Below are 108,732 nucleotides of genomic sequence, written 5' to 3' on the forward strand. Positions count from 1 at the left end.
CACCCTCTATTAATCACCAGTATAAGTTGAATCGTGGACATTTGGCCAGTGCCAATCCTATGGCGCCTTCCACCATGCTGGTACCTTACGGGGCCGAATCCTCAGAGGAGTCTGAAGAGGAGAGTAAAGGTGTACGGAAACGATCCAGTGGTGGAGACATGATAAGCAGACCTGTGATGATGAATGGCCATTCTGCCATTGACTTCTATGGTAACCCTGTTATCAATGAGGAAACAACATCCAACGCCAATACAGTTGACCAGGAAACCTATGTGGCCACCAATGGTACAAGTTCTGTTAAACTGCATGGAACTAGTGAAGTAAGTGTTTGTTTTGATTGGGAAATATGTAATTTTTCTTGTTTTGGGTGACAAAATGGGTCCAAGTCATGGGTTGGATGCGGTTCCCTACACTGCTACTGGGGAAACTGCTCTGCAGCCCCTCATTCCCAAATCTGTGAGGGTCCAAGTGGTTCTGACCTAATCCCGCTATCAGTATCCCATTAAAGGGAACCTGTCAGCAGAAATTTCGCCCAAAACCTAAGATTCCCCCTCTGCAGCTCCTGGTAGCTCCACAGGTCCCCGCGCATGCCCAGTGCTCATCTCTCTGCCCTGAGGCAAGAAATGGATAGAAGGAGGTGACGTGGGGTCAGCAGCACCACGCTTGCGCAGAACGAAGGACGCCGAGGGGGAAAGCGCGGTCCCGCGATTATGGGCGGTTGCTTGGTAATAAACATCACAGCACCGCCCATAATCTAAAGCCTGCGCGCACGTCACCAGCGGTGGCACAGTGCTCATCCACGAGAGATGAGCACTGGGCATGCGCGGGGACCTGTGGAGCACTGGGCGGCGTCCACAGCTATGGAAATCGGCGATGGAGGACTGCCTAAAGCGGCAGGAGGCAGAATAATGGCCATCAGGCAGCCCGCCCCCGTGTCACATTTACAGAATCTGCATACAAAAAGGTACCACTTTATAAAGTCTTCATTTTGGTCTCACATGGGGCAAAATAATAACAGGGACCTTTCTAGAATGCAGCCCAGGAGCTGCAGAGGGGGAATCTTTTAGGTTTTGGGCGAAATTTCTGCTGACAGGTTCCCTTTAATTTGAGAGGACTACCACTTTTAGGCTATGTGCGCATGTTGCGTACAGTTCACTGCCGAAATTTCTGCAGTGATCTGAAGAGCACATGTGCGCTTTAAATCGCTGCAGAAATGTCCGTAGTGAAGCTGATTCCATGCGCTCTGCCTGCAGCTCCTCCCATAGACAAAGCAGGAGCTGCCGGCAAAGCGCACGGAAGAAGTGACATGTCACTTCTTTTTACGCAGCGCTTCGGCAGTAGCCGAAGCGCTGCGCTCTAAAACGCCACGTGCGCACGGCCCCTGCACAATCTCCATAGACTGTGCAGGGGACGCAGGACTCATGCAGTTACGCTGCGCTTCAAAGCGCAGCGTAACTGCATGTATTTACGCAACGTGCGCACATAGCCTTAAAGGGTTTTGAAAGGCAGCCAAGAGGGGTTTTGTCTGTGTTATGGCTTCCGTTCTCTCCGGGGTTGAGCTCTTTACCTAGCATATAACTTATTTCTTATAATATGGACTAACTATAGTGTTTTCTTCTTTAATCTTAGGTTGACCTCCAAACTGTGACCCATGAAGAAACGGCATCAGGTATATCTTACCATCCCGAGGGTGAAAGAACCGAAGAAATGTAAGTAGGATGCATCCAATTACACTTAGAGGGGATCCCTCACGGCGGATATGGCCGCATGGTGTATAGCAGGAGGAGCGGAGCAGGTTTATAGCGCTATAGGAAGAGATTCAGTAAACCTTTTATTTCTGTTAAACTTAGAAAGATCTAGGATTTCCGGAGTTCAGTGGGCTGTTTGGTGATTTGATCTCTATATGCTCATGTATACTTTTAGGAAACTTGTTAATGATTGCAGGTAGAGGTAGTGCGGCATAAAGCCATATCACATATTGTGAAAGATTACTATTATGGTGCCTTTTACTCTGAAATTTTGGCTTTCATTGTTATGCAAATTAGGTACACGTGTGCTGGAATCTATGGTCCTTCGCTTCGTCACGCTATCGCTGCCACCCACTTGACGAGCAGAGAAGACATTGTGCAGTGCATCTGCTGGTTCTGCTGCCGATCAAGTAGGGGTGGCACTGGTAGAGCAAAGCAAAGAGGAACCATAGACTTGGATATATCCAACAGTTCACTTGTGGGCCTAATTTGCAAGGTTGAGTCCAAATTCTGCCCAGTGGATGACAAACCCCTCCCCCCTTCCCCCCGCCACCCTTAATCCATGCCTTTTTGTACGGTTTTTACACAGCCCTATTCTGCACTACCTGTCTTTGTACAGGGGAAACATTACTGACAGGTTCCTACTTAAAGGCTGTCAACCACTGGCTAGGACTATCCCCTGGTCTCCTATGCTAGGAATGAGGCCCCCCCCCTTCCTGGACTCCTAGGCCAGGAATGAGGGCCCCCCCCCCACTTCCAGGACTCCTAGGCCAGGAATGAGGGCCCCCCCCCCCCCCCTTCCTGGACTCCTAGGCCAGGGATGAGGGGCCACCCACCCCGAACCCCCCCCCCCCCCCCCACACGACTCCTAGGCCAGGGATGAGGGGCCGCCCACCCACCCCCCCTGGACTCCTAGGCCAGGGATGGGCGGGGGACTTAAACTAATAAAATGTTTTACTGAATGTGTTCCAAGACAAAAAATTGAACTTGGCTTCCGTTGAGCAGATTTGTAATGTGACAAATTCGAAGCTTTATAAATTTTAAAACATTTTCAGACTAATTTTTAATTTTCCTGTTTTTGTTTTTTTTTGCCAGCTTGCAGAATCCGGGAGACATGGGGATGATTTCTGATGCCGCAGATCCTTCCGGATACAATGTAGCAAGCTCTGAGAAACATGAGAATGGATTGTCCCTTTCCTCTATGCCTGCAGAGCACCAAAGGGAAGTCTGCCCCGGAGCTCACGATCTGAAAGGTGGAATCTATTATACATCCTACAATGGGTACGGTGACCGGAAACCTGTCCGCAGTGAGAGATCCCGCTCAGCGCACGATCGAGACCCTTATTCCCGTAACAGAGACTGCTCCAAGTACGATCGCTATAAACACTATCACAACGACGACTACAGACACCGGAATCACTTCTTTCGTGGGAATGAAAATGGCTACAGGAACCACGGGAGACCTCGGTCAAGGAGTAGAGGGAAAATGGACGATCAGTATCGTTACCTGTCCAGACGAGAACGCTCTCACAGTCGCGAGAGGAGCCACTACAGCCGACATCAGCGATGGGATCACTTTCATTCCTCTTACCGAGATGATCGGGACAGAGTCTCGTATGACAACCGCAACTATCACTACAGGGATTCCAAACACCATAGAAATGACTGGTACGGTCATCCTAGAGACCGGCGTGGTCACGGCTACAGCGGCAAACACTCTCACTACCCTTCTTTCTCAAGGCATTCTGACTCCCATCATCACCACGGACGGTTTAATCACCACCAGAATTATGAAAGCAGCAACCGAAAACTGGAGTACTACAACGGCACAGGGGAAGATGACTATGAACCGGACTGCAAGAGAAGAGTGAACGAAGGGGAAGAAAGAAACATGTAAGTTATTAAAACCCCTCAGATAACTGGACTTCAAAGGTTTAAATGGGTTTTCTTTATCGCTCCTAATTGGGAGACCCAGACAATTGGGTGTATAGCTACTGCCTCCGGAGGCCACACAAAGCACTACACTTAAAAGTGTAAGGCCCCTCCCCTTCTGCCTATACACCCCCCGTGGGATCACGGGCTCCTCAGTTTTCATTCTTTGTGCGAAGGAGGTCAGACATCCACGCATAGCTCCACTGTTTAGTCAGCAGCAGCTGCTGACTATGTCGGATGGAAGAAAAGAGGGCCCATACTAGGGCCCCCAGCATGGCCCTGCTACGTCAAGTACTCTGTGTCCCCGTACAGACCGCGCGCAGACACACTGCAGCATTGCTGGGTGTGTTAGTGCGCCGGGGACAACAGCGCTGCGCGCTTGTGCCACTACTCACTACAGCTCTGCTGAGTGAGTTAATGTATTGGGAACTGCCGCGCCGGCCGCTGCTGTCAGTTTACGCTGCGGCGCGGCTGGGACTTGTGGTGCGCCGGGGACTTCCGCGCTGGCCGTGCATATATGACGGCCGCGCTTATTACTCGAGTCCCCGGCTTTTGCGGCCTAGTTTCGCTTCGTTCCCGCCCCCAGGCCTGCCAGTCAGGGGAAGGGCGGGACGCTGTACAGAACATCAGCGCAGGGGGCTGGAGTCTATTTTACATACTCCAGCCCTCACACTGGACACAGTGGGACGCCAGTTTCCCGCACTTTGTCTGAGGCACGCCCACGGTCCGCCCCTCTTCACAGAACGCCGGCAGCCATTCCTGTGTGCAGTCTGAGCTGGAGAGGGGAGACAAGTTCTGGGAGACCCAGACACGGGATTCTGGCGACCACACACCCGCGTTTGCGCGGGCGGTAAGCGGCACCTCTGGTGCTGACCCCACTAGTGCCGAAGTGTACATTTATATTTTTATGCTTGCATGCTATACATTGCACTGTACGGTCGCTGGTGATTCTTGGCTATATACCCTCCTAGATTACTCAGAGGAGACAACAGCATGTCATCCGCAAAAAGCAAGGGTGCCAAGGCACAGGCTTTCTATGCTGCTTGTACCGCATGTGAGGCTACTCTACCTGCAGGTTCCACTGACCCCCATTGTGTGCAGTGCTCAGCCCCTGTGGCACTTGCTCGGCCGGGGCCTCTGCTAGAGGTGACCCAGGGAGAACCACCTGTGAATACTGTCCAGGTGACTGGGACGGAGTTTGCAGTTTTTGCGGATAGATTGTCTGTGACTATGACTAAAATTCTAGAAACTTTGCAGTCTAGACCAGTAACTCAGACCATGGGCACTGTTGAATCATTGCTCCCTGGTCCCCCTCAGTTGGAACAGCTCCGGGCTCCGGGGGTGTCCCATGCATCCCAGGGTGAAGGCTCTGACACGGACGACAGTCCCAGACAGCCTAAGCGAGCTCGCTATGAGCGGCCCTCGACTTAATCACACTGGTCAGGGTCCCAGCAGGAGGACTCTCTGTATGATGAGGCGGAGGTAGCTGATCAGGATTCTGATCCTGAGACCGCTCTCAATCTGGATACTCCTGATGGTGACGCCATAGTGAATGATCTTATAGCGTCCATCAATAGAATGTTGGATATTTCTCCCCCAGCTCCTCCAGTGGAGGAGTCAGCTTCACAGCAGGAGAAATTCCATTTCAGGTATCCCAAGCGTAAATTAAGTACTTTTCTGGACCACTCTGACTTTAGAGAGTCAGTCCAGAAACACCACGCTTATCCAGATAAGCGTTTCTCCAAACGGCTTAAGGATACACGTTATCCCTTTCCCCCTGACGTGGTCAAGGGCTGGACCCAGTGTCCCAAGGTGGATCCTCCAATCTCCAGACTTGCGGCTAGATCCATAGTTGCAGTGGAAGATGGGGCTGCACTTAAAGATGCCACTGACAGACAGATGGAGCTCTGGTTGAAATCCATCTATGAAGCTATCGGCGCGTCGTTTGCTCCAGCATTCGCAGCCGTATGGGCACTCCAAGCTATTTCAGCTGGTCTTACACAGATTGACACGGTCACACGTACATCTGTTCCGCAGGTGGCATCCTTAACCTCTCAAATGTCTGCATTTGCGTCTTACGCGATTAATGCTGTCCTGGACTCTACGGGCCGTACGGCAGTGGCGTCCGCCAACTCCGTGGTTTTACGCAGAGCCTTGTGGTTAAGGGAATGGAAGGCAGATTCTGCTTCCAAAAAGTGCTTAACCAGTTTGCCATTTTCTGGTGACCGACTGTTTGGTGAGCGTTTGGTTGAAATCATTAAACAGTCCAAGGGTAAGGATTCATCCTTACCTCAGCCCAGACAAAACAAACCCCAACAGAGGAGGGGACAGTCGGGGTTTCGGTCCTTTCGAGGCTCGGGCAGGTCCCGATTCTCCTCGTCCAAAAGGACTCAAAAGGATCAGAGGAGCTCAGATTCTTGGCGGGCTCAGTCACGCCCAAAAAAGACAGCCGGAAGACCCGCTACCAAGGCGGCTTCCTCATGACTTTCGGCTTCCTCTCTCCGCATCCTCGGTCGGTGGCAGGCTCTCCCGCTTTGGCGACATTTGGCTGCCACAGGTCAAAGACCGTTGGGTGAGAGACATTCTGTCTCACGGGTACAGGATAGAGTTCAGTTCTCGTCCTCCAACTCGATTCTTCAGAACTTCTCCACCTCCCGACCGAGCCGATGCTCTTCTGCAAGCGGTGTGCACTCTAAAGGCAGAAGGAGTGGTGACCCCTGTTCCTCTTCAGGAGCAAGGTCACGGTTTTTACTCCAATTTGTTTGTGGTGCCAAAAAAGGACGGGTCTTTCCGTCCCGTTCTGGATCTAAAACTGCTCAACAAGCACGTGAAAACCAGGCGGTTCCGGATGGAATCCCTCCGCTCCGTCATCGCCTCAATGTCTCAAGGAGATTTCCTAGCATCAATAGACATCAAGGATGCTTATCTCCACGTGCCGATTGCTCCAGAGCATCAGCGTTTTTTACGCTTCGTTATAGGAGACGAACACCTTCAGTTCGTAGCTCTGCCTTTCGGGCTGGCTACAGCCCCACGGGTCTTCACCAAGGTCATGGCAGCAGTAGTAGCAGTCCTGCACTCTCAAGGTCACTCTGTGATCCCGTATTTGGACGATCTACTTGTCAAAGCACCCTCTCAAGAGGCATGCCAACACAGCCTGAACGTTGCGCTGGAGACTCTCCAGAGTTTCGGGTGGATCATCAACTTTTCAAAGTCAAATCTGACCCCGACCCAATCGCTAACATATCTTGGCATGGAGTTTCATACACTCTCAGCGATAGTGAAGCTTCCGCTGGACAAACAGCGTTCACTACAGACAGGGGTGCAATCTCTCCTTCAAGGCCAGTCACACCCCTTGAGACGCCTCATGCACTTCCTAGGGAAGATGGTAGCAACAATGGAGGCAGTCCCTTTCGCGCAGTTTCATCTGCGTCCACTACAATGGGACATTCTCCGCCAATGGGACGGGAAGTCGACGTCCCTCGACAGGAACGTCTCTCTTTCTCAGGCGGCCAAAGAATCTCTTCGGTGGTGGCTTCTTCCCACCTCATTGTCAAAAGGAAAGTCCTTTCTACCCCCATCCTGGGCGGTGGTTACGACAGACGCGAGTCTTTCAGGGTGGGGAGCAGTTTTTCTTTGTCGCTCCATTGGGAGACCCAGACAATTGGGTGTATAGCTACTGCCTCCGGAGGCCACACAAAGTATTACACTTAAAAGTGTAAGGCCCCTCCCCTTCTGGCTATACACCCTCCCGTGGGATCACGGGCTCCTCAGTTTTCATGCTTTGTGCGAAGGAGGCACACATACATGCATAGCTCCACTGTTTAGTCAGCAGCAGCTGCTGACTATGTCGGATAGAAGAAAAGAGGGCCCATACTAGGGCCCCCAGCATGCTCCCTTCTCACCCCACTATTTGTCGGCGGTGTTTGTTAAGGTTGAGGTACCCATTGCGGGTACAGAGGCTGGAGCCCACATGCTGCATCCTTCCCCATCCCCCTGCGGGCTCTGGGTGAAGTGGGATTTTACCGGTCTCCAGGCACTGAGACCGTGCTCCATCCACAGCCCCTGGGAATCTGCTGGACATGGAGCTGAGTATCGTCAGGGACAGGCCCTGCTACATCAAGGTACTCTGTGTCCCCGTGCATATCGCGCGCACACCGCAGCATTGCTGGGTGTGTTAGTGCGCCGGGGACAACAGCGCTGCGCGCTGGTGCCATTCCTATCTACAGCTCTGCTGAGAGGGGACATGTGTTTGAAACTGCTGCGTGGCCACGGTGGTCAGTTTTTAGCGCTGCGGCGCGGCTGGGATTTGTGGTGCGCCGGGGACTTCCGCGCTGGCCGTGCATATATGACGGCCGCGCTTATTACTCGAGTCCCCGGCTTTTGCGGCCTAGTTTCGCTTCGTTCCCGCCCCCAGGCCTGCCAGTCAGGGGAAGGGCGGGACGCTGTGCAGAATGTCAGCACAGAGGGCTGGAGTCTGCTTTACATACTCCAGCCCTCACAGTGGGACGCCAGTTTCCCGCACTTTTGTTTGAGGCACGCCCACGGTCCACCCCTCTTCACAGGACGCCGGCAGCCATTCCTGTGTGCAGTCCGAGCTGGAGAGAGGAGACTGGGAGACCCAGACACGGGATTCTGGTGCCCACACACCCGCTTTTCAGCGGGCGGTAAGCTGCCCTCAAGGGCTGACCCCCACTGGTGCCGAAGTGTATATTTGTATTTTGTGCTTGCAGCTATACATTGCACTGTACGATCACTAGTGATTCTCTGCTATATACCCTCCTAGATTCTCAGAGGACACAACAGCATGTCGACCGCAAAAAGCAAAGGTGCCAAGGCACAGGCTTTTTATGCTGCTTGTACCGCATGTGGGGCTGTTCTACCGGCAGGTTCCACTGACCCCCACTGTGTGCAGTGCTCGGCCCCTGTGGCACTTGCTCGGCCGGGGCCTCTGCTGGAGGTGACCCAGGCAGAACTTCCTGTGAATACTGTCCAGGTGACAGGGACGGAGTTTGCAGTCTTTGCCGACAGATTGTCTGTGACTATGACTAAAATTCTTGAAACATTGCAGTCCAGACCAGTAACTCAGACCATGGACACTGTTAACTCATTGCTCCCTGGTCCCCCTCAGTTGGAACAGCTCCGGGATCCGGGGGCGTCTCTTGCATCCCAGGGTGATGGCTCTGACACGGACGACAGTCCCAGACAGCCTAAGCGAGCTCGCTATGAGCGGCCCTCGACTTCATCACACTGGTCAGGGTCCCAGCAGGACGACTCTCTGTATGATGAGGCGGAGGTAGCTGATCAGGATTCTGATCCTGAGACCGCTCTCAATTTGGATACTCCTGATGGTGACGCCATAGTGAATGATCTTATAGCGTCCATCAATAGAATGTTGGATATTTCTCCACCTGCTCTTCCTGTGGAGGAGACAGCTTCACAGCAGGAGAAATTCCATTTCAGGTATCCCAAACGTAAATTAAGTGTTTTTCTGGACCACTCTGACTTTAGAGAGGCAATCCAGAAACACCACGCTTATCCGGATAAGCGTTTTTCCAAACGGCTTAAGGATACACGTTATCCTTTTCCCCCGGACGTGGTCAAGGGCTGGACCCAGTGTCCCAAGGTGGATCCTCCAATCTCCAGGCTTGCAGCTAGATCCTTAGTTGCAGTGGAAGATGGGGCGGCACTTAAAGATGCCACTGACAGGCAGATGGAGCTCTGGTTGAAATCCATCTATGAGGCTATTGGCGCGTCATTTGCTCCAGCATTCGCAGCCGTATGGGCATTCCAAGCTATTTCAGCTGGTCTTACACAGATTGACACGGTCACACGTACATCTGCTCCGCAGGTGGCACCATTGACATCTCAAATGTCTGCATTTGCGTCTTACGCGATTAATGCTGTCCTAGACTCTACGAGCCGTACGGCAGTGGCGTCCGCCAACTCCGTAGTTTTACGCAGAGCCTTGTGGTTAAGAGAATGGAAGGCAGATTCTGCTTCCAAGAAGTGTTTAACCAGTTTGCCATTTTCTCGTGACCGACTGTTTGGAGAGCGCTTAGATGAAATCATTAAGCACTCCAAGGGTAAAGATTCTTCCTTACCTCAGCCCAGACAAAACAAACCCCAACAGAGGAGAGGACAGTCGGGGTTTCGGTCCTTTCGAGGCTCAGGCAGGTCCCAATTCTCCTCGTCCAAAAGGACTCAAAAGGATCAGAGGAGCGCAGATTCTTGGCGGACTCAGTCACGCCCAAAAAAGACAGCCGGAAGACCCGCTACCAAGGCGGCTTCCTCATGACTTTCGGCCTCCTCTCTCCGCATCCTCGGTCGGTGGCAGGCTCTCCCGCTTTGGCGACATTTGGCTGCCACAGGTCACAGACCGTTGGGTGAGAGACATTCTGTCTCACGGGTACAGGATAGAGTTCAGCTCTCGTCCTCCAACTCGCTTCTTCAGAACTTCTCCATCTCCCGACCGAGCCGATGCTCTGCGGCTAGCGGTGTCCACTCTAAAAGCGGAAAGAGTGGTGACCGCCGTTCCTCTTCAGGAACAAGGTCACGGTTTTTACTCCAACTTGTTTGTGGTGCCAAAAAAGGACGGGTCATTCCGTCCCGTTCTGGATCTAAAACTGCTCAACAAGCACGTAAAAACCAGGCGGTTCCGAATGGAATCCCTTCGCTCCGTCATCGCCTCAATGTCTCAAGGAGATTTTCTAGCATCAATAGACATCAAGGATGCTTATCTCCACGTGCCGATTGCTCCAGAGCACCAGCGTTTCCTACGCTTTGTTATAGGAGACGAACACCTTCAGTTCGTAGCTCTGCCTTTCGGGCTGGCGTCAGCCCCACGTGTCTTCACCAAGGTCATGGCAGCAGTAGTAGCAGTCCTGCACTCTCAAGGTCACTCTGTGATCCCGTATTTGGACGATCTACTGGTCAAGGCACCCTCTCAAGAGGCATGCCAACACAGCCTGAACGTTGCGCTGGAGACTCTCCAGAGTTTCGGGTGGATCATCAACTTTTCAAAGTCAAATCTAACTCCGACTCAATCGCTAACATATCTTGGCATGGAGTTTCATACTCTCTCAGCGATAGTGAAGCTTCCGCTGGACAAACAGCGTTCACTACAGACAGGGGTGCAATCTCCTTCAGGGCCAGTCGCACCCCTTGAGACGCCTCATGCACTTCTTGGGGAAGATGGTAGCTGCAATGGAGGCAGTCCCTTTCGCGCAGTTTCATCTCCGTCCACTACAATGGGACATTCTCCGCCAATGGGACGGGAAGTCGACGTCCCTCGACAGGAACGTCTCCCTTTCTCAGGCGGCCAAGGATTCTCTTCGGTGGTGGCTTCTTCCCACCGCTTTGTCGAAAGGAAAGTCCTTTCTACCCCCATCCTGGGAGGTAGTCACGACAGACGCGAGTCTCTCAGGGTGGGGAGCAGTGTTTCGCCACCACAGGGCTCAAGGGACGTGGACTCAGGAAGAGTCCACCCTTCAGATCAATGTTCTAGAAATCAGAGCAGTGTATCTTGCCCTACAAGCCTTCCAGCAGTGGCTGGAAGGCAAGCAGATCCGAATTCAGTCGGACAACTCCACAGCGGTAGCATACATCAACCACCAAGGTGGAACACGCAGTCGGCAAGCCTTCCAGGAAGTCCGACGGATTCTGACGTGGGTGGAAGACACGGCTTCCACCATATCCGCAGTTCACATCCCAGGCGTGGAAAACTGGGAAGCAGACTTCCACAGTCGCCAGGGTATGGACGCAGGGGAATGGTCCCTTCACCCGGACGTGTTTCAGGAGATCTGTCGCCGCTGGGGGATGCCGGACGTCGACCTGATGGCGTCACGGCACAACAACAAGGTCCCGGCTTTCATGGCACGGTCCCACGATCACCGAGCTTTGGCGGCAGACGCCTTAGTTCAAGATTGGTCGCAATTCCGGCTACCTTACGTGTTCCCGCCTCTGGCATTGTTGCCCAGAGTGCTGCGCAAGATCAGGGCCGACTGCCGTCGCGCCATCCTCGTCGATCCAGACTGGCCGAGGAGATCGTGGTACCCAGATCTGTGGCACCTCACGGTAGGCCAACCATGGGCACTACCAGAACGACCAGACTTGCTATCTCAAGGGCCGTTTTTCCACCTGAATTCTGCGGCCCTGAACCTGACTGTGTGGCCATTGAGTCCTGGATCCTAGCATCTTCAGGATTATCTCGAGGGGTTATTACCACCATGAGACAGGCTAGAAAACCATCCTCCGCCAAGATCTACCACAGGACGTGGAAGATATTCTTATCTTGGTGCGCTGCTCAGGGAGTTTCTCCCTGGCCTTTTGCATTGCCTACTTTTCTTTCCTTTCTGCAATCCGGATTGGAAAAAGGTTTGTCGCTCAGCTCCCTTAAAGGACAAGTCTCAGCGCTATCTGTATTTTTTCAGAAACGCCTAGCACGACTTGCTCAGGTACGCACGTTCCTGCAAGGAGTTTGTCATATCGTCCCTCCTTACAAGCGGCCGTTAGAGCCCTGGGATCTGAACAAGGTTCTAATTGCTCTCCAGAAGCCGCCTTTCGAGCCTATGAAGGACGTTTCACTTTCCCGTCTTTCACAGAAAGTGGCCTTTCTAGTAGCGATCACGTCTCTTCGGAGAGTGTCCGAGCTAGCTGCGCTCTCATGTAAATCTCCCTTCCTGGTGTTTCACCAGGACAAGGTGGTTCTACGTCCGATTCCTGAGTTTCTCCCTAAGGTGGTATCCCCCTTTCATCTCAATCAGGATGTCACATTACCTTCCTTGTGTCCTCATCCAGTTCATCAATTTGAGAAAGGTTTGCATTTGTTGGATCTGGTCAGAGCACTCAGGATCTACATTTCCCGCACGGCGCCCTTTCGCCGCTCGGATGCACTCTTTGTCCTTGTCGCTGGTCAGCGTAAAGGGACGCAAGCTTCCAAATCCACTCTAGCTCGGTGGATCAAGGAACCAATTCTTGAAACCTACCGTTCTGCGGGGCTTCCGGTTCCTTCAGGGCTGAAGGCCCATTCTACCAGAGCCGTGGGTGCGTCCTGGGCATTACGGCACCAGGCTACGGCTCAGCAGGTGTGCCAGGCGGCTACCTGGTCGAGTCTGCACACCTTTACCAAGCATTATCAGGTGCATACCTACGCTTCGGCGGACGCCAGCCTAGGTAGACAAGTCCTTCAGGCGGCGGTTGCCCACCTGTAGGACAGGGCTGTTTGACGGCCCTATCACGAGGTATTCTTTTACCCACCCAGGGACTGCTTTTGGACGTCCCAATTGTCTGGGTCTCCCAATGGAGCGACAAAGAAGAAGGGAATTTTGTTTACTTACCGTAAATTCCTTTTCTTCTAGCTCCAATTGGGAGACCCAGCACCCGCCCTGTTTTCTTAGGGATTTTTGTTTTTTCGGGTACACATGTTGTTTCATGTTGAATGGTTTCAGTTCTCCGATGTTTCGTCGGATCGAATTTGTTTTTTAAACCAGTTATTGGCTTTCCTCCTTCTTGCTTTTGCACTAAAACTGAGGAGCCCGTGTTCCCACGGGGGGTGTATAGGCAGAAGGGGAGGGGCTTTACACTTTTAAGTGTAGTGCTTTGTGTGGCCTCCGGAGGCAGTAGCTATACACCCAATTGTCTGGGTCTCCCAATTGGAGCTAGAAGAAAAGGAATTTACGGTAAGTAAACAAAATTCCCTTCTTTCACATCTTTCTCAAAACGAACCAGAGGGAAGAGAGAATTCTAAAATTAAGTATTTACTAGTCTGAACTCCTGCTGCACCTCCAGGAATTTCTGGTGGGACCTAAAGAGGTTATGTCCTGTCTGTACAGTCGCCAGTCCAAGTCTCTCGCGCTCTTCCTCTCGCGCTCTTCCTCTCGCGCTCTTCCTCTCGCGCTCTTCCTCTCGCGCTCTTCCTCTCGCGCTCTTCCTCTCGCGCTCTTCCTCTCGCGCTCTTCCTCTCGCGCTCTTCCTCTCGCGCTCTTCCTCTCGCGCTCTTCCTCTCGCGCTCTTCCTCTCGCGCTCTTCCTCTCGCGCTCTTCCTCTCGCGCTCTTCCTCTCGCGCTCTTCCTCTCGCGCTCTTCCTCTCGCGCTCTTCCTCTCGCGCTCTTCCTCTCGCGCTCGTCGTCTCGCGCTCGTCGTCTCGCGCTCGTCGTCTCGCGCTCGTCGTCTCGCGCTCGTCGTCTCGCGCTCGTCGTCTCGCGCTCGTCGTCTCGCGCTCGTCGTCTCGCGCTCGTCGTCTCGCGCTCGTCGTCTCGCGCTCGTCGTCTCGCGCTCGTCGTCTCGCGCTCGTCGTCTCGCGCTCGTCCTCTCGCGCTCGTCGTCTCGCGCTCTTCCTCTCGCGCTCTTCCTCTCGCGCTCTTCCTCTCGCGCTCTTCCTCTCGCGCTCTTCCTCTCGCGCTCTTCCTCTCGCGCTCTTCCTCTCGCGCTCTTCCTCTCGCGCTCTTCCTCTCGCGCTCTTCCTTGTTTTAAAAGATTATCTAATGGTTATAACAGTTTTTTTAGATTTTCCGTAAATGCTATAGTTTGTTGTAAATGCCTGTTTGGTTTGTTTTTAATACAAATTTTTTACTTTTTTATTCCTTAGAACTCTAAAGACGTAGCATCTCCTACAGACAAGACACCTTGAAATGCTGCATTTAAACTACCACAGATATACTCCATTTCTTATATATATTTTTTTAAGTATTTTCTTTGGTTTTGTGTATAAAACAAATTTTTATTTTTTTATTAGTCTAACTTGTCTAAAACGGTTTTTTTTTGCTCAGTTACTGATTATTTCACCACTTAATTAGAAATGGTTACCAGAATGTGAAAAACTGATGGCCATAGTGTGTTTTATCACCTGTATACACTCAGTGCTTCACAGCCAGTGACATCTTCTGGTAGGACAGTGCGGTATAACACCTTAGGCCGAAGTCACACTTGCACAAGTTTCTCGCAAGTCTTGCATCACATCACCCGACATGGCCTGCAGCTCTCCGGACAGGAGCATCTCAGCTGCATAGAAATACATGCAGCTTACCCGCTCCTGTCAGGAGAGTGTGTGGCCGTGCCAGGTGATGCGATGTGAGACTTGAGCGAGTCTCTTGCAAGTGTGACTCTAGCTTAAAGGGTTTGGATAGTCATTCTGTGCAGAGTCCAAGCACAGGCGCTCATGCTTCATGGCAAGGCTAATGACTTGAATACATTTTCCCACCTGCTTGTTTTCCTTTTGTTTCCATGTTCTCACCTCTTTGGTGATTTGAGAGCTCTAGCATCATAGAGCCAGCGAAGGGAAGACGTGGATGGATCGTAAACGTGTGCAGGTGAATATTATCGGTATTAGTGGTGCACATGGAAGTAATAACCTCTATATTGAAGAAAATCCCAGCACGTTCTTGGCAATGAAACACCTTTTAATGAGCTTTTCAACGTTTTTGGCATATAAATTGAAAACAAGCAGGTGGGAAAGGTGCATTTAAAGGGGTAGTTCACTACTCTGCAGTAGTGACCACATCTCTGTAAAACTGATAGAGGAGGCTTTTTGTAAATACCTTGTGTTGCCAGTTCAGCCTGTGAGAGTCTCTATTGCAGTCCGCTCCTTCCAATCACGTGACTCCTCCGGGCTCTGTCACCTCTGAGATCCGTTGGTGTCACGTCAACTTCCAGTTGACCTGACCTCACCATGGCCGGCCCTAGTCTTTTGAGTGACTGGGCTCACTGTGACTAGCAGTGAAACACCACCCACAGTCCAGTCATTCAGGAAGACTGGGGCCGCCTCGGTGATGTTAGGTCTACTGGAAATTGACATGACAGTCCTGGATTCCAGAGGTCATGAAGCCCGGTGGGGGGGGGGGTCAGGAGTTAGGGGATGAGCGAACTGATAGTGCCGCTCAAAGGCATTATAAGCAACACACAGTATTTACAAAAAGCCTCCCCTATCAGTTTTAGAGATGTGGTCACTACTGCAGAGTAGTAAACTGCCACCCCTTTAAGTTTGGCCCCTACATGAGTGCCTGCGCTTGGTTTGAACAGTCATTCTATGATGATAGTTACTTTTTGACGTCCTTGTGTTGTAATACTTCCACAACAGAAGTGAGGTGTTCTTTTGGCATTACTGTTCCACACCCCTGCCAAGACATATATAGGTCCTGCTGATTAGAAAAGGACACTTGGACATGATGCGTCTATCACACATAAGTATAAGGGGCTATAATGTCATCAACACGGCCAGCTTTGAATGCAGAAGGGCACACCGCGCGAGATTAATCAATGGGAATATATAGATATTTTACGGCCACAGACTTTGCATTGGGGGACAAAAAACAAAAAAAAATTAGATTAGATAAGTAAATGCGTGATCCCAAGCCTGGCAAGTGCTCCCCTTAGGTTGGAGTCACACAGTCTCGCATCGCATCACCCGGCACGGCCCGCTGCTCTCCGGATAGGAGCATCTTAGCTGCATAGAAATACATGCAGCCGACCCGCTCCTGTCTTGTGTGTGGCCGTGCTGGGTGATGTGATGCGAGACTCACGTGTTACTCCGGTCTTAACCAATCTCCGTTAACTTCTTCTCCCCCTATAGTCTTGATTGATACCGGGACCACTTCATTGTTTATGCCAATAAACTTGCAAGGTGCCCAAAAGCTGCTAAGTACGCGTCCGTGACAAGTCTGACAAATGCTCTGGTCAACATAGCTTACACAAGTTAGTCCTTGGTTTGTCTGGTTATGAGTGTGAATGATTGTGGTGTGTTTTTATTTTTTTTTTTGTTTTTTATTTTATCTTGTGCCCTCCCTCCCCTCTCCCCCTTGTTATCAGTGCTAGTTTACATGCAGCGCTTTAATAGTCGTGTCCCCCTCAGAAGATCGGAGCTGTGTCTTCTGTCCATGCGCTACGTGACTCCTGACCTGGCGGATTGGATCAAGACCAATTGGTTTCTCCTAATTTGGAGGGGGGGAAAAAAGCCGAATAACCTGAAGGGAGTTGGTGCTGTTTGACATATACTGTATAGAACTTTTACCACACTAGTATTTTTCAAAAAAAAAAATTTTTTTTTTTTTAATCTTTTTGTTTTTTTTTTTTTTTTATACTTTTCATCCTACTGAACTTGTCGGATCATCACGTGGCCCCTGATCTCAATCAGAAGCGGGAAATGCCCTGGAACATGTGCTCTCAAATGCTGCTTTTTGTTTTTTAAAGACTCAGGATTATGTGTATTTCTCCACGTGTGACGCCGGGACAAACTCTCGAGGAGTTAATGGAGTCGTTAATGTAAATATACAATTAAAAAAAAAAAAAAACTTCATGAAGATCTTGCATTTTGTCTCACTTCAGAATTATGTACTTTTTAGATACTAAAATTGCATCCTCACCATATGTATGTTCTGCAATAGAAACCTTTTTATTTATTCCCACGGACAGTAAGGAACCCAGAAATGTGTCATTTCACATCGATCGTGACCGCATGAATTAGTGGACCCCCATAGGAAGGTAAAGGTGAGCAATGTAAGAGTGCAGACGTCTTCTGCCATCACTTGAGTAAATGAATGCCTTTCACTTCCATTGCCAGAGCAGCGTCCTGTATATTTATCAGCTTGCCCAGACATTATCAGATTGTTCTTTGTATCCTTGCTGTGAAATACTCTATTTAAATACATTATAATTTGTATACACTTGCATCATTTCTCCCATATAAACAATGTAATGGGTCACTCCCAGAATGTGATTCTACAATGTCTGTTTTGGATTCTTTGCTCCCCCCTTCTTAAATTAAACCCTTTCATCCCCCTCCGATCCTACAGGTAAGGCTGGTAGCGTCAAACTGGAGGTACTATGTAAAGAACGACTGTTGGCTACTTTTGTATGTTCCTAAAGTAACCTCCCCTCCACAAGTGCTGGAGTGTCTCCCCCTTGCCGTTGTTATCCTCACTTGGTAAAAGCCTGGGGGGGTCTCTTTACCTTTTATTGGTGCGGCTTCATCTTGTGACTGTGACTTCTGATTGTTCGTATATTAGAGGTAACAGTCAAATTTTTAATACAAGTCTATGAGAGCCAGAATGGGGCTCTCATAGACTTGTATTGAAAAGTGACCACCAGTGTGCTCTATGAAACAGTGGAGCTGCTGGTGGGTCATAAAGGGTTGGAGGCTGACTTGGGTGGCAGCAATAGAAGGTGAAGATGGCTGCTAAGTAAACTGGAGATGAAAATTAGAGAACACACAATTTCCTAAATGTTAGGGTGCCCTCACACGAGCGTATAAGTATCGGTATGCTTCATTCGATGCAGCTGCACACTCTCTGGACAGGAGCATGTCAGCCGCATAGAAATACATGCAGCTGACCCGATCCAGTCAGCCGCGCTGGGTGATGCGTTCTGATACTCATGCGAGTTATACGCGCCTTTGAGTCTTGTCATCCTATGTGATTTATATTTCATAAATTGAATTTATTCCAGAGCACATAATAAAAATGTAAATGAGAATTGTAAAAAAACACAGATGAAAAGTAGAGGACACTTTCAGATACCTGCAAGATATTGGTGTTAATCTGGCACCTGGTGCTAATTTACTTATCTATCAAACCCCATGTAACTGGCAGCCTAACTTTCCAGTTTACACTAATTTTGCAAGAATCCTGTTCTGTTCAAAAGTGACTGAAACCCTCTGGCAGCAGGTTGTCCTGATAGGGTCACCCCTTTTGGCCTTTATCAGCCATAGCAAGAGAAGTTGGTTGTTCCAAGTCTGTGATTTTGAGAATATTGTATCGTTCAACATCACAAACTATTTTTGTCGCTCCATTGGGAGACCCAGACAATTGGGTGTATAGCTTCTGCCTCCGGAGGCCACACAAAGTATTACACTCAAAAGTGTAACCCCTCCCCTCTGCCTATACACCCTCCCGTGCATCACGGGCTCCTCAGTTTTATGCTTTGTGTGGAAGGAGGCACACATCCACTCACACATCTCCATTCTAGTCAGCAGCAGCTGCTGATTGTATCGGTTGGAAGAAAAGAGGGCCCCTACGGGGCCCCCGGCATGCTCCCTTCTCACCCCACTAAGTCGGCGGTGCTGTCAAGGTTGAGGTACCCATTGCGGGTACGATGGCCGGAGCCTCATGCCGTGTTTCCTTCTCCATCCCTGAGGGCTCTGGTAGAAGTGGGATCCGAAGCGGTCGTCCAGGTTCTGGGACCGTGCTCCCTCCGCAGCCCCTGAGGGAATCTGCTGGACAGGAGCTTATCTATCGTCAGGGACAGGGCCCTGCATCCATGAGGTACTCTGTGTCCCCATGGGGACTGTGTATGGAGCGCCTGGTTTCCGGACGCTGCAACTGAATGCTGAATTGTGAAGACCGGGGACTACCGCGCCGACCGGGCCTGCTTGTCGGCCGCGGTATTAAATTTAGTCCCCGGCTTCAGTTGTGGCCTACTTGCAAAATCTCGCCCCCGGACCTGTCTGTCAGGGTAGGGGCGGGACAGCCGACCGGACGCTGCCTGGGACACACAGCGGCTGCTGATCCGTGAAAGCCGGGGGACTTCCGCGCCGACCGCGCCTGCTTGTCGGCCGCGGTCATAAATTTAGTCCCCGGCTTCAGTTGCGGCCTAGTGGCAAAATCCCGCCCCCGGACCTGTCTATCAGAGATAGGGGCGGGACAGCCGACCTGACGTTGGATGTGAGGGCTGGGCCATCCTGTATGCTCCCTCCCCCCTCACTGATCACTGTGGGGACCCCAGATTCCCGCACTTTTTCTAACGCCGCCCATGGCTTCACTCCTCCCCTGAGAGCTCCGGCAGCCATCTTTAGGACATTCTGCCGGTGGAGAATCACAGAGAACAGCTCTGCAGCTCTGGGAGACCAAGGCAGGGAATCTGGAGCTCACACACCCTGCTTTTTAGCGGTCGGTAAGCCGCACCGGTCACTCGGTGTTGGTCCCCTTGGGTGCCGGTATAGATACGTATATATATACTTATTTCTGTTCGGCCGGGCTGTATCCCCTTTTTTTCTATATACCCTCAGTGATCACGCTCCTAGGACACAACAGCATGTCGTCCACAAGGAGCAAGGGCACTAAAGCACAGGGTTTTTCTTCGGCGCTCCATTGGGAGACCCAGACGATTGGGTGTATAGCACTGCCTCCGGAGGCCACACAAAGCATTACACTAAAAAGTGTAAGGCCCCTCCCCTTCTGGCTATACACCCCCAGTGGGATCACTGGCTCACCAGTTTTCTGCTTTGTGCGAAGGAGGTCAGACATCCACGCATAGCTCCACTGTTTAGTCAGCAGCTGCTGCTGACTAATGTCGGATGGAAGAAAAGAGGGCCCATACTAGGGCCCCCAGCATGCTCCCTTCTCACCCCACTTTATGTCGGCGGTGTTTGTTAAGGTTGAGGTACCCATTGCGGGTACGGAGAGCCCACATGCTGTTTTCCTTCCCCATCCCCCTGAGGGGCTCTGAGGAAGTGGGATCTTACCGGCCCCCAAGCCCTGAGGCCGGGCTCCATCCACAGACCCATGGAACCTGCTGGATACGGAGCTGGGTACCGTTCAGGGACAAGGCCCTGCGACATTAAGGTACTCTGTGTCCCCGTATGTACAGGCCGCGCACACTCCAGACTTGCTGGGTGTGCTAGTGCGCCGGGGACAGTAGCGCTGCGCGCTGGGGTTACAGTCACTACAGTTTTTCTGAGTGACTTTGTGTTGGGGACTGCCGCGCCGGCCGCTCCCAGAGCGGCGGCGCAGTTGCGACTTGTAGTGCGCCGGGGACTTAGCGACGACCGTGCTTTTACGACGGCGTCGCTTATAACTTTAGTCCCCGGCTTCTGCGCCTAGCTCCGCTTCGTTCCCGCCCCCACCCTGTCAATCAGGGCAAGGGAGAGACGCTGTACGATTAAGCAGCGCCGAGGGCTGGAGCCTTATTTACATGCTCCAGCCCTCTCACTGAGCACAGTGGGACGCAGGTTTCCCGCTTTTTGTCTGCACACGCCCAGGGCCCGCCCCTCTCCACAGGACGCCGGCAGCCATTCCTACATGCAGTCTGGCTGGAGAACGGACACAGGCTCTGGGAGACCCAGACAAGGGATTTCTGGCGACCACACACCCGCGTTAAGCGGGCGGTAAGCAGCACTTAAGTGCTGGCCCCACTAGTGCCACAGTGTTATATTTGTGTACTTTTTTTCTCTGTACCATATATATATATATATATATATATATAGTTGCACTGTAAGGTCGCTTCTTGGCTGTATACCCCAATTGCTCTGAGGAGACGACAACATGTCATCTGCAAAACGCAAGGGTGCCAAGACACAGGCTGTGAGCGCTGCTTGTGCCGCTTGTGGGGCTGATCTACCGGCAGGTTACAATGACCCCCATTGTGTGCAATGTTCGGTCCCTGTGCCACTTCGTCAGCCGGAGTCTATGGTGGTAGTGGCCCAGGCAGAGTTGCCGGTGAACCCTGTCCCGGTGACGGGGACAGAGTTTGCAGTTTTTGCTGACAGGATGTCTGTCACTATGACAAAAATCCTAGAGACCTTGCAGGCCAGACCAGTTACTCAGTCCATGGACACTGCTGCGGCAATGTTCCCCGGTCCCCCTCAGTTGGAGTTAATCCGTGCTTCAAGGGGGTCCCAGGCATCTCAGCCTGACTGCTCTGATTCAGATGACAGTCCCAGGCAGCCTAAGCGTGCTCGCTGGGAGAGACCCTCCACGTCATCACGTGGATCAGGGTCTCAGCGAGAAGAGTCTCTACATGATGAGACAGAGGAGGGGGATCAGGAGTCTAATCCTGAAACCGCTCTCAATCTGGATACTCCTGATGGTGACGCCATGGTAAATGACCTTATAGGGGCCATCAATAGTCTATTGGAAATTTCTCCCCCTGCCCCTTCTGCAGAGGAGGCAGCTGCACAGCAGGAGAAGTTCCATTTCAGGTATCCCAAGCCTAAACTGAGTACTTTTCTGGATCACGCTGACTTCAGAGAATCAGTCCAGAAACACCATGCTTACCCAGATAAGCGTTTCTCCAAACGTCTTAAGGATACACGTTATCCCTTTCCCCCTGACGTGGTCAAACGCTGGACCCAGTGTCCAAAGGTGGATCCCCCAATCTCCAGGCTTGCGGCTAGATCCATAGTTGCAGTGGAGGATGGGGCTTCACTGAAAGATGCCAATGACAGACAGATGGACCTTTGGTTAAAGTCTGTCTATGAAGCTATCGGCGCGTCGTTTGCTCCAGCATTCGCGGCCGTGTGGGCACTCCAAGCTATTTCAGCTGGCCTGGCACAGGTGGACTCTATCATATGTCCAGCAGTGCCGCGAGTAGCGTCCCTAACCTCGCAAATGTCTGCGTTTGCGACTTACGCTATCAACGCTGTCCTGGACTCTACAAGCCGTACCTCAATTGCGTCTGCCAACTCTGTTGTCTTGCGCAGAGCCTTGTGGTTAAAGGAATGGAAAGCGGATTCTGCTTCCAAAAAATGTTTAACCAGCTTGCCGCTATCTGTAGATAGACTGTTTGGTGAACAATTGGCTGAAATCATTAAGCAATCCAAGGGTAAGGACTCCTCCTTACCCCAGCCCAGATCAAGCAAACCTCAACAGAGGAAGTGGCAGTCGAGGTTTCGGTCCTTTCGAGGCTCCGGCAAGACCCAATTCTCCTCGTCCAAAGGGACTCAAAAGGAGCTCAGATTCCTGGCGGGCTCATTCACGCCCCAAGAAAGCAACCGGAGGAACCGCTTCCAAGGCGGCTGCCTCATGACTTTCGGCCTCATCCCTCCGCATCCTCGGTCGGTGGCAGGCTCTCCCGCTTTTGCGACATTTGGCTGCCACAGGTCAAAGACCGGTGGGTAACAGACATTTTGTCTCACGGGTACAGGATAGAATTCAGTTCTCGTCCTCCGCCTCGGTTCTTCAGAACCTCCCCACATCCCGACCGAGCAGATGCCCTTCTGCAGGCGGTGCGCTCACTAAAAGCAGAAGGAGTGGTGTTCCCTGTTCCTCGGCAGGAACAAGGGCAAGGTTTTTACTCCAATCTCTTTGTGGTTCCAAAAAAGGACGGCTCGTTTCGTCCTGTTCTGGACCTAAAGCTGCTCAACAAGCATGTGAACGCCAGGCGGTTCCGGATGGAATCCCTCCGTTCCGTCATTGCCTCAATGTCTCAAGGAGATTTCCTTGCATCAATAGACATCAAGGATGCTTATCTCCACGTGCCGATTGCTACAGAGCACCAACGTTTTCTACGTTTCGTGATAGGAGACGACCATCTCCAGTTCGTAGCTCTGCCATTTGGTCTGGCGACAGCCCCACGGGTTTTCACCAAGGTCATGGCGGCAGTGGTAGCAGTCTTGCATTCTCAGGGACATTCGGTGATCCCTTACTTAGACGATCTACTTGTCAAAGCACCCTCTCAAGAGGCATGCCAACACAGCCTGAATGTTGCGCTGGAGACTCTCCAGACTTTCGGGTGGATCATCAACTTTTCAAAGTCCAACCTGGCACCGACTCAATCACTAACGTATCTTGGCATGGAGTTTCATACTCTCTCAGCGATAGTGAAGCTTCCGCTGGACAAGCAGCGGTCACTACAGACAGGGGTGCAGTCTCTCCTTCAGGGTCAGTCGCACCCCTTAAGGCGCCTCATGCACTTCCTAGGGAAGATGGTGGCAGCAATGGAGGCAGTCCCGTTCGCGCAGTTTCATCTACGCCCACTTCAATGGGACATTCTCCGCCAATGGGACGGGAAGACAACTTCCCTAGACAGGAAAGTCTCCCTTTCTCAGACGGCCAAGGACTCTCTGCAATGGTGGCTTCTTCCCACCTCATTATCACAGGGAAGATCATTCCTGCCCCCATCCTGGGCAGTGGTCACGACAGACGCGAGTCTGTCAGGGTGGGGAGCAGTTTTTCTCCACCACAGGGCTCAAGGGACGTGGACTCAGCAGGAGTCCACGCTTCAGATCAATGTTCTGGAAATCAGGGCAGTGTATCTTGCCCTATTAGCCTTCCAGCAGTGGCTGGAAGGCAAGCAGATCCGAATTCAGTCGGACAACTCCACAGCGGTGGCATACATCAACCACCAAGGAGGGACACGCAGTCCGCAAGCCTTCCAGGAAGTCAGGAGGATTCTGATGTGGGTGGAGGAAAGAGCATCCACCATATCAGCAGTTCACATCCCGGGCGTAGAAAACTGGGAAGCAGACTTCCTCAGTCGCCAGGGCATGGACGCAGGGGAATGGTCCCTTCACCCGGACGTGTTTCAGGAAATCTGCCGCCGCTGGGGGGTGCCGGACGTCGACCTAATGGCGTCTCGGCACAACAACAAGGTCCCGACCTTCATAGCGCGGTCTCGCGATCAAAGAGCTCTGGCGGCAGACGCCTTAGTGCAAGATTGGTCGCAGTTCCGGCTCCCTTATGTGTTTCCACCTCTGGCACTCTTGCCCAGAGTGTTACGCAAGATCAGATCCGATTGCGGCCGCGTCATACTCGTCGCACCAGACTGGCCGAGGAGGTCGTGGTACCCGGATCTGTGGCATCTCACGGTCGGCCAACCGTGGGCACTACCAGACCGTCCAGACTTACTGTCCCAAGGGCCGTTTTTCCATCGGAATTCTGCGGCCCTGAACCTGACTGTGTGGCCATTGAGTCCTGGATCCTAGCGTCTTCAGGATTATCCCAAGGAGTCGTGGCCACCATGAGACAGGCTAGGAAGTCCACTTCTGCTAAGATCTACCACAGAACGTGGAAGATTTTCTTATCCTGGTGCTCTGCACAAGGAGTATCCCCCTGGCCATTCGCGTTACCTGTCTTTCTTTCCTTCCTGCAATCTGGGTTGGAAAAGGGCTTGTCGCTCGGCTCCCTTAAAGGGCAAGTCTCGGCACTATCCGTGTTTTTTCAGAAGCGTCTAGCACGACTTTCTCAGGTGCGCACGTTCCTGCAAGGGGGTATGTCATATCGTACCTCCGTACAGGCGGCCGTTAGATCCGTGGGATCTAAACAAGGTCCTTGTTGCTCTCCAGAAGCCGCCTTTCGAGCCTCTGAGGGATGTGTCACTTTCTCGACTCTCACAGAAAGTGGCCTTTCTGGTAGCGGTCACGTCTCTTCGGAGAGTGTCTGAACTAGCAGCGCTATCATGCAAAGCTCCTTTCCTGGTGTTCCACCAGGACAAGGTAGTGCTGCGCCCCATTCAGGAGTTTCTCCCTAAGGTGGTATCCTCTTTTCATCTTAATCAGGATATCTCCTTGCCTTCCTCTTATCCGCATGCAGTTCATCGGTATGAAAAGGATCTGCATTTGTTGGATCTGGTGAGAGCACTCAGAATCTACATTTCCCGCACGGCGCCCCTGCGCCGCTCGGATGCACTCTTTGTCCTTGTCGCTGGTAAGCGCAAAGGGTCGCAGGCTTCCAAGGCCACCCTGGCTCGATGGATCAAAGAACCAATTCTTGAAGCCTACCGTTCTGCTGGGCTTCCGGTTCCATCAGGGCTGAAGGCCCATTCTACCAGAGCCGTGGGTGCGTCCTGGGCATTACGACACCAGGCTACGGCTCAACAGGTGTGCCAGGCAGCTACCTGGTCGAGTCTGCACACTTTCACCAAACATTATCAGGTGCATACCTATGCTTCGGCGGACGCCAGCCTAGGTAGAAGGGTCCTGCAGGCGGCAGTTGCCTCCCCGTAGGGGAGGGCTGTCTTTGCAGCTCTAACATGAGGTATTTCTTTACCCACCCAGGGACAGCTTTTGGACGTCCCAATCGTCTGGGTCTCCCAATGGAGCGCCGAAGAAGAAGGGAATTTTGTTACCGTAAATTCCTTTTCTTCTAGCTCCTATTGGGAGACCCAGCACCCGCCCTGTTGTCCTTCGGGATTTTTGGTTGTTTTTCGGGTACACATGTTGTTCATGTTGAACGGTTTTCAGTTCTCCGACGTTACTTCGGAGTGAATTTGTTTAAACCAGTTATTGGCTTTCCTCCTTCTTGCTTTTGCACTAAAACTGGTGAGCCAGTGATCCCACTGGGGGTGTATAGCCAGAAGGGGAGGGGCCTTACACTTTTTAGTGTAATGCTTTGTGTGGCCTCCGGAGGCAGTGCTATACACCCAATCGTCTGGGTCTCCCAATAGGAGCTAGAAGAAAAGGAATTTACGGTAAGTAACAAAATTCCCTTCTTTTGCGACATGTACCTCTTGTAGGGCCATGTTACCTGCGGGTTCCACCTACCCTCACTGTGAGCAATGCTCGACCCCTGTTACGCTTGCTCAGCCGGAGCCTCGGTCAGTGGGCCCCTCGGCTCAGGCAGACCCCCCTGCTTCCACTGTTCAGGTGGCAGCGTCAGAGTTTGCAGTTTTTGCTGAAAAGCTCTCAGAGTCACTATCACAATCCATGGCTCAGTCTATGGACAAATGGTCTGCCAAGTTGCTGGAAGCCCTGCAGTCCAGACCGGTCCTTACTCAGGCCCCGGACCCTTTTAGATCGGCGCCTCCAGGTCCCTCTCGGTACACCCCGACCGGGGTGGGCCCTCGGTCTCACGTGGAGGACTCCTCCACGGACCACAGTCCCAGACCAGCTAAGCGGGCTCGCTTGGAATCTTCCCCGACTTCCTCACGCTGCTCGGGTTCCCAGCTTGAGGACTCTCTGGAGGACGAGGCGGAGGTGGCAGCTCAGGGCTCGGACCCTGATGTTGCCCTCAATCTTGATACACCTGAAGGGGACGCCTTAGTAAATGATCTTATCTCGTCCATCAATCAGGTGTTGGATCTATCTCCCCCGCCCCCACCTATAGAGGAGTCGGCCTCTCAGCAGGAGAAACACCAGTTTCGGTTTCCCAAACGTACACGGAGTGCATTTTTTGATCACTCTAACTTCAGGGATGCCATCCAGAAGCCCAGAGCGGTTCCGGACAAGCGCTTTACTAAGCGCCTTACTGACACACGTTACCCTTTCTTTGTCGCTCCTTATTGGGAGACCCAGACAATTGGGTGTATAGCTATGCCTCCGGAGGCCACACAAAGTATTACACTAAAAGTGTAAAGCCCCTCCCCTTCAGCCTATACACCCCCCGTGCTGCCACGGGCTCATCAGTTTTTATGCTTTGTGCGAAGGAGGTCAGACATGCACGCATAGCTCCACAGCTTAGTCAGCAGCAGCTGCTGACTATGTCGGATGGAAGAAAAGAGGGCCCATAACAGGGCCCCCAGCATGCTCCCTTCTCACCCCACTCTTGTCGGCGGTGTTGTTAAGGTTGAGGTATCCATTGCGGGTACGGAGGCTGGAGCCCACATGCTGCTTTCCTTCCCCATCCCTCAATTAGGGCTCTGGGTGAAGTGGGATCCTTTCGGTCTCCAGGCACAGGAGACTGTGCTCCATCCACAGCTCCTGAGGACCATGCTGGATAGGAGCCGAGTATCGTTCAGGGACATGGCCCTGCTACTTTGAGGTACTCTGTGTCCCCGTGGGGACCGCGCACAGCAACACTCCAGCATTGCTGGGTGTGCTAGTGCACCGGGGACAGCAGCGCTGACTGCGTTTGTGCCATTACACACTTCAGCGTCGCTGAGTGTGTTAGTGTATGGGGACTGCCGCGCTCACCGCCGCTGCCATGGTTATCACTGCGGCGCGCCGGGGACTTCCGCGCCGACCGCGCTTATACGGCGGCCGCGCTTATAACTCGAGTCCCCGGCTTTTGCGGCCTAGTCTCGTTTTCTTCCCGCCCCCAGCCCTGCCAATCAGGGGAAGGGCGGGACGCTGTACAGGACGGCAGCACTGAGGGCTGGAGCATGCTTTGCATACTCCACCCCCCTCACTCTGCACAGTGGGGCACCAGGCTCCCTCCTCTCCTCAGGACGCCGGCAGCCATTCCTCTCAGCTCTGCTAACGCTGGAGAGGAGAGACAAGCTCAGGGAGACCCAGGCAGGATTTCTGGTGCCCACACAACCGCATTGCGCGGGCGGTAAGCAGCACCTGTGGTGCTGGCCCCACTAGTGCAGAAGTGTACTTATAGATTATATGATTATAGACTATACTTTATACTGTATGGTGCACTGTTGATTTTTGTCTATATACCCTCCTGTATTGCTCAGAGGAGACAACAGCATGTCGTCCACAAATAGCAAGGGTGCCAAAGCACAGACTTACTATGCTGCCTGTGCAGCATGTACGGCTATACTGCCGGCAGGTTCCACTGACCCTCATTGTGTGCAATGCTCGGCCCCTGTGGCACTTTCTCAGCCGGAGCCTCTGCTAAGGGTGGCCCAGGGAGAACCACCTGTTAACACTGTCCAGGTGACAGGGACGGAGTTTGCAGTTTTTACTGAAAGACTTTCTGAGACTATGGCTAAGATATTAGAAGCCTTGCAGTCCAGGCCGGCATCTCAAGCCAGGGGCACTGTGGTATCATTGTCCCCTGGTCCCCCTCAGTTGGAACAGCAATGTCCTCCCGGGGTGTCTCATGGATCCCAGGGTGAGGTCTCTGACACGGACCGCAGCCCCAGACCGATTAAGCGAGCTCGCTATGATATCCCCTCGACATCATCACAATGTTCAGGGTCTCAGCGAGAGGACTCTCTGTATGATGAAGCGGAGGTAGCTGATCAGGATTCTGATCCTGAAGCAGCTCTCAACCTTGATACTCCTGATGGGGACGCCATAGTGAATGATCTTTTCTTTGTCGCTCCATTGGGAGACCCAGACAATTGGGTGTATAGCTACTGCCTCCGGAGGCCACACAAAGTATTACACTTAAAAGTGTAAGGCCCCTCCCCTTCTGCCTATACACCCCCCGTGGGATCACGGGCTCCTCAGTTTTCATGCTTTGTGCGAAGGAGGTCAGACATCCACGCATAGCTCCACTGTTTAGTCAGCAGTAGCTGCTGACTATGTCGGATGGAAGAAAAGAGGGCCCATACTAGGGCCCCCAGCATGCTCCCTTCTCACCCCACTTTTGTCGGCGGTGTTTGTTAAGGTTGAGGTACCCATTGCGGGTACAAAGGCTGGAGCCCACATGCTGCTTCCTTCCCCATCCCCCTTAGGGTTCTGGGTGAAGTGGGATTTTACCGGTCTCCAGGCACTGAGACCGTGCTCCATCCACAGCCGCTGGGGAATCTGCTGGATATGGAGCTGAGTATCGTCAGGGACATGGCCCTGCTACGTCAAGGTACTCTGTGTCCCTGTACAGACCGCGCGCAGACACACTGCAGCATTGCTGGGTGTGTTAGTGCGCCGGGGACAACAGCGCTGCGCGCTTGTGCCACTACTCACTACAGCTCTGCTGAGTGAGTTAATGTATTGGGAACTGCCGCGCCGGCCGCTGCTGTCAGTTTACGCTGCGGCGCGGCTGGGACTTGTGGTGCGCCGGGGACTTCCGCGCTGGCCGTGCATATATGACGGCCGCGCTTATTACTCGAGTCCCCGGCTTTTGCGGCCTAGTTTCGCTTCGTTCCCGCCCCCAGGCCTGCCAGTCAGGGGAAGGGCGGGACGCTGTACAGAACATCAGCGCAGAGGGCTGGAGTCTACTTTACATACTCCAGCCCTCACACTGGACACAGTGGGACGCCAGTTTCCCGCACTTTGTCTGAGGCACGCCCACGGTCCGCCCCTCTTCACAGAACGCCGGCAGCCATTCCTGTGTGCAGTCTGAGCTGGAGAGGGGAGACAAGTTCTGGGAGACCCAGACACGGGATTCTGGCGACCACACACCCGCGTTTGAGCGGGCGGTAAGCGGCACCTCTGGTGCTGACCCCACTAGTGCCGAAGTGTACATTTGTATTTCTTCGGCGCTCCATTGGGAGACCCAGACGATTGGGTGTATAGCTACTGCCTCCGGAGGCCACACAAAGTATTACACTAAAAAGTGTAAGGCCCCTCCCTTTCTGCATATACACCCCCCGTGGATCACGGGCTGCTTCAGTTTTATGCTTTGTGCGAAGGAGGTCAGACATCCACGCATAGCTCCACTGTTTTTAGTCAGCAGCAGCTGCTGACTATGTCGGATGGAAGAAAAGAGGGCCCATACTAGGGCCCCCAGCATGCTCCCTTCTCACCCCACTTTTTGTCGGGTGTTTGTTAAGGTTGAGGTACCCATTGCGGGTACGGAGGCTGGAGCCCACATGCTGTTTTCCTTCCCCATCCCCCCTCAGGGCTCTGGGTGAAGTGGGATCTTACCGGTCTCCAGGCACTGAGACCGGGCTCCATCCACAGACCCGGAGATCCTGCTGGATATGGAGCTGGGTATCGTCAGGGACAGGGCCCTGCTACATTAAGGTACTCTGTGTCCCCGTACACATGGCGCACACACACACCAGCATTGCTGGGAGTGCTAGTGCGCCGGGGACAACAGCGCGGAGCGCTTGTGCTATTATTCACTGCAGCTTAGCTGAGTGAATTTATGTGTTAGAAACTGCCGCGCCGGCCGTTGCGGGGTGTTTTACACTGTGGCGCGGCTGGGACTTGTGGTGCGCCGGGGACTTCCGCGCTGGCCGTGCACAAGGACGGCCGCGCTTATTACTCGAGTCCCCGGCTTTGCGGCCTAGTTTTCGCTTCGTTCCCGCCCCCAGCCCTGCCAGTCAGGGGAGGGGCGGGACGCTGTACAGACAGTCAGCGCCGAGAGCTGGAGTCTGCTTTGCATTCTCCAGCCCCCTTCACTGGACTCAGTGGGACGCCAGTTTCCCGCTCTTGTCTGGGGCACGCCCACGGCCCGCCCCTCTTCACAAGACGCCGGCAGCCATTCCTGCACGCAGTCTGGGCTGGAGAAGGGAGACAAGCTCTGGGCAACCAGTTACAGGATCGGGCGACCACACACCCGCTGTTGTGCGGGCGGTAAGCAGCACCTGAAGTGCTGACCCCACTAAATGCCATTTGTACTTTATGCCTAGATGGCTAGACTACAGCAGCAAAAAGCAAGGGTGCTAAGGCACAGGCTTTCTAGGCTGCTTGTATTGCATGTGCTGAAGTGTTCATTTGTACTTTATGCTGGTATGCTATACACTGCACTGTACGGTCGCTATTCTTGGCTATATACTCCTAGATGGCTGGACAACAGCAGCAAAAAAGCAAGGGTGCTGAGGCACAGGCTTTCTATGCTGCTTGTACTGCATGTGCTGAAGTGTTCATTTGTACTTTCTGCTTGTATGCTATACATTGCACTGTACGGTCGCTATTCTTGGCTATATGCTTCTAGATGGCTAGACAACAGCAGCAAAAAAGAAAGGGTGCCAAGGCACAGGCTTTCTATACTGCTTGTACTGCACGTGATACTGTTCCACACGGCAGGTTCCACTGTCCCCATTGTGTGCAATGCTCCCCTGTAGCACTTGGTCAGCCGGGGTCTCTGCTGGAGGTGGCTAAAGGAACCACCTGTGAACCCTGTCCAGGGACAGGGACGGAGTTGCAGTTTCGGCTGATAGGTCTGTGACTGTGACTAACATCTTAGAGACTATGCAGTCCAGACGGACCATGGGCAATGTTGATACGCCCTCATTTGGAACAAATCAGTGCTCCGGGGGGGTCCCATGCATCCCAGGGCGCAGACTCTGACACGGACGACAGTCCCAGACAGCCTAAGTGAGCTCGCTGGGAGCGGCACTCGGCTTCATCACTGGTTAGGGTCCCAGCGGGACTCTCTGTATGATGAGGCAGACGTAGCTGATCAGGACTCTGATCCTGAGACCGCTCTCAATCCGGATACTCCGGATGGTTACGCCATAGTGAATGATCTTCTAGCGTCCATCAAGGGAATGTTGGATATTTCTCCCTCAGCTCCTCCGGTGGAGGAGTCAGCTTCACAGCAGGAGAAATCCCTTTTCAGTATCTCAAGCGTATATTGAGTACTTTTCCGGCCACTCTGACTTCAGAGAAGCAATCCGGAAACACCACACTTATCCAGATAAGCCTGACGTGGTCAAGCGCTGGACCCAGTGTCCAAAGGTGGATTCCCCTATCTCCAGGCTTGCGGCTAGATCCATAGTCGCAGTGGAAGATGGGAATTCACTTAAAGATGCCATTGACAGACAGATGGTCCTCTGGTTGAATTCTGTCTATGAAGCTATCGGCGTGTCGGTTGCTCCGGCATTCGCAGCCGTATGGGCATTCCAAGCTTTTTCAGCTGGTCTTGCGCACGTGGACACTGTCACATGTACATCTGTACCGCAGATGGCGTCCTTAACCTCGCAATGTCTGCATTGCGACTTACGCTATTAATGCTGTCCTGCACTCTACGAGCCGTACGTCAGTGGCGTCCGCCAACTCCGTGGTTTTACGCAGAGCCTTGTGGTTGAGGGAATGGAAAGCAGATTCTGCTTCCAAAAAAGTGCTTAACCAGTTTGCCGTTATCTGGTGACAGACTGTTTGGTGAGCGATTGGATGAAATCATTAAACAGTCCAAGGGTAAGGACTCTTCCTTACACCAGCCCAGATCAAACAACCCAACAGAGGAAGGGACAGTCGAGGTTTCGGTCCTTCCCAGGCTCGGGCAGGTCCCAATTGTCCTCGTCCAAAAGGACTCAAAAAGCTCAGAGAGGCGCAGATTCCTGGCAGGCTCAATCACGCCCAAGGAAGGCAGCCGGAGGAACCGCTACCAAGGCGGTTTCCTCATGACGTTCAGCTCTCTCTCTCTCCGCATCCGCGGTCGGTGGCAGACTCTCCCGCTTTGGCGACATTTAGCTGCCACAGGTCAAAGACCGGTGGGTGAGAGACATTTTGTCTCACGTGTACAGGATAGAGTTCTATTCTCGTCCTCCGACTAGATTTTCAGAACTTCCTCACCTCCCGACCGAGCCGATGCTCTTCTGCAGGCAGAAGGAGTGGTAATCCCTGTTCCTCCACAGGAACAAGATACGGTTTTTACTCCAATCTGGTTGTGGTACCAAAAAACGACGGCTCTTCCGTTCCGTTTTGGACCTAAACCTGCTCAACAAGCACGTGAAAACCAGGCGGTTCCGGATGGAATCCCTCCGCTCCGTCATTGCCTCCATATCTCAAGGAGATTTCCTAGCGTCAATAGACATCAGGATGCTTATCTCCACGTGCCGATTGCTCCAGAGCACCGGCGTTCGCTACGATTCGTTATTGAAGACGAGCATCTTCAGTTCGTAGCCCTGCCCTTCGGTCTGGCGACAGCCCCACGGCTTTTCACAAGTTCATGGCAGCAGTGGGAGTAGTCCTGCACTCTCAGGGTCACTCTGTGATCCCTTACTTGGACGATCTACTTGTCAAGCCACCCTCTCAAGAGGCATGCCAACACAGCCTGAACGGGGCGCTGGAGACTCTCCAGAGTTTCGGGTGGATCATAAACTTTTCAAAGTTAAATCTGACACCGACCCAATCGCTGACATATCTTGGCATGGAGCTTCACACTCTCTCAGCGATAGTGCAGCTCCCGCTGGACATACAGCGTTCACTACAGACGGGGGTGCAGTCTCTCCTTCAAGGCCAGTCACACCCCTTAAGACGCCTCATGCAGAGGCAGTCCTTTTCGCGCAGTTTCATCTGCGTCCACTTCTATAGGACATTCTTCGCCAATGGGATGGGAAGTCAACGTCCCTAGACAGGAACGTACCCCTTTCTCAGACGGGCAAGGACTCTCTTCAGAGGAGTCCACCCTTCAGATCAATGTTCTGGAAATCTGGGCAGGGTATCTTGCCCTGCAAGCCTTCCAGCAGAGGCTGGAAGGCAAACAGATCCGAATTCAGTCGGACAACTTCGCAGCGGTGGCATACATCAACCACCAAGGCGGAACACGCAGTCGGCAAGCCTCCCAGGAAGTCCGGCGGATTCTGATGTGGGTGGAAGACAGAGCATACACCATATCCGCAGTTCACATCCCGGGCGTAGAAAACTGGGAAGCAGACTTCCTCAGTCGCCAGGGCATGGACGCAGGGGAATGGTCTCTGCACCCGGACGGGTCTCAAGAAATCTGTAGCCGCTGGGGGAGGCCGGACGTCGACCTAATGGCGTCTCGGCACAACAACAAGGGCCCGATTTTCATGGCGCGGTCTCACGATCAAAGAGCTCTGGCGGCAGGCGCCTTAGTTCAGGATTGGTCGCAGTTCCAGCTACCCTATGTGTTTCCCCCTCTGACTCTGTTGCCCAGAGGGCTACGCAAGATCAGCTCCGATTGCCGCCGCGCCATCCTCGTCGCCCCAGACTGGCCGAGGAGGTCGTGGTACCTGCATCTGTGGCATCTCACGGTCGGCCAACCGTGGGCACTACCAGACCGGCCAGACTTACTGTCCCAAGGGCCGTTTTTTCCATCTGAATTCTACAGCCCTGAACCTGACTGGTGGCCATTGAGTCCTGGATCCTGGCGTCTTCAGGATTATCTCAAGACGTCATTGTCACCATGAGACGGGCTAGGAAGCCGACGTCTGCCGAGATCCACCACAAGACGTGGAAGATATTCTTATCTTAGTGCTCTGCTCAGGGAGTGTCTCCCTGGACATTTGCATTGCCTACTTTTCCTTCCTTCCTGCAATCTGGTTTGGGAAAAGGTTTGTCGCTCGGCTCCCTTAACGGACGAGTCCCAGCGCTGTCTGTATTCTTTCAGAAGCGCATAGGGCGACTTCCTCAGGTACGCACGTTCCTGCAGGGGGTTTGTCACATTGTCCCTCCGTACAAGAGGCCGTTAGACCCATGGGATCTGAACAGGGTACTAATTGCTCTCCAGGAGCCGCCCTTTGAGCCTCTGAGGGATGTTTCACTTTCTCGACTTTCACAGAAAGTGGCCTTTTTGGTAGCGGTCACGTCTCTTCAGAGAGTGTCCGAGCTCGCAGCAAAGCTCCCTTCTTAGTGTTTCACCAAGACAAGGTAGTGCTGCGCCTGATTCCGGGGTTTCTCCCTAAGGTGGTATCCCCCTTTTCATTTCAGTCAGGATATTTCCTTACCTTCCTTTTGTCCTCATCCAGTTCATCGATATGAATTGGATTTGTATTTGTTGGATCTGATGAGAGCGCTCAGAATCTACATTTCCCGCACGGCGCCCCTGCGCCGCTCGGATGCACCCTTTGTACTTGTCGCTGGTCAGCGCAAAGGGTCGCAGGCTTCCAAATCCACCCTGGCCCGATGGATCAAGGAACCAATTCTTGAAGCCTACCGTTCTGCTGGGCTTCCGGTTCCATCAGGGCTGAAGGCCCTTTCTACCAGAGCCGTGGGTGCGTCCTGGACATTACGGCACCAGGCTACGGCTCAGCAGGTGTGCCAGGCGGCTACCTGGGCGAGTCTGCACACCTTCACCAAGCGTTATCAGGTGCATGCCTACGCTTAGGTGGATGCCAGCCTAAGTAGAAGAGTCCTGCATGCGGCGGTTGCCTCCATGTAGGGAAGGGCTGTTTTTACAGTCCAAACTTGAGGTATTAATTTACCCACCCAGGGACTGCTTTTGGACGTCCCAATCGTCTGGGTCTCCCAATGGAGCGCCGAAGAAGGGAATTTTGTTACTTACCGTAAATTCCTTTTCTTCTAGCTCCAATTGGGAGACCCAGCACCCGCCCCTGTTCCTTCGGGATTTTTTGGTTGTTCGGGTACACATGTTGTTCACGTTGAATGGTTTCAGTTCTCCGATGTTCCTTCGGATTGAATTGTTTAACCAGTTATTGGCTTTCCTCCTTCTTGCTTTTGCACTAAAACTGAAGCAGCCCGTGATCCACGGGGGGTGTATATGCAGAAGGGGAGGGGCCTTACACTTTTGAGTGTAATACTTTGTGTGGCCTCCGGAGGCAGTAGCTATACACCCAATCGTCTGGGTCTCCCAATTGGAGCTAGAAGAAAAGGAATTTACGGTAAGTAACAAAATTCCCTTCTTTCTAGTAGCAGTCACTTCACTTCGCAGAGTGTCTGAGCTAGCTGCACTGTCATGCAAAGCTCCCTTCCTGGTGTTTCACCAGGACAAGGTGGTTCTGCGTCCGGTTCCGGAATTTCTCCCTAAGGTGGTATCCCCCTTTCATCTCAATCAGGATATCTCCTTACCTTCTTTTTATTCTCATCCAGTTCACCAATGTGAAAAGGATTTGCACTTGTTAGATCTGGTGAGAGCACTCAGACTCTACATTTCTCGTACGGCGCCCCTGCGCCGCTCGGATGCACTCTTTGTCCTTGTCGCTGGCCAGCGTAAAGGGTCACAGGCTTCCAAATCAACCCTGGCTCGGTGGATCAAGGAGCCAATTATCGAAGCTTACCGTTCGGCTGGGCTTCCGGTTCCCTCAGGGCTGAAGGCCCATTCTACCAGAGCCGTGGGCGCATCCTGGGCTTTGAGGCACCAGGCTACGGCTCAGCAGGTGTGTCAGGCGGCTACCTGGTCGAGCCTGCACACTTTCACGAAGCACTATCAGGTGCATACCTATGCTTCGGCGGATGCCAGCCTAGGTAGACGAGTCCTTCAGGCGGCGGTTGCCCACCTGTAGGAAGAGGCCGTTTTACGGCTCTCTTACGAGGTATTATTTTACCCACCCAGGGACTGCTTTTGGACGTCCCAATTGTCTGGGTCTCCCAATAGAGCGACAAAGAAGAGGGGAATTTTGTTTACTTACCGTAAATTCCTTTTCTTCTAGCTCTAATTGGGAGACCCAGCACCCGCCCCTGTTTTTTTGTGTACACATGTTGTTCATGTTGAATGGTTTCAGTTCTCCGATATTCCTTCGGATTGAAGTTACTTTAAACCAGTTTATAATTTTTTTTTTTCCTCCTTCTTGCTTTTGCACCAAAACTGAGGAGCCCGTGGGAGCACGGGGGGTGTATAGGCAGAAGGGGAGGGGCTTAACACTTTTTAGTGTAATACTTTGTGCGGCCTCCGGAGGCATAGCCTATACACCCAATTGTCTGGGTCTCCCAATTAGAGCTAGAAGAAAAGGAATTTACGGTAAGTAAACAAAATTCCCTTCTTTCCAAAGTTCAACCAACTTTATTAACACTGACAAGTATTAAAAAACGCACCTAAAAAAACGCATGAAAAAAGCATGCGTTTTCGATGCGTTTTTCTCAAAAAGCATTGTTTACAATTCTCCCCTCTGCCAGAGGGTGCGTTTTTCTTTGTCGCTCCATTGGGAGACCCAGACAATTGGGTGTATAGCTACTGCCTCCGGAGGCCACACAAAGTATTACACTCAAAAGTGTAAGGCCCCTCCCCTTCTGGCTATACACCCCCAGTGGGATCACTGGCTCACCAGTTTTGTGCTTTGTGCGAAGGAGGTCAGACATCCACGCATAGCTCCACTGTTTAGTCAGCAGTAGCTGCTGACTATGTCGGATGGAAGAAAAGAGGACCCATACTAAGGGTCCCCAGCATGCTCCCTTCTCACCCCACTCTTGTCGGGTGTTTGTTAAGGTTGAGGTACCCATTGCGGGTACGGAGGCTGGAGCCCACATGCTGTTTTCCTTCCCCATCCCCCTGAGGGCTCTGGTGAAGTGGGATCCTATCGGTCTCCAGGCACTGAGGCCGTGCTCCATCCACAGCTCCTGGGAATCTGCTGGACATGGAGCGGAGTATCCTCAGGGACATGGCCCTGCTACGTTAAGGTACTCTGTGTCCCTGTGGGGACCGCGCAGACACACGGCAGCATTGCTGGGTGTGTTAGTGCGCCAGGGACGGCGGCGCTGCCCGCACTAGTGCCATCGCACACTACAGCTGGCTGGGTGTGTTAGCGCGGTAGTCCCCTAATACACTAACTGCCGTTGCCATTTTTATTTCGGGCGCGGCTGGGACTTGTGGTGCGCCGGGGACTTCCGCGCCGACCAAGGCTTATATGCCGGCCGCGCTTATCACTCGAGTCCCCGGCTTGCGCGGCCTAGTCTCACTTCGTTTCCGCCCACAGACCTGCCAGTCAGGGTAGGGGCATAACGCTGCACAGCACGGCAGCGCTGAGAGCTGGAGTATGCTTTGCATACTCCACCCCTCTCACTGGATGCACGGTGAATCCGGCAGCGCTGAGAGCTGGAGTATGCTTTGCATACTCCACCCCTCTCACTGTGTACACTGTGAAGCCGGATTCCCGCACTTTCTCAGGCACGCCCACGGCTTCTTCCTCTGCACAGGACGCCGGCAGCCATTCTTGTCAGTGTTTTCTGTAGCGACAGAAGAGACAAGTTTAGGAATCCCTGGCAGGGATTCGGATAGTCACACAACCGCTGTGACCAGGCGTTAAGCAGCACCTGTGGGGCTGACTCCACTAGTGCCGAAGTGCACATATACATATATGCTTATTCACTATGCATTGCACTGTTTAGCTGCATTTTTGTATATACCCTCCTTGATTGTGCGGAGGACATAACAGCATATTGTCTGTGTAAAACAGAGGTGCAGAAGCACATGTTTTCTATGCAGCCGGTACAGCATGTATGGCTATATGGCCGGCAGTGTACATAGACCCCCATTGTATACTACGGAGTCTCTGCTAACCGTCCAGGACATGGGGACGGTGCTTGCATATTTACTGACAGATTTTCTGAGACTATGGCTATGATACTAGAAGCCTTGCAGTCCAGACAAGTCTCTCAAATCCATGGCCACTGTTCACATTATCCATGGTCCCCCTCAGTGGGAACAACTTTGAGCTCCGAGGGGTCATGTGCTTCCCAGAGTGACGGCTCTGACACGGACGACAGTCCCAGATAGTCCGAGAGGCTCACTATGAGCGGCCATCGACTTCATCACACTAGTCAGGGTCCCAGCAAGCGGACTCTCTGTGTGATGTGGCGGAGATAGCTGCTCAAGATCTAATCCTGAGACCGCTCTCAATCTGGATACACCTGATGGTGACGCCATAGTCAATAATCTAATAGCGTCCATCAATAGAATGTTAGTTATTTCTCCCCCAGCTCCTCCAGTGGAAGAGTCAGCTTCATAGCAGGAGAAATTCCATTCACGTATCCCAAGCGTAAATTAAATACTTTCCTTGACCACCCTGACTTTACACAGGCAGTCCAGGAACACCACGCTTATCCAGTTAAGCGCTTCCCCAAACGGCTGAGGATACACGTTATCCCTACCCCCTGACGTGGGCAATGGCTGAACCCAGTGTCCCAAGGGGCATCCTCCAATCTCCAGCTTGCAGCTAGATCCATAGTTGCAGTGGAAGATGGGGCTGCACTTAAAGATGCCACTGACTGACAGGGATCTCTGGTCGAAATCCATCTATGAGGCTATCGGCGCGCTGTTAGCTCCAGCAGCCGTAGAGGCACCCCAAGCTACTTCAGCTTGTCTTACACAGATGGACACGGTCACACGTACATCTGTTCCGCAAGTGTCATCCTTAACCGCTCAAATGTCTGCATTTGCGTCTTAGGCGATTAATGCTGTCCTAGACTCTACGACCCGTACGGCAGTGGCGTCCGCTCACTCCGTGGTTTTACGCAGGGCCTGGGTGTTAACTGAATGGAAGGCAGATTCTGCTTCCAAAAAAGGGCTTACCCAGTTTGCCTTGTTCTGCTGACCGACTGTTTAGTGTGCGTGAGATGTAATCATTAAACAGTTCAAGAGTAAGGATTCTTCCTTACCTCATCCCAGACAAAACAAACCCCAACATACCAAGGGACAGTCGGGGTTTTCGGTTTTTTCAAGGCTCGGGCAGGTCCCATTTCTCCTCGTCCAAAGAGGACTCAAAAGGATCAGAGGAGCTCAGTTTCTTGGCGGGCTCAGTCACGCCCAAAAAAGACAGCCTGAAAATCCACTTCCAAGAGGCTTCCTCATGACTTGCGGCCTCCTCTCTCCGCATCCTCGGTCGGTAGCAGGCTCTCCCGCCTTGGCGATATTTAGCTGTCACAGGTCAAAGACCGTTGGGTGAGAGACATTCTGTCTCACGGGTACAGGATAGAGTTCAGTTCTCGTCCTCCAACTCAATTCTTCAGAACTTCTCCACCTCCCGACCGAGCCGACGCTCTTCTGCAGGCGGTGGGCACTCTAAAGGCACAACGAGTGGTGACCCCCGTTCCTCTTCAGGAACAAGGTCACGGTTTTTACTCCGAATTATTTGCGATGCCAAGAAAGGACGAGTATTTCCGTCCCGTTCTGGATCTAACACGGCTCAACCAGCTCGTGAACACCAGGCGGTTCCGGATGTAATCCCCCGCTCCGTCATCGCCTCAATGTTTCAAGGAAATTTCCTAACATCGATAGACGTCAAGGATGCTTATCCCCACGTGCCGATTGATCCAGAGCTCCAGCGTTTCTACGCTTTGTTATAAGACGCGAACACCTTCAGTTCGTAACCTTGCCTTCTGGCTGGCGATAGCCCCACGGGTCTTCGCTAAGGTCATGCCAGCAGTAGTACCAGTCCTGCAATTCCAGTCCTACAGCTCTGCTGAGTGAGTTAATGTATTGGGAACTGCCGCGCCGGCCGCTGCTGTCAGTTTACACTGCGGCGCGGCTGGGACTTGTGGTGCGCCGGGGACTTCCGCGCTGGCCGTGCATATATGACTGCCGCGCTTATTACTCGAGTCCCCGGCTTTTGCGGCCTAGTTTCGCTTCGTTCCCGCCCCCAGGCCTGCCAGTCAGGGGAAGGGCGGGACGCTGTACAGAACATCAGCGCAGAGGGCTGGAGTCTACTTTACATACTCCAGCCCTCACACTGGACACAGTGGGACGCCAGTTTCCCGCACTTTGTCTGAGGCACGCCCACGGTCCGCCCCTCTTCACAGAACGCCGGCAGCCATTCCTGTGTGCAGTCTGAGCTGGAGAGGGGAGACAAGTTCTGGGAGACCCAGACACGGGATTCTGGCGACCACACACCCGCGTTTGAGCGGGCGGTAAGCGGCACCTCTGGTGCTGACCCCACTAGTGCCGAAGTGTACATTTATATTTTTATGCTTGCATGCTATACATTGCACTGTACGGTCGCTGGTGATTCTTGGCTATATACCCTCCTAGATTGCTCAGAGGAGACAACAGCATGTCATCCGCAAAAAGCAAGGGTGCCAAGGCACAGGCTTTCTATGCTGCTTGTACCGCATGTGAGGCTACTCTACCGGCAGGTTCCACTGACCCCCACTGTGTGCAGTGTTCGGCCCCTGTGGCAACTGCTCGGCCGGGGCCTCTGCTAGAGGTGACCCAGGGAGAACCACCTGTGAATACTGTCCAGGTGACTGGGACGGAGGTTGCAGTTTTGCTGATAGATTGTCTGTGACTATGACTGAAATTCTAGAAACTTTGCAGTCTAGACCAGTAACTCAGACCATGGGCACTGTTGAATCATTGCTCCCTGGTCCCCCTCAGTTGGAACAGCTCCGGGTTCCGGGGGTGTCCCATGCATCCCAGGGTGAAGGCTCTGACACGGACGACAGTCCCAGGCAGCCTAAGCGAGCTCGCTATGAGCGACCCTCGACTTCATCACACTGGTCAGGGTCCCAGCAGGAGGACTCTCTGTATGATGAGGCGGAGGTAGCTGATCAGGATTCTGATCCTGAGACCGCTCTCAATCTGGATACTCCTGATGGTGACGCCATAGTGAATGATCTTATAGCGTCCATCAATAGAATGTTGGATATTTCTCCCCCAGCTCCTCCAGTGGAGGAGTCAGCTTCACAGCAGGAGAAATTCCATTTCAGGTATCCCAAGCGTAAATTAAGTACTTTTCTGGACCACTCTGACTTTAGAGAGGCAGTCCAGAAACACCACGCTTATCCAGATAAGCGTTTCTCCAAACGGCTTAAGGATACACGTTATCCCTTTCCCCCTGACGTGGTCAAGGGCTGGACCCAGTGTCCCAAGGTGGATCCTCCAATCTCCAGACTTGCGGCTAGATCCATAGTTGCAGTGGAAGATGGGGCTGCACTTAAAGATGCCACTGACAGACAGATGGAGCTCTGGTTGAAATCCATCTATGAAGCTATCGGCGCGTCGTTTGCTCCAGCATTCGCAGCCGTATGGGCACTCCAAGCTATTTCAGCTGGTCTTACACAGATTGACACGGTCACACGTACATCTGTTCCGCAGGTGGCATCCTTAACCTCTCAAATGTCTGCATTTGCGTCTTACGCGATTAATGCTGTCCTGGACTCTACGAGCCGTACGGCAGTGGCGTCCGCCAACTCCGTGGTTTTACGCAGAACCTTGTGGTTAAGGGAATGGAAGGCAGATTCTGCTTCCTAAAAAGTGCTTAACCAGTTTGCCATTTTCTGATGACCGACTGTTTGGTGAGCGATTGGATGAAATCATTAAACAGTCCAAGGGTAAGGATTCAGCCTTACCCCAGCCCAAACCAAACATTTGGTTTCGGTCCTTTCGAGGCTCGGGCAGGTCCCAATTTTCCTCGTCCAAAAGGACTCAAAAGGATCAGAGGAGCTCAGATTCTTGGCGGGCTCAGTCACGCCCAAAAAAGACAGCCGGAAGACCCGCTACCAAGGCGGCTTCCTCATGACTTTCGGCTTCCTCTCTCCGCAGCCTCGGTCGGTGGCAGGCTCTCCCGCTTTGGCGACATTTGGCTGCCACAGGTCAAAGACCGTTGGGTGAGAGACATTGTCTCACGGGTACAGGATAGAGTTCAGTTCTCGTCCTCCAACTCGATTCTTCAGAACTTCTCCACCTTCCGACCGAGCCGATGCTCTTCTGCGAGCGGTGTGCACTCTAAAGGCAGAAGGAGTGGTGACCCCTGTTCCTCTTCAGGAGCAAGGTCACGGTTTTTACTCCAATTGGTTTGTGGTGCCAAAAAAGGACGGGTCTTTCCGTCCCGTTCTGGATCTAAAACTGCTTAACAAGCACGTGAAAACCAGGCGGTTCCGGATGGAATCCCTCCGCTCCGTCATCGCCTCAATGTCTCAAGGAGATTTCCTAGCATCAATAGACATCAAAGATGCTTATCTCCACGTGCCGATTGCTCCAGAGCACCAGCGTTTTCTACGCTTTGTTATAGGAGACGAACACGTTCAGTTCGTAGCTCTGCCTTTCGGGCTGGCGACAGCCCCACGGGTCTTCACCAAGGTCATGGCAGCAGTAGTAGCAGTCCTGCACTCTCAAGGTCACTCTGTGATCCCGTATTTGGATGATCTACTTGTCAAGGCACCCTCTCAAGAGGCATGCCAACACTGCCTGAACGTTGCGCTGGAGACTCTCCAGAGTTTCGGGTGGATCATCAACTTTTCAAAGTCAAATCTGACCCCGTCCCAATCGCTAACATATCTTGGCATGGAGTTTCATACTCTCTCAGCGATAGTGAAGCTTCCGCTGGACAAACAACGTTCACTACAGACAGGGGTGCAATCTCTCCTTCAAGGCCAGTCACACCCCTTGAGACGCCTCTTGCACTTCCTAGGGAAGATGGTAGCAACAATGGAGGCAGTCCCTTTCGCGCAGTTTCATCTGCGTCCACTACAATGGGATATTCTCCGCCAATGGGACGGGAAGTCGACGTCCCTCGACAGGAACGCCTCCCTTTCTCAGGCGGCCAAGGAATCTCTTCGGTGGTGGCTTCTTCCCACCTCATTGTCAAAAAGAAAGTCCATCCTACCCCCATCCTGGGCGGTAGTCACGACAGACGCGAGTCTATCAGGGTGGGGAGCAGTTTTTCTCCACCACAGGGCTCAAGGTACGTGGACTCAGCAAGAGTCCACCCTTCAGATCAATGTTCTGGAAATCAGAGCAGTGTATCTTGCCCTACAAGCCTTCCAGCAGTGGCTGGAAGGCAAGCAGATCCGAATTCAGTAGGACAACTCCACAGCGGTGGCATACATCAACCACCAAGGAGGAACACGCAGTCGGCAAGCCTTCCAGGACGTCCGGCGGATACTGACGTGGGTGGAAGACACGGCATCCACCATATCCGCAGCTCACATCCCAGGCGTGGAAAACTGGGAAGCAGACTTCCTCAGTCGCCAGGGTATGGACGCAGGGGAATGGTCTCTTCACCCGGACGTGTTTCAGGAGATCTGTCGCCGCTGGGGGATGCCGGACGTCGACCTAATGGCGTCCCGGCACAACAACAAGGTCCCGGCTTTCATGGCACGGTCTCACGATCACCGAACTCTGGCGGCGGACGCCTTAGTTCAAGATTGGTCGCAGTTCCGGCTACCTTATGTGTTCCCACGTCTGGCACTGTTGCCCAGAGTGCTGCGCAAGATCAGGTCCGACTGCCGTCGCGCCATCCTCGTCGCTCCAGACTGGCCGAGGAGATCATGGTACCCGGATCTGTGGCATCTCACGGTCGGCCAACCGTGGGCACTACCAGACCGACCAGACTTGCTGTCTCAAGGGCCGTTTTTTCCATCTGAATTCTGCGGCCCTGAACCTGACTGTGTGGCCATTGAGTCCTGGATACTAGCGTCTTCAGGATTATCTCAAGAGGTCATTGCCACCATGAGACAGGCTAGAAAACCAACTTACGCCAAGATCTACCACAGGACGTGGAAGATATTCTTATCTTGGTGCTCTCCTCAGGGAGTTTCTCCCTGGCCATTTGCATTGCCTACTTTTCTTTCCTTCCTGCCATCCGGTTTGGAAAGGTTTGTCGCTCGGCTCCCTTAAAGGACAAGTCTCAGCGCTATCTGTATTTTTTCAGAAGCGCCTAGCGCGACTTCCTCAGGTACGCACGTTCCTGCAAGGGGTTTGTCATATCGTCCCTCCTTACAAGCGGCCGTTAGAGCCCTGGGATCTGAACAGGGTTCTAGTTGCTCTCCAGAAAGCCGCCTTTCGAGCCTATGAGGGATGTTTCCCTTTCTCGCCTTTCACAGAAAGTGGCCTTTCTAGTAGCGGTCACGTCTCTTCGGAGAGTGTCCGAGCTAGCAGCGCTGTCATGCAAATCTCCCTTCCTGGTGTTTCACCAGGACAAGGTGGTTCTGCGCCTGATTCCGGAGTTTCTCCCTAAGGTGGTATCCCCCTTTCATCTCAATCAGGATATCGCCTAACCTTCTTTGTGTCCTCATCCAGTTCATCAATGTGAAAAGGATTTGCATTTGTTGGATCTGGTGAGAGCACTCAGAATCTACATTTTCCGCACGGCGCCCCTGCGCCGCTCGGATGCACTCTTTGTCCTTGTCGCTGGTCAGCGTAAAGGGTCGCAAGCTTTCAAATCCACCCTGGCTCGGTGGATTAAGGAACCAATTCTTGAAGCCTACCGTCCTGCTGGGCTTCCGGTTTCCTCAGGGCTGAAGGCCCATTCTACCAGAGCCGTGGGTGCGTCCTGGGCATTACGGCACCAGGCTACGGCTCAGCAGGTGTGCCAGGCGGCTACCTGGTCGAGTCTGCACACTTTTACCAAGTATTATCAGGTGCATACCTACGCTTCGGCGGACGCCAGCCTAGGTAGACAAGTCCTTCAGGCGGCGATTGCCCCCATGTAGGAAAGGGCCGTTTTTTTACGGCCCTATCACGAGATATTATTTTACCCACCCAGGGACTGCTTTTGGACGTCCCAATTGTCTGGGTCTCCCAATGGAGCGACAAAGAAGAAGGAAATTTTGTTTACTTACCGTAAATTCCTTTTCTTCTAGCTCCAATTGGGAGACCCAGCACCCGCCCTGTTTCCTTTGGGTTTTTTGTTTTTTCGGGTACACATGTTGTTCATGTTGAATGGTTTCAGTTCTCCGAGATTCCTTCGGATTGAATTTGGTTTTTAAACCAGTTATTGGCTTTCCTCCTTCTTGCTTTGGCACTAAAACTGAGGAGCCCGTGATCCCACGGGGGGTGTATAGGCAGAAGGGGAGGGGCTTTACACTTTTAAGTGTAGTGCTTTGTGTGGCCTCCGGAGGCAGTAGCTATACACCCAATTGTCTGGGTCTCCCAATTGGAGCTAGAAGAAAAGGAATTTACGGTAAGTAAACAAAATTCCCTTCATTGCGTCCATCAATGAAATGTTGGATATTTCTCCCTCAGCTCCTCCAGTGGAGGAGTCAGCCTCTCAGCAGGAGAAATTCCGTTTCAGGTTTCCCAAGCGTACAAAGAGTATGTTTCTGGACCACTCTGACTTCAGAGAGGCAGTCCAGAAACACCGAGCTTGTCCAGATAAGCGTTTTTCCAAGCGCCTTAAGGATACACGTTACCCTTTCCCCCCTGACGTGGTCAAGGGCTGGACTCAGTGTCCCAAGGTGGATCCTCCAATCTCCAGACTTGCGGCTAGATCCATAGTTGCAGTGGAAGATGGAGCTTCACTCAAGGATGCCACTGACAGACAGATGGAGCTCTGGTTGAAATCCATCTATGAAGCTATCGGCGCGTCTTTTGCTCCAGCATTCGCAGCCGTATGGGCACTCCAAGCTATCTCAGCTGGTCAGGCGCAAATTGACGCACTCACACGTACGTCTGCGCCGCAGGTGGCGTCCATAACCTCTCAAACGTCGGCATTTGCGTCCTACGCTATTAATGCTGTCCTGGACTCTGCGAGCCGTACGGCGGTTGCAGCCGACAATTCGGTGGCAATACGCAGGGCCTTGTGGCTGCGGGAATGGAAGGCAGATTCGGCTTCCAAAAAGTGCTTAACTGGATTGCCATTTTCTGGCGACCGTTTGTTTGGTGAGAGATTTGGATGAAATCATCAAACAATCCAAGGGAAAGGAAACATCCTTACCCCAGGCCAAACCAAAAACACCCCAACCGAGGAGGGGACAGTCGAGGTTTCGGTCCTTTCGGTGTGCGGGCAGGTCCCAATTCTCCTCGTCCAAAAGGCCGCAGAAGGATCAGAGGAACTCCGACGCATGGCGGTCTAAATCACGCCCTAAAAAGACCGCCGGAGGTGCCGCTACTAAGGCGGCTTCCTCATGACTTACGGCCTCCTCACACCGCATCCTCGGTCGGTGGCAGGCTCTCCCGCTTTTGCGACACCTGGCTGCCACAAGTAAAAGACCGTTGGGTGAGAGACATTTTGTCTCACGGTTACAGGATAGAGTTCAGCTCTCGTCCTCCGACTCGATTCTTCAGAACATCTCCGCCTCCCGAGCGAGCCGAGGCTCTTCTGCAGGCGGTGGGCATTCTGAAGGCAGAAGGAGTGGTGGTCCCGGTTCCTCTTCAGCAACAGGGTCACGGTTTCTACTCCAACCTGTTTGTGGTTCCAAAGAAGGACGGGTCCTTCCGTCCTGTTCTGGACCTAAAACTGCTCAACAAACACGTAAGGACCAGGCGGTTCCGGATGGAATCCCTCCGCTCCGTCATCGCCTCAATGTCCCAAGGAGATTTCCTAGCATCGATCGATATCAAGGATGCTTATCTCCACGTACCAATTGCTCCAGAGCATCAGCGTCAGCATCAGCATCAGCGCTTCTTGCGCTTCGCCATAGGAGACGAACACCTTCAGTTCGCGGCACTGCCGTTCGGCCTGGCGACAGCCCCAAGGGTTTTCACCAAGGTCATGGCTACAGTAGTTGCGGTCCTCCACTCTCAGGGTCACTCAGTGATACCTTACTTAGACGATCTGCTGGTCAAGGCACCCTCTCAAGAGGCATGCCAACACAGCCTCAACGTTACTCTGGAGATTCTCCAGAGTTTCGGGTGGATCATCAATTTTCCAAAGTCAAAGTCTGACACCGGTCCAATCGCTGACATATCTTGGCATGGAGTTTCATACTCTTCCAGCGATAGTGAAGCTTCCGCTGAACAAACAGCGTTCACTACAGACAGGGGTGCAATCTCTCCTTCAAGGTCGGTCACACCCCTTGAGGCGCCTCATGCACTTCCTGGGGAAGATGGTGGCAGCAATGGAAGCAGTCCCTTTCGCGCAGTTTCACCTGCGTCCACTTCAATGGGACATTCTACGCAAGTGGGACAGGATGCCGACGTCCCTAGACAGGAACGTCTCCCTCTCTCAGGCAACCAAAGCTTCCCTTCGGTGGTGGCTTCTTCCCACCTCATTATCGAAGGGGAAATCATTCCTACCCCCATCCTGGGCGGTGGTCACGACGGACGCGAGTCTGTCAGGGTGGGGAGCAGTTTTTCTCCACCACAGGGCTCAGGGTACGTGGACTCAGCAAGAGTCCTCACTTCAGATCAATGTTCTGGAGATCAGGGCAGTGTATCTTGCCCTAAAAGCGTTCCAGCAGTGGCTGGAAGGCAAGCAGATCCGAATTCAGTCGGACAACTCCACAGCGGTGGCTTACATCAACCACCAAGGTGGGACACGCAGTCGGCAAGCCTTCCAGGAAGTCCGGCGGATTCTGCTGTGGGTGGAAGCCACAGCATCCACCATATCCGCAGTTCACATCCCGGGCGTAGAAAACTGGGAAGCAGACTTTCTCAGTCGCCAGGGCATGGACGCAGGGGAATGGTCCCTTCACCCGGACGTGTTTCAGGAGATCTGTTGCCGCTGGGGGATGCCGGACGTCGACCTAATGGCGTCACGGCACAACAACAAGGTCCCAACATTCATGGCTCGATCTCAAGATCACAGCGCTCTGGCGGCAGACGCCTTAGTTCAGGATTGGTCGCAGTTTCGGCTTCCTTATGTGTTTCCTCCTCTGGCACTGTTGCCCAGAGTGTTACGCAAGATAAGGGCCGACTGCCGCCGCGTCATCCTCGTCGCTCCAGACTGGCCGAGGAGGTCGTGGTACCCGGATCTGTGGCATCTCACGGTCGGCCAACCGTGGGCACTGCCAGACCGACCAGATTTGCTGTCTCAAGGGCCGTTTTTCCATCTGAATTCTGCGGCCCTCAACCTGACTGTGTGGCCATTGAGTCCTGGATCCTAGCGTCTTCAGGATTATCTCAAGAGGTTATTGCCACTATGAGACAGGCTAGGAAACCAACGTCCGCCAAGATCTACCACAGGACGTGGAAAATATTCCTGTCGTGGTGCTCTGCTCAGGGGTTTTCTCCCTGGCCATTTGCCTTGCCCACTTTTCTGTCCTTTCATCTCAATCAGGACATCTCCTTACCCTCGTTTTGTCCTCATCCAGTTCACCAATGTGAAAAGGATTTGCACTTGTTAGATCTGGTGAGAGCACTCAGACTCTACATTTCTCGTACGGCGCCCCTGCGCCGCTCGGATGCACTCTTTGTCCTTGTCGCTGGCCAGCGTAAAGGGACACAAGCTTCCAAATCAACCCTGGCTCGGTGGATCAAGGAACCAATTCTCGAAGCTTACCGTTCCTCGGGGCTTCCAGTTCCCTCAGGACTGAAGGCCCATTCTACCAGGGCCGTGGGAGCGTCCTGGGCCTTGCGACACCAGGCTACGGCTCAGCAGGTGTGTCAGGCAGCTACCTGGTCGAGCCTGCACACTTTCACGAAACACTATCAGGTGCATACCTATGCTTCGGCAGATGCCAGCCTAGGTAGGCGAGTCCTTCAGGCGGCAGTTGCCCACCTGTAGGACGGAGCCGTTACGGCTCTATTATGAGGTATTATTTACCCACCCAGGGACTGCTTTTGGACGTCCCAATTGTCTGGGTCTCCTAATAAGGAGCGACAAAGAAGAAGGGAATTTTGTTTACTTACCGTAAATTCCTTTTCTTCTAGCTCCAATTGGGAGACCCAGCACCCGCCCCTGTTTTTGTATACACATGTTGTTCAGGTTAAATGGTTTCAGTTCTCCGATATTCCTTCGGATTGAATTTACTTTAAACCAGTTTATAATTTTTTCCTCCTTCGGGCTTTTGCACCAAAACTGATGAGCCCGTGGCAGCACGGGGGGTGTATAGGCTGAAGGGGAGGGGCTTTACACTTTTAGTGTAATACTTTCTGTGTGGCCTCCGGAGGCATAGCTATACACCCAATTGTCTGGGTCTCCCAATTGGAGCTAGAAGAAAAGGAATTTACGGTAAGTAAACAAAATTCCCTTCTTCCCCGCTGACGTAGTTAAGGGTTGGGCTCAATGTCCTAAGGTGGATCCCCCAGTCTCCAGATTGGCGGCTAGATCTGTGGTTTCGGTTGCAGATGGCTCATCACTAAAAGATGCCACTGACAGGCAGATAGAACTCCTGGTGAAATCCATCTATGAGGCCACGGGAGCGTCTTTTGCCCCGGCTTTTGCAGCCATGTGGGCACTCCAAGCTATCTCAGCTTGTCTGGCTGAGATTAATGCGGTCACACGTACGTCTGCCCCGCAGGTCGCATCTTTAACCTCTCAGGCGTCGGCGTTTTCTTCCTACGCCATGAACGCCGTGCTAGACTCTGCTAGCCGTACAGCGGTGGCATCCGCTAATTCGGTGGCAGTCCGCAGGGCCATGTGGCTGCGCGAATGGAAGGCAGACTCTGCTTCCAAGAGGTTCTTAACCGGTTTGCCGTTTTCTGGCGAGAGATTGTTTGGCGAACGATTGGATGAGATTATTAAGGAATCCAAGGGAAAGGACTCCTCCTTACCCCAGTCCAAACCTAAGAGACCTCAGCAACGAAAAATACAATCGAGGTTTCGGTCCTTTCGTCCCTCCGCCAAGCCACAGTCCTCTTCGTCCAATAGACAGGACAAAGGCCAGAGGAACTCCTTTGCGTGGCGGTCTAAGTCACGCCCCCAAAAGACCGCCGGAGACACTGCTTCCAAAGCGGCCTCCTCATGACTCACGGCATCCCCGAACCGCATCCTCGGTCGGTGGCAGGCTCTCCCGCTTTTGCGACACAAAATCCACGTTGACACCGACCCAATCTCTGATCTATCTAGGGATGGAGTTTCATACACAGTCAGCGGTAGTCAAGCTACCACTAGACAAACAGCTGTCACTGCAGGCAGGGGTTCAATCTCTGATTCAGACTCAGTCACACCCCTTGAGACGCCTCATGCACTTCCTGGGGAAGATGGTGGCAGCGATGGAAGCAGTGCCTTTCGCGCAATTCCATCTGCGCCCGCTCCAGTGGGACATTCTACGCAAATGGGACAGGAGGTCGAACTCTCTCGACAGGAACGTCTCTCTCTCTCTTGCAACAAAGACGTCTCTTCAGTGGTGGCTTCTTCCCACTTCCTTATCACAGGGAAAATCCTTCCTTCCCCCAACTTGGGCTGTGGTCACCACGGACGCGAGCCTGTCAGGGTGGGGAGCGGTGTTCCTCCATCACAGGGCTCAGGGAACCTGGACTCCGATGGAGTCTTCACTTCAGATCAATGTCCTGGAGATAAGGGCAGTGTATCTGGCCCTATTGGCTTTCCAGCAGTTGCTGGAGGGCAGGCAGATCCGTATCCAGTCGGACAACGCCACTGCCGTCGCATACATCAATCACCAAGGCGGCACGCGGAGTCTTCAAGCCTTCCAAGAAGTCCGCCGAATTCTGCAGTGGGTGGAGGCCACAGAATCCACCATCTCAGCAGTTCACATACCGGGCGTAGAAAACTGGGAAGCAGATTTTCTCAGTCGTCAGGGCATGGATGCGGGGGAATGGTCCCTGCACCCAGAAGTGTTTCGGGAGATCTGTCGCCGCTGGGGAACGCCGGACGTCGATCTCATGGCGTCACGGCACAACAACAAGGTCCCGCCCTTCATGGCACGGTCTCAGGATCACAGGGCTCTGGCGGCGGACGCATTAGTTCAGGATTGGTCGCAGTTTCGACTGCCTTATGTATTCCCTCCTCTGGCAATGCTGCCCAGAGTTCTACGCAAGATCAGGTCCGACTGCCGTCGCGCCATTCTCGTCGCTCCAGACTGGCCGAGGCGGTCATGGTACCCGGATCTGTGGCATCTCACGGTGGGTCAGCCGTGGGCGCTGCCAGACCGCCCAGACTTGCTGTCGCAAGGGCCATTTTTCATCTGAATTCTGCGGCCCTCAACCTGACTGTGTGGCCATTGAGTCCTGGCTCCTAGCGTCCTCAGGGTTGTCTCAGGATGTCATTGCCACTATGAGACAGGCCAGGAAACAGACGTCCGCCAAGATCTATCACAGGACTTGGCGGATTTTCTTGTCCTGGTGTGCTGATAAAGGTTTTATTCCTTGGCCTTTTGCCTTACCCACTTTTCTTTCCTTCCTTCAATCCGGAATGGATAAGGGGTTGTCACTTAGTTCTCTCAAAGGGCAAGTATCGGCACTCTCAATATTCTTTCAAAAGCGCCTGGCCAAGCTTCCGCAGGTCCGCACGTTCCTGCAGGGAGTTTGCCACATAGTCCCACCTTACAAGCGCCCGCTTGAACCCTGGGACCTTAACAGGGTGCTGACGGCTCTTCAGAAACCACCTTTTGAGCCGCTGCGGGATGTCTCCTTATCACGTCTTTCGCAGAAAGTGGCATTTCTAGTAGCAGTTACTTCGCTCCGTAGAGTGTCGGAGCTTGCAGCACTGTCATGCAAAGCCCCCTTCCTGGTTTTTCACCAGGATAAGGTGGTTCTCCGTCCTGTTCCGGAATTTCTCCCGAAGGTGGTATCGTCCTTTCATCTCAATCAGGATATCACCTTACCTTCATTTTGCCCTAATCCAATTCACCGCTTTGAAAAGGATTTGCACTCATTAGATCTAGTGAGAGCACTCCGTTTCTACGTGTCTCGCACAGCGCCCCTGCGCCGTTCAGATGCGCTTTTTGTCCTTGTGGCTGGTCAGCTCGCAGGCTTCCAGGTCAACCTTGGCTCGGTGGATCAAGGAACCGATTCTTGAAGCTTACCGTTCTTCGGGGCTTCCGATTCCTTCGGGGCTGAAAGCCCATTCTACCAGAGCCGTGGGGGCGTCCTGGGCATTACGGCACCAGGCAACGGCTATACAGGTGTGTCAGGCAGCTACGTGGTCGAGTCTGCACACTTTCACAAAGCACTATCAAGTGCATGCCTATGCTTCGGCAGATGCCAGTCTAGGTAGGCAGGTCCTTCAGGCGGCGGTGGCCCACCTGTAAGAGGGAGTCGTGTCGGCTCTTTTTATCGAGGTATTCTTTTACCCACCCAGGGACTGCTTTTGGACGTCCCAATTGTCTGGGTCTCCCAATGGAGCGACAAAGAAGAAGGGAATTTTGTTTACTTACCGTAAATTCCTTTTCTTCTAGCTCCTATTGGGAGACCCAGCACCCGCCCCTGTTCCCTTCGGGCTAGTTGTTCTTTTGTGTACACATGTTGTTCATGTTCAATTGTTTCATGGTTCTCAGTTCTCCGAACATCCTTCGGATTGAATTTACCTTAAACCAATTTATAAGTTTCCTCCTTCCTGCTTTTGCACCAAAACTGAGGAGCCCGTGATGCACAGGAGGGTGTATAGGCAGAGGGGAGGGGTTACACTTTTGAGTGTAATACTTTGTGTGGCCTCCGGAGGCAGAAGCTATACACCCAATTGTCTGGGTCTCCCAATAGGAGCTAGAAGAAAAGGAATTTACGGTAAGTAAACAAAATTCCCTTCTTCAAGTCCCTCAAGATGGCTAGTCCCCCTCGAAAGACAAATGCAAGAGAGGACAGGATAATGCAGAGAATCTCCATGGGTAATCATTTCAACACTGTAGCTGGAATTGCTCGCCAGTTCAGCACTGAACAGGATAAGGATCTGTCTCATCATACAGTGTCACGGCGTTTAAGAGTATTTGGACTGAAAGCCTTCTCTGCAGGGACCAAACCTCTCAGCAGGAAGAATCAGAAGGATAGCCTCACCATTGGTGAGGAACATGTGTGGACAGAGGAGAAGTGGTCACACTTCATTTTAGTGATGAAAGCAAGTTTAATTTATTTGGGTCTGATGGGAAACATTGTTAGTGAACAAACTGTGGAAAGACTGAACCCAAAGTGTGTTAAGAAGTCAGTGAGAGGTGGTGGCGGAAGTGTCATGGTTTGGGGAATGTTTTCTGCAGCAGGAGTTGGACCTCTCATACAGCTACATGGCAGAGTGAATACAAGTGTGGATCAGAACCTTCAACAACACGTGGTTCCTTATCTGCGTTCACACTCAATCAGCCAGCAATTTTCATGCAGGACAATGCCCCCATCACACAGCAAAACGTGTAAAGCAGTTCCTGGAAACAATGAAATGGCTACCCAGAGTCCTGATCTAGACCCAATAGAAAACCTCTGGAAAATCCTTGGTGACAAAGTTATGGCCAAGAAACCCACAACAAAGAACTGTGGAAGAGACTGGAAGAAGAGTGGACCAAAATCCCACCAGAGCAGTGTGAGAGACTAGTGATGTCCTGTGGCTGCAGAGGGCCTGACTTCATTCACAGCGACGGCCGGTGCACGTCCTACTGATTGTGACTGTTGTTACCTTCAGAAAATGTACTTCTAATATTTCTCTGTGCTACAGTCATTGCTGTTCTCTAATTATTATCATCACGTTATGGGTAAAATAAAGGGTTGATGGTGATTAAACTTTGTCTCTTTTGTAAAACATTGTTCTAGTGGCATGGTGCACCCCCTACAAAAAACCTTCCAAATTTCATCAATGTAGATTACATGATTTCTGAAGAAAGCAAGTGATCAGACATTGTTCTCTAATTTTGATCATGTGTGTATAGATAGATTAGAATATATATATATATATATATATATATATATATATATATATATATATATATATATATTTATTTATTTATTTATTTATATAAATTCCTGCTATTTTCTTGGCCCAGCTTCATCTACCAATTGGTGCCAACATAGTAACATGGTGGGTGGTTGGTGGTTTTTGTGGCCAATAAAGACCTGGATCTGTTCCAATAACCCTATTTTTTTCCTACACTCTTATCCCGTTCCCAACAGCGATGAACAGATCACACAAGAACTGAATATATTTGTGTAACATTTAATGTATACATTAAGTAGCATATAATAAGTAATACAATAAAATATCTTCTGCTGGCAAATATTACAGGAACACAGAGGAGATAATCATCAGTAGTAGAGTAGAAAGGCGGAGGATGGGGGAAGCGCATGCACCTAAAGAGGAAAATTAGACATATTATTAGGCCTTATGCAGAAGTCTAAATTCTGGCCTTTAAAGGGACTCGGATTAAAAAGCACAGGCGCTCGCTGCACCCCTGGGGAGGCCAAACCGTTCAGTGAACCGTCCCACCTACTTTGTTTTCTCAACTTCTGCATCCGTACTCTACACGGATGGGCACATGGAGTGAGACCGGTTTCCAATTTGGGACGTGACTGGCCTTAGATATATCACCGCCGTCTGAACATACCCTTAAAGCAAAACTATCACATGATTCATGGTGATTAAACCACAGATGGCATGAACCAGAGACGGCTCCCTTACTACAAACCTATGTTTCACTCTGAATTCCCTGCGGCAGTCTAGTTATCTAGTTGGAGATGTAATTAGGAAGGAGGTCACTAATCATGGATGTTAGTCTCTGCAGCACTACCATGCTTGGGTGCTCAGTACTGACACTCGGATGGGCGCAACTCAAGCACCCAAGTAATGTGGAAGTCAATGGGTGACTCAAGCAATTTTCCAGGAAGTCTTCTGGAAAAATGTTTGGAGCTCCCATTGACTTCCACTGTACTCGAGTCATGCTCATCTGAGCACCAACAGCTCATTACGAGTACCTGAGCATGGGAGTGCTCACTCATCACTAGCGCCATTATAGGTCTTGCCCTATTTTCTACAAGCCTCAGCTAATTTTCTTTGTCTTTCTCCCTCCATAGACTTCTATAGGTAGCAGATGTAATTTTATCCCTCACTGAAGACAGAACTGTAGACAGATTAGAGCAATTTCCTGTTCCTCTAATTGCAAGACTAAGAATTAAGGAAAGATATAATACAAACTCCTATCTTCACTTTATAGTGTTGACTTTTGGCAATACATGTGTAGTTACTCTTTGTTAAAAAAAAAATGTCTGTTCATGTCTTGTGCAGTATTACAGCTCATTCCAATCACGTTAATTGAGTGGAGCTCTAGTATCACACGCCCTACTGTCCCTCTGGCTTGGTTAGACGACCAGGTCTCCCACCATTCAGGGGATACCTTCTAAGCAAAGACGACAATAAGGATACTTGTGATACTTTATAGAGAATGCATATAATAAAGTCCAAAAAGTAAAGGGTAGCGTACAAGTCATGTGAACCCCCTTAAATATGTGGTAGGTCCAGATCATGAGACCTCTCAAAAAGTGCGCTACACAGGCTTTATAGAATATTTTAAGACACCCCCCCCCACCCCGATAACCTATAGGATTGTTAAATGCTCCGACATTTAATATATAAAAGATTAGTTACACTTTATAAAATAATCTAACACTATATAGTATACTTACTGGTAACCACATTTGATGTTTCTGCAAAAGAGAACCTTTATATTAGAGAAACAGATCAGTAGATACAATTTAACAGAATTTCCCAAGATTACTAAAACATGTCTGCTTTCTTTGCTTTCTTTCAGAAACGGCGCCACCCCTGTCATTGGGTTGAGTATGGTACTGCAGCTGAGCTGTATAAAAGTGAATGGGCTGATCTGTTGTACCACATAATCTATAGAGGGAGCTGCTGCTTTTGGAGAAATAAGTATTTATTTTTTTTAATCCCAGATTATCCTTTTAAATTAAAAATGTCAGAGTTTGTTTTCTGAATTAGGTACGGTATCGTACGTGATTCCATGCATGTCCCTTCCCATGTGACAAATATCCAAGCCCTTATTACAGAGACTTTTTTTTGTCTTATATATGACCTGACCCATTGGACTAACTTGCAGTTCACACCTACTAATATCTGTACTGATCCTCTCACAATGAGGAATACAGCTCCTATTGAAGTCAATGGTAGCCATATCTGTAGATGTGTAGCAGGCTCCCCCTAGTGGTGGCTGCCTTCTGCTCAATGAGTGCAGCTCTGACCTAGGCCTCCTTTCCTTCAGCCACCCATCATTCAACATGTAGGGAAATATATTTCATACTGTGGGCTCTTTACCTGCCCGCTTTATGGGTCCAATGGTCAGGTCCTGCGTTGCCATATCCAGTCCAGCACTTCGGGCTCCAGAGCAGGACTAAAACAGAAATGAGGATTATGATCAAAGGAAAGTGTTCACTATTACATCACATTCCAATCTGGAACAGGTGCAGAAAAATCTGTGTGTGGAATTCAGGGTTATTCCCATCTCCAAGATCCTAATCCAATATGTAGTAGGTGTAATAATAATAATAGCAAATACCTCCAATTAGAAATTTAATAGAATTCTCCTGATTAGCTGTCTCTTACCTCATGTGCAGGGCATTGCAGCTTAGGCATCTATGGTTATGACTACGAGCAACTGACTCACTATATGAGTGGTTGTAACCATGGATACCTAAGCTACTGCAATGCCCTGCACATGAGGTAAGATAGATCGCTAATCAGGAGAACTATACTACTTTTTTTAATTGGAGGTATTTACTATTATTATTACTTGGGATAGCTTCTTGGTGATGGGGAAAACCCCTTTTAAAGGCATTGTGCAGCTGGAAGGGTAACTGCACTTCACTTTCAGGTAATTTTTTTAGAATAAGCTTTAACACTAATGTGCGCCATTTAGTGATTAGCGAGCACTACCATGCTCTGTACTCGTAACTAGTGATGAGTGGGCACTACCATGCTCTGTACTCGTAACTTGTGATGAGCGGGCACTACCATGTTCGGGTGCTCTGTACTCGTAACTAGTGATGAGTGGGCACTACCATGCTCTGTACTCGTAACTTGTGATGAGCGGGCACTACCATGCTCGGGTGCTCGGTACATGTAACTAGTGATGAGCGGGCACTACCATGCTCGGGTGCTCTGTACTCGTAACTAGTGATGAGCGGGCACTACCATGCTCGGGTGCTCGGTACTCGTAACTTGTGATGAGCGGGCACTACCATGCTCGGGTGCTCGGTACTCGTAACTTGTGATGAGCGGGCACTACCATGCTCGGGTGCTCAGTACATGTAACTAGTGATGAGCGGGCACTACCATGCTCGGGTGCCCTGTACTTGTAACTAGTGATGAGCGGGCACTACCATGCTCGGGTGCTCGGTACTCGTAACTTGTGATGAGCGGGCACTACCATGCTCGGGTGCTCAGTACTGGTAACTAGTGATGAGCGGGCACTACCATGCTCGGTACTCGTAACTAGTGATGAGCGGGCACTACCATGCTCGGGTGCTCGGTACTCGTAACTTGTGATGAGCGGGCACTACCATGCTCGGGTGCTCAGTACTGGTAACTAGTGATGAGCGGGCACTACCATGCTCGGTACTCGTAACTTGTGATGAGCGGGCACTACCATGCTCGGGTGCTCGGTACTCGTAACTTGTGATGAGCGGGCACTACCATGCTCGGGTGCTCAGTACATGTAACTAGTGATGAGCGGGCACTACCATGCTCGGGTGCTCTGTACTTGTAACTAGTGATGAGCGGGCACTACCATGCTCAGGTGCTCAGTACTGGTAACTAGTGATGAGCGGGCACTACCATGCTCGGTACTCGTAACTAGTGATGAGCGGGCACTACCATGCTCAGGTGCTCAGTACTGGTAACTAGTGATGAGCGGGCACTACCATGCTCGGTACTCGTAACTAGTGATGAGCGGGCACTACCATGCTCAGGTGCTCAGTACTCGTAACTTGTGATGAGCGGGCACTACCATGCTCGGGTGCTCTGTACCTGTAACTAGTGATGAGCGGGCACTACCATGCTCGGGTGCTCTGTACTCGTAACTTGTGATGAGCGGGCACTACCATGCTCGGGTGCTCAGTACATGTAACTAGTGATGAGCGGGCACTACCATGCTCGGGCGCTCTGTACTCGTAACTAGTGATGAGCGGGCACTACCATGCTCAGGTGCTCAGTACTGGTAACTAGTGATGAGCGGGCACTACCATGCTCAGGTGCTCAGTACTCGTAACTAGTGATGAGCGGGCACTACCATGCTCGGGTGCTCAGTACTCGTAACTTGTGATGAGCGGGCACTACCATGCTCGGGTGCTCTGTACTCGTAACTAGTGATGAGCGGGCACTACCATGCTCGGGTGCTCGGTACTTGTAACTAGTGATGAGCGGGCACTACCATGCTCAGGTGCTCGGTACTTGTAACTAGTGATGAGCGGGCACTACCATGCTCAGGTGCTCGGTACTCGTAACTAGTGATGAGCGGGCACTACCATGCTCAGGTGCTCGGTACTCGTAACTAGTGATGAGCGGGCACTACCATGCTCAGGTGCTTGGTACTCGTAACTAGTGATGAGCGGGCACTACCATGCTCAGGTGCTCGGTACTCGTAACTAGTGATGAGCGGGCACTACCATGCTCAGGTGCTCGGTACTCGTAACTAGTGATGAGCGGGCACTACCATGCTCAGGTGCTCGGTACTCGTAACTAGTGATGAGCGGGCACTACCATGCTCAGGTGCTCGGTACTCGTAACTAGTGATGAGCGGGCACTACCATGCTCAGGTGCTCGGTACTAGTAACTAGTGATGAGCGGGCACTACCATGCTCGGGTGCTCGGTACATGTAACTAGTGATGAGCGGGCACTACCATGCTCGGGTGCTCTGTACTTGTAACTAGTGATGAGCGGGAACTACCATGCTCAGGTGCTCAGTACTGGTAACTAGTGATGAGCGGGCACTACCATGCTCGGTACTCGTAACTAGTGATGAGCGGGCACTACCATGCTCAGGTGCTCAGTACTGGTAACTAGTGATGAGTGGGCACTACCATGCTCAGGTGCTCAGTACTCTTAACTTGTGATGAGCGGGCACTACCATGCTCAGGTGCTCAGTACTCGTAACTTGTGATGAGCGGGCACTACCATGCTCGGGTGCTCTGTACTCGTAACTAGTGATGAGCGGGCACTACCATGCTCGGGTGCTCGGTACTCGTAACTAGTGATGAGCGGGCACTACCATGCTCAGGTGCTCGGTACTCGTAACTAGTGATGAGTGAGCACTACCATGCTCAGGTGCTCAGTACTGGTAACTAGTGATGAGCGGGCACTACCATGCTCGGTACTCGTAACTAGTGATGAGCGGGCACTACCATGCTCAGGTGCTCAGTACTGGTAACTAGTGATGAGCGGGCACTACCATGCTCGGGTGCTCAGTACTCGTAACTTGTGATGAGCGGGCACTACCATGCTCGGGTGCTCTGTACTCGTAACTAGTGATGAGCGGGCACTACCATGCTCGGGTGCTCTGTACTCGTAACTAGTGATGAGTGGGCACTACCATGCTCGGGTGCTCGGTACTTGTAACTAGTGATGAGCGGGCACTACCATACTCAGGTGCTCAGTTCTCGTAACTAGTGATGAGCGGGCACTACCATGCTCAGGTGCTCGGTACTCGTAACTAGTGATGAGCGGGCACTACCATGCTCAGGTGCTCGGTACTCGTAACTAGTGATGAGCGGGCACTACCATGCTCAGGTGCTCTGTACTCGTAACTAGTGATGAGTGGGCACTACCATGCTCGGGTGCTCGGTACTTGTAACTAGTGATGAGCGGGCACTACCATACTCAGGTGCTCAGTTCTCGTAACTAGTGATGAGCGGGCACTACCATGCTCAGGTGCTCGGTACTCGTAACTAGTGATGAGCGGGCACTACCATGCTCAGGTGCTCGGTACTCGTAACTAGTGATGAGCGGGCACTACCATGCTCAGGTGCTCTGTACTCGTAACTAGTGATGAGTGGGCACTACCATGCTCGGGTGCTCGGTACTTGTAACTAGTGATGAGCGGGCACTACCATGCTCAGGTGCTCAGTTCTCGTAACTAGTGATGAGCGGGCACTACCATGCTCAGGTGCTCGGTACTCGTAACTAGTGATGAGCGGGCACTACCATGCTCAGGTGCTCGGTACTCGTAACTAGTGATGAGCGGGCACTACCATGCTCAGGTGCTCGGTACTCGTAACTAGTGATGAGCGGGCACTACCATGCTCAGGTGCTCGGTACTCGTAACTAGTGATGAGCGGGCACTACCATGCTCAGGTGCTCGGTACTCGTAACTAGTGATGAGCGGGCACTACCATGCTCAGGTGCTCGGTACTAGTAACTAGTGATGAGCGGGCACTACCATGCTCAGGTACTCGGTACTCGTAACTAGTGATGAGCGGGCACTACCATGCTCAGGTGCTCGGTACTTGTAACTAGTGATGAGCGGGCACTACCATGCTCAGGTGCTCGGTACTCTTAACTAGCAGTTGGTGCTTGGATGGGTGCGATTCAAGTATAATTGAAGTAAATAGGGGTTTTGAGCATTTTTCGGGAAAATCTTTGCCTTCCATTATACTCGGGTACTCTGAGTCACGCCCCTCTGAGCACCAACTACTCATTACGAGTACTGAGCATGATTTATGGAAATAATTGTGTAGTTACTTTGTTAATCATATGATTGATCACGTCTTGTGTAGTTTTGCACCTCATCCCATTCACTTTAATGGAGCGGAGCTGTACTATCACACCCCCTGCTGGCCGGTGTGGTGCTATCCCTTAGTTTAATCCACCATTCTGAAGGTCTCACTCACGGGAGTGCAGCTTCCAGACACCGCATTGCAAAGACCGAGCTCGCAATGGAGATACACGGAGTCATAATTATTTCCAACAAATTGGAACATCTGCACAGACAGGCGTCCCTCCCGCGATACTCCATTCTGAGAGACGGAGATACTGGAATCTTGCTTGTTAGGACAGCTACAAAAAGTAAAAGGATGAGTTAATTAGTGGATGATGCAAATAAGAAGTAAAAATCTGAATAATTCCGAACATGTCGTACACTAAACACTTGTATTCAATAGGAAATACCCTCGCCCTGCCTTGTGCCGTTCCTGTGTTATTCCTCCTACACATTTAGTAATACAATAACTAATTTGGGGTTTTGCCCCTGCACATTGTCTATGGACAAATCCTAAATCGGATTTTACTTTCTGATGAACTTTTAGGACCATGTTGTATTAGGGACTAATAAAAGAGACCATGACACGCCACATTAGTCAATGTCTATGGCCTTAAAGGGGTATTTCCAGATCCATGATCCTATCCCAATATATAGTAGGTATAATAATAGCAAATACCTCCAATTAGAAATGTAGTCTGATTAGCCATGCCTGTTACTTCATGTACAGGGCATTGCAGGACCTTGGGACCCCAGAATATTTAGTGTTTTTGATCTTTGTTTTGTTCAGTGGTGATTTATGTTGTCTTTATAAGGGGGCATGGCTCACAGGATCCTCAGGGGCGTGTCTTTAGGCTGCTCTGCATAATTAACCTGTGAGTCCTGCCCCCTTTGAAAAGAGCAGAAAGGTTAGCACTAAACTAAAAGGCCCATATATCGCTGTAATTTAAAAAAAAAACACCAATAAAAAGAATATTCATGGCGTGGGACTAAAATAACAGCCAAAACTGTCCACTTTTCACCTTGTAGGTCGTTTTATTTGAACATTCATGTCAAAATAACTATGATGATACTAAGATGAGCATTTTAATTTCAGACATACAGTGCCTTGCAAAAGTATTCGCCCCCCCCTTCCCTTGAATTTTTCAACCTTTTCCCACATTTCAGGCTTCAAACATAAAAATGTTAATGTTCTGGTGAAGAATCAACAACAAGTGGACACAATTGTGAAGTTGAACGATATTTATTGCTTATTTTAAAAAAATTTTAATACTTTGTAGCGCCTCCTTTTGCTGTGATTACAGCTGCAGTCTCTTGGGGTATGTCTCTATCAGTTTTGCACATCGAGAGACTGAAATTCTTGCCCATTCTTCCTTTGTAAACAGCTGGAGCTGAGTGAGGTTGGATGGAGGCGTTTGTGAACAGCAGTTTTCTGCTCTTTCCACAGATTCTCGATTGGATTCAGGTCTGGACTGTGACTTGGCCATTCTAACACCTGGATACGTTTATTTGTGAACCATTCCATTGTAGATTTTGCTTTATGCTTGGGATCATTGTCCTGTTGGAAGACAAATCTCCGTCCCAGTCTCAGGTCTTTTGCAGACTCCAACAGGTTTTCTTTAAGAATGGTCCTGTATTTGGCTCCATCCATCTTCCCATCAATTTTAACCATCTTCCCTGTCCCTGCTGAAACAAAGCAGACCCAAACTATGATGCTGCCACCACCATGTTTGACAGTGGGGATGATGTGTTCAGGGTGATGAGCTGTGTTGCTTTTACACCAAACATATCGTTTGGCATTGTGTCCAAAAAGTTCGATTTTGGTTTCATCTGACCAGAGCACCTTCTTCCACATGTTTGGTGTCTCCAAGGTAGATTGTGGCAAACTTTAAATGACACTTTTTATGGATATCTTTGAGAAATGGCTTTCTTCTTGCCACTCTTCCATAAAGGCCAGATTTGTGCAGTGCACGACTGATTGTTGTCCTATGGACAGACTCTCCCACCTCAGCTGTAGATATCTGCAGTTCATCCAGAGTGATCATGGGCTTCTTGGCTGCATCTCTGATCAGTCTTCTCCTTGTTTGAGATGAAAGTTTTGAGGGACAGCCGGGTCTTGGTAGATTTGCAGTGGTATGATACTCCTTCCATTTCAATATGATCGCTTGCACAGTGCTCCTTGGGATGTTTAAAGTTTTGGAAATCTTGTTGCAACCAAATCCGGCTTTAAACTTCTCCACAACAGTATCATGGACCTGCCTGTTGTGTTCCTTGGTCTTCATGATGCTCTCTGTGCTTTAAACAGAACACTGAGACTATCACAGAGCAGGGGCATTTATACAGAGACTTGATTACACACAAGTGGCTTATATTTATCATCATCAGTCATTTAGGACAACATTGGATCATTCAGAGATCCTCAATAAACTTCTGGAGTGAGTTTGCTGCACTGAAAGTAAAGGGGGGTGAATAATATTGCACGCCACAATTTTCAGTTTTTTATTTTTTGCAAAAATTTAAAATAAGCAATAAATATTGTTCAACTTCACAACTGTGTCCACTTGTTGATTATTCACCATAACATTACATTTTTTACCTTTTATGTTTGAAGCTTGAAATGTGGGAAGAGGCTGAAAAATTCAAGGGGGCTGAATACTTTGGCAAGGCACTGTATAAAATGTTAAATAAGATTATACTGCCTATCCGACATTGATTTTCAAAGTAAGTATACCAGCCTGATCAGGTATAAGGAATCTATGTAGTAATGTATGCAGTTTGTATGTATTGATCTCTGTATCTTTTTACTGAATGAGAGAAAGTCCACAGTCTGCAAGTTTAGACTCTTTAGGGCCCCACCTGGTACCTAGGACACATGCCTGCCAGTCCTCCTTAGCAATGCTGTTACCTTACAGTCTATGGGCACTAGATTCCATGATGTGCGTTAATACAGGGAACTAGTCTGAGGAAGGAATTTTTCCCCACAAGATGAATCTTACTGGCTGCCCCATGGGCTTTTTTTTTTTTTTTGTCTTCCTTTGGATCAAGATGATACACTTCAGCCTTTAATCTATACACTTACGCCTACCTTCAAACTTAAAATGTATGAAAGCTGCCAATTTTACTCAACAATGCTGTAGGTGTTCTGAAGTTCGGCAACAAGAATGTATTAGATACAAATATTAAAGGAAACCGGTCACCGGTTTTTCGGCCTATAAGCTGCGGCATCCACCAGTGGGCTCTTATATACCGCATGTTAGAATGCTGTATATAAGAGCCAAAGCCGCTGTTTAGAACATAAAAAAACACTTTATAATACTCACCTAAATGGTCGCTGCGGTGGATGTGGCTCAGATGGGCGTCTTCGTCTTCCAGTGCCAGCTTCTTTCGGCCATCTTTGTCGCCGCCTCTGTCGTCCTTCTGAAGCCGCAGTGCATGACGCGTCCGACGTCATCCACACTCGCCGGCATTCAGGTCCTGAGCAGGGCAGATCAAAGTATTGTAGTGCACCTGCGCAGGACCGGCGAGTGTGTATGACATCGGACGTGTCATGCACACAGGCTTCAGAAGAAGGATGAAGATGGCTAAAAGAGGAGGCACCGGAGGATGAAGACGCCCATCTGAGCCACATCCACCGCAGCGACCAGTTTAGGTGAGTATTATAAAGTGTTTTCTACGTTGTACACAGAGGCCTGGGCTCTTATATACAGCATTCTAACATACTGTATGTAAGAGCCCACTGGTGGTTGCCGCAGCTTATAGGCCGAAAAACCGGTGAGAGGTTCCTTTTAAAAACATTTGATTTTTTTTTTTTTTTTGAGGTGTGTGGTAGTATCCCAAGGTTTCCAGTTCTGAACCAGTTTCATTATCAGTTCTTATTACCAGGTGTCTCTGCACAAGTATAATGCGGCGCCACCTGGCAACATGAGCAAGCTCTGCTCCAGATTTCTGCGTTTGCTTCCTGATACTCTACCTGTCCTTGATGATATAATATTTCAAGGTGTCATTTGGGTTTGAAAATGGAGTGGCGTAACAGTTTTTCATCACTAGGACATATGTAGAGTTGTCTCCTCCCTGGATGTAGGCGCCAATATACAGCGTATCTTTGAATGACAATGACACTTGTGACCCCACATATGGAACTAGATAGCTGCTGTCATTGAAAAGAGCCATGGTCACTGCAAACTGGCCGGTCCCTCCAACATTTATTACTGTAGATCTAAAAAAAAAAAAAGGGTAAAAATACGAGTTATACATCATTAAGTGAAACGCCACCTGTTATCATCGTGCCTTTTTTTCTGTATGTGCAGATTTTGATATATCTATATAGATATATGGATATATAGAGATATATGGATATATATAGATGGATATATATCTATATATATAATTGCCTTATTCTGTCTGTGTCTGTCTGTCTATCTGTCTGTCTGTCATGCTCCAAAATTGTGTCCTTACGGTGACACAAAGCTGATTGGCCGCTGGGCTCGCCATGGCCCCGCCCCCCCACACAGATTGGCCGCTCGCCCAGGCTGCGCCCCCACACGGATTGGCCAACCGCTTGCCCAGGCTCCGCCCCCCCCACAGATTGGCCTCTCGCCCCGGCACCCTGCAGGCATTGGCAATTCGGACACGCCCCGCCCCCCTCACGCAATGCACGCTAGCTCTGGCCCCGCCCCCTCCCTCCCCCCGCGCATTCCCCGAACTGACATGGCTGTCACGGAGGTGAGTACTGTACTCCCACCCCCCCCCGGCCCCCGCTCGCACGGGAGTGGTGTGGATACGTTGGTTACAAGCGCATCAAGGTCCTGCAAGATCCACACGCACACACATAACAGCACACACACAAACATACACACACATCAGATCACACTCACTCACACACACCTCACACACACCTCACATCGCATCCACACACTCACAGCATCCGGCGATATCGCTTGCTTCTCGGCCTCGATGTGACCTTCCAGGACCTGACGGAGGATCACATGGCCAGAGGCATGTGGTATCTCCGGATGTTGTGAGTGAGCGCGTATGTGCGATATCGTCAGTGTGTGTGTGTGTGAGTGGATGCGATCGGGTGTGTGTGAGTGGATGCGATCGGGTGTGTGTGAGTGGATGCGATCGGGTGTGTGTGAGTGGATGCGATCGGGTGTGTGAGTGTCGGCAGAGGAGCACGGCGTGCTGGAGGAGGCTGGGAGCAGAGAGGCTGATCATGGGGGAGGCTGATGCTGGGGGAGACTGGGAGGGGAAGGCTGATGCTGAAGGAGGCTGGGAGGGGGAGGCTGGGAGGAAGGAGGCTGGGAGGAGAGAGGCTGATCCTGGGGAAGGCTGGGAGAGGGAGGCTGATGCTGGGGGAGGCTGGGAGAGGGAGGCTGATGCTGGGGGAGGCTGGGAGAGGGAGGCTGATGCTGGGGAAGGCTGGGAGGAGAGAGGCTGATGCTGGGGACAGAGAGGAGAGGCTGATGCTGGGAGGAGAGAGGCTGATGCTGGGATGAGAGAGGCTGATGCTGGGAGGAGAGAGGCTGATGCTGGGAGGAGAGAGGCTGATGCTGGGGGAGGCTGGGAGGGGGAGGCTGATGCTGGGGGAGGCTGGGACGAGGGAGGCTGATGCTGGTGGAGGCTGATGCTTGGGGAGGCTGATGCTGGGGGAGGCTGGAAGGAGAGAGGCTGATGCTGGTGGAGGCTGATGCTTGGGGAGGCTGATGCTGGGGGAGACTGGGAGGGGAAGGCTGATGCTGAGGGAGGCTGGGAGGGGGAGGCTGGGAGGAAGGAGGCTGGGAGGAAGGAGGCTGGGAGGAGAGAGGCTGATCCTGGGGAAGGCTGGGAACGGGAGGCTGATGCTGAGGGAGGCTGGAAGGAGAGAGGCTGATGCTGGGGGAGGCTGGAAGGAGAGAGGCTGATGCTGGTGGAGGCTGATGCTTGGGGAGGCTGATGCTGGGGGAGACTGGGAGCGGAAGGCTGATGCTGAGGGAGGCTGGGAGGAAGGAGGCTGGGAGGAGAGAGGCTGATCCTGGGGAAGGCTGGGAAGGGGAGGCTGATGCTGAGGGAGGCTGGAAGGAGAGAGGCTGATGCTGTTGGAGGCTGGAAGGAGAGAGGCTGAGGCTGGGAGGAGAGAGGCTGATGCTGGGGAAGGCTGATGCTGAGGGAGGCTGGGAGGGGAAAGCTGATGCTGGGGAAGGCTGGGAGGATGGAGGCTGGGAGGAGAGAGGCTGATCCTGGGGAAGGCTGGGAGAGGGAGGCTGATGCTGGAGGAGGCTGGAAGGAGAGAGGCTGATGCTGGCGGAGGCTGATGCTGGGGGAGGCTGGAAGGAGAGAGGCTGATGCTGGTGGAGGCTGATGCTTGGGGAGGCTGGGAGAGGGAGGCTGATGTTAAGGGAGGCTGGGAGGAGGGAGGCTGGGAGAGGTAGGCTGAGAGAAGAGAGGCTGATGCTGGGGGAGGCTGGGAGAGGGAGGCTGATGCTGGGGGAGGGTGGGAGGAGGGAGGCTGGGAGGAGAGAGGCTGATGCTAGGGAAGGCTGGGAGGAGAGAGGCTGATGCTGGGGACAGAGAGGAGAGGCTGATGCTGGGAGGAGAGAGGCTGATGCTAGGATGAGAGAGGCTGATGCTGGGAGGAGAGAGGCTGATGCTGGGAGGAGAGAGGCTGATGCTGGGGGCAGAGAAGCTGATGCTGGGGGCAGAGAGGCTGATGCTGGTGCAGCATGGGGGATGGAGCACGATGGGGGGGGTGCGCAGCATCGGGGATGGAGCATGATGGGGGGGTGCGCAGCATCGGGGATGGAGCACGATGGGGAGTGCGGAGTATGGCGGATGGAGCACGTTTGGGAGTGCGCAGCATGGCGGATGGAGCACGTTTGGGAGTGCGCAGCATGGCGGATGGAGCACGTTTGGGAGTGCGCAGCATAGGGGATGGAGCACGATGGGGAGTGCGCTGCATGGGGGATGGAGCACGTTTGGGAGTGCGCACCTCCCCCCAACACACACACACACACACGCGCGCGCGCACTGCACAACACACCACACACATACTGGGAACCACAAACAACTGCCCTACACAGACACCCACACACACAGACAACGCTGCACACACACAACACACAAACACCACGGCACACACAAATATACGCACATACCGCACAACACACACATTGCACAAAACATACCTCCCCCCAAAACACACCACACACACACAAACCGCGCAACACACACACAACGCTACAGACACACAGCGCTCCACAAACAACGCAACACACGCAACACACATACAACACCGCTATCACCCCCCGTCACACCCAGACAACACCCAGAACATGTACAGCGCCCTACACAAACACTTGGTAACTACACACAACAACATCTATATATATAACAAAAATCATACATTAACTACACAATACGTAAATTCTAGAATACCCGATGCGTAGAATCGGGCCACCTTCTAGTATATATATATATATATATAGATATGGATATATAGAGATATATGGATACATATAGATATGGAGATATGGATAGATATGGATATATATATATATATATATATATATATATATATTTATGGATATATGGATAGAGATATAGCATTTATGTAGTTTGTCGCTCTTTTTTAGTTTCCGAGCTCTCAGATTTGAGGATGGCCATCAGTCAGACATTTATTCTTTGGATGTGCCATGGAATAAATATGTCTGATTTTTAGAAACACCTTTATGGTGTACATAAAAAGACAATTACAGCTGTTATGGCATAAACCTATGCTGCAGCTGCTGAAGAAACTCTTTATTAAAGGGAAATGGGGTAGTTCATTAGTGCTTGGCACCAGTAGGGGTATGTTGAAGGTTCTGACCCCCAAATTAAAATTTTTATGCTCCCCGTCTACCACGTGCCTTAATAATACTGCTATCTTTATGTGATACCAGGTCCTGGCTGCAACTGATGCCTCTGCCCTTCCTAATATTTGAGAAACAAAACAAGAAAGGGAGATGTATGTGTTTTCTCTGTGTTACTGATAATCTGCCAGGAAGGATATGATAAATGGGTAGCTGAATTGGGTATCTTATTAATATTGACGCGTTTCAAGGTCATCCAACTTCTTCCTTTGGATTCAAGGACAGTAAAAACAAAATAGCATATATTTTGTTTTTAAGTCAATGACAATGTGATTTTATTTTTACTGTGGTTCTGTCCTGAGGAAGAAGTTGTACGACCTCGAAACGCGTCAATATTAATATAAAAGACAACGTTTCTGTCCATTTTTCGTATCCTTCCTGGCATATTATCAGCAGCGAAAAGGAACCATATTAGGCCCTGTGCGAACTTGCCGTTTTTGCAGCGGATTTCCTGCATGTTTCACTGCAGAAAATGTTCATAACATCTGTCCAGTGATTCACCAGCAAATCCTATGGGAAAAAAATGCTGTGTGCACTATGCGGATTTTGACAGCTGCATGTTTTGCTGCGGGATTCCCGCAGCAAAAACAATTGCATGTCACTTCTTTTCCGCACGTCGCTGCGGCATTTCACTCCTTTGACTGTAATGTAATTATGAAATCCCTCAGGGAATAACGCAGGTAGAAAAATTCTGTGCGGTTCATTGCGTTTTACTGCGTTATTCCCCGCGGTATTGGGATATAATGTTCATCACTGCCCTGCGTTTTGCAAGGAAGTGATGTCATTATGACAGGAAGAGGAAGCGGAGCAGAGAGTAAACACACACACACACACACACACACACACACACACACACACACACACATATATATAGAATACACATAGAAATCAAACGTACATATAAAAAAACAAAAAAAAAAGCAGGCTCCGTCGTATTTTTACCGTCCAGCCGAGGTAAATACACAGTGGCGGCCCGGTATTCTCAGGCTGGGGAGGGCGAGGGCCAGGGATAATGCCCCCCTCCTCCCGCAGCCGAGAATATCAGCCTGCAGCTGCCCCGGGACTGTCGCATCCATTATGCGACAGTCCTGGAGTTTCCCCGACTCTTCCAGATTGCCATGATGCGGTGGCAATCCAGGTAATAAGGAGTTAAATGGCAGCGGATTGCTGCCATTTAAGTCCAGACTTAATCATGGCAGCGTCTGAGACAGCTTTCATGATTAACCCGTAAGTAAAGTGAATAAACACACACACCGAAAAATCCTTTATTTTAAATAAAAGACGAAAAAAGCCCCCTCTTTCACCCCTTTATTAACCCCTCCTAACACACAGCTCCGGCATAATCCACGCAGGTCCCACGATACTTGCATGCAGCCGCGACTGACACACTATACTGAATGCAGCCTCGTAACGAGACAGATTGCAGTGGTAATTACAGGTCATTTCTCACGGTCGGTAATGTGAACACAGTACCGACTGAGAACTGCAGTGTCCTCACAGGGACTCTATCAGAAGGAAATTTTTATTATTTTTTTTTTTCTTCCAATGTGCTTTATTGCATTTAGTGCATTAAAACACATGTACCAACCCGCGGAAAAACCGCACTAAAACGCATGCGGATTTCGGTGCGGTTTTTGTGCGTTTTTTTTTCCGTGGGTGCGGAAATCTTTCAGAGCCTGCGGAATTTTCTTAAGAAAATTCCATTTTCTAGTGCGCACAGTTCCTTAGTCTCCCTTTCTTGTTTTTTTTCCTTTGGTTTCCACAAGTCTTTGATCTGCAGCTGCGGGTCTCCTAATACTTCAATAACATCATATTGTGTTGTGCATCATACAACCCCTCCAGGTAAGACACTATTGCACTTTTCCTTTTCGCACTTTTCTTATACTTCTTCATACTTGTCAATTTTCCCGGAACATCTGGGAGAATCCCTGAAAAAGAAGAGACTTCCAGATTCCCTGCACAGTTGGCAAGTCTTCTAGGTGCCAACAAAGCCTCCTGAAACCACCTGGAAAGAAGAGTGTCCAACTTGCAGGGGGTGTGAAAATGTTTTCCAGTGATCACTTTTCTTCTGGATGGGCATGATAACAAAAAATATGCCTATTGCTATACCTCTAGTTGGCACAATTTCCTCTAGACAGGAATTTTTACAAAAGCAATCTGCAAGAGATAAGTAGCGTCCATGTACTGCCGCTTATCTAATATATAAAGCTGTGTGTATATATGTGTGTCCGCTAAAGGAATCCGCACCATCGCATTTACTATCACGAAATTTTGCACAGAAGCCCCATGTGACTCAGGCAACGTCATAGACTATGTTTTGACATGAAAATGTAACCCCGCGCTTTAGTTAGTCTCTAAAAAATATGTCTCCATTAAACTGAATGGAGGTGGGAGCTAGAGGCTAATAATAGCAACTGTCAGTGGTTGCTATGGGAACAAAATAAACTTAGTATAAGAAGCTTATGTGTGAGGTAATAAGATGTCGGTGGGGAGACGGATACAGATAGACAGAAAAAGACAGACAGTCGGGGAAAGAGACAGATAGAGACGGACCTGGAAAGAGACGGACCTGGAAAGAGACGGACCTGGAAAGAGACGGACCTGGAAAGAGACGGACCTGGAAAGAGACGGACCTGGAAAGAGACGGACCCAGAGATAGAGAGAAACTGATACAGACAGAGACAGACAGAAACTCGAAGAGAGACAGTTACCATCCGGAGCAACACCCATGTACTTCAGCTAGTCTAATATATAAAGCTGAGTGTATACCGGTATATATGTGTATGTCCGCTAAAGGAATTTGCACTGTCGCATGTACAATCACAAAATTTTGCACAGGCAATCCATTTGACTCAGGGAATGCAATAGACTGTTTTGAGGGGGAATTTTACCCTGCGCTTTACAGTTATTCACTAAAAAAAACCTGCCTCCATTAAAGTCAATGGGGCTGGTAGCCATAATGCAGCCAAAATTTCAGAAGAAATCGCCGCCACGCCCTTGAACTGAATGTTGGCATGTCACAATGCAGCCAGGGAAAGAAACAGACAAAGAGACAGAAAGGGAAAGAGACAGACAGCAGGGAAAGAGACAAACACAGACAGGGAAAGAGACAGAGAGGGAGACTGGGAGAGAATCAGAAAGATAGTTACTATCCCAGGTAACGCCAGGTGCTACAGCAAGTCCCTTATAATGACCAGGCACTGATGACAACTTGAAGACAACAATAAAAACCAGAAAAAAAACAAAACAATAGTCCCGGACAACCTCTTTAACGATCATGGTCTATAGTCAGGCAGTATGGCGTATTTTATAGCTATGTACATACTCAGGGCCGGCTCCAGGTTTTTGTGGGCCCCGGGCGGAAGAGTCCCAGTGGGCCCCATCCACACACAGACACCGATACGAACATATACATATTTAAAGACAAACTCACAAAAATACATATAAACAGACAAATATATACAGTCATATACACTTACAGACACACACACACACACACACACACACAAGTCTGCTGCATACAGACAGACACACACACAACTCTGCTACATACAAACAAACACACACAACTCTGCTACATACAAACACATACAACTCTGCTACATACAGACAAACACATACAACTCTGCTACATACAGACAAACACATACAACTCTGCTACATACAGACAAACACATACAACTCTGCTACATACAGACAAACACATACAACTCTGCTACAGACAAACACATACAACTCTGCTACATACAGACAAACACATACAACTCTGCTACATACAGACAAACACATACAACTCTGCTACATACAAACACATACAACTCTGCTACATTCAGACAAATGCACACAACTCTGCTACATTCAGACAAACACAACTTTGCTACATACAGACAAACACATACAACTCTGCTACATACAAACACATACAACTCTGCTACATACAAACACATACAACTGTGCTACATACAGACAAACACACACAACTCTGCTACATACAGACAAACACATACAAATCTGCTACATACAGACAAACACATACAACTCTGCTACATACAGACAAACACATACAACTCTGCTACATACAGACAAACACATACAACTCTGCTACATACAGACAAACACATACAACTCTGCTACAGACAAACACATACAACTCTGCTACATACAGACAAACACATACAACTCTGCTACATACAGACAAACACATACAACTCTGCTACATACAAACACATACAACTCTGCTACATTCAGACAAATGCACACAACTCTGCTACATTCAGACAAACACAACTTTGCTACATACAGACAAACACATACAACTCTGCTACATACAAACACATACAACTCTGCTACATACAAACACATACAACTGTGCTACATACAGACAAACACACACAACTCTGCTACATACAGACAAACACATACAAATCTGCTACATACAGACAAACACATACAACTCTGCTACAGACAAACACATACAACTCTGCTACATACAGACAAACACATACAACTCTGCTACATACAGACAAACACATACAACTCTGCTACATACAAACACATACAACTCTGCTACATTCAGACAAATGCACACAACTCTGCTACATTCAGACAAACACAACTTTGCTACATACAGACAAACACATACAACTCTGCTACATACAAACACATACAACTCTGCTACATACAAACACATACAACTGTGCTACATACAGACAAACACACACAACTCTGCTACATACAGACAAACACATGCAAATCTGCTACATACAGACAAACACATACAACTCTGCTACATACAGACAAACACATACAACTCTGCTACATACAGACAAACACATACAACTCTGCTACATACAAACACATACAACTCTGCTACATACAGACAAACACATACAACTCTGATACATACAGACAAACACATACAACTCTGCTACATACAGACAAACACATACAACTCTGCTACATACAAACACATACAACTCTGCTACATACAGACAAACACATACAACTCTGCTACATACAGACAAACACATACAACTCTGCTACATACAAACACATACAACTCTGCTACATACAGACAAACACATACAACTCTGCTACATACAAACACATACAACTCTGCTACATACAGACAAACACATACAACTCTGCTACATACAAACACATACAACTCTGCTACATACAGACAAACACATACAACTCTGCTACATACAAACACATACAACTCTGCTACATACAGACAAACACATACAACTCTAACATACTTGCTGATGGGCTTCACAACTTGGCTCAAGCTGATCATCAAGTCTAGTGGGTATGTGCACGACACAATCACAGTCAGATTATCGCTCCTCGTAATTATTCCAGGCGTTTCACTTGTAACCAGAAGATTACTCGTGTATGTGACATGGGTTAAATTTTGCTGGTAAAAAATAAAAAAAAGATAAAAAATAGCACGATAAACATTAAGATAGTTAACACTAAAGTGGAAAGCAAAAGACCGCCGCAGGCCAACTTCTGCAGCATTTAAAAAAAAAAAAAAAGCATGAGATTAATTTAAAGGATTATTCTCATCTCCAAGATCCTATTCCAATATGTAGTAGGTATAATAATATTAGCAAATACCTCCAATTAGAAATGTAGTATAGTTCTCCTGATTATCCATGTCTCTTACCTCATGTGCAGGGCATTGCAGTTTAGGTATCCATGGTCACAACCATGAGCAACTAACACTATATGAGTGGATGTAACCATGGATACCTAAGCTGCAATGCCCTGCACATGAGGTAAGATACATGGATATATCAGGAGAACTATCCTACATTTCTAATTGGAGGTATATGCTAATATTATTATTATTACGCCTACTACATATTGGGATAGGATCTTGGAGAAGGGAATAACCCTTTAAGTTTAAAGATTTTTTTGCAGGTAGACCAAGATGCACTTACACTTGACTGAACCCCACAGTTTCCAGCCTGGAGACGGGACAGGACAGAGAATGTGTTTGTGAATTTGTCCTCCTGGAACTGAAAGCAGCTGTTGTTCTTGAAATTGTCCTTACTCATATTGAAGTTCAGAGCCCTCGCCTGACATTTGTGAAACGACGCTTTCATCTCATTGATTCCACAGGTCAGCTCGGGACGCACGTCCGACAAAGCTTTAAATAAAACACAAATCTTTGCTGTCGATCAGTACATTATATACAATGGTCACACAGTGACGCCTGCCCAAAATTCCACCTCCTTTAAAACCTACACAAAAAAAAAAAATCACATATTATACCCACCTCACCATCCCTGCAGGGCTTGTTCTTACTCTTCCCTGAACCCTTCTGGTCTCCACTTGTTGGTCCTTTATCACCAGAAATAGACAGAAATGTCAGTTCAGCCAATAAATGGCTATGGCTGGACACTGCTGTGCTCAGTGATTGGCTAAGGCAGGATATTGTTGTGGCTAGTGGTTGGCTAAGGAGTGATACTGTTGTGGTCAATGATTGGCTAAGGCAAGACACTGCTGTGGTTAGTGATTGGCCAAGGCAGGACACTGCTTTGGTCAGTAATTGGCTAAGGCAGGACACTGCTGTGCTCAGTGATTGGCTAAGGCAGGATATTGTTGTGGCTATTGGTTGGCTAAGGAGTGATACTGTTGTGGTCAATGATTGGCTAAGGCAAGACACTGCTGTGGTTAGTGATTGGCCAAGGCAGGACACTGCTTTGGTCAGTAATTGGCTAAGGCAGGACACTGCTGTGCTCAGTGATTGGCTAAGGCAGGATATTGTTGTGGCTATTGGTTGGCTAAGGAGTGATACTGTTGTGGTCAATGATTGGCTAAGGCAAGACACTGCTGTGGTTAGTGATTGGCCAAGGCAGGACACTGCTTTGGTCAGTAATTGGCTAAGGCAGGACACTGCTGTGGTCAGTGATTGACTAAGACGGGGCACTGCTGTGGTCAGTGATTGACTAAGACGGGGCACTGCTTTGGTCAGTGATTGGCTAAGGCGGGATACTGCTGTGGTCCGTGATTGGCTAAGGCGGGTCAGTGATTGGCTAAGACGCGGCACTGCTGTGGTCAATGATTGGCTAAGGCGGGACACTGATGTGGTCAATGATTGGCTAAGGCGGGACACTGCTGTGGTCAATGATTGGCTAAGGCGAGACACTGATGTGGTCAGTGATTGGCTAAGGCGAGACACTGCTGTGGTCAGTGATTAGCTAAGGCAAGACACTGCTGTGGTCACTGAATGGTTAAGGTGGGACACTGCTGTGGTCAGTGATTGGCTAAGCAATCTTTTCCACTGTATCAAGATGGAACCAGCAAGTAGACATCAGAGGGGCCAAGTAAGTATCAGAACAAGAACTGTGGGCATCCGTAAAGGTCACTAATTCTTTAATTTATATAGCCAGATCAGACACCCCCATACCTTTCTCATGAGCCAGATCAGACACCCCCATACTTTGCACTGACGAGGGGCAAGCACCCCGAAACACCGTGTCTGCAAATTGGGATTCTGATCTGGCTTATATATCCTGAGTCGGGGGCGTGGCCTGGCAATGGAGGAGTGAGGACACTGATCACTCTAGCTCCCGTGCCCGGAATGGCCCTAGACCCATGATAAAGCTACACACCCTGCTCCAAACACATTCAATGCCGGCCAGAAAGAAGAGGGATTACAGCAGAGCGAGGAGTGACCACCCGGTGCCTTCCCCTGCAAGTATTCAGAGATTCCTTAGGAGCTCGGGCCTGGCTACGTCGGACCCCAAAATGGCGACAGCGTCCTCTCCAGCTACAGCCCCTCCATCTACCAGCGGGGAGGAGACCCGACATACAGAACGGCCGCAGGCACCCGGGACCTCCGCAGTAGACATAGCCTCTCAGAGACCAAGCAGCGGTGAGCAGCAGCCCAGCCTCAGCAGAGAGACACAACAGGAGGGAAATCCCCTCTTACCTAAGATGGCCGCGCTGGACGGAGGTTCACTTCATCAGCCGATGGAGCAGGAGAACGGCAAACAGGACACACAGGACAGGGGTAAGATACAGGGAAAACCCCTGCTGCCTCAGCGATCGCAGTCCACACCAGCAGTAAAAACAGCAGTTATGCCACTGCAGCCCCAGCAGCCAGAGCAGACATCCAGCTCCCCTGCCATAGCTCCTGCACCAACGGAGCTGGAGAGTGCTCCTGGTGCTCAGAATAAACACTCTGCTGCTGCCACCTATCTCACTGGCAATACACCTGGCCCTGCACTGTGTGACCCCTTGCTGGCTCCATACATGCAACACCCTGGACGGGTAACATTGGGACTTCCTCTTACACTGCCAGATATGTCAGGCAGTGCCTTATCACAAGAAACCCCTTCCTCCCCAGAAAGAGGCACAACTCCTGTTGCTCTCAGATCTCCTCCACACAGCCTCACAGATGGAGATGCACAAATGGATACTCAGGAGGACTGTGTATGGGATGACCTCAAGGCACGAATTAGATCCATACCAACTAGAGAAGAAATGGAAAACTACATAACTAGATTAGAGGCCTCATATAAAGCAGAGTCAGCGTCTATAAAAGGAGAGGTGCAACAGCTAAATGAACGCATGGCAACCTCTGAATCCTGCACGGCTTCTATCTCAACACAACTAGCTTCTCAAGCACAGGCCCTGTCTACGCAAGCTCTTCAGATTGAGCATTTGACAGGTCTGCTTGATGACTTAGAAAATAGGGGTAGGCGAAACAATATTAGGGTAAGAGGTATCCCTGAGTCCCTTGCCCCCCAAGATCTGGATGAATCTCTAAGGCGCCTATTCAACTCCATATTAGGCCTCCCACGAGACTCTCGTCTGGAACTGGATAGGGCACACAGATCCCTGGGCCCTAAACCAGTAGAAGGCTCCAACCCACGGGATGTCATTTGCAGAGTGGATAAATATAAAAAAAAAGAAGAGATCTTAAACAAGGCTCGACAGAAGGACCCCATTCTGTTTAAAAATACACCAGTCCAACTGTTGCCAGATTTATCCCGTCATACACTACAAAAACGCAAAGTCCTGAGACCCCTCCTGGATGCCCTCCGACAAAGGAATATCTTATACTCATGGGGATTTCCATTCAAACTACAGGTCCGACATGCTGGACTCCTACATGTGCTTCATTCTTTGAAAGATCTTCCAAGCTTCTGCACGGCCCTTGAGATACCTATTGTACACATTCCGGTTACAGACTGGCCTTATGTCCACGGTACCTTTGGGATGGAGGCTAATGTCCCCCTGCCACAACGGGATGGGGCACGTAGGAGGAATCGAGGCTCGCAGCGAAGAAGAGAAAAGGAGTCTATCCCTTTTGCCTCATCTGGAGACTCAGTTTATTGAGTTTATTGTTCCTTTCCCATACAGGCCTATGTCCGGCGCTTTGTGTGAAAAATGGTCTATAGAGATCCACGTAAAATGGCTTGGGGATAAAATATTGTCCTGATATATCTCATTATTTCACATGCCAGATAGTTATCCTGGGCTAAACATCCTTTAAAGGGATAAACGTTTTAATGTTTAGAGGTTTAAATGGTTACTAAGCTATTCAGGAATTGATGGAGCTAGGTGTGTTGCTGTTTTATTCAGATTTCAGTACTTTGTACAATTCTTAAACTGGGTCGTGGGTCGGTCCGGAAGGAGCAGACCTCCGTTGAAAGCCTACTTCCCACTGGGGGTCTACACACTGCGGGCAGGTGTAGATTATACTAACCCCCCGATTGTTGATTTACCTGTACTTTTCCTTTTTTGCGCCTTCTTTGTCTCTTGATAGACTATCCTATCTATCTTACACATCTTATCTTCTCTGAGGCCCCCCCCTTTTTTCCCTTTATTTATTTATTTTTTTTTCTTTTTCTTCTCTCTTCTCTCTCTTTTCTTTTTCTTTTTCTTTTCCTCTCCTCCTTCTCTCTCCCCGTTCTCTCCTTCCCCACTTCTTCTCTATCTTTGTCCACTTCTCTTTGTCTCCCTTCCCCTATCTTTCCCGGATCCCTTCACGCTCTCTGAAGCCCTTGGACCAACATGACCACCCTCAATTTTTGCTCTATTAACATACGGGGTTTTAATACTCCTCAAAAGCGCTCACAGGTCCTGTATTCTATGCACAAAAAAAAGGTTCAGATTCTTCTATTACAGGAGACGCATTTTAAGAAGGATCATGTACCCATACTACGAGATAGATTTTATCCAGTATGGTTTCACAGCGTTAACCCAGAGGCCAGATCTAAAGGAGTATCGATTGCACTCCATAAACACTTAGTGCACACCATAGTCGACTCCTGTATAGACGAGCAGGGTCGTTATATATTTCTTAAATTGAAGGTCGCAAATTCGACGTTTACAATCGCAAACTGGTACCTACCTAACACTAATCAGATCTCTACCTGTAGGGCCCTTCTGACGCAGTTATCTGATTTTGCAGAAGGGACATTGGTGGTTGGCGGTGACTTCAATTTTACTCTAGACCCAGCCATGGACTCCTCCTCTGGACGAGGCAGTGTCCGCACCAAGGAACTTAGTGCACTAAAGCGGACTTTTCACGCCCTCCGACTGATTGATGTATGGAGAATCCTAAACCCTCAAGGTAAGGACTACACATATTATTCCCCACCACACAACTCATACAGCAGGATAGACCTTTTTCTGGTAAGCCACGGAGCGTTGGCTTGGCATCCCATTACAGAGATAGGGGAAATTTTTTGGTCCGACCATGCCCCAGTCTACCTTTCCCTTCAGGTACCCTCCCTCTCCCAGCGCTCATGGACCTGGAGGTTAAACAACAATTTACTCAAAGACAATCTCTGCCTAACGGAGTTGAGAGATTCAATCGACTCCTTCACGCAAATCCATAGTTCTGACCCAACTTCTCAGCCTACCCAATGGGAGACCTTGAAGTGTGTCTTACGTGGAATACTGATTAAGCACGGCTCTAGGATCAAGAGGGAAAGAGCTAAAGAGATTGATAACTTGTTAACACAGATCCATGAGTTGGAAAATACACATAAACTGACACGTACCCCCACAATTCTGGCTGACCTCGTCCTTAAACGAACTAACCTAAAAACCCTATTGGACCAGAAATTTCTCTACCATAGAGAGAGAGTCAAAAATTTTTATTATAATTCATCTGACAAATGTGGTCGTCCTTTGGCACGACTGCTGCATCCCCGGGCCAACACCTCATACATTCCATATATCAACACCAAAGGAGACAAAACATATGATCCAACAGAGATCCTGGAGGTCTTTCGGTCCTACTACAAAGACCTATATAATATTAAAGGGCAGTATGCAGAGCTCCCACCCACTGACCTGGCAGACAAGATCGGGAGATATATACAAGAGACAGCCTTGCCCCCCCTAGATAGCAATGTTATAGAGATCCTGGAGGAGGATATATCAGAATCCGAAATCTGTAACGCAATTCAAATTACTCCTTCAGGTAAATCCCCTGGCCCTGATGGGTTCACCCCGGCTTTTTACAAATTGCTTAAGGACCAATTAGCCCCGATAATGGCCAAAACATTTAATTCTATTGATGAAGACATAAAGCTAACCCCTCAGTCTCTGGAAGCACACATTAGCGTGATCCCCAAACCGGGGAAAGACCCATTATTAGCTGCAAGCTATCGCCCTATCTCATTATTAAACGTGGATCTAAAACTCTACTCTAAGATTTTGGCTGATAGATTGTCCCCTTTTCTGCCCTCCGTTATTAACACAGACCAGGTGGGGTTTGTCAAGGGCCGCGAAGCAAGAGACAATACAATTAAAACTTTGTCTCTTATTGCTAAAGCTAAAAACAATTCGATCCCGCTGGGTCTCCTAGCCATCGATGCTGAGAAAGCCTTTGACAGAGTCCATTGGGGATTTCTGAGGGCAGCATTGGGTCAGTTGGGACTGGGACCCCGATTTATACAGAAAATTGGCGCTTTATATGATAACCCAACCGCTAAGGTCAGGGTTAATGGGGCTTTATCCTCCTCCTTCGCTGTACGAAACGGGACCAGACAAGGCTGCCCCTTATCCCCGCTTTTGTATGTAGTCATCATGGAACACTTAGCTAACGCTCTCAGGGGGAATAGTAATATCAAAGGACTCAAGATCGGGGATGCCCATCATAAAATTGCATTATATGCAGATGATCTCCTGTTATACATCTCTCAACCTCATATATCGATCCCGTCTATAATGATGGAATTTGAACGATTCGGCCTCCTTAGTAACTTTAAAGTTAATCTATCAAAATCAGAAGCCTTAAATATCTCTTTGACCCAAACTGAAGTTTCCCGGGCAATGTCTAACTTCCCATTCAAATGGAGACCTTCGGCCATTAAATATTTGGGTATTTCAATCCCAGCGGACCTCTCCAAACTATATACACTTAATCACTTACCACTACTAGAAGGTACAATCAAGAACTTAAAGTCTTACGGGGGACTGAAATTGTCTTGGATGGGCAGGATGAATGTCATTAAAATGGATATCCTGCCACGCTTTTTGTACTACTTTCAAACCATCCCCATTTCTCCTCCCAGTAGTTTTTTTCGTACCCTTCAATCTGCTATTGTCCGATTCATATGGGGTAAAATTAAACCAAGAATCAACTTACGCACTCTTACCCTTCCAAGGGAGTGTGGAGGAGCAGGCCTTCCTAACTTCAGAGTCTACATGCAGGCTGCAGCCTTGACCCGTATATTAGACTGGCATTTCAACAGTGACTCTAAGCAATGGATACGGGTAGAGCAAGAAGGACTGGAGATTCCTCTCAAACACCTCCCTTGGATACCTCCTTCAGATCTTCCTAACGTGGGGATGCTTTCAAATTTTATCAAAGAAACGCTCAAAGTTAGTCACATAGTATCCAAAAAAATATCGCCTTCACAGTCAGTTAGTCCCCTCGCTTCCTTATTCTACACTCCATCATTTCACCCTGGATATAAACAGAGAAGCTACTTCGGCTGGAGGGCGGAGGAAGACATCCGCTGGGGGCACATACTGATTGATGGTAAATTACCCTCATTCCAAACCTTTCGGACACGGCTTCCGTCTAGAGGTTCACAATGGTTGGAGTTTCTCCAACTACGGGCATTTGTCTCTCCGGGGAGAACAGTTGATCGAGTCCGAGGCACTTGTAGTGCCTTTGAGGAACTGTTTACTAAAAATAGCCCGCCTGAACACACAGTCTCCCTTCTGTACAATATTCTTATCAGAGTTGGGGTCTCAGGCAAACGAGGCTACCAATTGGCTTGGGAAAAGGAGCTGAAGCAACACTTCTCTCCCGATGAGTGGAAGAAATGTTTCTTATTTACTCATAAATTGTCAGTCACGTGCTCTGCAGGGGAGAAAAATTTTAAGATTTTGACACGTTGGTACCAGTTTCCGTCTAAACTACATATTATATTCCCTTCAGTGTCTGCGATGTGCTGGAGATGTGGGCAAGATGTCGGTACTATGACGCATATCTGGTGGGAGTGTGATGGAATAAAACAGTTTTGGGGAAAGGTTCTTGCTAATTATCAGCTTATAACTGGGAAAGCAGTGAATAACTGCCCCAAGATAGCCCTCCTCTCTATGTTACCACACTCAATCGCTTATCATAAGAGAGACATACTCCGCTTCTGCCTGGCGGCGGCGCGCTCCGTCATACCTAGGTACTGGAAGTCCTCCACGATCCCTCCTATCTCGGAGTGGTACTCTGAAATGGCAAACATATATAGGATGGAGGAGCTCTCTGCCGACATTGCGGGCACTGGAGACAAATTTTGCAGGACCTGGGGAGAATGGATCCTATTTAAAGATTCTCCAGATTTTGTTAAACTGTTTTGATGGAGCCATAACATCTTATTAGATTGGTGGAGTAAAGCATGGTCAGGGATGAACCGGACAAGAATGTAGGATCACCTGATTCTCATACGACAGAGAGCGCCCCTCCCCCACCCTAATCAAATCAAACTACCTACCATTTTCCCTTGTGTGTCTGCCTTCGTCTTCCCAGCTTACTCACGCTGCTACCTACCTCTCCCCCACTTCCCCTTCTAATTCCCTCCCTTCTCCCCCCTTTCTTTCCTTATTTTTTTTTTTTTTTTCTTCTTTTCTTCTTCTCTCTCTCTCTCTTCTCTTCTCCTTCCCTTTTCCTGGGTTCTCGCTGGAATCCAAGTTGAAGAGGCTTATTGAGGATTATAGATGAAAAGTGCTCACTATTCGGTCAAATCGAGATCGAGACAGATTGAAAAAACATGATTTCTTTACTATGCAATTTATAAAAAGTTTGACATGTCAGTCATTCAGTTTCACATGCTGTTTATGTATAATATGATATGTTTACAATAAAAATAGATTGAACATATATCCTGAGTCATATTGCAAAGGATTGTTGAAAATCCACTTGTGACTTTTAGGATCGCTACTTCCAATAGGTGGCGCTGTGCTAGAGTTTGTCTCCTTTACTGGAGAGACAATTTTAATTTATATATTTTTTCTAACCATCTTAGTCCTTTAAGGAGCCATGCACTGACCTTACGACTGAACTCCCACCTACTACAATAACATATCTAACAACCTATATAGCCATTAATCTTACCAGATACTTTATATTGACTCTTGCAAGTACATCCATATTCTTTACCAATCAAATTCCAATCTTCATCGGCTTCGCAAGACGCGTTAACTGTGGCGGCATCTGGAAAAATACAAAATATCGGCAACTTTATGTCAGAACCGGCATGACATCACTTTCTGAGGGATGCTAATAGATAAAAACTCTTTGCTTAGTGGAATATCATTGATGGTCTCTGGATTTGTCCTATGAAATCCTCTGCACCGGATCCCCTCCTATGAGCTCTAGGGGAGGGCCATTAAGTGGCTCACACTGGATCACTCTATGTTTGTTTTATATGGTCGGTCGGAACGTAATACCACATTTCTCCTGCAGTTTCCACAGTGTGGGACGTGTGAGGCTGATTGTAGTTTTCCCCGGCGATCACAGCTGATGGACTTTCTTCTAATCCAATACCAAAGGGCATGAAGTCAAGAAGGTTTGGGTTCTCTTTGCATCCATGGGCCCTTACTGCAGTTACATCTCCTACCTTTATAAAATACACAACCAGTGATCGAGTCTTGAAAGAGACAACCCATAACTAAGGCTGGTGTGACACTTTTGATCTTCAAGGTCCAACTATGGCCTGCAATGTCTGGACCAGCATATATGAGGCTCTTTAAACCCAAACCACGTACAGGCGCTTGATGCACCCTTGCTGTTGACAAACATTAAGGGGGCCTTCCTATCTACTCGTTTTATCCTCTATCTCCACGTCCCTCCTTCTAAAATTGACATAAAGCCAGAGAAGAGCGGAGACAGATGGAAAACATGCAGGTGGGAAGGTGCACTGAACGGTTGGCCACACCAAGGGAGCACCAACAGGCCACCTTTATGTTTGGGTCATTAGACCTACGGCTGATCCAGAGATTGTCATCTGTATTTCGACTATGAATGTTGGCACCTTAAAACTGGCCTAAGACAGGCTTAAAACCCCAGACATTTCCCCATGGACTACCTTCTGGGAGAAGCTTTCTGCATAATACAATAAGTTTCATACAACGTAGATGTATTGTGAGGCTCCCGGATGGAAAGCAAAGATCAGTATGTGTTATTGATACCCCTGGTGAGTTACACCACCCAACACATAGTATTTGTTACCTACATGTACAGTAGGCCAAAGTGCAAGCTGGGGTTCCAGAAAGTTGGTATACATAGTATCCACTTGGACAAGCTTTAACCCGGATAGCTGATGACCAGTAGCAGCAGTTTCCACTCCAGCTGGCACAGGCAGTACGATTTACAACACCATCGCTCATTGTTGGGTGTACACCATACATCCACATTGGGGCATGGGTACCACAGCTTAATGGGGGCATACAAGTCTCCGGAATACGAGTTCCTCCACTGCCCACAAATCGATACCAGCCAGCTTTGTCATTGTCACAGGTAAATGAGTACGAACCGGCATAGGCAGATGAGACATAATTAAGGGTGCTTCTCCAGGGATCATTGAGAGTAGTATAGGTGGAGCATGGGTCTACACAGAGATAGGAGCCGGTGGTTTTTACACAGTCCATTCCCAGAGAACATACTGCTCGTGTACAGTCATTAACTTCACAATTATGCCCGTTCCCAAAGTATCCATAGGGGCACACACAGGTATAGTTACCAACGCTGTTCACACAGGTGGCCAGTGAGTGGCATTTGTTTAAGGTGGAGTTGGAACACTCATTGATGTCCACGCAGGATGTCGGGGAAGCGTTGTAGTAGCCGCTTGGACATGTACAACTGTATGAACCTATTTTGTTGTTGCACATGCCACCGGAGCAGCTGTTGGTCCAGTTATAGGCACACTCATCCACATCGGTGCAGTTAAAACCATCTCCGATGAAGCAGTCTTTACACAAGCATTGCAAGGAACCAAAATAGTCTTCACAGGTAGCATTGACGTGACACTTGGAGCAATTCGCTGTAAATTGACAAGAAGAAAAATTAAGAAAAACTTCCTTGCAAATATTAAAGTTAAATTATTGAAATCATTAAAGGGGTTTTCCAGTTGGTCTATTTGTAGGACCGGCCATAACTATCAGCTCCACACATGCTGCAGCGCTCCTACAAGTGGTGCGGACCCTTCAACCAGTTCATCGTCAGAGGTGCCATGAATAAGGCCTAGTTGGCGAAACACGTAGGACCAGCAAGGGTCTACCTATGTACCACGGCTTTGCTTTTAAAACAGTATTTCAATAAACTGGATTTTTACCACCTTTTTCCTGCCTCCATTGCTGGAACTATAACCCTTTCCTCTGAAAAAAAAACAGCGCCACAATTTTGCGACTTTTTGAGATAAAAGCATTCACGAATGAGTTTGGGCTTATTAGAATGACAGACCCCCACTGCCCCCTGTATAATATACAGTAATGGAAGCATTAGATTTACTTCTACAAGATTCCTGTACTCATTATGTCCCACCCCAGTGATACATATGTATATATAATCTAAATGTATGTATATATTGTATATATAAATATAGCTATATGTATAAATACATATATATATATCAATGGGGGGACATAATGAGTACAGGGTACTTGCGGAAGTAAATTCAATGTCATGTTAGGTATGGGGGAAGTACCAATCAAATGGCGAAAGGGAAAGGAAACCCTTTGTCTAGGGAAAGGGAAGATGGTGACTCCTGACCAAACCTACTGCTGGTCACCAGGGTCCCTCACCACCCTAGATAGGTTGCACACCTATGCACCGAACCGGATACCTGACCCTAGGTATCCCTAGTGCTGGGCCCTAAATAGGGAATTGATGGGATGAGCTCTTTGGCAATCCCACTAAACACTATAGAAGACACAAGGGGGACACACAGGGGGGAAAGCATGAACTACTTATCTAAAGATGACTCAGATAGGAGTTCAGCAGAGTTTTCAGCAATGATACCACAGAAGAGTACAAGCCACCTGCTTGCAACTAAGGCTTAAATAAACTGAAAAATATCACCAGCACCAATCCGAGGAAGGAAGGGATAATTAGGCACCAAGAGAATAGTGATCACCAACAGCTGGGTGGAAGGCGAGTTCCTGCTGGGTTTAAAAGGGGGAGAGATGAAAATCCAGCAGGAAAGCCTCGTATACCAATGAATACTGACAGCAAGAACAATGGAGAGTTAGAAAGCATTCTGTGCAGCCAAACGCTGTGACCTTCTATGGCCAGAAACCACATGACTGTCTGCCACCCATGACAACAATGCTTCCATTACAGTATACCATACAGTGGGCCATGAGGGTCTGATTCACAATTTACAGCCATTATTTGTCTTACTTGAGCAGGAGAGGACTAAGACAAGCATAAAAATAGAATAAATGCAATCAATTATGGAATAATTTGGGTAGGGCACATGCAAAAAACATTGTGGGGTAAAAAAATGCCATTTCAATACATAGGAACATGGCCTACTAGTTTATTCACATGTACTGTAGCTGTTGCGCTAGGTATGGGGAAATATCAAGAGAATGGCAAAAAGGGAGCAGAGGGTAGAGGGGAACCCTGTGTCTAGCGAGATGGTGACCTCCTGATAAAACCTACTGTTGGCCCCTGGCATCTTTAGATAGTTTACGCACCTATGCGCCGAGCCAGACACCTGGCCCTGGCTGACCCTGAACTGGGCCCAAGGTAATGGATGGATGGGATGAGCACTAGTCAACCCCACTAAGTCCTAACGAACATACATGGAAAACAAACAACTTATCTCCAAGAGGAAGTAGGGAAAGGAACTGCAACATACGTTTCTCCAGATTATTACAAGCCGACTGCTTTCAGTCATGAAACTAATTCTATCACCAGCAACATACCAAGGAGAAATGCAGGTATGCAAAGATACAGAGGGTGAGGGATAATGATAGCAGCTGAAAGGAAGAGATCACCGCAAGGTCCTAAAGGGGAAAGAGTAAACCCTAAAAGAAAAGACGCTCAAAACGCAATTCACACCACAGAGCAAAGGATGAAATATCAAGGGCAGTTTGTGAAGCCAAACGCAGCGACCTTCTGCAGCCAGACACCACAGGGTTGTCTGTCAACTGTTACACATTCATGCCAGTAGCATTTTGCAGTCCTCTTTTTCCTATATATTTTATTAGGATTGTTTTACAGTAGGAACAAAATTAAAGATTCCTAAAATGCCATTCACATACGGTCATCATTTGTACCGGATTCCCTCCCCCCCTTTGAGACACAAAAAAAAAATTGATAAAAATTGCACGTTTTAATGTGCAATTTCTGACGTATTTTTACACATACACAATTTACGCAGCAAAAGTATGAACAATGAAAGACATAAGTCATGACATGTATCAGGAAATAATATAGAATATAATATATACTCACACGTTGTGTTGAAGGCTGAAAAGAAAAAAAAAAAAGTATAAAGATATAAATTTTAAAAAGATTATTACCTTCTAAACCTAAAAGACACAATATTCGGGTAAATAAAGGAGTTTACCTTGTTTAGTAATGAATGAATGGATTAATTTAATTTTTAATCTTAATGATTTATGCAATGTAGTATTAAATTAAATCAAGAGAAAAGGCTAGAGGTGTAATACAAGACACAGCCTACAGACAGGAGGGGCGCTGTTTCTTGAAAAACTACAGCCATCTTTTTCTAGTCTCCTTAAAAGGGAATCTGTCAATAGGTTTTTGCCACATAATCTGAGAGCAACATAACATAGGGGCAGAGATCCTGATTCCAGCGATGTGTCACTTACTGAGCTGCTTGCTGTAGTTTTCACAGAAAATTATCAATAGAGGACAAGTAAACCTGCTGCCAGTTAGTCTTTCACTTTCATGAGCTCTGTATAACCCTGCCCCCATCACTGATTGCACAGTGCACACAAAAAGTTGCCTATCAGTGGTGTGGGCGGAGTTATACAGAGAACTGGTAGATCTACAGCAGATAAAACAGTGATTTTATCAAAACTACAGCAAGCAGCCCAGTAAGTGACACGTCGCTGGAATCAGGATCTCTCCCTCTATATCAAGCTGCTCTCAGATTGGGTAGGAGAAACCTTGTGGCAGACTTCCTGTAAGAAACAATAATTTACAGCTATTTGAAAATGTATCTCATACGTGTGAATCCTTCTACTCGGATGGAGTGGAGGCCTCCGGCATATACGACTACTGACCAGTTCCCATTAGGAGGTTTCTTCACCATAAGCACATATCCCCAGAGCTCTAGCACCGGTTTATCCATAGTAAACACTGTAAAGCAAATAGATAAGGTTTTAGTTACGGTAGTTGTCCTTTTAAAAAAAAAAAAACTTTAGATCTGTACCTAACAGAATTTTCCAGTACCTACTGATATACTAATTTTCAGATATTGAGGCCTTGGTCCTTAGAGCTCCACTTCTGGCTTGTGCTCAACACAGGAAAAAGCTTCCTGTGCTGTGCGTGAAGGGGGCTGGCTGACTGGCTCATTTTAATAGCTGTGTCTGCCCCTTTGTCTGTCAGGTCCCATGCAGAGCTAACATGGCCCTACCCAGCCCAATAATTCAAGCCCCCAGCAGTCTGCTTTACTTTTACCTGGTTATTACAAATAGTGGGGATCCAATGGTGGAAATTTGAAATTCCAGGTCAGTACAATTACTTGTATATTTGGTATTTATTTAAATGGTAAAAAAAATTTGGAAAATGTTTTTGTTTATCACTGTTTTATGAAACATAACTTATTTTTCTGACAATGGAGCTGTGTGAGAGTGTGCTGTTTTTGCATTGGGAGCTGATGTTTTTATTGATACCATTTGTTGTAATCGCTTTGCCTTTTTTTTTTTTTTTTTTTTTTTAAAGATGCACAATCAGAAATGTTTTTTTTCTAACTGTTAAAAGCATTTATAATTAATTTTATATTTTGATAGATCGGATTTTGACAGATGTGGTTATACCAAATATGCTTAGTTCTTACTATTTTTATTACTTTATATTTAAAGAAGGAGGTGGAAATTTTTGATTATTTTATTTTTAGAAACTTTTTCATTTTTAGTCCGATTAGACAAGTTAAACCTCTGACCGTTTGATTATTCCACCTACTGCAATACTTCTACACTGCAGTATCAGTATATAGTCAAATTGACCCTCTCTGATGAAGCACAGCTACTGTCTGTGAGGACTAAGATGGAAAATATTGGGGTCTTCAGTAGGTCCTAGACAGCTATTAGAGCTCATCACTAGGGATGAGCTGACCCGTGAAAGTTTGGGTTCGCCCGCACTTTAAGTAAAAATTTCTGTTTGGGACCCGGATTTGACCTGAACGCAATCCCATAGCCCCATATACATTGAAGGAAATAAGTATTTGATCCCTTGCTGATTTTGTAAGTTTTTCCCACTGATAAAGACATGAACAGTCTATCATTTTAAGGGTAGGTTAATTTTAACAGTGAGAGATAGAATATCCCAAATAAAATCCAGAAAATCACGTATTTTTTTTTTGGATATTCCATTTCTCACTATTAAAATGAACCTACCCTTAAAATGACAGACTGTTCATGTCTTTGTCAGTGGGCAAACTTATAAAATCAGCAAGGGATCAAATAATTATTTCCTTCACTGTAACTCAATAGGGACCCGAACTTTGGTGCTGTAAAATGACTGTAAAATGGTCTAGGGGGCTGCAAGGAAAAAGGTGGCAATATCCTGCAAACATATGGCTATGGAATAAATAAAAACACTGGCGTGGCTCCCACCAATTTTTGATAACCAGTGCAGGCAAAGCAGATAGCTATGGGCTGCAACCCCCAACTATCTGCTTTACCTTGGTTAGTTATCAAAAATAGAGGGGATCCCATGCGTTTTTTTTTAATTATTTATTTAGATTTTTTTGGCTCAGTGGTTAGCACTGCAGTCTTGCAGCACTGGGGTCCTCGGTTCAAATCCCACCAAGGACACCATCTGCAAGGAGTTTGTATGTTCTCCCCGTGTTTGCGTGGCTTTCCTCCCACAATTCAAAAATATACTGATAGGGACCTTAGATTGTGAGCCACAATAGAGGACAGTATTGCTGATGTATGTAACGCGCTGTGGAGTTAATAGCGCTATATAAATGAATAAATATTATTATTATTATTTTATAAAACGGCTTGGGATCCCCCCTATTTTTCATAACCAGCCAATTTAAAGCAGACAGCTGGGGGCTGGTATTATTAGGGTGGGAAGGTCCATGGCTATTTGGCCCTTCCCAGCCTAAAAATAGCAGCCCGCAGTCGCACTTTGCCCACCTCTTCCAGTTTACCCTGGTGTGGTTGCAATTGGTGTAATGGTTTATGGGGTTCATATCAGCTGTGAATTGACAGCTGACATCAAGCCCATGGGTTAGCAATGGACAGGCATCTATCAGACACCACCATTACTAACCTGGCAAGTATAGAATGAAAAAATCCCCACACATGTTTATACAGTATAATTCATCGAAAGTTACTTACAGGAAGGTCCGTTAACAGTCACATTATAAATAAGTCCATCTGTCGTAATCATAATTGAGGAGAAATTCTTAGAGACTGTGAAGCTTTCGTTGTGGTACAAAGCAGTGAAGTCTCCAGAGAAAAGTTGGTTTGAGCTGTTGGCGGGCATCGACAGGGTGTAATCCAAATAATTGAACACCTAGAAGATTGAGAAGTGTGATGGTATCACATGACAACATCTATAAATGTAGAGTCCGTCACCTACAGTCTTACTAACAAGACCACAAATGTTTTTTGTGTTGATTCTGCTTCTCTACAGATTATTCGGGGATTTTTACCCATAGTTGGCCAGTGGAAGCATCTGAAGGACTTTATGTCTCCCCTGATGGCATAAGATGGACCACCCAGTAACGTATAGTTGCCCATAGCCAAAGAAGTATTAAAAGTAACCCATCACTTAAGTGGATATGTCACTAGGTATCACAATACAAACTGAACACATTATTAAGTAGACCTGATGAAGCTGAAGTACTTACATAGACAATTGATATCACAATGGCTGTAAATTCCTGTTTGAAATTTAAATTCAACAGCCTAATTGATAAATCCTCAGTGTCCCTCCTTTCTGCTGCTGCAACTTCATGCAACTAGTCTGATTAACAGCTCTTCAGTGCACCTCCACCCTGCTGCTGAAGCTCCACATCCTAACCTAATTATGGGACCCTCAGTGTCTTATTATCTGTTCCGAATCTCCATTCTCTTAATTATTCCTCAATGTTTCTCCTGCTGCAGAAATCTCATGCTGCTCACTACAAGCTGCAGCTGCTAAACATGTTGGGTTGGAGGAGACAACATGGAATTCTTACTTTTTATCTGGACTCTTGAAATACTATTTGTAACGTCAGGGTTATACAGCCATTTTGATATTGATTTTCATAGTAAATAACTTTGCCTCATCACGGCTAAATGATCTTTTAAATAGTTTATACAGTTTGCATTGAGAAAGATCTAGCCAGGGACCAAAGTCAGTGACGAGACTAGTCCAGCGCTGCCCTCAGCTGCCTCTTCCAAGCTCTAGGTTATTGAGAGGTGACTCGCTGTGGAAGAGGCCTGTCAATCATCTTTAGCAGTGCTGTGATAAGTCAAAAGGGGGCAGCACCAGATTAGTTTGTCCTCCGGGTATGGTTCCCAGCTGGATCTTTAAAATATATTTTTTCTGAAATGCCACTGGTTGGCTCTCCAGTTTCTGGTTGGGTCTCCAGTTTTTGGTTGGCTCTCCAGCCTCTGGTTGGCTCTATAGTCACTGGTTGGCTCTATAGTCACTGGTTGGCTCTCCAGCGTCTGGTTTGATCTCCAGTCCCTGGTTTGCTCTCCAGCGTCTGGTTTGATCTCCATTCCCTGGTTTGCTCTCTAGTCACTGGTTGACTCTACAGTCCCTGGTTGGCTCTACAGTCCCTGGTTGGCTCTACAGTTCCTGGTTGGCTCTACAGTCCCTGGTTGGCTCTACAGTCCCTGGTTGGCTCTCTAGTCAATCATCTATGAGTCATGGCTTATCCTGTATAACGCTTTACAAACCATTACTTGATTCAAATTGATATTTGGTTGCTCACCTTATATAATTCTGAGACGCCAATTATATAAACATGCCCAAAACTCAATGTAGCAATATCTCGATAAATTAGAAAATCTGGACTATCTGTAGTATTGCACACTCCAGTGATCGCAAAGATGACCTGAAGGGTAAAATATCATAGCGGATATTTAGGAAAAAAGGCAAATACTTATGGAAAATAAAAAATAAAAATTAGATCAGTGGGTCCCTTAAAATCTAAAATGTGCTCCTGCTCATACTGATAACTCAGGCCACAACACTTCCCTAGCTCAAGATTAGAGGAACTGACACTAGTTGACTACACATCTTTATAATGTCATCCATACCTTAGATAGGTTTCTGCCGAATGATCATTTGGCCGACATTTGTCTCTCTTTTTGTACTCTGTTAAAGGGCCACTGCCAGACTCCTCTGGCAGCGCCTTTCACCCAAAAACAAAAGTATCAGCAGTTGGAAATCTAATGTGCCGTGTCTTGGTCTCCCACGACATCATCTGTCAGCGGAGAGTCGGGAGGCATCCTATACACATTAGACTGTCAGTCTTTCCCACCAGGTTTAGATGACTTTAGTCTAATGTGTATAGGTGTCTTAAGAGATGGAAGTATGATCCATGCACTGGTTTTCCTTATTTTTTTTCTCTATTGCAATTTTAAGTTTGTATAATTCATAAAGATACAATGGAATGATGATAGATATCACTGGTCTGTGTAAATCAGTCCCTTACAAAAATGTGCCAATGGGAGGTGGTGACATATTAAAATATTCACTAATTCCTGAAGATGGGATTTCATAATTTTCTGGGAACTGGAGCACATCTCACAAACAGCCCCCACATGCAGTCACCAGAGGGGAGGTGACTGGTGTTAATGAAAGATACACACATTTTTGCTTTGTTCAATGCCAGGAGGATACATTACAATGTAGGATTGTTCCATGTTTTTTTAAGAAGTACCTCCCCTTCATATATCTGAACCATTTCAGTCACCCACATGTAGTAATTTTTTTGTGTTTATCTTTTTTGTTTTATATAGTTGTATATGTTATATTGTATTGTTCCTTTTTGTAAAACCTTGTATATTTTTATAAACACCGCCTATTCTTTTGGATTAAATATATAGAATGTAATAGCTTTGTTCCTCTTGCTCTATAATACGCCAACTCGAAGAAGCCATAGGCTATCTTTAATTGGTGCCAAGTTGGCCTATATAAACGATTGGGGGTGACAGCTATTTATCTTTTTGGTGTTATTGTGGGGCTTTGCAGTAACCATACCGGGATGGATATATATATATATATATATATATATATGTGTATATGTATATATATATATATATATGTACACATATATATTCCAATTGTTGGAATCCGTTGTATAGGTATTATACGCTCACTGTGAGTTTCCCAATAATCGGAGTAGTGGTGGAAACAGTCACAGCTGCCTTCATTAATCATTACGTAATTGTCTTGACAATAGGGGGCAGCAGAGGGCTGTTCATGACAAATTGGTGGCAGCAGTGGGATGTCTCTGTGACCCCCCAGATGTTTGGGAGAGTGCCTATTTCAAGACAGTGCCTATTTCAATAGTTTATTCAGCACAAAGGATCCGATCTTATGGCATGATATCTATCTCATCACAAACATACCTTTGACTTTGTAGTGTTTATTAGCGAGCGGATATTGTTGACCAAGGTTGTATTTGCATAATCCAGAGCTGACGCATCAGTTAATACTAATATAATTGAGTTAGATGGGGAATTCATTAATGCCAATTCAAGACCCCTCATTGCTAACTCCGGACAATCACCACCTCCGTTCACTACCAGGCTGTTGAAGAAATCACCAAACTGTTGTTTTGAGTGTGTGAACCTAACAGGTCCAACATCTGAAGATGGAAGAAAGATTATCATTATATGCTGAAGTGTAATACTATATATTTTTTTTATATATATATATATATATATATATATATATATATATATACACCCATACACACAGTGTTATTATTATTATTATTATTTATTATTATAGCGCCATTTATTCCATGGCGCTTTACAAGTGAAAGAGGGTATACGTACAACAATCATTAACAGTACAAGACAGACTGGTATAGGAGGAGAGAGGACCCTGCCCACGAGGGCTCACAGTCTACAGGGAATGGGTGATGGTACAATAGGTGAGGACAGAGCTGGTTGCGCAGTGGTCTACTGGGCTGAGGGCTATTGTAGGTTGTAGGCTTGTTGGAAGAGGTGGGTCTTGAGGTTCCTCTTGAAGCTTTCCACGGTAGTGGAGAGTCTGATGTGCTGAGGTAGAGCGTTCCAGAGTATGGGGGATGCACGGGAGAAATCTTGTACACGATTGTGGGAAGAGGCGATAAGAGAGGAGCAGAGAAGGAGATCTTGTGAGGATCTAAGGTTGCGTGCAGGTAGGTACTGGGAGACTAGGTCACAGATGTAGGGAGGAGACAGGTTGTGCATGGCTTTGTATGTCATGGTTAATGTTTTGAACTGGAGTCGTTGGGCGATGGGAAGCCAGTGAAGGGATTGGCAGAGTGGCGAGGCTGGGGAGTAGCGAGGGGAGAGGTGGATTAAACGGGCTGCAGAGTTTAGGATAGATTGGAGGGGTGCAAGAGTGTTGGAAGGGAGGCCAGAGAGCAGGAGGTTGCAGTAGTCGAGGCGGGAGATGATGAGGGCATGCACTAATGTTTTTGCAGATTCTTGGTTAAGAAAAGCACGGATCCGGGAGATATTTTTGAGTTGTAATCGGCATGAGTTGAAGAGTGCATTTTGATATTGATTTTCATAGTAAATAACTTTGCCTCATCACGGCTAAATGATCTTTTAAATAGTTTATACAGTTTGCATTGAGAAAGATCTAGCCAGGGACCAAAGTCAGTGACGAGACTAGTCCAGCGCTGCCCTCAGCTGCCTCTTCCAAGCTCTAGGTTATTGAGAGGTGACTCGCTGTGGAAGAGGCCTGTCAATCATCTTTAGCAGTGCTGTGATAAGTCAAAAGGGGGCAGCACCAGATTAGTTTGTCCTCCGGGTATGGTTCCCAGCTGGATCTTTAAAATATATTTTTTCTGAAATGCCACTGGTTGGCTCTCCAGTTTCTGGTTGGGTCTCCAGTTTTTGGTTGGCTCTCCAGCCTCTGGTTGGCTCTATAGTCACTGGTTGGCTCTCCAGCGTCTGGTTTGATCTCCAGTCCCTGGTTTGCTCTCCAGCGTCTGGTTTGATCTCCAGTCCCTGGTTTGCTCTCCAGCGTCTGGTTTGATCTCCATTCCCTGGTTTGCTCTCTAGTCACTGGTTGGCTCTACAGTTCCTGGTTGGCTCTACAGTCCCTGGTTGGCTCTACAGTCCCTGGTTGGATCTATAGTCAATCTTCTACGAGTCATTGCTTATCCTGTATAACGCTTTACAAACCATTACTTGATTCAAATTGATATTTGGTTGCTCACCTTATATAATTCTGAGACGCCAATTATATAAACATGCCCAAAACTCAATGTAGCAATATCTCGATAAATTAGAAAATCTGGACTATCTGTAGTATTGCACACTCCAGTGATCGCAAAGATGACCTGAAGGGTAAAATATCATAGCGGATATTTAGGAAAAAAGGCAAATACTTATGGAAAATAAAAAATAAAAATTAGATCAGTGGGTCCCTTAAAATCTAAAATGTGCTCCTGCTCATACTGATAACTCAGGCCACAACACTTCCCTAGCTCAAGATTAGAGGAACTGACACTAGTTGACTACACATCTTTATAATGTCATCCATACCTTAGATAGGTTTCTGCCGAATGATCATTTGGCCGACATTTGTCTCTCTTTTTGTACTCTGTTAAAGGGCCACTGCCAGACTCCTCTGGCAGCGCCTTTCACCCAAAAACAAAAGTATCAGCAGTTGGAAATCTAATGTGCCGTGTCTTGGTCTCCCACGACATCATCTGTCAGCGGAGAGTCGGGAGGCATCCTATACACATTAGACTGTCAGTCTTTCCCACCAGGTTTAGATGACTTTAGTCTAATGTGTATAGGTGTCTTAAGAGATGGAAGTATGATCCATGCACTGGTTTTCCTTATTTTTTTTCTCTATTGCAATTTTAAGTTTGTATAATTCATAAAGATACAATGGAATGATGATAGATATCACTGGTCTGTGTAAATCAGTCCCTTACAAAAATGTGCCAATGGGAGGTGGTGACATATTAAAATATTCACTAATTCCTGAAGATGGGATTTCATAATTTTCTGGGAACTGGAGCACATCTCACAAACAGCCCCCACATGCAGTCACCAGAGGGGAGGTGACTGGTGTTAATGAAAGATACACACATTTTTGCTTTGTTCAATGCCAGGAGGATACATTACAATGTAGGATTGTTCCATGTTTTTTTAAGAAGTACCTCCCCTTCATATATCTGAACCATTTCAGTCACCCACATGTAGTAATTTTTTTGTGTTTATCTTTTTTGTTTTATATAGTTGTATATGTTATATTGTATTGTTCCTTTTTGTAAAACCTTGTATATTTTTATAAACACCGCCTATTCTTTTGGATTAAATATATAGAATGTAATAGCTTTGTTCCTCTTGCTCTATAATACGCCAACTCGAAGAAGCCATAGGCTATCTTTAATTGGTGCCAAGTTGGCCTATATAAACGATTGGGGGTGACAGCTATTTATCTTTTTGGTGTTATTGTGGGGCTTTGCAGTAACCATACCGGGATGGATATATATATATATATATATATATATATATATATATATATATGTGTATATGTATATATATATATATATATGTACACATATATATTCCAATTGTTGGAATCCGTTGTATAGGTATTATACGCTCACTGTGAGTTTCCCAATAATCGGAGTAGTGGTGGAAACAGTCACAGCTGCCTTCATTAATCATTACGTAATTGTCTTGACAATAGGGGGCAGCAGAGGGCTGTTCATGACAAATTGGTGGCAGCAGTGGGATGTCTCTGTGACCCCCCAGATGTTTGGGACAGTGCCTATTTCAAGACAGTGCCTATTTCAATAGTTTATTCAGCACAAAGGATCCGATCTTATGGCATGATATCTATCTCATCACAAACATACCTTTGACTTTGTAGTGTTTATTAGCGAGCGGATATTGTTGACCAAGGTTGTATTTGCATAATCCAGAGCTGACGCATCAGTTAATACTAATATAATTGAGTTAGATGGGGAATTCATTAATGCCAATTCAAGACCCCTCATTGCTAACTCCGGACAATCACCACCTCCGTTCACTACCAGGCTGTTGAAGAAATCACCAAACTGTTGTTTTGAGTGTGTGAACCTAACAGGTCCAACATCTGAAGATGGAAGAAAGATTATCATTATATGCTGAAGTGTAATACTATATATTTTTTTTATTTATATATATATATATATATATATATCTATATATATATATATATATACACCCATACACACAGTGTTATTATTATTATTATTATTTATTATTATAGCGCCATTTATTCCATGGCGCTTTACAAGTGAAAGAGGGTATACGTACAACAATCATTAACAGTACAAGACAGACTGGTATAGGAGGAGAGAGGACCCTGCCCGCGAGGGCTCACAGTCTACAGGGAATGGGTGATGGTACAATAGGTGAGGACAGAGCTGGTTGCGCAGTGGTCTACTGGGCTGAGGGCTATTGTAGGTTGTAGGCTTGTTGGAAGAGGTGGGTCTTGAGGTTCCTCTTGAAGCTTTCCACGGTAGTGGAGAGTCTGATGTGCTGAGGTAGAGCGTTCCAGAGTATGGGGGATGCACGGGAGAAATCTTGTACACGATTGTGGGAAGAGGCGATAAGAGAGGAGCAGAGAAGGAGATCTTGTGAGGATCTAAGGTTGCGTGCAGGTAGGTACTGGGAGACTAGGTCACAGATGTAGGGAGGAGACAGGTTGTGCATGGCTTTGTATGTCATGGTTAATGTTTTGAACTGGAGTCGTTGGGCGATGGGAAGCCAGTGAAGGGATTGGCAGAGTGGCGAGGCTGGGGAGTAGCGAGGGGAGAGGTGGATTAAACGGGCTGCAGAGTTTAGGATAGATTGGAGGGGTGCAAGAGTGTTGGAAGGGAGGCCAGAGAGCAGGAGGTTGCAGTAGTCGAGGCGGGAGATGATGAGGGCATGCACTAATGTTTTTGCAGATTCTTGGTTAAGAAAAGCACGGATCCGGGAGATATTTTTGAGTTGTAATCGGCATGAGTTGAAGAGTGCTTGGATGTGTGGCTTGAAGGATAGAGCAGAGTCGAGGGTCACTCCAAGGCAACGAGCTTGTGAGACTGGGAAGAGTGAGCAACCATCAAGTTTGATGGAAAGGCTTGTTGGAGGAGAGGAGTGAGGAGGAGGAAAGACAATAAACTCTGTTTTGTCCATGTTAAGTTTTAGGAATCGTGCAGAGAAGAAGGATGAAATAGCAGACAAACATTGTGGTATTTTGGTTAGTAGAGAGGTAATGTCAGGTCCAGAGAGGTAGATCTGTGTGTCATCGGCATAGAGATGATACTGGAAGCCGTGGGACTCTATGAGCTGTCCCAAGCCGAAGGTATAGATGGAGAACAGCAGGGGTCCAAGAACTGAGCCTTGAGGGACACCGACAGATAGGGGGCGAGATGAGGAAGTGGTGTGAGAATGGGAGACGCTGAAAGTTCGGTCGGTTAGGTATGAGGAAATCCAAGATAGGGCCAAGTCTGTGATGCCCAGAGATGAGAGAATCTTTAGTAGGAGGGAATGGTCTACTGTGTCGAAGGCAGAGGACAGGTCCAGGAGGAGGAGGATAGAGTAGTGTCGCTTGGCTTTGGCGGTTAGTAGATCATTGGTGACTTTGGTTAGGGCAGTTTCGGTAAAATGATGTGGTCGGAAGCCAGATTGAAGCCGGTCAAAGAGGGAGCAGGAGGAGAGGTATGAGGACAATTCAAGATGGACATGCTGTTCCAGTAGTTTTGAGGCATAGGGGAGAAGGGATATGGGGCGATAGTTTGACACAGAGGATGGGTCAAGGGAGGGCTTTTTGAGGATGGGTGTAATAGAGGCATGTTTAAAGCATGAAGGAAATACACCACTTGCTAGTGATAGGTTGAAGAGATGGGTTAGGGCTGGGATGAGGACTGCGGTGATGTTGGGGATGAGGTGCGATGGGAGCGGGTCCAGTGCACAGGTGGTTAGATGTGATCTTGAGAGTAGAGTGGAGAGATTGTTTTCTGTCATGGTGGAGAAGCTGGATTTGGAGGAAGAGGGATGAGTAGCTATGATGAGGGGCTGTGGTGATTGTGGGCCAAAGCTTGCTCTGATGTTGTCAATCTTCCGCTTGAAGAAAGAGGCAAAGTCTTCAGCTGAGATGAGAGGAGAGGGAGGTGGTGCCAGAGGACGGAGGAGAGAATTGAAAGTGTTGAATAGCTGTTTAGGGTTGTGAGAGAAAGAAGATATGAGGGATGAGAAGTAGGTTTGTTTTGCAGCAGTGAGTGTAGACTTGAAAGTGGTGAGGGACTCTTTATATGCAATGAAGTGCTCAGTGGAATGAGACCTCTTCCATCTGCGCTCAGCAATTCTGGAAGCCCGTCTAAGTTCTTTAGTCTGCCTTGTGTGCCAGGGTTGCCTGTTGATTGTGCGGGTTTTGGTGTGTGTGAGGGGGGCAGCTGATTCGAGAGCTGCAGAGATTGTAGTGTTGTATAAAGTTGCAGCGGCATCTGCATCATGTAGTGTGCAGTGTGCAGAATTATTAGGCAATGAGTATTTTGATCACATGATACTTTTTATACATGTTGTCCTACTCCAAGCTGTATAGGCTGAGAGCCAACTACCAATTAAGTAAATCAGGTGATGTGCCTCTCTGTAATGAGGAGGGGTGCGGTGTAATGACATCAACACCCTATATAAGGTGTGCTTAATTATTAGACAACTTCCTTTCCTTTGGCAAAATGGGTCAGAAGAGAGATTTGACGGGCTCTGAAAAGTCCAAAATTGTGAGATGTCTTGCAGAGGGATGCAGCAGTCTTGAAATTGCCAAAGTTTTGAAGCATGATCACCAAACAATCAAGCGTTTCATGGCAAATAGCCAACAGGGTCGCAAGAAGCGTGTTGGGCAAAAAAGGCGCAAAATAACTGCCTATGAATTGAGTAAAATCAAGCGTGAAGCTGCCAAGATGCCATTTGCCACCAGTTTGACCATATTTCAGAGCTACAACGTTACTGGAGTATCAAAAAGCACAAGTTGTGCCATACTCAGGGACATGGCCAAGGTAAGGAAGGCTGAAAAATCACCACCTTTGAACAAGAAACATAAGATAAAACATCAAGACTGGGCCAAGAAATATCTTAAGACTGATTTTTCAAAGGTTTTATGGATTGATGAAATGAAAGTGACTCTTGATGGGCCAGATGGATGGGCCAGAGGCTGGATCAGTAAAGGGCAGAGAGCTCCACTCCGACTCAGACGCCAGCAAGGTGGAGGTGGGGTGCTGATATAATCAAAGATGAACTTGTGGGACCTTTTCGGGTTGAGGATGGAGTGAAGCTCAACTCCCAGACCTACTGCCAGTTTCTGGAAGACAACTTCTTCAAGCAGTGGTACAGGAAGAAGTCAGTATAGTTCAAGAAAAACATGATTTTCATGCAGGACAATGCTCCATCACATGCATCCAACTACTCCACAGCGTGGCTGGCCAATAAAGGTCTAAAAGATAAAAAAATAATGACATGGCCCCCTTGTTCACCTGATCTGAACCCAATAGAGAACCTGTGATCCCTCGTAAAATGGGAGATCTACAGGGAGGGAAAACAGTACACCTCTCGGAGCAGTGTCTGGAGGCTGTGGTGGCTGCTGCATGCAATGTTGATCGTAAACAGATCAAGCAGAATCTATGGATGGTCGGCTGCTGAGTGTCATCATAAAGAAAGGGGGCTATATTGGTCACTAATTTTTTTAGGTTTTGGTTTTGCATGTCAGAAATGTTTATTTCTAAATTTTGTGCAGTTATATTGGTTTACCTGGTGAAAATAAACAAGTGAGATGGGAATATATTTGGTTTTTATTATGTTGCCTAATAATTCTGCACAGTAATAGTTACCTGCACAAACAGACATCCTCCAATGTAGCCAAATCTAAAAAAAACCACTACAACTTCCAAAAATATTACGCTTTGATATTTGAGTCTTTTGGGTTGATTGAGAACATAGTTGTTGATCAATAATAAAAAAAAATCATCTAAAATACAACTTGCCTAATAATTATATATATATATATATATATATATATAATATGGTTATGGTGGTATTATACAACATCATTTACACATGATAGCTGATTGTTCAATATAAACATTCCTCAATGTCCATGGATAACGTTCAATCTCAGTAATGGACTCAACACATTGGGGGGAGAACTTACTGAACTCTTGGCTAATCTTATGGTTCTAGGGGCTTCTAGATTCTCTTATGTTGGGGTACAAAGAGATCGGGAATAGTACACATACAAACTTTATCCTTTTCTGATGCTGTGAAAAAAGGCAATTTTACGTGTCTGGAAGTGATGAAAAGATGAGGGAAAATACATTCCTTTGAGGGCTACTGATATCCATGAAAGAGTTAAGCCAACTCTCAAATGCATTGTCCAAAAAAGTGTTTTTTCATCCCTTCAAAGCCTGGATTCTCCAGATTTGGTGGGTGGAGCAGCGTCCCTATTCAATTCTCATCCATGCTGTGTGCAATGTTGTGCCTGAACATGTACAACGCGTCAAGATGAGCAGTTTTGCTCACTTATTTATCCTTTTACTCACACTGATTTACTGTATACTATGGAGCACCTCTTCTTTTTGTTAAGGTGTTTGGAAGTGCCCCCACCAACCCCCTTTACACATGAGGAACACCAGGCCAGAGTGTAAATGTGTATGGGCACCATAGCTGTTGTTAAATCAGTTGTTCACCCAACAGCTATTGAAGGTGTGCAAGCACGTAAAGGGGAATCCTCAAGATCTAAAATTACTTTAATTGATTAGACTCCATCAAAATAATCACATTTGCAGTAAACTTGCTTTTTCTATTTGCGGTCCTTCTACTGTATTGAGAACTTTTATTTTGCATACTGTTAAGCTGGTTTCCATAGAGATTGGCCTACTGACCAAGAATGCACAGTAGTTATATTCCAGGAGAGGAGTTAACTCTTAACATACCAACCACCTCTCCCAGCCCATTGATTTCTATACAGCATTTAGCTGTTCCCCCTCTCTCCCTCTGATCTTCTGAAGAGATGCAGTTATAAATCACCAGTCCCACAGTTTTTAGAGCAGGTCTGATAACAGTGAAAACAGCAGACAAAACACTGATGGCTGAATGTCTTATAGCAGAACTTATGCTAACTTTATAGTTCTACTACTACTACTACCACCATTCTATTGAGCAGAACTGTTTCTCAAGGAGATATCACCCTCCGAGAATCCAGCAAGAAAGGAAACTATATGGAGATGCAACTGCTCTGAGCTGCTCAAGAGACACTTTGGGAATATCCCTTTAATAACAATTATTTATTGCTTTTCAATATGTCCTTTAAAAGCATTTCCAAGTCTTCTGCTCAGTGGTATCATCTGATCACAAATTTGCAGAAATCATATCACATAATTTTTTATGACGTCTGCCAAAAGTAATTGAATCGGGACGTCAGCAGGTCAATCTTGGATCAAAAGAAGTCCAACTTTTTGAGTTTTATTTTTGTCTTGTTTTTTTTTTTTCAGTGAGCTTTAACCCTAAATGAGATTAATAAAGACTTACATGGATCATTAAACTCCACCATGGTATATTGCCGGACACCAGAAGGGAATTTAGCAGTCACTCGATCAAGAACCCAATTGTTTACCATCTTTAATTGGTAAATTTCCTCAGCCATGGAACCTGTGGTGTCCACCAGGTAGGTGAGAGAGGAGGATGCTAGTGGAGCAAAAAACAAAAAACATAAACAAAAAAAATACCCAACAAGACTAAGTCAAATATCAGTCATGTGTAATACTAGCAGCAATACAGCAGCTTAACAAAATTACTACATTATGTGGTCCTTATCCAAGTCACTTTGATCCTAAAGTTTACTCATTTTTCCGGCTTCTGACAAAAATTCCCAAGCTAATTACGCCCTTTAAACCATATAAAAAAGAACATGCAAATGTTTGATTAAAATGACTTTTTTAAATTATAGCATGAGGACAACATGACTCGTACCCCTTGGGATACGAACGCTTACAAAGATGTGTTTTTAAGGCACTATGAAATCAAATGATAAATATACATGGACACTGATTCACAGTGGTTGGAAATTGGCCACAGCCATCATTTATGAAAGGCTGCATGAAAATATACAAACGTTTTGTAGAAAATTATATTAATCAATGATAACCATTAGTAGAATAAAGGTTTGGCCAAAGACTTAAACTGACTACCTGTTAAACCATTTACCATCAAACCTTCCCACCAAAAAGTATCCAAAGGAGATAACACGATCCAATTTGGGGGCCAATAATCCCATGTCGATGCCTCGTTATTTTCTGTGATCCCTTCATAAAATTCAGTACTCTACTGTATTTAGTTTCTGGTAGAAGGAGGACATGTTACTAAAGACAGCAGTCAGACTAGCAGTGGTATTTTTTGAAGTAGTGCAGACTAGAGGTAATGTTGGAGAGGATGTGAATAGTTGCATGAAATCGGCAAAAGATGTCACTAATAAACCAAACGTGCTGATGGTTTGACAATAGGGGCAATGTATAGAAAAAAGGTGTGGGGCCGAGAACTGAAGCTCATTGAAGAGCAGAGGAAGAAGATCGAGAGTCAGATATGGTGAAAGATGATCAGAGATGTAGTAAAAGAACAAAGAGAATGTGATATCCTTGAGACCAATAGAGCAGAGCACAGTGAAGAGGAGCTGGAGGTCCACCATATGAAATGATCCCGAGAGATGCAGAAGAAGCAGAAGGGAGTAGTGACCAATTTCATTAGCTGTTAGTAGATCATTAGAGATGTTAGTATGGGAGGTTTCTACAGAGTGTAGAGTTCAGAAACCAGTTGCAAATGGCCAAGGAATAAGTTATCAGAAAGTTAGCGGATTAGGCAAGAGTAGACCAAGGTTTCGGGAGTTTGAAGGTGAAGGAGAGATTAGAGACAGGTCTGTAGTTAGTGAAGCAGAATGGGTCAAGACATTTTTTTTCTAATAATGGGGTTATGATTACCAATTATCTCTTGTATATATTTAGTAGCTCAAGTACATTAACAACATACATGGTAAAGAAATTTAAAAAAATATTGCAGTAACTAATATTCAGATATCTCTTCAGTAGAATACGCAACATTAAATATTCCTTTATCTACTTACTGATTGTAGAGTTAATAAGAGCTGACGCCATGGACGTCAGGGTCAAGAACAAGGCGGCTCGATACATGATTTTTGGTATTCACCAAGCAATTGTGACCTGGTTCTCTTCAGATCGGTTGAAGAATTGTTGCTTTTGTGACCACTTTTATATAGTTGTAGATGGAGGAAGTAGTTTCAGAATTTTACCCCTGTAACACATCTGTGAGGGGTGATCACATTACATCTTTTGTTTCCCTGGTTTGTTATTTTTTTTATGTTGGTTTATGTATTGTCTTATATATTAGTGAGGGGAAAAAAAACACCTGTCACATTTCCTGAATCTTTAAGTTTGAGCTTTTTATTCGGTTTGTTAACTGTTGAATGGATTTGTTTTCTTTAGTTTCTTGTCTAGAAAATTCAAATTATTTCCATTCTCAAACTTTAGCTGCCGAATCCGAAAAACAGATCATCGATATTTGATTTTGGAAGTTCAAACTTTATACAGTATATCTAATCCGCAAAACGGATCATTGATTTTATTTTGGAATTGGAAAGAACATAATTTCACCATAACCCATCCAAGACCTGGTACTCCCTACAAGATTCAGACAGAGGAGTGAAAAAGAATTATCAGAAGAGTTGTCAAAGAGACAAGGACCACCTGTGGAGAGCTACAGAAAGACCTGGAATCAGCAGGTGCAATTGTTTAAAGAAAACAATAGATAAAACCCATAAAGGGTTATTTGCGCTACATGCAAAAGTTGCTGAACCACCTATATAAGAAAATCACATGTATTTATTACTCCAAATAATAAGTATATAAAACAGACTCTTTAATTTTCAGATAAGTGGATTTAACCCTATAATACACCCTTATAAATGACAGATAAAATATTTGTCCATATGATGCCCAATTATAACCAGGGTTTACCTGGATTGAACAACTGAAGTTCGGAATTGTATCATGGCTGGTTTATGGTCTTTCCACTTCCGGATTATGGTCCCAACACTGCTCACTGGAACCTTCAGTAGTTTAGAAATTCTTCTGTAACCAATGCCATCAGTATGTTTTGCAACAATAAGGTTCCAAAGGTCTTGAGACAGCTCACTGGTTTTACCTATCATGAGATGTTTCTTGTGTGGCACCTCGATAATGAGACACCTTTTTATAGGTCATCAATTGAACCAGCTATTATTTTTCACTAACGGAAGGATTGCTTTGTAATCTACTTACATAATCACCAGTTCTGTCTGTTCCCCTATTCCGTGATGCACTGCAGTATTGTCCATTGCGCAACCGCAGTTCGAACGATGCTCCGCCTTCCGGGTCCTCACTGAATGCAAGCACGCATAGACACGTATACACACACAGCAGACACACATAGATACACTGAGCACATACACACACAAAGCGCACAAGCACACAACACAGCCACACACTGCTGTATATTCACCTGTCCGGGGCCACCGCCGATTCTGCTGTCAGCCCTTTACTGCAGTTGAATGCTTTGTGGCACCGTAAAGCATTCAACTGCAGTAAAGCCATGACATCAACCTGCAGCGGCCGCTCCGTACACCGCACGCTATCACGGAGGAGTCTGTCTGCTGCAGCTGGAAGCTCCGCGGGCATGGAGGACAGGTGAGCCACGGCATAATAGGGGACAGAAGGGAACCAGCAGGAGCACATTACTAAACAATGTGCTCATTGCTGCAGGGGACATCAGCCTCCCTCCACCAGATCTGTATACCCCCAGCCCCACCACCAGATCTGTATACCCCCATCCCCCCCACCAGATCTGTATGCCCCCCACAAGATCTGTATGCCTCCAGCCACCCACCAGATCTGTATGCCCCCCACCAGATCTGTATGCCTCCAGCCACCCACCAGATCTGTAGGCCCCCCACTCCCCCACCAGATTTGTATGCCCCCAGCCCCCCCATCAGATTTGTATGCCCCCAGCCCCCCCCCATCAGATCTGTATGCCCCCAGACCTCCCCCACCAGATCTGTATGCCCCCCACCACATCTGAATGTCTCCAGCTCCCCTCACCAGATCTGCATGCCCCCAGCCCCACTCACCACTGCTCCTGTCAGCACCACTAAGCATAGACAGATGTTTTTTTCACCGCACTCCCGATGCAATAGCATTGGGCCTATTTCTAGTTACTGATAGATGTCAGCTGGTGTCATGACTTTCAATGGCTTTTTGCGCCTTTAATTCTTCATGTGTCATGAGTATGCCCCGCTCCGGGGAGACCTGTGATGAATCTGGGACTAGAAAGTCACAACGACTTATTAGGTGCAGGTCTATAACTTGTATTTGAATAAATCTTCTTTTTTCTGTTTGTTGAGCTGTTGGGGATAAGAACACTTTCTAAATGGCTGTCTTTTGTAGCCTTAATCCAAGGTGCAGCTCCTTTGTGACCACTCCCCTTCACTATATAAAGTCACGTGTCTTACCATCTGACGTCTGTTATAAACTCTCATTCTGTTGCTGACCATTTTTGAGAGAAGCCTGTGTCTGGAAGAAACTGAGGAGTTGTGACTATTGCAGCTGTGGTGTTTAGCTGAATTGGAGGAGCTTGAAGTGTTTTCCTCTTTGTGTCCACTTTTCTTCTGTTTGTCTCCCTTACCTCGTGTTGTATTATTGCAGTGGTGAGACTAGTGTTCTCGTGGGCATTCTCACTAGCCAGGGTGAGTTCAGAACAAGCAAGGGCCTTGGCACGTGATGGTAACGGAAGTGAAGGACCCGTATAGGGACATCATGGAGCTAGGCTACAGACTCAGGTGAGTTGCAGGAGGTGTCCCCTCTCCCTATCGCCAGGGCGTTCCTTCGATACCACTCTCGTTGTTACCCTTGTGTTGCGCCGCACACTGAGTGTACGCTTTGGTGTGACATTGTGTGTTTAATACTTTTTTCTTGTGTCCTTTCTCATTATTACATAGCTTAATTTATGGACATCTATTATTTAATTCCTTTGCCGGTTTGGATTGGATGGATGGTTACCGACATCTGGTGTGAAATTCATGTCAATAGCACCTTTAGAAATATATTTAATCAGAAAATTGGTGACATGTTGAATGCTTATTTCACCCTTTGTATCTTAATGGCTGCTCAATATTGCATTATTTAATCCCAGCCTGATTGACCTAATTATTTAATAAATTTGATTTATTGATTGACTAATTAACTTAAGAGGCAATTGCTTTTTCACACAAGGATAGTTGATTTTAGATTTTTTTTTCTTAAAAATAAAATAAAATTTAAAGTATATTTGTTTTTGTTTCATTTTTTAAAATGGGGTGTACGGTGTAAAAAAAAAAAAAAAAGTATAATCTCCTTCCATCAACATGATGTCTCTCTGAATCTTTGCCACGGTCTAAGTTTCCTCTTCTGGTAGAAATAGGCATGAGACCACTGCAGCCACAATCAACAGCCACAATGGTGACCGACAAAAAAATATACAAAACTTTTTTCACAATACTATATATCTTGTTAAGACTGTAAAGAAAAGAAAGGAACAGCCGCACACTGAAACACCAAAACTTTAAAGTACTGAAAAAGATCTAAAATTTTTTTTAGGTGTTTCGCATATAAAAATGGCCATCTCCATATCTGCCCTGTAGCCACATCATGGCATCCTCATTATACTGGGTCCTACTCTATCCTACTGCCTCTGTCTGGGTTTCAAAAAACCTACATGTAAGGGCGACGAGTGACCTACTATTGGAGGATAAAAACATCTGTGGCTAATGGGTGAGGTGGGGGTTGGGGTGCACCGCCAGTCAACAGGACATCACTCCATATACATCACTTCATATGAGGCTGCCGTGATGTGGTTACTAGGCAGGTATGTAAATGGACATTTTTATATGCGAAACATCTCAAAAAAATGTTTAGATCTTTTTTAGTAGTTTAAAGTTTTGGCATTTCAATGTCCGGCTGTTCCTTTCTTTTCTGTCAATATATCATGATCTGATACGCACCTATTCCCACTATTGGGAGCGCTGTCAGTTTTTTTGTATCTTTGTATTTAATTGTGTGTTTGACTAGCAGTGCAACCTAACCCCTACATAACTCATTAGCCACAGGTGTTTTTATCCCTCTAAGAGTAGGTCACTTGTCGCCAATACATGTAGGTTTTTGAAAACCAAGA

The 108,732-nt window shown here is 48.2% G+C and overlaps 2 protein-coding genes across 5 annotated transcripts in view; one reads left to right on the plus strand and one right to left on the minus strand.

Moving 5' to 3' along the window:
- Positions 1–15,547, plus strand: part of USP42 (ubiquitin specific peptidase 42) — a 224,336-nt gene extending 208,789 nt beyond the window's left edge. For 2 of the 4 annotated variants that reach the window (XM_075318047.1, XM_075318048.1), the window contains 4 exons: positions 1–320; positions 1,630–1,709; positions 2,844–3,641; positions 14,266–15,546. The exon at positions 1–320 is cut by the window's left edge and continues 223 nt beyond it. In XM_075318047.1, coding sequence (XP_075174162.1) covers positions 1–320; positions 1,630–1,709; positions 2,844–3,641; positions 14,266–14,281 — 1,214 coding nt within the window. In that variant the 3' untranslated portion in view covers positions 14,282–15,546. Of the gene's footprint in view, positions 321–1,629; positions 1,710–2,843; positions 3,646–14,265 lie in introns of those variants that run through there. The other 2 variants (XM_075318050.1, XM_075318049.1) reach the window with 2 other exon arrangements.
- A 38,663-nt stretch (positions 15,548–54,210) lies between these two features.
- Positions 54,211–104,663, minus strand: LOC142245389 (uromodulin-like). Its single transcript, XM_075318052.1, has 16 exons — positions 104,597–104,663; positions 103,012–103,167; positions 97,320–97,558; positions 95,661–95,783; positions 90,616–90,793; positions 88,271–88,402; positions 87,530–87,544; positions 84,303–85,109; positions 83,183–83,281; positions 74,535–74,743; positions 73,848–74,005; positions 64,674–64,919; positions 60,837–61,002; positions 56,268–56,343; positions 55,619–55,639; positions 54,211–54,289 (listed from the first exon to the last, which is right to left on the minus strand). Exons 1-16 carry the CDS (start codon positions 104,661–104,663, stop codon positions 54,219–54,221), a joined length of 2,763 nt encoding a protein of 920 aa, XP_075174167.1. The 3' UTR covers positions 54,211–54,218.
- Between the last annotated feature and the right edge of the window lie 4,069 nt (positions 104,664–108,732).

The sequence above is a fragment of the Anomaloglossus baeobatrachus genome, chromosome 7 (genome assembly GCF_048569485.1).
Source record: "Anomaloglossus baeobatrachus isolate aAnoBae1 chromosome 7, aAnoBae1.hap1, whole genome shotgun sequence".
Taxonomy (NCBI): Eukaryota; Metazoa; Chordata; class Amphibia; order Anura; family Aromobatidae; genus Anomaloglossus; species Anomaloglossus baeobatrachus.

Bases quoted from the DNA above. Each gene is read 5' to 3' on its own strand.
- LOC142245389 (XM_075318052.1), bottom strand. From the start codon at position 104,663: ATGTATCGAGCCGCCTTGTTCTTGACCCTGACGTCCATGGCGTCAGCT. The intron at 74,006-74,534 runs GTAAGTGCATCT...ATTTTTTACCAG, and splicing joins ACTGTGGGGTTCAGTCAAGT to CAAAATTTAACCCATGTCAC. The intron at 54,290-55,618 runs GTAAGTATACTA...TTTCCTCTTTAG, and splicing joins AACATCAAATGTGGTTACCA to GTGCATGCGCTTCCCCCATC.